At 42.6% G+C, this 132778-nt stretch overlaps 1 protein-coding gene and 1 long non-coding RNA gene across 3 annotated transcripts; one reads left to right on the top strand and one right to left on the bottom strand.

Moving 5' to 3' along the window:
- Positions 1-34746: 34746 nt before the first annotated feature.
- Positions 34747-103462, bottom strand: LOC124064743 (glycine receptor subunit beta-like). Of its 2 annotated transcripts, XM_046399448.1 has the most exons (7): positions 102973-103462; positions 91123-91255; positions 62422-62528; positions 37256-37323; positions 36699-36925; positions 35674-35756; positions 34747-34916 (listed from the first exon to the last, which is right to left on the bottom strand). In XM_046399448.1, the coding sequence occupies exons 2-7, from the start codon at positions 91248-91250 to the stop codon at positions 34774-34776; spliced, it is 756 nt and encodes a 251-aa protein (XP_046255404.1). In that variant the 5' UTR covers positions 91251-91255; positions 102973-103462; the 3' UTR covers positions 34747-34773. The 2 variants fall into 2 exon arrangements, with proteins under 2 accessions (XP_046255404.1, XP_046255413.1); XM_046399457.1 differs by lacking the exon at positions 102973-103462 and having other exon boundaries at positions 91123-91286.
- A 21707-nt stretch (positions 103463-125169) lies between these two features.
- LOC124053514 lies at positions 125170-127503 on the top strand. Its single transcript, XR_006842162.1, has 3 exons — positions 125170-125249; positions 126396-126456; positions 127434-127503. It is a non-coding gene; the product is annotated as an uncharacterized LOC124053514 (long non-coding RNA).
- The last annotated feature ends 5275 nt before the right edge of the window (positions 127504-132778 follow it).

Raw genomic sequence — 132778 nt, 5'->3', positions numbered from 1 at the left:
CCCCTACTGTTATTGTTTGCATGCTATTCTCATTAAAATATGAAAACCTATAAACGTTTGGGTGGTTTTATTTAAAGCAGACACTGTTTTTTCATTTGTGTGATTTTTGACAAAGATCAGATCACATTTGATGGTGATTTTATGCAGAAATGTGAGAAATTCCAAAAGGTTCAGATACTTTTTCATACCACTGTATATATAAGTGCTCGGTGACATGTTTGGCATGGCTTACGCCATGGACACTTCGGCACTGAAAATTCAGCCCGCTGCATCGCTCACTCACCACAACCACAACTCACCCGTGTCAGTTTTCTCCCCGGTCTAGCATCCAGGCGTGTAGTGACGTACCCACTACTCATCCACCTCTTCATTTATAAAGACTCTGGTTTGTCATACACTCACATAGTCACCTGCACTCCCGGTCCAGCTCCACTGCTCCTCTGCGGAAGCGCGCACCGCTGCAGGGGCGGATTTTATTGAGCACGGGGCAAGGGGGCACGTCCCATTGCACTCAGGCGGGTTTATATTTCTTTATGGTGTTGACTATGTGGTGTTTGTGTAAAATTATTGTATGGTGTGTAAATATTTGGTGTGTGGGTAAATTAAATAATGCATTATTTATTTTTTTTGTATTTATTTATTATGATTAGTGCATTGTATGGACCATTATGTTTGTTGGTAATCCCCTCCATAATGGTTTGGACCATTGGTTTGGATTAATGTGCTAAATAAAGGTGCCAACTATTCAGTACAACATGATGTTTAAGTGTCAATGTAAATATTTTACTCTAGAAATATAGTGTCATTTTTACAGATCACTAGATCAGAGAGATCAGAGTTTACATACTAAATATATGTTAAAATAGCAGCTGTAATAATTAATAATATGTCATTTTTATAATCGCTGTGAACTTTTACCTTAGATACTTTAGATTTTGAACAGACTTTAACTTTCAGGAGGAGTAATCATCCAAAGGTATTTATAGTTTTACTTAAGACCCAAAGATCTGTTCCTGCCCAGTACATGCAAAAATTCCATTGATGCACTTATTTAAATATAGGTTCTGGAAGTTCATTTTCTTGTTGGTGTGAATTTTTATCATACAGTATTTAACTGTGGAAAAATGGTATGCATCCCCATATACCCATTCCTTTTTGTCATATTGAGATTTTTGCAGATCCTATCAACAGCTTGAAATGTGTGTATAAAAATAGTTTTCACAGGATATTAAAATCAGATGGACCATGAAACAGTTTATTTCATTGATTAATGTAGTTGCAGTGGTTGAGTAAAGACTGACTGAAGCAAGGTCGTAACTATAAAATCTAAATCTGAATCTGAAATACTAACTAATTTGAAATTTGAAAACTCTTTCTCTGACATTCTAAAATATTTAAAACTTCACTGACACACTCAATGATCTTTTTATTTATTTTTTATATTTTATAATTATGTCAATAGCACATTATAGTGCATTAACATTTTTTGGTTTTGTTTTGTTTTACCTTTTCTTGAAAGTAATGGCAGAGATCAGAGATTATGGACCATAATCATCCCTTGTGAGGGATCAGAGTGGTCTCCCCGAATAAAGGGATCTAGGTAAGTTCAGATTCAGGTGGAAGAGGTTTGAAACAGGAGGCGGCAAGGCTTCAGGTGCCAGGAAAAGAAAGGCTTTTATTTTTCTGTAACACAAATATTCTAAATACAGTCTGAGAGCAGACAAAACACAAGGACGAAACAGTGATAGCATAAACTCATAGCAGGTCATAGTACTTCTCTCCAAGATGACCAGAAGCTAAACGAGGCTCCCTCAAATAGGGCTGCTGGTTGAGCCCAATTGGTTCAAACCATTATTGAGGGGATCACCGAAAATCATAATGGTCCATACAATATTATTAATAACAATAAATTAACACCAAAATAACGAATGCACCATTTTATTTACCCACACACCATATATTCACACACCACACAATAACTTTGTACAAATATTTCATAACCACCATAAAGAAATACAAACACCCCTGAGTGAAGTGGGACGTGTCCCTTGCCCCGCGCTCAATAAAGCCCGCCCCTGAAGTGGCGCGCACTTCCGCAAAGGAGCAGTGGAACCGGACCGGGAGTGCAGGTGAGTACGTGAGTGTATGAAGAACCAGAGTCTTTACAGACGGACAGAGGAAGAGTGAGACGAGCAGTGGGTACCTCACTACATGCTAGACCGGGGAGAAAACTGTCACGGGTGAGTTGTGGTTGTGGATTAAAGACATGGACTGTACTGTTGTCCTTTATTTCAGACTGTGTTTTTGGATTTGGATTTTTTTGTCTGGCCTGTGGATTAAAGTATCTGGATTGTGGACCTTCCGTAGCCTTGGCATACTTGTGTCCTCTCTGCAACTGAGTCAACCAGTCTGTTGGGACATTACACACATACTTTTATATTTATTTTATGTTTATTTATGTGTTCTAAATATATTTTTACTTCAATTTTTCTTATAATTATTTGGCCTGTAGATTTCTAATCTTGGAGCAACTGTAAGACCCAATTTAAAGTTAATAAAGTATTCAGATTCTGATACTGATTCTAACTCCGCCCCGGGGCCCCACCATGGGGCCAGGCCTTGAGAAGGGGACCATTAGTGAGCACCTGGTGACCAGGCCTTTCCTTCCTGGGGAGGCTGAGGAAATTTGGCATGTCAGCAAAGATCCTCAGCAACTTCTACAGCTGCATCAAGAGCATCTTGACCAGCTGCATCACTGAGTGATTCAACACCACTGCCATGGGCTACAAGCGCTTGCAGAGACCGGTAAAGACTGCTGAGAGGATTGCCAGGCCACCACTGCCCTCTCCGCAGGACATCTACTACCGCAGAGTCCACAGAAAATGTTCTATTGTTAAGAACTCCACGAACCCCTAACATGGACTGTTCACACAAAAGTGTGAAATGCAGGATGTCTAGACCGAACAATTTAACAGTCTAGTGGCTGTTGAATAAAAGCTGAAACTCTTATTGGCACTGACACCACCCTGGATACCTGTCCATCTGCCTAGATACTTTAAAGCCAAGTTAGTAACATGCATTAGTGGGACATGAATGTGTACAGAAGACGAGGGATAGGAGGAGAGAGAAGCTCAGTACATCATAGGAAGTTCCCTGGCATAGCTATAGGCTTGCCTGGACCAAGCAAGACCTAACTATAGGCTTTATCAAAAAGGAACATTTTAAACCTACTCTTAAATGAAGAGAGATTGTTTGCCTGTCAGTCTGAGACCAGAAGGTGGCTCCACAAGAGAGGGGCATTTTAAGTGAAGGATCTGGCATCCAGATACTTTTGGAGATTCCAGGAACCACATGTAACCCTGCGTCCTGGGAGCATGTAACTAAGCATGTCATCACTGGTCAGATTTGTCAGGGGCCCAGAGAAAATTATGGAGTGAAATCTTTGCAAATGTACAAATTGACTCAAGATTCATTTTAGTGACATCAGACTTGTATAGCCAAGTACCGCCTACATGTATTACAGTCTTATTTTGCTTATCCTTAGCCAGAAGTTTTAAATTTGATTCAGTGTTGCCCACTCTGCTCCCATGGATATATTTGAGTGTAATCTGTGGTGTAGCTAACTTCATGCTTCACAAAATAGAGCTGCAAAAATAATAGTTGGTTTCTCAGTGGGTTTATTGTAATGTATTGAAAAAAAAAACATGTTAGTTCAATAATATAGCAGGTAATTCATGGCTATAGTGGAGAATAAAACTAAGCAGGAAATGAGATCACACACTTACCATAGCATGTCCACCTCTTATTCCAGCATTCTCTGTAATAATCTTGGTGAAGTAGCCCTTTCTTGTTAGATGTATTGATTTGTTAATTGCTATAGACGGCCATGGCTTCATTCTGTATATATATATATTGAACTATGAGCCTCTTTTTCCTCCATTTTCTTTCAGCTGCTCAATAAATTCTCTTAATCTTACAGTTATTATTTTAACAAATTATTATTATTATTATTGAACATATGGCAAGTTGCTGCTTTTTGTCCATGTCATTTAAAGAGTGGTCTTACTATGTTATTCAAATGAACACACAGTATTCCAGCACTTCGCTCCAGAAAACTCTTTTGAAGGGTCTGGTGAGGGGAGATTTCATATACTTCTAGGGGTAAATGTACAGTTTACTTTTGCATTATATGGCGCATGGTGTCAGGACCCATCACTTTTCCTTCCTTTTTCTTCTCTTCCGTGTCCCCCTCGCAAGTGTTTAGATTTTGTCCACTGTTGAGTCTGTGTTCTCCTCTGTGTTTAGGGTTGGCCATGGTGACCTATTGGCTCCTTCCCACCTACTTATCTGGACAGCTGTTCCTGATTACCTGCATTCAACTCCAACCCAAGCCTCCAGTATCAAGAGACCGGTTCATTCATTACATCTGTGCGAGATCATTGCAATCACCTCAGTATTTGCTACCTCGTACTAATCTTGATCTCCTTGTGCTTCAGGTTCATCTCTGCCATTTCCCCAGATGCCTATGGGCTTTGATGTTAGATATAAACAAAAAAATCACAAATAGAAAAAAAAGAGTTCTCTGGACCATTTACTTAGCTTCAAAAACTGGACTACAGCTGATCATCAGTCACCCAATTTCATAGCTTTTTTCTTGACCAACCCTGAGTTCAAAAAAAGTTGGGTCACTGTGTAAATCTACACATATCATTTACAAATTAACTAATATCATTTATACAATCATGTATTTCCCAAAGTACAGAATTGTGCATCAAAAGGAGCCTTTTGATAACTCTTTTGTTGCCTTGTTTACAACTCAATTGAAACACAATTAAATGAAAGACCCAAATTGTGTGTATGGTGAACACTTTAATAAAATACAAGAACAGAAAGCTAATAGTTGAACTAGCTAAACAATTACAATGATGCTTATAAGTGTGTATGATTCACAGGAGTCGACATTTTGGATCAGGGTTGTAAAAATAAAAACTAACTATATTCTCATATAGTAAGCATTCTCATGTGGTTATGTCAGACAGAAATAGCCCTATAACATTTTTCATTTTCCTTAAAAACTTTCCTTGTCAGTCTGTAATATATGCTAACTAGCCACCTTGCAGTACAAGTATTGTTAACAGGTAAGAAAGCTGACTTTTGGTAGCTTAGTGTACCATGAATGTAGTCATCAAGTACATTCCATGTTTGTTAAACTTAAAGCCAGTCCTCTGATAACAAACAGAAAAGGCACCACTTTCAGCACTCGTTGTTCTGAATTATCTTAAGTATTACCATCGCATTATTAGTGCTCCTGATTTTATCACAACACAGTGGACAGAGAAATTCAGAATTTCTATAGTCAGAATGGTGAAGTTAGTGACACCAGCTACTAAAGTCAAATGCATTCCTGGGGCAACGCTGTATCATATCTAAAACTGTTGGCTAAAGATAAGTGTAAATACAGTAAAATAGTAGTACATGTCGGCGGTAATGACACCTGACTGTACCAGTATCTCTAAAAACAGAGGTAGAGCCTTCAGCTACCATGCTCCACTACTGCGGAACCAACTCTCTCCATAGATCAGAGAGGCAGACACTCTCTCCACATTCACGTCCAGGCTAAAAACATTCCTCTATGATAGAGCTTTTAGTCAGGACTGGCTCAGGTAACTTTGAATCATTTTATAGCTATGGTGCCATATGCTTAGACTGCTGGGGAACACATCAGGACACAGGGAGCCATCTCCTCTCCTCTCCTCTCTACTTCCACACATTTGCTGTTCAGTCTTTATCTGTTATACTGTGTAGTCTAGCCTTGGTGTCTCACACTCTCTCTCTGTCTTCACATATTTCCCCAGAGCTCCATCCACCAGCACCAACCTCCACCTGCATCACCTCCTTCCCTTGGCTTCTACCCTGCCTGGGGTCCCTGCTCATTAACCAACCTGCTGATCCTGCTTTCCCTGTTTACAACCCAGCCTGCCGACCAGGAGCTGCCTCTATCAGCTCTTCCCTGAATGAACATTCCCCATCAAGTCAATATTTCATTTTGTCACTGTTGTTTTTTCTGGAAGTTTTTCCTTGGTCAGTGTGAGGCTCTAAGGGCAGAGGATGTTGCTGATGTGTGTTATGTGTAAGTTAAAGGACAAAAATATCAAAAATAACTCTTAGATTCCTTACAGTGGAGCTTGAGGCTAAGGCTAAGCCATCTTGCATTGCTATATAATTTTATAATTTGTTTCTCAGGTGTATAGGGCCCAGAATAATAACTTGTCCCAATTTAGAAGTAGGAAACTGCAAGTCACCCAGGTTTTTATGTCTTTACATAAAATGCCTGAAGACATGCCTGAAATTTGGCTAGCTGATCTGTGTCATCTGGTTTCACTGACAAGTACAATTGTGTGTCATCTGCATAACAATGAAAATGTAAGGAGTGTTTCCATATAATATCATTGACGGAGAGCATACAAAGTGTGAATAGTATTGGCCTGAGCACAGAACCTTGGGGAACTCCATGACTAACTTTTGTGAGTATGGACGATGCATCATTAACATGAACAAATTGAGATTGATCTGATAAATAGGACTGAAAACCAGCTTAATGCAGTTCCTTTAAGTTAGGTGTTCAAATCTGTGTAATAAGATAGAATGGTCAGTGGAGTCAAATTCAGAGCTAAGGTCTAACAGTACAAGGACAGAGATACAGAGATAAGTCCCTTGTCTGATGCCAAACGATGTGGACTTGTAGATAATTGGCAGACCTTCTGGGGAAGACCTGGTCTAATTAGGAGAGACAGCATTCACCCCACATTGGATGGAGCAGCTTTCATAACTAGAAATCTGACTGAGTTTCTTATTAAACCAAAACCATGATAACCCAGAGCTGAGACCAGGAGATCAGGAGATGCCGACCTACACGCCTCTCTGTGCTTCCATTAGCACAGTTACCCACCCAAACTCCCATACAGTCTGTGTCTGTCCCTCGACCACCTAAATTAATTAAATCACATGCAAAATTAGGAGTTATACATAAAAATCTAATAAAGGTCAACACCGACACCTCCTCAGCTATGTGCGGACTATGTAGACTGTTAAATGTTAGATCTCTATCATCTAAAGCTGTACTAATAAATGAGTTAATATTGGACTATTATACAGATTTATTTTGTTTAACCGAAACCTGGCTTCGGCCTGAAGAATATGTCACCTTAAATGAATCCACTCCCCCCAGTCGTATTAAAATCCACATTCCTCCATTCCATTCTGGCCAAGGAGGTGGATTTGCAGCCGTTTTTGACCCAAACCTATCATTCACTCTGAAGCCTAAAGTCAACTAACATTCATTCGAAAGCCTTATTCTTAGTCTTTCACACCCAACTTGGAAAACAGTACAACCAATTTTTATTGTTGTAGTGTAACGCGCTTCTGGCTCATACTTAATTTCTCCTGGAATTTTCTGAGCTTCTGTCAAGTCTAGTCTCTTACTGCTTTCCTGACTGGAGCGACTTCCTGTTGCGGTAAGCGTCCTACGTCACTTCCTGTTGTTGTGTGTTAGTGGTGGTATGAGCAGCTCCGTCTGCGCTTTAATTAAAGATCTCTTAAGCTGTTCTAATATTCGCTGTAGCGAGTAATTTCACACTGTTACCTTGATCGTCTGTTCTAGTCATAGACTTCATCACTCACTTTATTAATTTGATGCTAATCTTATAACCGATTAGCATTTGCCAAATTCCGCTAAGCTAGCTTAGCCTGTTCATTAGCGATGGCTTCTTTGTCTCCCTCTTGCTCTCCTGCTCTCTCCTGCTTGGTGTGTCAAATGTTTAGTTATTCCTCTGCCTCCTTTAGTGAAAGTGGTAAATGTAATAAATGTAATTTACTTGTAGCGCTGGAGGCGAGGCTTAGTGAATTAGAAGCACGGCTCCGCACCATCGAAACAAAGTCTTTAGCTACTGTTGTTAGTCAGCCCCCATTAGCCGGTGCGGCCAGATCTAGCGTAGCTCGTAGCCTGCCCCCGGTAGTTCCCGAGCAGCCGGGAAACCCGGGAGGCTGGGTGACTGTACGGAGGAAGCATAGTCCTGAGCACAAGCCCACGGTTCACCCCCAACCAGTTCACGTTTCCAACAAGTTCTCCCCACTCAGCGACACACCCGCTGAGAAACCAACTCTGGTAATTGGCAGCTCTGTAGTCAGAAACGTGAAGTTAGCGACACCAGCGACCATAGTCAAATACATTCCTGGGGCGAGAGCGGGCGACATTGAATCTTATCTAAAACTGCTGACTAAGGATAAGCGCAAATACAGTACAATAGTAATACATGTCGGCAGTAATGACACTCGACTGTGCCAGTCGGAGGTCACTAAAATTAATGTAGAATCAGTTTGTACATTCACAAAAACTATGTCGGACTCCGTAGTTTTCTCTGGACCCCTACCCAACCTGACCAGTGATGATATGTATAGCAGCATGTCATCATTCAATCGCTGGTTGTCGAGGTGGTGTCCAGCAAACAATGTGGGCTTTGTAGATAATTGGCAGACCTTTTGGGGAAGACCTGGTCTCATTAGGAGAGACGGCATTCATCCCACTTTGGATGGAGCAGCTCTCATATCTAGAAATCTGACTGACTTTCTTATTAAACCAAAACCCTGACAACCCAGAGTTGTGACCAGGAGGCAGAGTTGCAGTCCTACACGCCTCTCTGCGCTTCAATTACAGTTACCCACCCAATATCCCATAGAGACTGTGTCTGTCCCCCGACCACTTAAATTAATTGAACCAAATTCAAAAAGAGGAGTTATACATAAAAATCTAATAAAAATCAACACCAACACCTCCACAGCTACAACAAATAGGAGAATTAAATGTGGACTGTTAAATGTTAGATCTCTCTCATCCAAAGCTGTACTAGCGAATGAGTTAATATTGGACAATAATATAGATTTATTTTGCTTTTCCGAAACCTGGCTTCGGCCAGAAGAATATGCCAGTTTAAATGAATCCACTCCCCAAAGTCATATTAATACTCACATTCTGCGAGACACCGGCCGAGGAGGTGGAGTTGCCGCCATTTTTGACCCAAACCTATCATTTAGTCCAAAGCCCAAAGTCAACTACCATTCATTCGAAAGCCTTATTCTTACCCTCTCACACCCTACCTGGAAAACAATACAACCAATTTTTATTGTTGTAGTGTACCGCGCTCCTGGCCCATACATACAGAGTTCCTATCGAGTCTGGTCCTTAAAACTAATAAAGTTATTATTATGGGTGATTTCAACATCCACATGGACGATAGTAATGATAGCCTTCGCGCAGCATTTATCTCTCTATTAGATTCAATTGGCTTCTGTCAGTGTGTACATGAACCCACTCATTGCTTCAATCACACTCTTGACCTTGTTCCGACATATGGTATAGATGTAGAACATTTAACTGTCTCTGAACAAAATCCTCTTCTGTCTGACCATTGTTTAATAACTTTTGAGTTCATACTATTTGACTTCATACCACCAAAAAAACTCTGACACTAGGTACCTGTCTGATAGTGCTGTGGCTAACAGCACTATCACTAACAGTTCCATTGTCATTAACTTCAGTATCATGTCCCCATACGAGTGAACAATACAATAATTCAAAAGAAAAACTTGCACCCTGGTATAATACAGAGGTTCGCAAATTAAAGCAAAATGTGCAAAAACTTGAGAGGAAATGGCGTTCCTCCAAACTTATTGAATCTCGCTCAATCTGGCAAGACAGTCTTAGATTATATAGGAAGGTCCTACGGACTGCCAGAGCAGCCTATTAATCAAAATTAATTGAGGATAACAAGCATAATCCCAGGTTTCTCTTCAGCACTGTAGCCAGGCTGACAGAGAGCCATAGTGCTATCGAGCCTTGTATCCCTGTGACCCTTAGCAGCAATGACTTTATAATCTTTTTTAATGACAAGATCTTAAACATTAGAGACAAAATTCAGCATCTACTGACCTCAGCTGATACTGATGTAACATCAAACACTAGTGTCTTAAACCAACAATAAAAACAGATAATCATCTTGACTGCTTTTCACCTATTGATCCCCATCAGCTATACTCACTCGTATATTCATCCAAGCCAACAACATGCCTCTTAGACCCCATTCCTACCAACCTTCTCAAAGAAGTTTTACCCTTACTTAGCACCTGTCCATTAGACATGATCAATCTGTCCCTGATAACAGGCTATGTACCCCAGTCCTTTAAAGTAGCTGTAGTCAAACCTCTCCTTAAAAAACACGCACTTGATCCAGAGGTTTTAAGCAACTATAGACCAATATCTAACCTTCCATTTCTTTCCAAGATCCTTGAAAGAACAGTCGCTAATCAGTTATTTGACTTTCTTCAAAATAATAACTTATTTGAAAATTTTCAATCTGGCTTTAGAGCTCATCATAGCACAGAAACAGCATTGGTCAAAGTCACAAATGACCTCCTCCTGGCATCAGACAAGGGATTTATCTCTGTTCTTGTACTGTTAGACCTTAGTGCTGCATTTGACACCATTGACCACTCTATATTACTGCACAGATTGGTACACCTAATTGGCATCAAAGGAACTGCATTAAGCTGGTTTCAGTCTTATTTATCAGATCGATCTCAATTTGTTCATGTTAATGATACATCGTCCACACTCACAAAAGTTAGTCATGGAGTTCCCCAAGGTTCTGTCCTCGGGCCAATATTATTCACCCTTTATATGCTCTCCATCGGTGATATTATTAGGAAACACTCCATACATTTTCATTGTTATGCAGATGACACACAATTGTACTTGTCAGTGAAACCAGATGAAACAAATCAGCTAGTCAAACTTCAGGCATGTCTTAAAGACATAAAAACCTGGATGACTTATAATTTCCTACTTCTAAATTCAGACAAAACTGAAATTATTGTTCTGGGCCCTGAACACCTGAGAAACAAATTATCCAGTGATATAGCAATGGCTTAGCCGTGGCCTCAAGCTCCACTGTACGGAATTTAGGAGTTATATTTGACCAGGACATGTCCTTTAACACACACATTTCGAATATTTCAAAGACTGCATTCTTTCACCTTTGCTAGTTATGCTGCTATAGACTTAGACTGCCGGGGGTCCTCCCATTACGCACTGAGTTCTTTCTTCCTCTCCCTCTCCTTCTGCACACATTTATGTCCCATTAATGCATATCACTAACCCAACTTCTTCCCTGGAGTCCTTGTGCTTTCTCGTCTCGCAGATTCCCCTGCTGCGGTCCTGCTCGAAACTCACTGCGATTACTACTGTTTAGTCATAATCTATTTTAATTTTGTTACTACTCTGTACAGCTACTACCATTATTACTGTTACTAATACTGCTATCATAGTCACCATAATACCTTCTGTATACTTCATTATCATTATCTACAGTTCCAGTATTTCTAGTATTATTACTGCTGCTATGCATCTCTGCTTGTGTACTCCTTCTCTCATGCCCCACCCCCCTCTCCCTCTTTCTCTCTCTCTCTCTCTCTCTCTCTCTCTCTCTCTCAACCCAACCGGTCAAGGCAGATGGCCACCCATTTTGAGCTGGGGTCTGCTCCGAGGTTTCAGCCTTCTAAAATGCATTTTACACTTGTTTGCCTGAAGCCCTCATAATCCTCGCTCATTTCAGCAACTTTCTCATTAATCTGATGGTTGTTTAGCATACATTTCTACTAACTACCTTGGCCTAGTGCCTGGCAATGATTTTTTTCTCTCCCTGTCTCTGTACCTCTCCTGCTCTCTTACTGTGTGTCAAATTCTTAGCTATTCTTTTGCTTCTTTCAGGGATACATGTTATAAATGTTCACTTTACCACTCAGTGACACACCCTCTGAAAATTCAACTTTGATCACTGGCAGATCTATTTTGCAAAATGTGCCATTAGCGACACCAGTGACCACACAGTGATCGTCAAATGCCTTCCTGGGAGCAGAACAATTTGCAGAAGTCTTCTTACTCTAACTTCTCTTTTATAGGTATTAGTTATCAGCTGCAGCTATTCAGCCACTTCACACTCGGCTGGAAATTGTCCCAGTGCGAGCTGAAGGTCCCTGTGTGATGAGTAATCAAAAGGACTACATCATCCAATAGGATTATGTTGGGATCTCTGGCCATGTGCTCTGGAGAACAATAGAGCAGCCTACATGTACCCCATTAAGCCTGAGTTAGAGCGACTGTCGGTTCGAGACCCCCCCCATGACGTACACCTAGTCATAAATATGAATTCAATCTCAGAACCGACACAGACATTGGCTGTGGGCCAGCCATCTCCACAGTGGTCCGAGGTGACATCACTCAGGTAATAAAAGTTCACTGCGACCCTCAGTCGTCGCTTTTTCCCGTGCGTGCTGTGACAGTGAGAGCTGCTCCAGGCTCTCCAGGTTTCCAAGTCGACGAAAGGGAGCAACAATCAAACATAATCCTGGCTCACAGTCTTCACCTCGCGGGCCGAGAAACAGACTGCTGTTTTTCGACGTGGATCGCTAGGCAATCAGCTGATCGCACGTTAACGAGCCGTGCGTCTACTTTGTTAAGGACGAACGTTTGTTAATTTCTTCACCGATGAATTTCCCCGAGGGATCAATACTCTGCATCGCCTGAGACAACGGATCACCAGCATCCACCAGCTGAGGACGACGTTGCGAACGTTTAAGCGGATTATTAACTTTCCAACTCCGAAGGATCAGAGCAACTCAAGAGGCTTATGTCTGGGCAGAGATAGTGTAAAGTAGGGTTGTTTACACATGATTTTCTGTAACTTGTAAGTGTTGCATTTGTTGATTTTGTTACCGGTCAGCCATTTCCGCCAGTTCAGCGAGACCGCGTGTCACCAGTTAAAGGACCAATAGCTGATTAGATAAGCTCCGGTTTACTGACTCCGCTATTGTGTGGTGATATGCGGGACTCCAAAGAATTGGAGTGGATTTTTTTTATTGGGTTGTGTTTTTCTGCTCTTTTCATTCCTATATTTCTTCCTCACACTCTTCTTTCTGAACAGTGAGGCAAAAACCAGAGCACGCGATCACGAACCGTAACAAAGGGGAACATGGCACCCAAAGGCTTTTGCCCATTGTTCTCTTTTGTGGACACGTAAGCCACATCACGTCGGTTATCACCACCTTGACTCTGAATAATACGCCCGGCATGTTCTTCTTCACTTGCTGCTTTGTGTGCTGAGTCACCATTTGTGTGGTTGTTCACCATTTTGTGTGCGGATTCTCCCTCACGTGGTAATTCGCTAGCTTGCTTGTAGTTTCCCCTCACGTGGTCATTCACCATCTTGTTTGTAGTTTTCCCACTCACATGGTCATTCTTGTTTGTAGTCTCCCCCACTCAGGTGGTGTCTTGTTTGTAGTCTCGTCACTCATGCGACGACCTGCCATCTTGGCTTCAAGGGACACGCCCCCCACATCATCCCTCCGCCATCTTGGTCTCCATTGTCATTCTCTCTCTCTGTCTCTCTCTCTCCCTCTCTCTCACTCACACACACACACACACACACACACACACACACACACACACACATACACACACTCCTGTATATATGCCCATGTATAGATATACTCTTGCTGCTGTACCTGTGTTATTCCTAGGTAATAGTTAATGTGTGTTGATAAAACTTAGATTATAATAGTGTTTCTTACAAAGTGATACTTATCTCTGGATGGTTGTTGCTGGTTAATAAATCCTGTTATAGTTTAACCTGTCGTTGTCTGTGGTTATTGTGAATGTACTTGTAATAACAGTTGGATTCATCCTTCATAATTTTAAGAGACTGTTATTCCCTATTTATTAATTTGGCTATTGGTCTCTGGTGACAGGGTGGTGCCCCGATTTTTACGTGTATAAAGCATACACTGATTTTTTATGGAATCCTAAGCCTCCTGACCAGGAATGAGTTTGACAAACCAAGCTCTCACTCTGACAATACAGAGATCAAATGGTCCATGACAAGAAACCATTCACAGCATTTTCCAAAGGGGCCACACACAAGATACTTCGAGGGGCATGCTTGTAAGCCTTTTGCCTATCCCTATCCACAAAACCCATCTAGACTGGTGGGGCAAACTTTCATGCCCTCTCCAGTACCTCCCACAAGGTTGTAGAGCTGGTCCAGTGTTACACAGCCAAGGCATAAACCACACACTTTTCAGCACCCCGGAGTAGACTTTTCTAGGGAAGCTGAGGAGTATGATCCCTCTGTAGTTGGAACAGACCTCCAGGCCCTCTTTTTTAAAAGAAAGACCACCACCCCAGTCTGCCACTCTAGAAGCACTGTCCCCAATGTCTATGCAACAATGCAGGTGTGTCATCCAGGACAGCCCTATGACATGCAGAGCTTTGAAGAACTCTGGGACAATCTCATCCACCCCTGTGGCACTGCTGCCTTGGAGTTGTTTAACTGTCTCAGTGCCAGTGCCCCATTGATGGGAGAGCCCACCTACAAGTCTTCAGACTTGCTTCCCCCCCCCCCTTTTTGTGAGTGTCCAGAACATACAGCTGCAGATCTGCTGACACAACTACAAAGCCAATCATTGACCCATATATATAATAATAAATCTGAATCTGAACCACAGATATGTGATAAGAGAGCCATTCAAAAATAACATTCCAGGTTAATTTTTTGCTAGCTAGTGTTGAACCAAAGCAGCAGCCTCTTTGAGCAACAAATTCAGTTTACTTGCAGCCTAGATGGATGTAATCAACATTCAGCATCACAATCAAAATATACATTAAAAAACCAGTTAGGTTCATCTTGTCAGTGCTGACTAACTTGAACAAATATTTCTCTTGTAGCCTGACATGATGTTCTGGGGTCTTCTTTAACTTAGAGTTCTTGACTGTCCTCAGCATCTTCAGAATCATAATTATTTTATCGATCCCTGAGGGAAATTGTGTTTACAGGCCAAAGAAATATAATAAAAATAGAAGTAAAAATATATCTAAAATATAAAAATAAACATGATTTTTTCATATGAAAAGTATGTGTGCAGCAGGATTTACTTAAATAATGCAGCAACAAAGTTCAATTACTTGAGTCAGGTTTTGTTACTATTTGCATGTACAGTTATGCTATTCTGCAATAAACCTGTTGAGAATGTTCATGTATGTTGAAATACAACTACAACTGAAAAAAGCCACAACTGAACTTTCTCACCTTTCTTGTGGTTTTGTGGTCCTCCTTCAGACGTGCTGACGGTTGGGTAACGTATTGCATTTCTTCCCATTTCTGCTCTGTCCTACTCATTTACTTGTTGGCATTTGGTGCTTAGCGTGGCGGATTTTCTTCAATTGAAATACTTTGTGTTAGCTTTCACTGTGGTTGGTCTTAACAAAGAGGTACACAAGCACTTTAGTAAAAGTTTATTAACTGCACGATCCTCTGGATTCTTTCCTTCGCCAATCTCCATTCTGTCTCTGTCGCTCAGCTTAGCTTAGCGTTAGCATGGCCTCTTCCACTCGCTCTCCCTCTCCCTCTACCTCCTAAGATTTAGGTATTCCTACTACAGCTTAGCTTTAACTCTCTGGAACCACCACTAAATAATTTGTCCAGGCAGCTGGTAATCAGTAATGTTAGCTAACAGTTTGTCTTAGCTCAAGACCCGTCAGATCAGGAGAGTTGAGGTGAAAGTGGCAGTTGCAACGATGCAGCACAATGTTCCATTTGCTGTTGCTAACCATTTCAGCCCCTCGTACAAAGAATGTTTTAGAGACTCCCCCACGGCTCAGAGCTTTAAGAGCGCAAGCACCAAAACAATGTGCATCATAAATGAAGCAGTGGCACCTCATTTGAAGAAGGAACTTGTTATGAAGATGAGAGAGAATCCCTTCACTCTTGTCACAGATGGCTCAAATGATACTGGTATGAGTTTAACAACTACTAGTAATTTGTATTTTTGTATCCAATTCTACATGTGCACCCATACATTTTTTGAACATGTAGGTTTAGTTGTATGCCTTATTGTTACAGGTCTAGAGAAGATGAATCCCCTCACAGTGAGAATATTTGACACCAACAAAGTTGTGCACAGATTCCTTTATATGTGCACCACCAGTGGACAGAGCTGTGGCACTGCTGAAGTGATTTATAAAAAAATCAGTGACACCTTGCAAGAAAATAACATCCCTTGGACAAATTGTGTAGGTCTCTCAATTGATAATGCTCCTGTAAATACAGGTGCTAAAAATTCAATTGCAGCCAGAATGCTGAAGGAAAATGCCAGCATTTACATATATGGATGCCCCTGTCATGTTATCCACAACACTGCCAAACATGCAGGGCAGAAGTTTTTGGAAGTAAGTTCAAACATGTACACTTTATATTACAAATCTGTTAAGCCCATTGCCAAGTAAAATGGTTTGCTGTATAGTGTTGTGAGACATTTTTGAATTCATGTATTGCAGATATCCGGATTTGATCCAGAGGACCTGATTGTGGATGTTGGGTACTGGTTTAAGGGAAGCACCAACCGTAAAGGTTACCTGGTAGGTTTGTGATTCAACCAGCTCTACTGTTATACATCAAAATGCATAATTTTATTATTTTTTGTTGTTGATGTTGTGTGTGTATATATATTCCAGAATTTTGGGACTTCCATGGGAGTGAGTACATGGAAATGCTGCTGCACATTTCAGTGCGATGGTTAAGCCTGGAGAGATGCATTACACAAGTTCTGCGGGAGTATGGGCCACTTACCAGCTATTTTAAGTCTTTAAGTAGGTTGCTTGTTTCATTGACAGTAGTACAGGTGCATTACACTAAATATAAACTAAATATGTACTTTTAAGCACAACCTGTTTTTATTCGCAGATGAGAAACATCCAAGGTTTAGAAGGCTGGTGGATGCATTTTCTAACCCTCTGACTGAAGTCTACCTCCTCTTCTTTCAATCAACGCTGCCAATGTTCTCCACACTGAACCTTCTTCTCCAGAGAGAAAGGTCTTCTATCTTCCTGCTTCATGGAGAGGTAAAATGCAATGGTTGGGCTATCCTTCTGCCATGTATGTCTGCTTATTTTTTAATTGACTGATATGTCCTTTTTCAAGTAATACATCTTTTATGAACTACAAATTTGCAGATGACGAAGTTCATGAAACTGTGTGCGAGGTTCCTGAAGCTGTCAGCACTGCAGGCCAGGAAGTCCATGACATCCCCTACAAGGACCCACTAAACCAACTGCCAGGTAATACTTTCAAGTGTCACATAAGGAGGAGATAAACCTGTATGCTCTCTGACCTCAAATATACTTTTTGGGAAGATTATTGTTTTGAGTTGGGTGATATCTTTGATGTGATGGAAAAGGCATAAAATGTATGTAGGCTCACAATGTATATGTAGTCTATGGATAAAATAGCATGCTTACAGAGGAATGCCTTTAATCACTTGCACTTATTGTGCATATCTTGCTGAATCTATGCACTTACTGTTTGTCTAGTTTTGAGTTGAAGTGTTGATTGCTAAGTCAAATTACTGTGTCTCTACCTGATGCATTTAGTGAATAAAAAGTGGCTGTGATTCTGAGATATTGTTTAAACTACATGTACTTAATTTGCTTTATCTCTTTCTGTTCTCTGTCTGGTAGGAGAAAAGCTAAATGTTGGCTTCACCACCAGAGCTACCCTCAACCGGCTCCTTGAGGCTGGAGAAATCACAGCTCAGGAGGTGCATCTCTTCCAGCAGGCAGCACTGGTGTTTCTGGTCAGGGCTGTGGACTATGGGCTCAACAACCTCCCCCTGAAGGAGGCTCTTCTGAAGCACACACGATTTGTTGATGTGCAGCAGAGGGCTGAGTGTGGGGTGGAAGATCAACAAAGAGCAAGGTAAGAAATATTTGGCACCACATGGCATACATATAATTAATTGAAATAATAAAAGCAAAGCATTTGAGTAATAGAGACCTTTGGTTGATTTTTTTCAAAGGTGACCGGTTTGAGCCAATTTGAGAGGCTTTCCAAGATAGCTGCCTTAGTTTTAGTGCTCCCTCATTCAAATGCAGACGCTGAGAGGGTTTTCTCCATGGTTGGTCTAAACAAGACCAAAACGTGGAACAGCTTGGCACTTGATGGAACTCTGTCATCCATCATGACAGTTAAAATGGCTGGCCTGGAACCACAGTGCTTCAAGTGGGAGCCACCAACTTCCATGCTGAAGGCCTCAAAACATGCCACCAACACCCACAATAAACAACACTAACATAGATTCTCTCTCACACACACACGCACACACATCTGCACTTAAAATGATGAATTGAATAAATATTTTTACTTGTTTGAATTTGTGTGTAATTTGATTTTTTATGCTATAATTAGAATTATATATATGTATAGAGAGAGAGAGCGAGATTCTATAATAGACCCCCGTCCTCACCCCAACTAAACCCCCACCACCACCGCCACCAAAATCTCACTCTGAACTCAGTTCAAAACTTGAGAGCCCTGTCTTCATAAAAACCTAGTTAAAATCAAAACAACTACTTCAGTTGACCAATCCCAGTTAACTATTAAATGTGGTTTATTAAATATTCGGTCCCTCATGTCCAAATCTCTGCTAATAAATAATCTGATACTCGATCACCATACTGATGTAATGTCACTCACAGAAACCTGGTTGCAGCAGGATGAATTTATCAGTTTAAATGAATCAACCCCTCCGTGCTACATTAACTACTAAGTTCCCAGAAATACTGGTAGAGGAGGAGGAGTGGCAGCAGTTTATCAGTTACATCTGCATATTAACCCTAAACCTAAACCACCTGCTAAATGCAAGTAATCTGATACTCTTACTCTTAGTTTCTCACACCCAGACTGGAGAGCAGATAAACCACTCTTATTTGCTGTGGTGTACCGTCCCCCAGTGCCTTACTCTGACTTCTTAAATGAGTTTCCCTACTTTCTATCATACTTAACAATAAACTCAGACAAAGTTATAATAGTGGGGAATTTGAACATTCATGTGGATGTTGAAAATGACTGTCTAGCTTATGCATTCAAATCAATAATAACATGGATTTACTTTAGAAAACTATACTTTGTCTGGTAAAAAATCCCACTACAGCAGATGCCTTTCTGAGACTGCTGTTTCTAAATACTTATTAACTTATTCAAGCAGAGCTTGCCATTATGCCCTGCATTAACACAATTTCAATTTCACTCCCTCACAGGTAGACCTTCTTGTAGACAGAACTGCAACATCACTTCTTGGGACCTTTAATTCCATAGCCCCTAAGGAAAAGAAGGTCATTAACCATAAGCGAGTAGCTCCCTGTACAACCAATCAACAACAATAATTAAATCTATACATATTGAAACAGAAAACTAGGCAGCTGGAAAGAAAATCACATTCCAGCCAATGTGTAGAAGACCGTCAAACCTGGAAAAATAGTTTATTAATGTAAACAAAAGAACGTCATAGCACCAGAAGGGCATATTACTCATTAATAGAAAGGAACAAGAACAATCCCAGATTCGTCTTTAATACTGTAGCCAGACTAACTAAAAACCATGGGGCTGTTTAGCCATGCATCCCCCCAACTCTCAGCAGTGATGATTTCTTAACTTTCTTCAATGATAAGATTGTGAACATAAGAGCGAGGATTGGCAGTAATACTCCACCAAATACAGTTGCTCTTATAGCAAGCTCCACACCTAAAGCATTCATCATCCCTTTCAAGTCATCCACTTGTCTACTTGACCCGGTCATTTATTTCCCTTAGTTAACATTTCTATACTGAACCAGATCAATCTCTCTTTAGTCACACAGGCCTTTAATGTGGCTGTCATCAAACCACTATTAAAGAAACCTTCCCTTGACCCAGATGTGTTAGTTAATTACAGACCTATATCCAACCTTCCAAACATCTCTAAGATCCCTGAGAAGGTTGTCCTAGAGCAGCTACATCGACATCTTCACTCTAACGACCTTTTTGAAGCTTTCCAACCTGGATTCAGAGAACACCATAGTACTGAAACAGCACCTGGCATAGATAGATAGATATATAGATAGATATACTTTATTGATCCCAGGCTGGGAATTTACAGTGCAGCAACAGCAATACACACAATAAGCTAAACAAAATGTTAAAAACAGCAATATAAAAAGTGGCAATATAAAATATATATACAAGGCAATATAAAAAAGTGTATATACAACAAATAAACAGTGTAATGTTGTGCAATGATCCGAATGTGTAAAACATATAAAGTGCGTAGTGACTGAATGTTATGACCAGAGTTTAGCTGTTATTGTACAGTGTGATGGCATGTGGCAGGAAAGATTTCCTGTATCTGTTCCTTCGACAGTGGAGCTGTAGCAGCCTGTGGGGAAAGGTACTCTGCTGTCTGTCTACTGTATGATGGAGAGGGTGCTGTTCATTGTCCATGATGGATAATAGTTTGTTCAGCGACCTCCTCTCCTCCGATAGAGGCCTTGTCTCCATACTTGTACTTCTAGATTTCAGTGCTGCATTTGATACCATTGGTCACAACATTCTTCCTCAGAGACTGGACCATGAAATTGGGATTAAAGGAGCCGTCCTTCGATGGTTCAAGTCATATTTATCTGACATGTATCAGTTTATTAACATTAATCATAATTGCTCCAAGTATAGCAAAGTTAATTATGGTGTACCTCACGGTTCAGTATTAGGGCTGATACTTTTCACTCTCTAGATGCTTCCATTAGGGAATATTATCCGGAAGCATTCCATCAATTTTCATTGTTATGCTGATGATACTCAACTATACTTAACTATAAAACCAGATGACAGAAGCCACCTTACCAATTTGGACAACTGTCTGAAAGACATTAGACTTAGACTTAGACTTAGACTTAGACTTTCTTTATTTGTCATTTGGATTTTCATCACAAACGAAATTTCGGTACAGTGGCTCAAGCATAGCAGGAATTACCGACATATTCTTTATAAAAGAAAAAGTAAAAAATATAATATATACACAAATAAATATGCAGTAAAAAGTACTTGAAAGTGAGGTAGTTTGTATAAAAAAAAGTCAGTCAGCATATATACATATGTAATTATTATTGCACAGTGAGTATTTGTAATAAATAGTACTTTTGTGGATGTACAGAATATAAATATATTGCACAGTAAATAAATGGGCTGTAGTCCTGAGTGGTGTTTGTGTGGTTGAGGAGGGGAAGTGATCAAGTAGAGTTAAGTAGTCTTATGGCATATGGAAAGAAGCTGTTTGCGAGTCTGGCTGTTCTGCACCGCATGCTGCGGAATCTTCTGCCAGACTTCAGCAGTGAGAACAGACCATGGTGAGGGTGGGAGGGGTCACTGGTGATGTTGTGGGCCCTGGTCAGGCAGCGTTTCCTTGCAATGTCCTGGAGAGGAGGGAGTGGAGTCCCAATGATTTTCTCCGCTGTCCTCACCACCCTCTGTAGTGATTTCCAGTCAGAGGCACTACAGGCCGCTGACCAGACTGAGATGCAGCTGGTCAGGATGCTCTCTATAGTTCCTCTGTAGAAGGTGGTGAGGATGGGAGCGGGTAGTTGTACTCTCCTCATCCGGCGAAGAAAGTGCATGCGCTGCTGGGCCCTCTTTACCAGAGTGCCAGTGTGATTGGACCAGGTTAAAGAGTCAGTTATCTGCACCCCCAGGAACCTGGTGCTGCTGACAATCTCCACTGCTGCATTGTTGATGGTGAGAGGGGTGTGGCTGGGCCGGTTCCTCCTGAAGTCCACAATGATCTCTTTTGTTTTAGAGACATTCAGGATCAGGTTGTTGGTGTCACACCAGACTGCCAGGTGTTTCACCTCCTCTCTGTAGGCCTGCTCATCGTTGTTCGTGATGAGGCCCACTACTGTTGTGTCGTCTGCGAACTTCACAATGTGGTTGGTAGTGGACCTGGCGTAGCAGTCATGTGTCATAAGTGTGAACAGCAGCGGACTCAGGACACAGCCCTGAGGGGAGCCGGTGCTCAGAGAGATGACACTGGAGACGCTGTTTCCCACCCGCACACGCTGAGGTCTGTTGGTGAGGAAATCAAGCAGCCAGTTGCAGAGGTGGGTGTTATATCCAAGGGGGGCCAGTTTATTTATCAGGTGTTGTGGAATGATGGTATTGAATGCGGAGCTGAAATCCAGAAACAGCATCCGCACGTGTGTGTTTTCCCCTTCCAGATGCTCCAGGCTCCGATGGACTGTGGAGGAGATGGCATCCTCTGTGGAGCGGTTGCTGCGATAAGCGAACTGGTACGGGTCGAATATTGAGGGGAGTCCAGAAACCATATGGTCCTTTACCAGCCTCTCAAAGCACTTCATCATGATTGGTGTAAGTGCAACTGGGCGGTAGTCGTTGAGGGAGGAGGTTGTGTTGTTTTTGGGTACCGGTACGATGATGGCAGTTTTGAAACAGGATGGTACCACAGCCTGGTGAAGTGATGTATTGAAAATGTCTGTGAGAACCCCAGCCAGCTGGTCAGCACATTCCTTGAGCACTCTTCCTGGTATGTTGTCAGGGCCAGCTGCTTTCCGGGCATTCACCTTCCTCAGGGTTCTCCGGACATCAGCTGAATCCAGGCGGAGTATCTGCTCACCTGGGCGAGGAATGGATTTTACTGCTGAGGTGGTGTTCAGTGCCTCGAACCTCCCAAAGTGTTTGTTCAGTTGGTTGAGGAAGCTAGTGTTGTTCTCACAGGAAGGGGTAGGAGCCTTGTAGTCAGTAATAGATTGGATGCCCTGCCACATCCGTCTGGTGTTAGTGGGGTCATTGAAAAGGTCCTGTATTTTTTGTCCATGAGCGCGCTTGGCCAGTCTTATAGCCCGGTTCAGGTTGGCTCCTTTTTAAGCTTTGGCTCCTCATTAAGTCCTGGATGTCCTCTGACTTTTTATTACTTTACATATTACTATTACATTAATAAATCTAACCCAACTACAGTACATGACTATTAGACCCCATCCCAACTAAGCTCCTCAAAGATGTCTTTCCTCTGATTGGCACTTCCTTACTAGATCAGATTAACTTGTCTTTAACAACAGGATATGTACCACAGGCATTTAAAACTGCTGTAATCAGACCTTTACTTAAAAAACCTTCACTTGACCCAGACATCTTAGCAAACTGATATCCAACCTCCCATTTGTTTCCAAAATACTTGAAAGAGTGGTTGCAAGTCAGTTAACTGATCATCTACATAGGAACAGTCTGAAATGTTTCAGTCTGGTTTCAGTACAGAAGCAGCACTGGTTAAAGGTGCATATGACCTTGTGGCATCAGACTGCGAACTTGTCTCTGTACTTGTTCTACTGGATTTTAGTGCTGCCTTTGACACTGTAGAGCACAGCATTTTATTACACAGATTAAAACATGAGACTAGGATCACAGGGACAGCACTATGCTGGTTTAAATAATATTTATCAGATAGATTTCACTTCGTTCATGTTAATGATGTTTCCTCTCCACATGTAAGGGTTAATCTCGGTGTTCCACAGGGTTCAGTGCTCGGGCCGATCCTGTTCACCTTATACATGCTCCCTCTAGGAAATACTATTCAGAGACATGGTCTAAACTTCCATTGTTATTGTGGTGATACCCAGCTGTACTTATCCATAAAGCCTGAAAAACAGAGCATTTAGTCAGACTCCAGGCATGTTTTAAGGACATAAAGGACTGCATGACCTCTAAATTTACTTTATTACTAAACTCAGACAAAACTGAGGTCATTGTTTTTGGCTCCAAATATCTCAGAACTAGAATAGCTGATAGTATTCTCTCTCTGGACGGCATTACTTTGGCCTCCAGTACGACTGTGAGGAACCTCAGCGTTATCTTTGATCAGGACGTGTCATTTATCCATCACATTAAACAGATCTCTAAGACTGCCTTCTTTTACCTCCGTAATATTGCTAAGATTAGGAGCATTCACTCTCAGAGTAATGCTGAAAAACTTGTCCATGCTTTTGTTACTTTGAGGCTGGACTACTGCAACTCACTGAACCTGCAGGATCTAACAGTCCCTTATATTCCTAATGGAACACTCAGATCACAGAGTGCAGGTCCTAGAATTCTTAAAAGTAGAATTGGAGGACGAGCCTTTACCTGTCAGGCACCCCTACTGTGGAATCAGTTACCAATCTGGGTTCGCCAGGCAGACATCACCTCCACCTTTAAGACCAGACTTAAAACCTTTCTTTTTAGTCAAGCGTATAGTTAGCCTCAAACAAAGTGTGTAGGGCTGGTAGGTATAGTTACAGTCACTTCTTGATATACAGCCACAGGTAGAATAGGGCTGACTAACTCTTAGTCTCTATCATAGCTACGCTGCTATAGGCTTATGCTGCCAGGGGACACAAACATGATCCACTGAACAGTTCCCTCCTCAACACTCTTCTATCTTCTTCTTCCTCTCCCCTCCTCTCCTTTCATCAGGTCGACATATGATCCATGATCTTACATCACTAACTTGTGTCCAGTTTTCCTTGTGGTTTTGCATCTCTCCCTCACCCCTCTCTCTGTATCTTTCTGCGCGTCTCTCCCTGTCCAGATTTACATGCTGACCTGCTCCCGGCCCTATGACAATACTAGTGTCTACTGTCAACATCTGTCTATGTTGTTCTTCTAAGTAGTGCTATTATATCTAACTTGAACAACATATCAGTTATACAAATACATACAATACACAGTTTTTCAGAATTCCAATTATAACAACCTGTCATGTTTGTCCTTTGTAACGTATGGTGTTTATTGCATGTATATTTCTCTCTCTCTCTCTCTTTCATCCTCTCTGTCCTGTCTAGCTCTTCTTCTCCTCCTTTACCCAACCAAGTATCAGTAGGATGGTTCTCCCTTCTGAGCCAGGTTCTGCTCAAGTATTTCCTTGCCACTGTCTGCTTGCTTGGGGGGTTAAGGCTCTGGGTTTCTGTACAGCACCTAGTGACAATTGAATTGCATTGAATTGAAATAAATATCTTTGTACATTAATATCTCTACATTTTTACCTATACCAGTAGTTGCTTCAGTCAGACCAAGGCAGTGCCAATAATTATGAGCTAAGCAAGGGATACTTACAGCACATATTGTTACGACTGGTACTCCACAAAAGCAGGACTCAAAAGTACAACTCTTATAAACAGTGTGGGTTTCAAGCAAACACGGTTTTCTAGCAAAAGGGGTTCGGCACACAATAGTCATTCCACTCTGCAAACAAATCCAAGGGCAAGGCAAAATAGAAGAAACAAACAGGTAAAAAATTCAAAAACCAGGAAAAAAGATCACTAGGAGTTAGAAGACTGCTGGAACATTTGACAGTGAGGTACAAAGATGAACTGGCACAGAGAGGAAGAGAAACACACACTAAATACACAAGATAGGTGAAGGATGATGTGACATACTCAATACTACATACTCAATTCAAATAAGGTGTTTGCTCCAACAGGACGGATTCTGGGAAACAAGACGGCGAAGACCGGTTTCCAACTCCTGGTTGAGCTGCTCAGTCTGTCCTTTGGACTGAGGATGATACCCAGAAGAGAGATTAACTGTGGCTCCCAGCAGAGAACAAAATGCCTTCCAAAACTGAGACATGAACTGGGGACCCTGATCAGACACCACATTCCTGCGGAAACCATGCAGGCAAAATACATGAGACAGCATAATCTCCGCTGCAATTTTCTTGGCAGAAGGCAACTTGGGCAGAGGAATAAAATTAACCATCTTAGAGAATCAGTCCACAACTGTAAGAATGGTGGTGTAACCTTCTGAGGGGGGTAATACTGTGACAAAGTCCAGGGACATGTCTGACCAAGAATGATGAGGGACGGGGAATAGGCGTAGGAGACCCGGTGGGGGATGATGGGAAACCTTGCATCGGGTACAAGTAGGGCAAGCTGCTACATATTCCCCCACCTCCTTTTCCATAAATGGCCACCAGAAGCGCTCCTTAATGACAGAGATGGTCCGACGAACACCTGGATGGCAGGAGAATCAGGAGGTGTGGGCCCAATAGATGACCTGGGAGTGGAGAGAAACAGGAACAGACAGTCAATCTGGGGGACAGCCATCTGGCTTCTGGATGTTAGCGTTAGTCTGTCTGACCCTCCTTTCAACACTCCACAAAACCGCTGCAACCACACAGGAAGGAGGCAGGATGCTAGATGAAGACTTAGAAGATGGGTCAGGGTCAAACAGGCGAGACAGTGCATCAGGTTCGGTATTCTTAGAGCCAGGTGGATAGGACAGTGTAAAGTCAAAACAACTAAAGAAGAGTGCCCACCTCCTGGCCTGTTTGGCATTAAGTCTTTTGGCAGTCCGGATGTATTCCAAGTTCTTGTGATATGTCCAGACCAGAAACGGGTGTTTTGCTCCCTCCAGCCAATGATGCCACTCTTCCAATGCCTCTTTGACAGGAAGTAGCTCTCTGTTGCCCACATCATAGTTCCTCTCTGCAGGGGAAAGCTTCCTAGAGAGGAAGGCACAAGAATGGCGCTTATTGTCTGCTGAGAGAGAATAGTCCCAATGCCAACTTCAAGGGGGGTCCACCACTACAACAAACTGCAGGCGTGGGTCTAGAGAGAGGATGGGGGCCTCAAAGCTTGCAAAAAGCCAGATCCGCTTGGGCAGTCCACTTAACATGGGGGGAGGTTAAGTTATACAGAGGAACAGCCACAGAACTAAAGTTACGGATAAACCATCTGTAGAAATTTGCAAATCCCAAAAAGCATTATATCAACTTTTGGCTGGTGGGTGTGGGCCAATCAGCCACAGCAATAACCTTGGTGGGATCCATCTGAATGGTGTTGGCAGAAACAAAAAAGCCCAGGAACGAGACAGTAGGAATATGAAACTCGCACTTCTCTGCCTTGACAAAGAGTTGGTAGTCGAGAAGGCGCTGCAGAACCTGGCAACCATGCCGGATGTGGGAGTGTTCATCAGGGGAAAAGATGAGGATATCGTTCAGGTACACAAAGACAAACAGGTTCAACATATCCCAAAGGACATCATTAACCAGGGCCTGAAAGACAGCTGAAGCATTCGTGAGACAAAAAGGCATGACAAGGCATTCATAGAGACCACTGGTGTTAAACGTTGTCTTCCACTCATCCCCCACCCTAATCCTCACCAAGTGATATGCATTCCTAAGATCCAATTTAGTAAAGACCTTTGCGTCTTTTAACAGCGGAAAGATATAAGTGGGAGAGGGTACCTGTTCTTGACGTTGATGTTGTTCAGACCTCTATAGTCAGTGCAAGGACAAAGTGTCTTATCTTTCTTTTCCACAAGAGTGGAAGTGGTGATCAGCAACAGACTGGACTGGACATCTAACACCGAGGCAGTGTACAAGAAGGGGATGAGCAGATTCTATTTCCTGAGGAAGCTGAGATCCTTTAACGTGTGCAGCAAGATGTTGGAGATCTTCTATCAGTCTGTTGTTGCCAGCTCCATTTTCTGCTGTTGCGTGTTGTAGTGATGGGTCCGGCAACACAGATGCGTCGGCACATGCGTCGAGCTCATAGAGCAAAACCCCGTGTCGGTGCGCATATCACTTTAAGAAAGTCACCTGACCGATGCAGGAATTGTCTGACTGACGCACCAAACTGGGATGTATCAGCCAAAAGAATCTCTGATCTGATCTGATCTGATCTGATCATCGTTAAATTCATCAAGAATTATGCCAAGAGAAAGGTTTCCGCCGTGTGGGACCATTTTGATCTCATGTCGGAAAATAAGGTATTTGTTTTAATATCCTTGTTGTTTCATCCTCTTCCTCTCAGAGTTTCCACTTGATCTATCTGAATTCAAATTCATTTCAAAGTGACTCTTAGTTTACTATTCATATTATTTTCTGCAGGTTAAATGTCGCATTTGTTCAACAGAACTATCCTATTTCATTATCCTATTTCAAAAGCACCTCTTCAATGCTGAGGCATTATAGGGCCAGGCATGAGAATGAAGTCCCAGATACACCCAGGATAAACTCAGGTATACAGCCACTCTACAACTTACTCACAGTTGCTTTATTGATAATTAATTCCTATTAATTTACAAGTGAAAATGGAAGTACAGCAAGCTGTGGCAGTGAGTATAATAGCTGACATGTGGACATCTGTGAACATGGAGGCTTACTTGGCTCTTACACTACATTAATGAGAATTTGCAGTTGTGTACATCTGTGTTGGGAGTGCAATACTTTCCACAAAGTCACACTGCTGACAATTTGGCCCAAGTCAAAAGGGGCATGATGGATGAATGTAAAAATACATATACTGCCAATAAAGCTGATTCTTCTTCTTCTTCAATTTATTAGTAAGAAAATCATGTGATCAGATCCCCACACTTACAGTACATCCATCAGACACAAAGCTAGGCACATTGTCACATACTTCAGATCAAGCACTACAGCCAAGGAGGAGCTTGCGCAAGTGCAGCAACAGATGGGACAACCAACCCTGAAACTTATCAATGAGGTACCAACACGCTGGAACAGCACATATGAAATGCTGTCAAGGCTACATGATGAGAGGGAACCAGTGTGGGTATCTCTGGCCTCTCTAAAAACAGATTTGACTCAACTTACAGCTGCTGAGTATACCATCATAGGAGAAACACTTCTTGTGCTTGCTCCTTTCCATCAAGCTACAGTGGAGTTGTCTGAAGAGAGGTGAGTGTCGGGGTCAAAGGTCATTCCGATGATGAAAATGCTCTATAATGCACTAGAGCGTAATGCTTCAACCTTACACACACAGGCAGCCATACACCTACATGAACACCTGAAGCGTCGAGTCATAATGCTTCCAATCTGGAGTCATTTAGTGTGTTGACCCTAGCAACACTTCTAGACCCCAGATTTGAAATCACTTGGGTTCCGCAGTTCCACCAAGTGCAATGAGGCCATCAGTAGACTGCAGTCAGAATGTGCGTCTGTAATCGGATGCACAAATGAGCCCCAGCCGGGACCGTCTTCACAACAGCTGTCTGCACCCACTTCAGGCATGTTATTCAGCATTATTTGTTTGTTGTTGTTTGGAAATCATGTACTAAAATGCCAATTTGTTGTTTTTTAGATAACCTTTGGCAACACTTTGACATCGAAATGGGCAGGCACTAAAAGTGCCACAGCTGATGCCATCCAGGAGGTGCAGAGATACCTGGCATAGGGCAATATTGCCAGGTCCCAGGATCCTGCGAGATACTGGGACAACCAAAAGACAATCTATCCAAACCTCTACCAGCTTTCTTTACATTTCTATGCACTCCAGCCTCATCTGTGCCGTGTGAGCGAGTTTTTTCTACACCTTGTATCAAAAAAGTGTAACAGACTCAATTTCAAAATGTTGGAGAAACTTATTTTTTTGAATAAAATTTTTTAAAAAAAAATCCCAGTCCACAAGCATCCTCATTCACAACAAGTTCACTTAGATTTTCACATTATGATACATGTTCACATTATTTATTGACCATATCTAAAAATATCAAAGATATTTTCAATTTAAATGAAGATATGAAATAATACAATATAAAATACAATGACCTAAATTATATTATTGTATGTACTAGATCAGACATGTCAAACTGGTCCACAGGAGGGCCGGTGTGGCTGCAGGTTTTTTGTGCCAACCAACCAAGAGCACACCGTTTGACCAATCAACTGTCTGAAGACGGAGATCAGTTGATTAAATGAGTCAAGTCTGGTGTGCTGCTACTTGGTTGGAAAGAAAACCTGCAGCCACACCGGCCCTCCTGTGTACCAGTTTGACATGCCTGTACTAGATCATCAAATCAGTGTCAGTTGAGTCTGTCAACTAGGTTGCCTGTAGGGATTTCTAAGGTCCAGCCGGTGTCAGTCTTCAGTGACACAGTATCAACACAGTATTAATACAGTTTGGCAATGTGTCGAAATGCTTCATGACACCTCATCTATCCATAACTAGTGTGTTGGGGCAGCAGCATCAGAGCCAGCAACACTAACAGACTTGAAAAGATCATCAAGAAGGCTGGCTCTGTACTCGGTCTCAGGCTGGAGTCTTTTGAGACCGTGGTGGAGAGGAGATCGCTGAACAAACTGTTATCCATCATGGACAATGAACAGCACCCTCTCCATTGCACAGTAGACAGACAGCGGAGCACCTTCACCCACAGGCTGCTACAGCTCTGCTTTCGAAGGGACAGATACAGGAAATCTTTCCCACCACATGCCATCACACTGTACAATACTTTGGTCATACCAGAGTATAAACTAAACTGAATGTTATGACCAGAGTATAAACTCTGGTCATAACATTCAGTCACTACGCACTTACACTATATGTTTTGCAGACTCGGTTCATTGCATCTTACATTCTACTGGCACCTTACATTCTACTTTATTTTGCACAACATTACACTGCTGCTGCACTGTAATTTCCCACCCTGGGACCCCTCTATCTATCTATCTATCTATCTATCTATCTATCTATTTATCTATCTATCGATCAATATCTAGCAATGCCCCTTGTGCCAAGTGTACTTGTGGACACCTGTTACATGCAGGCAGGTTTGTGTGTGTCTCTTGTTCCCTGTTGTGTTCCACAGGTGTCAGCTGTGAGAGTGGATCCACCTGTGCCGCCGGGCTGTCCTGCTGATTGGTTCATTGAAGCTTACATCTAGCCAATCATCATTCAGGGACCTTGTCATATATAAGCCAGCACACCTGTCTGCGCTCTCTCTCTGGACATTGGTCTGTGTTTGTCAATCTGCAAAAATAAAGGTAAAGGTATGTATTAGGCCTAGTTTTTTGTACTGCTTTTTGATTATTTTGGCACAACCACTCGTTTCCAATTCTCCCCCACATTTGTTTAGGTTTAATTTCTGTTGTTCCTGTTGTATTCAGTTTCCGATAGAAATAAAAGCATCTTTACTTTTCTCCATCACATGGACTCCTTTAAATTGTTTGGTTGAGGTGTTACAGCTTCCAGCATTCCCCTAGACTCCACCTCAATGGGGCTGTAACAACACCCTTATGTTTGAACATTATTTGAGTTATGGACAAACTGTGACTAGCTGAGAATTCCAATAACTGAGCACCACTCAGTTCAGATCGGACAGGCCATTCCACCCAGTCACACACCTCCAGGTCTCCTGGTCTCATTGTCTGCATGAGCACTGAAGCCCCCTAGCAGAATAATGGAGTCTCCTATAGGGACACCTTCCAGACCCTTCCAAGGACTCCAAAAAGGGTGGATACTCTGAACTGCTATTTGATGCATAGCAGCAGTCAATTCAAGTAGCAGTTGCATGCTCCTTATCATCCACAGAGTTCAGGTCAAGCTGAAAGAATCAATGTAACCTTCACAGCTGACCAAAACTGTGATGACATAAGGTCTATCTGAAATGGACATACTGCCTATTGGACTATAATCCATTCAAAATGCACCAAATGCAACTACAAACTTCCCCTCCTGAGGACTTCATGAGGTGAAGTCCTCCTCTGACAACACACAAAGTTAGTTTGCTTTAGACAGATGAATACACGACTAACTATGTTAAAGAAATTAAAAAAAAAAAAAACTACCAAAAAAAACAAAACAGAAACATGAGTTTCTGGGAAAGTGTTACTGAGAGGTGGCACACAGGCTCCCCAAACCATAACAGGAACCAATTCATCTTTTTCAGGAATATGATTATGTACTAATTAAATCTCTGGAAACGGTATCTTTATCAAGTCCTCTTGGGCTCAGCGGGGACGTAAGTGCAAGTAAAATTGACTTGACAAAAAAGTAATGAAAGATCCTGAAAGAAAAAACTCACACAAGATTGATGGACATGAATCTTCAGCTCTTTTCCGAGCTAAATGAACTCTGCACCCTGTTGTGTTTGAATGTCCTAGTGAGATTTTGCCTTTGCACCTGTCTAAAAATAGAGTAGTTAGTACAGAATTCTTCTCTGTTCCACTTAAAGCTACATTGAGTGGGATTTTTTGGGTTCTGTCAGTAGGTGCATGTGACCCGTGACCTCTGACGTAATGTTCTTTAATACTTGATTCCTCTGAAAGTTTGCCTCACAGATTGTCTTGTTGGCCGGAAGGCAGAACTCCTGTGTCATATGTTAAAAAGGCTGTGGGTGGTACAAAAGAGGTGTTTGCATCCCCTCCCTCTTTGTGTAAATTAATCTCAATCACATAATGGTTCTGAAATATAACTAATAGTTGTTACTATTGTTTGACATAAATTTATATGGTTGATGGTATGATGTGATTTCTATATTTTCTTGATTTTCTGTGTGCTAAAACTTAAAATTTGTTATACAGATTTCATTTCTACTCTAAGGGTGTGTTGTTAAGGAATTTTCCATATTTGAGGGTTGAGAGTTGGGTTACTCAGGGTCAGACACAGGCCTTGGGGTCACAGTGAAGGCCGCAGCAAATTTGTGAGGAGAGAAACAACTGAGTCTCTCCTTGAGATTTATTGCAGCTGTTTGGGGAGGCAGGAGACACTCTGGTAGGAAGTGAACCAGCATTACTGTGGCAACCAAGGTCACAGGAGAACTCTGCTTTTCTCCCTAGACACAACAGTTCAGGTGTTTGTGCACATGGGCTAATCACGATACTATGGTACAGTGGTATGAAAAAGTATCTGAACCTTTTGGAAATCCTAACATTCCTACATAAAATCACCATCAAATGTGATCTGATCTTTGTCAAAATCACACAGATGAAAAAACAGTGTCTGCTTTAACTAAAACCACCCAATCATTTATAGGTTTTCATATTTTAAGGAGAATAGCATGCAAACAATAACAGAAGGGGGAGGAATAAGTAACTGAACCCTCTGCCTAAGGAGACTTAAAGGGCAATTGAAACCAATTTTTACCAAACTATTGAAGTCAGGTGTGTGCCCAATCACTGATGAGTTGCTTAAAGCTGCCCTGCCCACTATAAAAAACACACCTGGTAAGAATTGTCTTGATGAGAAGCATTATCTGATGTGCACCATGGTTCGCTCAAAAGAGCTGTCTGAAGACCTACGATCAAGAATTGTTGATCTGTATAAAGCAGGGAAAGGATACAAAACCAGCTCTAAAAGTCTGGATGTTCATCCATCGACAGTCAGAGAAGTTGTCTACAAATGGAGAGAGTTTGGAACTGTTGCTTCTCTCCCAAGGAGTGGCCGTCCACCAAAGATGACGCCAAGAGTTCAGCGCAGACTACTCAGAGAGGTAAAAAAGAACCCGAGAGTGTCTGCTAAAGACTTCAAGGAATCACTGGCACAGTCCAATATCTCTGTGCACACATCAACTATATGTAAAACACTGGCCAAGAATGGTATTCATGGGAGGACTCCACGGAGGAAGCCACTGCTTTCTAAGAAAAACATTGATGCTCGTTTAATGTTCGCAAAAAGGCACTTGGACACTCCACTGAAGTTTTGGCAAAATACTTTGTGGACTGATGAAACCAAAGTTGGTTTGGGAGGAATACACAACGTCATGTGTGGAGGACAAATGGAACGGCTCACCAACATCAACACCTCATCCCCACCGTGAAGCATGGTGGAGGGTGCATCATGGTTTGGGGCTGTTTTGCTGCCTCAGGGCCTGGACAACTTGCAATCATCAATGGAAAAATGAATTCAAAAGTTTATCAGGATGTTTTGCAGGAAAACCTGAGGCCGTCTGTCAGACAGTTGAAGTTAAAAAGAGGATGGATGCTGCAACAAGACAATGATCCAAAACACAAAAGAAAATCAACTTCAGAATGGTTTCAGAAGAACAAAATACACATTCTAGAGTGGCCAAGTCAAAGTCCAGACTTGAACCCCATTGAGATGCTGTGGCATGACCTCAAGACAGCGATTCATGCCAGACATCCAAGGAATCTGACTGAACTACAACAGTTTTGTAAAGAAGAATGGGCCAAGATTAGCCCTGATCGATGTGCCAGACTGATCTGCAGCTACAGGAAGCGTCTGGTTGAAGTTATTGCTGCCAAAGGGGGGGCCACAAAATATTAAATGTGATGGTTCAGTTACTTATTCCTCCCCCTACTGTTATTGTTTGCATGCTATTCTCATTAAAATATGAAAACCTATAAACGTTTGGGTGGTTTTATTTAAAGCAGACACTGTTTTTTCATTTGTGTGATTTTGACAAAGATCAGATCACATTTGATGGTGATTTTATGCAGAAACGTGAGAAATTCCAAAAGGTTCAGATACTTTTTCATACCACTGTATCTGTGACATAATCTGCAGAAGGGCTTAAAACTAGGCATGGGGGACCAGATCTTCAAAAGAGATTCACATCTTTCACGGCTGGTGTATGGATGACCTTCCTGTTCTCCTTTATATCGAGCCTCAATAAATGTTGCAGTGTTGCATCAAAGATTAGAAATCACACTGATGAACTTTGTACTGTTATCACATTCATAAGCAAGCAGGGACAGTTTAATGCTCTATCAACAAAACAAGGGTTTACATTTACTGAATAACAAATTTATATATGGTAAATGTGTTACATTAAACATAGTTTTTTTTTCTTAAATTTTATTTACTTCATTAATCTCAAGCTGGGAAATTACTTCTCTATTACTGACTGCATATTTTTACTGTGGCTGGGAAGTTACTATATTGACAGATAACAAGCTATCTATCTGAGCATATAATTTATTTACGATATTATGTAGCCTTTAAAGTAGTTATGACTGTTTGTTTTGTAGTTGTTGTTATTATAACTGGTCAGTTGCTGTAGTCATAATAATGGCAGTGTTAATGCTTTCATCATCATTTTTTAATTAATAATTACTAACCTGTTCCTTGGTAGTACTTTGTGCAGTTTCCATATTTTATGTCCTCCTGTTTGATGTCGAACTGAGGGAGAGCAATTTCATCCATCTGAACTGGGTCAGACTGCCACATGAATACAAGGTCACTGGTGGTATAGCCAACTAAAAGAGAAAAATGAAAATATGATGTATTCTATATTATTTATTTTGTATACACTATACTTGTATACTACTATTTTTTTTCAGTGTGCCCATTTCTCACTTTCCCCATTTCTACATACAGATGACAGACAGTATACTTTGCATGACATACTGCACAACAGTAACACTAAAATATTTTAATAACAGTCTGTACTAAAGTTACTTCACATTTTGCTCAAGTTGTTCATTATTATTCCAAAACAAACATGTCATCAATGTTGCACTGATGACATTTTACACAGAAGTCAAATTCTAAATATATTTGAAACAAGAAAATTCTCATGCTAAGAAAAATGTTTTTTGTGGTTTGTGGTCATATATAACAAGTTGGGTTACTTACAAGTTCTCAAAATATGTTTTATTTTTAAATGAGATTTTAAAAAAAAGAGAGAGAAAATAAATTTACAGCACCTCACAAACTCACCTCACCTCACTCTGCAGTATTCATGCAGTGTCGGTAAATTGACAAAATGAGAAGAGCAAATACTGTAAGCAGAAGAATAGGACAGCATACATGTCCTATTCTTGAGTTGAATTTACCGTTCACTGAAAAAATGAAACCTGTTCTGACCGAAATACCTAAGTGCAGGTGATTTATTGGAGAATGACTGACAAGAAAGCAAACTTCACTATATACATCAGTAAAACATAAGTGTTTATGAGTGTGTGTGTATGCGTGTGTGTGTGTGTGTGTGTGTGTGTGTGTGTGTGTACTCACAGCTCTCCAACTGCATTTTACACAGCTGTGTATCCATTGGGAAGAGTGTAAGGTCCAAGGGACAAGACAGTGTCACTGAAAGCCTACACACAGAAATAATTTTAAATACAACACTTGCTTGCTCCATTTTCGAAACCTCTCTTCATGTAGCCCTATTGTCTTCAATTGTGTTTACAATCACAGGGGCTGTGTATGTCTTCAGAGAGACCCATAGACAAATTAAAATTTTGTGAAAAGTCTGAATTCTATGTATTTATATTCTTCAAACAATTTACCTGTAAATCCAAATGTTTCTTGTTGTTAACAAATCTTCCCAACACCACTGCAACATCAGTTTGTATTTCCATACAGACTAGTGTTGCAGTGGTCTTTACAAACATCTCTTTGAAGCTTGACTTAGGTGCAGTGAGCCAAATGCATGCTAACGTGTTCACAATGACAATGCTTAGATGCTATGTTAAACACTCATTGTGTTGAACATCTGAAATTAGGGAGGAATATGTGTGTGAAATTTCATGACAGGAAACAGCTTGTGACTGGAAGGTCACCGGTTCCATCCTTTGGACCAGCAGGTGAAAACTTGGGCGAGGGGTGGAGTGTACAATCAATGCTGTCCCTCCATTTAGTAATGGCTGCCCTTGAGCAAGGCACATAACCCCCCCCCCAATTGCTCCCCAGACACCTGACATGGCAGCCCACTGCTCCTGTGTGTGTTCACTGCATGTAGTGTGTTGTGTTGCATGTGTGTTCAACCAGTGATGTGTTAAATGCAGACACGTAAGTAAAAAATACACTGATAATAAAGCTTGAAGTTGAAGTTATCATGTTAAGATATTTAATTCTTAATTTAATTTAATTCTTGACCAAAGGGGTGGACTCCCCAACTGACCAAAAAATGGCAGTGGCTGCCAGTAAATATAAAGGCTCTGTCGCTGGTAGTGCTTGATATTCAGAATGGATGGGAGAAGTTCATGGGTCCTGATGATCGATAAAACATATTTTTAAACAAAAATGGGTGTAAATACCTCATACTGATCAAGACATCTCCATTCCTGAAAATAAAGAGCAGAATGTTGTCTTGTGTGACATCATGGAAGTTTGCATTTTTCTCATTGGCAAAGAAGAGGTCTGGTTTCCACAAGCACTGGAACATGTTGGGGTCAACAGTCAGTGCATCACTCTTAAAATCAGTAGGAAGTCGTAGGCGAGGGTCATTCCATCTCTGACGAAGAAATATATTCACTCTGTAGTCCTGTAGACAGAGACATTGTATTAGTAATTGTCACCACATCTGCAGCTGTTCCTCTTCTGCTCCTACTCCTACCACTACTATCTACTGCCATTTTCTAGCACTATTGCCACTACTACACTGCTAATTTTACTAATTAATATTAATATTTAATTAATATTTAATATTAATATCACCATGTTATGTTTTGACCACTGTGAAAGGGTCAGGACACCTGAATTCCAGTGATTTCTAGCAATAGCTGTGCTATGCAATTCAAATTCAGAATTCAGAATTTAAAAACTATAGTTTAAAAAAGAAAAACATTGTGTTTGTGGTATGTGTATACGTCACCATAGTTGTCTCTTGAATCGACCCAAAGCTGTTAATAAAGATGTTCACCCTGGACTCAACTGGTATACCTGAAACAAACACATACACACATAAGACAAAAAGACTGTTCTAATCGGTGTAAACAGGGAAATTCCATTGGAATACACTGAACATCCAGGCCTCTGAGCTGTCCCTATCACTCAAAAATGCATTTCCCAATGGGCATGCACCACTCAAAAATAACAGCCCAAGCAAGAGTTTTGCTTCAGAACTGCAAAAAAAAAAGGCAGCACAAATGAGACAGCTGGTATCATAACAGCAAAGCTGACAGTCAGAGTAAAAGTGATGAGTTAGAAAGAAGCAGAGAGAACTGTAAAAAAATAAATGGACAAATACCAACACATAAATTCAGTTTCAAATGGAAGTGCTGTATTTTTTTAATAGAGTTGGGTTAACTGTTTCTCTCATTGGTAAATGAGGCATGAGGTATTTTGATTTTTAATGTTAAACTTTGATAACCGTACACACTCATTTAAGTGCAAAAAAGCTTGGATGAACAGTTGTCAAGAAAGTTCTAAGCAGCAAAACTGGAGGCCATGAAGTCATAAGTCATGGTGAAGGACATCTGGTTGTTGCTTGAAGCTTCACAGAGCAAATCAACCACACATGTTCCTCATGTTCTGTCTGTTTCTTATTCTGCATCTTCTCTCTATATCTTTCTTTGTCCCATCATCTCTTCATTTTATCTTTTCCTTGGAGAACAACTACTGTTGAGTATTTGTTTACTTGTATGTCTCTTGTTCAACCAACAGGAAGGATATTTACTATATTTACTTATTACTATTATTAAATAGTAACTGCGGTAGATCTGTTACATTGACAAGTCACTTCTCCCTGTTTATTTTTTATTTTTAAAATTTTTTTTTAAAGTTACTTTATTAATCCCAAGCTGGGAAATTACTTCTCTGCATTTAACCCATCACTGATTGAAACACACACACATGCAACATGCAGTGAAACACACAGGAGCAGTGGGCTGCATCAAGCGCCCGCAAAGCATATATTGGGGGGTTAAGTGCCTTGCTCAAGGGCACATCAGCCGGCTAATGGGGGGTGGGGACATTATCACTCCACCACACTCAAATTTTTCCTGCCCGTCTGGTGGGGGAATTGAATCAGCGACCTTCCGATCACAAGCCGCTTCTCCAACCTCTAGGCCACGGCTGCCCCCTTTTTTTTTTTCTTTTTTTTTTTTTTTAATTATATGTTTTTGTTTCAATACATTTTTTTGATTGAAGATACATAATTTCACTTTTGCTGAAGCTAGGGTAATGTGATGGTAATTTTGTATGCTTTGCAGTAACAATGCGATAATGTTAACTTGATGTAATTAGTCTGTTGCCTTAGTTGTGTACTGATATAGTGATCAAACAATGACCTGCTTAACCAACTGCTATAGCCACATCATAAATAACTTTCTGGGTAAAGCAGAGGGCAGGATAACATCCTGATCCCACAGGAGATTACACCCAGTCCTAAGTTCCTGAAATGGGTCACTGCCTTTTTATTGTACCCGACGGTTTTTCATCAATCTATAAAGGAATGTTTGTGAAGCTCCAAACAAAGGACCAAAGGCACATCAGAAAGTATAAAAATGAGATGAAGTCTTCAATCAGTGGGGCACAACTCTGAAACTGCCGTGTGGTTCTGTGTGTTGCCTCCTCTGTATATAGAGATTCGGTTTCAAACCTTGTCTCATTCAGAGAAAACGAGAACTGACTGAACTTGGGGCAGGAGGATCATCACCGCTGAGATCAAAGCGAACAATGACCACGTTGTCGAGTGAGTTAAGAAAAAAAATTTTTTAAAAAAGGAGATTATCATAGTGTGCATTTCTCTTTGGTTAGTGTTCAAGGATTCAATTCAATTCAATTCAATTCAGTTTATTTATATAGCGCCAATTCACAACAAAAGTTATCTCATGACACTTTCCAATTTGAGCAGGCCTAGACCAAACTCTTTAATTAAATTGTAAAATAGAGAGAGCCCAACATTCCCCCTTGAGCAAGCACTTGGCGACAGTGGCGAGGAAAAACTGCCTTTTAGAAGGCAGAAACCTCGGAGCAGACCCCGGCTCAAGATGGGCGGCCATCTGCCTTGACCGGTTGGGTTGAGAGAGCAGGAGAGAGAGAGAGAGAGAGCAGGAGAGCAAGAGAGAGAGCAAGGGAGAGAGGCAGAGGGAAGGAGCACACAAGCAGAGATGCATAGCAGCAGTAATAATGCCAGAAGTATCGGAATGTAGATAATGATAATGACATTGAAGTATACAGAAGGTATTATGGTGATTTTGATAACAATGGTAGTAACAATAATGGTAGTAGCTGTACAGAGTCGTAATAGATTTAAATCAGATTATGACTAAACAGTAGTAATTGCAGTAGGTTTTGAGCAGGACGACAGCAGGACCGCAGCAGGAGGTCCAGTCATGATCGCTAGGAATCTGCGGGACAAGAAAGCACAGGGACTCCAGGGAAGAAGTTAAGTTAGTAATATGCATTAATGGGACATGAATGTGTGCAGAAGGAGAGGGAGAGGAAGAAAGAGCTCAGTGCGTCATGGGAGGGCCCCCGGCAGTCTAAGCCTATAGCAGCATAACTAGGGGCCGGCCTAGGCCAGCCCTAACTATAAGCTTTATCAAAGAAGAAAGTTTACGAAAGTTTAAGAAAGTCTACTCTTAAATATAGAGAGGGTGTCCGCCTCCCGGACCGAAACCGGAAGATGGTTCCATAGTAGAGGAGCTTGATAACTAAAGGCTCTGGTTCCCAATCTACTTTTGAGGACTCTAGGAACCACAAGTAGCCCTGCATTTTGGGAACGCAAAGTTCTGGTGGGATAATAGGGTACTATTAATTCTTTAAGATAGGGTGGTGCCTGACCGTTCAGGGCTTTATAAGTGAGGAGGAGAATTTTAAAATCTATCCTGAATTTTACAGGTAGCCAATGTAGAGAAGCCAGAACAGGAGAAATATGGTCTCTCATGCTGGTTCTTGTCAGTAGTCGTGCTGCAGCATTCTGGATTAGCTGAAGAGTCTTTATGGATTTACTGGGGCAGCCTGATAGAAGGGAGTTACAGTAATCCAGTCTAGAGGTAATGAATGCATGGACTAATTTTTCTGCATCTAATAATATCACCAATGGGGAGCATATACAGGCTGAATAATATTGGCCCAAGGACAGAGCCTTGGGGAACTCCATGACTAACCTTTGTGAGTGTGGATGATTTATCATTAACATGAACAAACTGAAATCGATCTGATAAATACGACTGAAACCAGCTTAATGCAGTTCCTTTGATGCCAATTAGGTGTTCCAATCTGTGCAGTAATATAGAGTGGTCAATGGTGTCAAATGCAGCACTAAGGTCTAACAGTACAAGAACAGAGATAAATCCCTTGTCTGATGCCAGGAGGAGGTCATTTGTGACTCTGACCAATGCTGTTTCTGTGCTATGATGAGCTCTAAAGCCAGATTGAAAAGTTTCAAATAAGTTATTATTTTGAAGAAAGTCGTATAACTGATTGGCGACTGTTCTTTCAAGGATCTTGGAAAGAAATGGAAGATTAGATATTTGGTCTATAGTTGCTTAAAACCTCTGGATCAAGTGTGTGTTTTTTAAGGAGAGGTTTGACTACAGCTACTTTAAAGGACTGGGGTACATAGCCTGTTATCAGGGACAGATTGATCATGTCTAATAGATAGGTGCTAAGTAACGGTAAAGCTTCTTTGAGAAGTTTGGTAGGGATGGGGTCTAAGAGGCATGTTGTTGGCTTGGATGAATATACGAGTGAGTATAGCTGATGGGGATCAATAGGTGAGAAGCAGTCAAGATGATTATCTGTTTCTATTGTTGGTTCTAAGACACTAGTGTTTGATGTTACATCAGGATCAGCTGAGGTCAGTAGGTGCTGAATTTTGTCTCTAATGATTAAGATCTTGTCGTTAAAAAAGGTTATAAAGTCATTGCTGCTAAGGGTCACAGGGATACAAGGCTCGATAGCACTATGGCTCTCTGTCAGCCTGGCTACAGTGCTGAAGAGAAACCTGGGATTATGCTTGTTATCCTCAATTAATTTTGAGTAATAGGCTGCTCTGGCAGTCTGTAGGGCCTTTCTATATAATCTAAGACTGTCTTGCCAGATTGAGCGAGATTCAATAAGTTTGGAGGAACGCCATTTCCTCTCAAGCTTTTGCACATTTTGCTTTAATTTGCGAACCTCTGTATTATACCAGGGTGCAAGTTTCTTTTGCTTTATGAGTTTCTTTTTTAGCGGAGCAACAGAGTCTAAAGTTGTCCTTAGTAAACTTGCAGCACTGTTCACGAAATGGTCGATTTCAGAGGGATTATTGTATTGTTCACTCGTATGGGGACATGATACTGAAGTTAATGACAATAGAACTGTTTCTTTAAATTTAGCCACAGCACTATCAGACAGGTATCTAGTGTAGGAGTTTTTTCTTGGTGGTATGAAATCAAATAATATAAACTCAAAAGTTATTAAACAATGGTCAGACAGAAGAGGATTTTGTTCAGAGACAGTTAATTCCAGTCATATTCAGACCGCGGCGCTGCTGGGGTAAAGAATACCAAGGGGGGAGGTCTGGAACCTTCCTAGTGTCTCTAAGAAGAAAGACCATAATAGGTATAGATCCAACTACGGGATCAGGGAGTATTCTGGGAATACTGTATAGGTAGGGGCCTATTTGTCTCAAGGAGACAGTGTAAAATACCGGCATTTTACATAAAGTGACACGTAGTAACACCGGGGACACTCGTGTGGAGATGGGGTCTAAGGCAGTAAAGAATATGAGTCTGTGTAGCCAACTGAGAAATGCATACATGATAAATATGGGAAAAAAACAATTAAGTTTATGCCACAGTGGTATGAAGAAATGGGGTTTCCAAAGCTGGGGTTCTCTTGGGTTTAAAGAAATAGCCTTGCTTGAAGAACAATTAAATAAAAAAGAGAAAAAGATTTTAAAAAAGGGAAAAAGGTATTGATTAAGGATTTAAAACACATGGAGCAGCATAAAAGAAGCATTTAATGCTTGAGAAAGGGAAGCAGAACGCAGAGACAGAAAACAAACAAGTAAACTGCTATCTAATGTGTGTATAAATCAAGCTGACATGAAAAGAACAGACAGTGCTTCTCAGTGTTCTGCCTTGTATCCATCTCTTCCACAGTTGGTAAAGGTTGACCTGGACCTTGACTCCTACTCAGCTGCTCCCCTACTGTATGCTCCACCTCCACAAGCTCAACAGCCGCAAGCCGCTGCAGCCCAGCACGCAGCAGCAGCCGCCTAGACGCCGCCAGCACAGGAGGTGTTCCCAAAGGGATCCATCGCCCGGCGTGAAACCGAAAACATTGAGAACTGTTCTATCAGCAGTGAACCCACTGGTGACACCCACACACACTTGAACGGGACAAAGATATGGCATGCCTATGGCAGAGTTAGCGATCCTGTACCCATCTGGCCTGATGATACCCATGGTGGAAGTAGCAGGGCCACAGGGGCCAATGCTTGTATTCCGCTCCATGACCACCTGTACTTTTAGATTTTAGATTTATACTTATCTTGTTTTGTACTCTTCACTTTTCTTTCTTGGTCAGGAATACTGCAAGTGCAATGTCTGTACGAAAAAGAATTTCCCTTCAGGGATAAATAAATGAATTCTGATTCTGATGTGAGGTTGTCTAATTCCAGCTGTGTTACAGTATAATCACAGTAACCTGCTATTGACAGTTTAGAGAATTTCTTTTGTTTTTTTTTCTTTTATTCTCCTTATTTTCCTCTTTTTCTCAGAATTAGAGTGAAGAAGCTGCCCCCTCCATTTTTAATTGTTAACTATTAATTACGGGTACTAAGAGTATTGGTTGTGTTGTGTTGTGTGGTGTTACATGCAGGCAGGTTTGTGTGTGTCTCTTGTTCCCTGTTGTGTTCCACAGTTATCAGCTGTGAGTGGATCCACCTGTGCTGCCGGGCTGCCCTGCTGATTGGTTCATTGGAACTTACATCTAGCCAATCATCATTCAGGGACATGGTTATATATAGGCCAGCACACCTGTCTGCGCTCTCTCTCTCGCTCTCTGGATTGGTCTGTGTTTGTCAAGCAGAAAAAACTAAAGGTAAAAGTATGTGGTGGGAGATTTTTGGTAGAGTAGGTGAGTTTGGGGTACCCTATACATTTGTGCAGCACATAGTGGTTCTTTGTTAATGCACACTAGGGTTATTGGTTGGTGCCACCCGCTGTATTTAATTTATTTAAGTCTTTTTTTTAGATCAGAGACAGGTAGGCCTTTTGTTTGTTCTTTTGTTCTTAGCAGTTAAGTGTAGTTAGGCCTAGTTTTTTTGTACTGTTTTCGATTCTTTTGGCACAACCACTCACTCCCAATTCTCCCCCACATTTGTTTAGAGTTTATTTCTGTTGTTCCAGTTGTATTTGGTGAATGAAAATAAAAGCAGTTTTACTTTTCTCCACCACAAGGACTCCTTCAAATTGTTTGGTTGAGGTGTTACAGCCACCAGCATTCCCCTAGCTTCCACCTCAATGGGGCTGTAACATGTGGTGTTGTGTTTGCACTAAGAGGTGCCATAGAGTGGATAGGCTGATTACATAGATTAAATAGCAGAACACAGACTGTGTTTTTCTTTCTTTTCTTATACTGTGAGTCCTGTTTTGAAGTGCGCTAACCCTTTAGCATAAGGTATAGTGCTACTGTGTAACCTCAGTTACAACTACTTAGCAGCCATAGTTAGCCTAACACATTGTTGATTTGTGTAGGTTTTGTAAGCCACAGGTTGAAGCCCACCTGTGCAACTTAAACTTGCTCAGCGTAGCAGTTTTGTGGTTTTTGTTTTGTCTGTTCAGTGGAAAGACAAAATGAGCAGTAGGGATTCCCACCCCCCAGGAGCTAGAGGCTGATGAGGCAGATGACCTGGACCTGCAGGCCACAGTCACTGACCTCATGAAATTGGCAGTAAATGACATGAGTGACCTGAACAGCTACAATGCTAGCACCTGTAACATACAGGAAGTATAGGATAATAGGATAATACAAGAAGCGGTCACTTGTCCCTCATTTCTCAGATGCTCAGTCAGGTAACATTGCTTTATCACCGTAAAGCCCAGTTACAAGCTGCAGAGCATATGGAGCAGCTTACAGTGTTGCAGACCAGCTATCATGCTGAGCAACACAAAAACTTGATCCTACAACAAGAGGTTAAGGTTAGGGATCAGTTGTTTGAAGTTAAGGAGGAAAATGAGACCATCCAGCAGGATTGTCCTTATTTAAATTTGCAGCTCCAAACAACAGAGGATCAGGTGAAGACAGCCTTGATCCGTCTAATACTGGTTCTGACCCAGATGCAGCCCCTGTCCCACCATAGGCATGGGAATGCCTCATGCACAAAAAGTGCAACTTCATCAGCTCTCCAGCACTAAATATCTGACTTTGCCAAAGGAAGAACCTCCCTGGAGAAAGGTGGACATCAGCAATATTCCTTGAGAGAAGACAGGGACTTTGGGCCCACATCGGCCAACGTGTCATATCTAGGGCGCCGCTCGCGCCCTCACTTTTACCGACCCCCTTCTCCGCAACGAAGGAGGAGTCACGGTCTTTCCCCCCAGGACTTGAGGAATCCAGAATCCTCAGATGACTCTGATGACGCCAGCACCTACTACCAACAGGGTCTGTGCACACGTCAGCTTGAATCCCTTGCGAGGGACATAGAGTGCTTTGACCCCAGGAACCAAGACTCATCCATCGATGACTACTTGAGGGAGGTAGATCACTGTCTCCTTGATCTTCCCCCATGCGTCTGCATGGAGAAACTTCGCTTTATCTGGAAGCGTCCGTGTCTTCATGGAGACTCTCCCACCAAGAACCAGAGACCACTGCTCAGTGCTCTGCCAGGCCCTGCGGGAGGAATACTTCCACTATACAGACCATGCTTCCGCCACTTTTGATGCTTTTGCTGTCATGCTGAAGAAACTTGAGCCGCCCTGGGAGTATTACAGACGTCTCAGGGCAGCATATTTCAAAGGGCGTAATGCACCTGGATTAGAGGAAGAGCATGCTTTCAAATCTCTCTTCCTCCATAACCTGCATGAGAGCGTACGCTACGGGGTGACCATGCACTGCCGCACTAACAACCTCAATATGCAGGAGATAAGGCCGTACGCGCAGCTGGCATGGGAAATACGAGTACGCCCAAGCAGGACAACTGACAGCAGTGCCAGGGTACTGGAGATCCAGCCGTCCGCCACTGCAGAGGTGACACTGGGAGATGCCTCGTGCCCAGATGCAAGTGGGACCAGGTCCCTGGGCATGCCAATCATTCTGCCCACAGGGTGGAGACCCTAGACAGAGGACCAACAGTTCTAACCGGTCACTGCTCAGTTCAGCGAGACCGCGTGTCACCAGTTAAAGGACCAATAGCTGATGAGCTCCGGTTTACTGACTCCGCTATTGTGTGGTGATACGCAGGACTCCAAAGAATTGGAGTGGATTTTTTTATTGGGTTGTGTTTTCTGCTCTTTTCATTCCTATCTTTCTTCCTCACACTCTTCTTTCTGAACAGTGAGGCGAAAGTCCAAGCATACGTTCACGAACCGTAACAAAGTGGTACGTGGCGCCCAAAGGCTTTCGCCCATTGTTCTCTTCTGTGTACACGTAAGCCACATCACGTCGGTTATCACTACCTTGGCTCTGAATAATACGCCCGGCGTGTTCTTCTGTAGCCATCTTGGTTTTGCTGAGTCATCACTCGTGTGTTCATTTGCTGCTTTGTGTGCTGAGTCACCATTTGTGTGGTTGTTCACCATTTTGTGTGCTGATTTTCCCTCATGTGGTAATTTGCCATCTTGCTTGTAGTTTCCCCTCACGTGGCCATTCGCCATCTTGTTTGTAGTTTTCCCACTCATGTTGTCATTCGCCATCTTGTTTGTAGTCTCGTCACTCAGGCAACGACCCGCCATCTTGGCTTCAAGGGACACATACCCCCCCCCCCCCCCCGCGCGTCATCCCTCCGTCGTCTTGGTCTCCGTCTCCGTCTCCGTCTCCATCTCTCTCTCTCTCTCTCTCTCTCTCTCTCTCTCTCTCTCTCTCTCTCTCTCTCTCTCTCTCTCTCTCTCTCACACACACACACACACACACACACACACACACACACTCCTACACTCCTGTATATATGCACACCCATGTATAGATATACTCTTGCTGCTGTACCTGTGCTATCTTTAGTTAATGTGTATAGATAAAACTTAGATTATAATGGTGTTTATTACAAAGTGATACTTATCTGTGGATGGTTGTTGCTGGTTAATAAATCCTGTTATAGTTAAACCTGTCGTTGTCTGTGGTTATTGTGAATGTACTTGTAATAACAGCTGGATTCATGACAGTCAGTGCTCGGAATCATCACAATTTTTAGACTGTTATTTCCTATTTATTAATTTGGCTATTGGTCCCTGGTGACAGGGTGGTGCCCCAGTTTTTACGTGTATAAAGCATACACTGATTTTGCTTTAATGATTATTCCCCATAATCATTGATTCTTCTGCCAATAACCAAATTACTCCTACTAGTGCACAACACTATTAAGCACCAGTCTAGGAGTGAAGTAATGCAACACAAAACAAAAGCAAGACATGGAAATCAAAGCAAAAGTGAACAATGTATTGCTAAAAAAAAAAAAAAAGACAATGTGGTATTTACAATAAGTGATGCTTGATTGCGGGTGAAAGAAAAACCTGAGCCACCTATAATAATAAATAAATCTGTTGCATTGAGCAAAAAAATGCAATGTCACAATCTAAATCATATGAAGTTCATCCATTAACATCCACTGCAGTAGGTGGTATGTGCTACAGTAAGCATATTACATTACTTCCTGTTGTTTTGTATTACTGGTAGCATACTTTGCTGTTCTATAGCTTAAGTCACTTCTCCTGTTTTTGTTCTGCGTGATAGATAAGATACGATAAGATAATCCTTTATTAGTCACATAACTGGGAAATTACAGTGTTACAGCAGCAAACAGGATATAGAGGGTGCAAAGCATGCAAGGATAAGGAAATGATGTGCATTCAAAAAGAATAAATACACAGGAAACAAGTACCTGCAGCTGTACACAGTACAGAAAAGAAAAAGACTATTTACACTAGAGTCCCTCAAGTTATGATTATTGGATGGATTAATTATTGTACAGATTTGTTTCAGGGACTAAGTATGTAAGTACTGATCCTAGTAGTAGTGTTACATGAGATTATTGCACAATTATTACTACACATGTATTATTGCAGGTCTGGCAATTAATTACCTGCTATGCTTTTGAACCCACATTTGTTTGGCTGAAGCACCCATAATCCTCATTTTATTTACTTTATCTCTAATCTCAAAGTTGTTTATTCTTTGCACTGTAATGGCATTTAAATTATTATTATTATTATTCAACCATTACTGAATATATTTTTAATTTCCATAACTTGACTATAAGTCACTTGGAAAAAAGGAAAATCCTACAATTGAAATCTGCTAAATATATATGTAAATATCTGCTAGTCCTCTAGCTAAATTTAAAGAAATTATTTCACTGGCATTTAGTTCAATACCATGTCTCAACATAACAGATTACTCCTACTCTTATGCTAATTGCAGTTGCTCACAAATTTGTCATTTTGTCTATCTGTTGTGCTGCAATCCCCCACCAGACGCGCAGGGAAAATTTGGGTGTGGTGGAGTGAATAATAAGAAAATACCCCCCCAAAAAATTAGCCAGCTGATGTGCCCATGAGCAAGGCACTTAACCCCCAATTTGCTCCCCGGGCGCCTGACAGTGGCAGCGTCAGGGTGTTCACTGCATGTAATTTGCTGGGTGTTGTGAAAAAAAACGTATCTCCAAAATTTGTTTTTTCCAGGAGCATTTTTTTACTGTGCACTCCAATGACATGGTGTTATTTACAATTTTCCATTCTCATTTTTATGTCCCACCAAACTTGATTGCAGGCTATTCTACATCTCCACTTAACACATTACACTAACAAAAGCTTTTGGTTCGCATTTATATTGAAATCAAGATAAATCATGGGCAAACAGTAATCTGATATTGATGTGCACACATCAGTTTGACTGATGGTCCTATAAATACCCAACACATTACTTGCTACGGAGGAATGCGGACATGCCGTACATTTTTTTCGTCAGAAAGCTGATTCTGATTCTTCACTGCCCGATTCAACTTAATCTTCAGTAGTTCAATTTTTACAGTGTCAACAATCAATCAAAACAACAAAACAGTCAAAATCACTGACCAGAACAAAAGAATACAATATCAATGGTGCAATAACTCAGTCCAGTGCTCTTTCATGCTCGGAATGTCAAATATTTAGTTATTACTCTTTCTCCTTAAGTGATACTGGTACATGTAATAACTGTCGTTTATTTGCTGGGATGGAGAGGAGACTTGGAGAATTGGAAATGCAGCTCTGCATCATAGAAACCAAACCATTAACTGCTCCAAAGTAGCTGGTGTGGAACAACCTAGCATAGCTTTTCCTAGCCCGCCTCTAACCAGTTCTCCCCCTCAGCGACACACCTGCTGAGCAGCCCACTCTGGTAATTGGCAGCTCTATAGTGAGAAACGCGAACTTAACGATGGTGGTGATCGTAATTAAATGCAGTCTTAGCGGCAGCGCGGTCGACGTTGAGTCATATTTAAACCTGCTGGCTAAGGATAAGCACAAGGGTTGTAATACATGTCGGCAGTAATGACACTGGCTGTGCTAGTCAGAGGTCACTAAAATTAATGTTAAATTGGTGTGTACATTTGCAAAAACTAAGTCAGACTCCATAGTTTCCATAGACCCCTGCCCAGTCTGACCAGTGACGACATGTTTAGCCGCGTGTCATCATTCAACTGTTGTCTGTTGAGGTGGTGTACAGCAAATGATATGGGCTTTTAAGATAAGTGGCAGACTTGATAGGGAAAATCCGGTCCAATTAGGAAAGACAACATTTATCCCACTTTGGATGGAGCAGCTCTCATATCTAGAAATTTGACATAGTTTCCTAACAAACCAAAACCATGACAACCCAAGGTTGAGAACACTCTCTGCACTTCTATTAGAGCAGTTACCAACCCCAAATCCTAAAGAGACTTTGTCTGTCCCCTGACCACCTAAACAAAATAAATTACATACAGGAAGAATTTTACATTAAACAAAAAAAGGAAAAATTTAAAAGTCAACGCCTACAACACCCCAGTTCAAAAAAATTAAATGTGAAATTAAATGTGGACTCTTAAACACTAGATCTCTGTCATCTAAGACTGTACTAGTAATTGACTTACTATCAATTATGATACAGATTTATTTTGTCTTGCAAAAACCTGCCTTCATGCTGAAGAATATTTTGCTTAAATGAATCCACTCCCCCCAAAGCAAAAGAGATTAGCACCATGTTATAACTCCCAGATCTGGAAGTGAAAGCAAAACTCTTTGAAAACTATTTGAAAAGAAATGGTCTTCCACCAAATTTGGTAAGATAGCCTGTAATCATAGAGGAAGGTCCTATGGAATGCAACAGCAACTTTTTACTCAACATTAACTGAAGAACATAGATTGAGTCTTTTAGAGTAGCTGTAGTCAAACCTCTCCTTAAAAAGCACACTCTTGATCCAGAGGTTTTGCGCAACTACAGACCTACATCTTTTCCTTTCTCTCTAAGATCCTTGAAGATAGCAGTTGCCAATCAGCTATGATACCTTCTAGTCAATAATAGCTTTTATGAGGATTTCCAGTCTGGTTTTAGAGCTCATCATCACAAATAACCTTCTGCTGACTGTATCGGATGAGAGACTTGTCTCTGTACTCGTACTGTTTGACCTTAGTGCTACATTTGTCACCACTGACCATTTTATTACATAGATTGAAACGATTTGAACTACATTAAGTTAGTTTCAGTCCCATTTAACAGATCAAACTCAGTTTGTTCTTGTAAATTATAAATCCTCCATACACACAAAAGTTAGTTACACAGTTCCCCATGGTCTGTGCTTGACTATTCTATCTTACTATTCACTTTATACATGCTTCCCATTAGCAATATTATTGTCATGCCTGGTGTTATTTGTTATGCTTTGTCTCTTGATTTCAGTCCAAGTTATGTCCTGTCCTGTTTTATTTTGAAAGCGTCTCTTCCCCTGTGTGCCCTGTTTTCATGTAGCTTTGCTTTTTGTTTTCCTGATTGCTTTCTCCCTTCTAATGTGTGTCACCTGTGTCTCGTTGTCTTGTCTATTTAGTCCTCGTGTTCCCAGTTGCCTTTGTTAGAGCGTTTTTGTAAGTCTGCTGTTTAAGCCAGGTAATCTGTTGTCTTGCTATGCCATGCCATGCCATGCCATGCCATGCCTGAAGTTTTTGACAGTTTTTTTCTTAGATCCCTAGTCACAGTAAGTGTAAGCCTGTTCTGTTTAATTTGTTTGATTTTTGAAAATAAAGACTATTGCTCGGACCTCTGCCTCCCCTGCCAGCCCTTTTTGACTCTGCATCGGGGCTCAGCTTTTTCTGCGTCAGCCAAGACCCCCATTTGTGATAATTATTAGGAAACATTCCATAAATTTTCATTGGTGTGCAGATGACATGTAATTATACACTGCTCAAAAAAATAAAGGGAACACTTAAACAATACAATGTAGCTCCAAGTCAATCACACTTCTGTGAAATCAAACTGTCCACTTAGGAAGCAACACTGATTGACAGTCAATTAATTACACATGCTGTTGTGCAAATGGAATAGACAACAGGTGGAAAGATAGAAGAATAGAATCAGCTTTATTGGCAGTATATATATTTTTTTACATACACATAATGAATTTGACTACTGCATTTATCCGATCCTTAGTTGAACACACACATGCAACACCCGGCAAATTACATGCAGTGAAACACACACAGGAGCAGTGGGCAGTATCAAGCACCCGGGGAGCATATTGGGGGGTCAAGTGCCTTGCTCAAGGGCACATCAGCCGGCTAATGAGGGGGGGTCATTTTTTCGCATTAATCACTCCACCACATCCAAATTTTTCCTGCCCGTCCGGTGGGGGAATCGAATCGGCGACCCTCCAATCACAAGCCGCTTCTGACACAAACCTCACAAACCTAACTGAGCTTCTGCCTTACACAACTGCCTAACTTACATGTTCTCCAGTTGCGGTGTGCAGCTGCAGAGAAAGTGCCAATCAACTGTCTGCTTGCAAGGTGTTTAGGGAACATCTGTAAATAAAGGCAACAAAAAATAACCCATATTACTTTACTTATTAATTATCTATTACTGATGTCTCATTACTGATCTGCACAGACTAATACTGAAACCCAGGAGTATATGGACCCAAACGCAACACACAGGACTAGGTCAGTAAGGAGCAAAAAAACTTTATTAGTTACTTCAGGAGGTTTTGCTGAGGCAGTAATGTCCATCAGGGAGCGGGGCTGGTCAATGGAGTCCACTGAAAGGTTAAACAACAAAAGAATCCGTTTCAGCAAAACTTTAACCACAACGAAAAAATCCTTCTTTCAAAAACCTCAACAAAAAGTCCAAGAACAAAAACCTCTTCAGCAAAAAATAAAGTCACAACAAAAAACACCTTCTTCAAAAAACGAAGGGAAAAAATCAGAGAGGGTAACGACTGGCAAGGCAAACTGGTTTACTGAGCTGGAGTGTCATGCAGAGCAGAGGGACAATCTGGCAATGAGAGATGGACAGGGGTTGCCTTTGTAACCTGTGTGGAGAACAGGCTGAGAGCAGTGAGGCTGACTGAGGTGATAATGAGCTGAAGGATGAAGCATACAGGGGAAAACAGAAAAATTAGTGACTTATGGACAGCAGATCAGGACAACCCCCCCCCTCAAGGGACGGCTCCTGACATCCCAAAACAGATAAGGGAGGAGGCAGGCAAAGGGCTAATATTCAGGTGAAGTAGATCCCTCTATGTCACGGGCAAAGGGAGGAAAGCCATCCGAGAAATCCCGAGCATCAGGCCAAACCACGCTGTCCTGAATCTCCTGAGAGCGATGCTGGTTGGCAGACTTGGCATAACGTTCGGTGGAGTGTTGGAGGGAGTCGCGGGCCTGTGCCCAGGTTCGTTGGCATCGCTGAATGAAGGCTTGCACTGAGGGGCAGGAAACCTCCTTCTCCAGAGCAGGGAACAGAGGGGGCTGGTATCCATAAGTGCACTGGAAGGGTGAGAGACCTGTGGCCGAACTGACGAGGGTGTTGTGAGCATATTCTACCCAAAGCAAATGTTGGGACCAGACAGAGGGGTTGGATGACACAAGGCAGCGAAGGCTAACTTCCATATCTTGGTTCTTCCTCTCGAAGGAAGGCCAGTGACAAAATCCAGAGATATGTGGGGCCATGGACGATTGAGTACGGGAAGTGGATGAAGGTGCCCGGCAGGAGCAAAATGTGATGGTTTGTGTTGGTTGCAGGTGGGGCAGGCTTTAACAAACTCACGTACATCCTTGTCCATGTTGGGCTACCAAAAGCGTCGTTGCAAGAACTCCTTGGTTCTGGATACCCCAGGATGACAGGTGAGTTTGGACGAATGTGACCACTGCAGAACTTCCGACCTTAGCAAATCAGGTACAAACAATTGATCAGGTGGGCAAGTACTAGGTCCAAGCTGATCCACGGAAGCAGCTTTCACCCTCTCCTCAATGTCCCAGAAGAGAGGGGCGACCAAACAAGAAGGGGGCAAAAGGGGTGCGGACTCCACAGGGGAACTGTTCTCAACGAACTGGCGTGACAGAGCATCAGGCTTAACATTCCGGGAGCCAGGGCGATAGGATAGAGAAAAATTAAACCTTGTGAAACAAAGGGACCATCGAGCTTGACGTGAGTTCAAATATTTGTTGGTACAAATGTATTCCAAGTTCTTATGATCTGTCCAGACTAGGAATGGAACTTTAGTGCCCTCTAGCCAGTGCCGCCATTCCTCCAAGGCAAGTTTGACTGCCAGTAATTCTCGGTTACCAATGTCATGGTTCTGTTCCGAGGGGGTCAGACGACGAGAGAAGAATGCAGAAGGGTGTAGCTTTAGGTCAGATGCAGAACGTTGAGACAGAACGGCTCCCATGCCTATGTCAGAGGCATCCACCTCCACGTTCAGGGTCAGGCAACTGGAGAATAGGGGCAGTGGTAAAACAGTTTCAAAAGCCTCACTGGCTGGAGGAGTCCAGAAGAAAGCGACTTTAGGAGAAGTGAGAGCCGTGAGGGGAGCTGCAAGGCTACTATAGCCCTGAATGAACCTTCGATAAAAATTTGCAAATCCCAGAAAGCGTTGCAGATGTTTCCTTTTCTCAGGGACGGGCCAAGCTGACACGGCTGACAACCTCGGCAGGATCCATCTGTAAGTTCCCCTTAGCAACAATGTAGCCCAGGAATGACACCAAGGGTTGATGGAACTCACACTTCTCCGCCTTGACAAAAAGAGAGTTTTCCAGAAGCCGCTGCAAGACAGCTTTTACATGGCAAATGTGTTCCTTCATAGTCTTGGAGAAGATCAGAATATCATCCAGGTAAACGAAAACAGAATGGTTCAACATGTCACAAAGTACATCGTTCACCAAGGACTGGAAAACAGCTGGGGCATTAGTTAAACCAAATGGCATGACTAGATACTCATAATGACCTGTGGGAGTACTGAAAGCTGTTTTCCACTCATCCCCCTTTCTGATGTGGACCAGATCATAGGCATTACATAGGTCCAATTTGAACACTGGCCCCCTGGAGCAGTTCAATGGCAGTGGTCATTAGGCACTGGTCCTGACAGGCTGAATCTCACTGACATGAAAGGTGGGATTTACCCGAAGGGACCTGGGAAGGTTGAGTCTCACAGTCACAGGGTTAACAACCTCTGACACATGGAATGAACCAACAAAACGAGGAGCCAACTTTCGGGAATCTACCCTAAGAGGCAAGTGCCTGGTCAATAACCACACCCGTTGTCCAGCTTGATACTCAGGTGCAGCTGTCCTCTTCCTGTCAGTAAACTTCTTGTGGCTCTGAGAAGCCCTGAGGAGATTCTGACGGGCCTGAACCCATATGTGATGGCAACAGTGGAATATGGAAACAGCAGATGGGACATTGATCTCACTCTCCAATGCAGGAAACAGAGGAGGCTGGTAACCAAAAACACACTGGAAAGGGGACATGCAAGGAAGTGTGTTGTGAGCATACTCCACCCACATGACGTACTTGCTCCAAGAGGCAGGATTTCAGGAACCCAGACAGTGGAGTCCCTTCTCCAACTCCTGGTTTAACCGCTCTGTCTGTCTATTAGCTTGAGGATGGTGGCCTGAGGTCAGACTAACAGTGGCACCCATGAACAGTGGCACCATGGCAGAAAGACATGCAAAACTGAGCCACAAATTGCAGGCCCCAGTCAGACAGGACATTCCTAGGAAAACCAAAACTCGATAAACATGAGACATGAGCACTTCTGCCATCTCTTTGGCAGAGGGAATGCGTGGTAAAGGAATGAACCATACCATCTTGGAGAAACGGTCTACTACAGTAAGTACTACGGTGTTACCCTCTGAGTGCGGTAACCCGGTCACAAAGTCAAGTGAAATGTCTGACCAGGACCGCTGTGGGGCTGAAGGGGCTGGAGAAGAATAGTTAATGTGTGTTGATAAAACTTAGATTGTAATAGTGTTTATTACAAAGTGATACTTATCTATGGATGGTTGTTGCTGGTTAAAAAATCCTGTTATAGTTTAACTTGTCGTTGTCTGTGGTTATTGTGTATGTACTTGTAATAACAGCTGAATTCATGACAGCCAGTGCTCGGAATCATCCTTCACAATTTTAAGAGACTGTTTTCCCATTAATTAATTTGGCTATTGGTCCCTGGTGACAGGGTGGTGCCCCGATATTTATGTGTATAAAGCATACACTGATTTTTGCTTTAATGATTATTCCCCATAATCATTGACTCTTTTGCCAATAACCAAATTGCTCCTATTAGTGCACAACAGCAGATATTCTCAAACATGAACTACATCAAATCCAAATACCGCACCCGCCTCACAGATGAGAGCTTGCAGTCCTGCGTGAAGATTAAAGTTACATCTTACATGCCCGATGTTGAGAAGCTGTCCAGTGATGTCCGAAAACAGAAGTCACATTGAACAGGTGAGAACACAATCCCATCATAGGCGCATATTTAGTAACAAAGTGGCTGTTTTTATGAATGGATTTCTGATTTTTGTCAGTATATATTTGGAATGACACAATTATTGTGTTTTATCACTCAGGTCCGAGGATGTATTGTGCGTATCTGTTGCTGAGATAAGAGGGGGAAAAGAGAAGAGGATTTTGCTGCGTTTGACCCTTTCACTGACTTAGGCTACTTGGCATTTGCAGAAAACTAAAGAGAAGAGAATAATGCACAGAAATCGAACTTTAACTGTCTTATTTTAATTTTATTAATTTCGGCTGTTCTACTTTGTTGTATTTTTTAAGCAAGCTGCCTTTTAATTGCAGGCTATTTTATTACTCGTTTGCGATTGTAGCCTATTTATTTGTGTCTGATGCTGCATAAGGGGGAGAATTAAAAAGGATTGTTTTACTCATTTGCACTGACTTAGGCTACTTAACTTGGCATTTGCGGAAAACTAAAGAAAATAGGAGAATGCACAGAAATTGAAATTAAACTGGCTTATTTTCATTTTATATAGCCTACTTACCTTTTCAAAAAGCTGCTGTTTTATTTTTATAATTGCAGGCTGCGTTTTAACTGCAGGCTGCATGCGCGGAAGCAGAAGACGGGCAAACGGGGCGGCCTGTTAGCTAGGCTAAAGGCTAACGCCGGGAGACCATCGATCCCGTCCCTGTTCCTGTCCAATGTTCGTTCTCTGGACAACAAAATGGACCTACTTCGACTGAGGCTGGGGGTTTCACGTGAGATGAGGAACTGTGCAGTGCTTTGTCTGATGGAAACATGGCTAAACGAGAACATGCCGGACCCAGCCTTCCAGATCGACGGCCGGCTTCTCTTCCGAGCGGACCGCAACCAGCTGTCGGGGAAAGCTCGTGGGGGCGGACTATGCGTCTACGTTAACAAAGGTTGGTGTACAAACAGCTGTGTTTGTTATGGCTGTTTACATCGCGCCGGGTGCTAATGCTAACGAAGCGCTACGGGAGCTACACAATAACATCAGCTCGCTTCAGCACAAGCACCCGGAGGCTTTCTACGTGGTTGCGGGAGACTTCAACCACGTAAACCTGACAGACACTCTGCCTAAGTTCTACCAGCATATCACCATACCAACACGGGGAAATAACACGCTGGACTGTGTTTACACAAACAAACGAGACGCATACAAAGCTGTCCCCCACCCCCACCTCGGCTTCTCCGACCACATCTCCATCATGCTGGTTCCTGCCTACCGTCCGCTGCTCAGACGCCACACACCAACACAGAGGACCATCACCGTGTGGCCCAGCGATGCAGTCCCTGCACTACAGGACTGTTTCCAGTGCACAGACTGGCAGGTCTTCAGGGAAGCAGCTGTCCGTGAGTGAGAGGTGGACCTAGAGGACTACACATCTGCGGTCCTCAGTTACATCTACAAGTGTGCAGAGGATGTTACCAGTACCAGGACAGTAACCACCTACGCAAACCAGAAACCCTGACTGAACACGGAGGTCCGGTCTCTGCTGAAAGCCAGGGATGCTGCGTTTTGGTCAGGTGATAGAATGGCACTCAGGGCGGCAAGAAGAGAGCTGACGGCAGGAGTGAAGAGGGCCAAGACCGCATACGCCCAGAGGATCCAGGGACACTTTGAATCCAACGATCCACGGAGCATGTGGAGGGGCATTAAGTGCATCACAGACTATAACACCAAAGATGCACAATGCCCCAGGGACCCCTCTCTGCCTGAAGCTCTCAACAACTTCTTTGCCCGCTTTAAGGACCCGGACGCCCCCCTCAGCACCAGACTCACCCCCCCACCTGGTGAAGAGCCCCTCAGCGTGACCTCAGCAGAAGTGAGGAGGACCCTCCAGAGGATAAACCCACACAAAGATGCAGGTCCCGATAATATCCCGGGGCGGGTGCTGAAGGGCTGTGCACATCAGCTCACAGAGGTACTGATGGACATCTTCAACACCTCTCTCCAACAAGCGACGGTCCCCACCTGTCTGAAGACCGCTACAATCATCCCCATTCCCAAGACCTCCACAGTGACGAGCCTGAATGACTATCGGCCAGTAGCCCTCACTCCGATAGTCATGAAATGCTTTGAGAGACTGGTCATGGCCCGCATCAAAGACTGCATCGACGTCACTGTGGATCCACACCAATATGCATATAGGAAGAACCGATCCACAGAGGATGCCATATCTTCTGTGGTCCACACAATTCTCACCCACCTAGAGAATAAAGACTCCTATGTCCGCCTTCTCTTTGTGGATTTCACATCTGCCTTTAACACAATCATTCCGCAGACACTGATCCACAAGCTCAGTGCTCTCGGTTTGAGCTCCACCCTCTGCAATTGGGTCCTGGACTTCCTGACGGACAGGCCGCAAACAGTGATGATCCATGATATCTCCTCCTCCCCCATCACAATCAGCACCGGCTCTCCCCAGGGCTGTGAGCCCCCTCCTGTTCACCCTGCTAACACACGACTGCTCAGCACAACATCCGAGCTGCCTCATCGTGAAATTTGCGGATGATACAGCTGTGGTTGGACGCATTGCCAACAGCGACGAGGCCGACTACAGGCAGGAGGTGGAACGCCTGGAGGGTTGGTGCAGAGAGAACAACCTCTGCATCAACGTGAAAAAGACCAAGGAGATGATCGTGGACTTCAGAAGGGGCAGACATCTCCCCTTCCTCCCCTGTACATCGGAGGGACAGCGGTGGAAGTGGTCTCCAGTTTCAGGTACCTGGACGTCCACATAACGGACGACCTCACCTGGAGCAACAACACTTCCTGCCTCATCAGGAAGGCACATCAGCGCCTCTACTTCCTCAGGAGGCTGAGGCGTGCCGGACTGGGGAGTTCAGTCCTGACATCCTTTTACAGATGTGTGGTGGAGAGCGTCCTGTGCTCCTGCATCACTGTGTGGCACGGCAGCTGCTCTGCAGCAGAGAAAAAGGCTCTGCAGTGGGTGGTGAAAGCTGCACAGAAGACTGTGGGACACAGTCTATCCACCACCACAGACATTTACACCTCTAGATGCAGGAAAAGGGCCTCCTGCATCATGAAGGACCCCACCCACCCCTCACACAAACTGTTTGCCCCTCTCCCCTCAGGCAGGAGGCTGCGGCGCATCAAGAGCAGGACCACCAGACTGAGAAACAGCTTCTTCCCAGAAGCTGTGAGACTGTTGAACTCTGGAGGTCCTCTGTAGCCCCTGCTGCCAAACTCATACCTCACACACACCCCCCCCCCACACACACACACACACCAACAACCACCCATGGAACATTGCACAATGCAGCCATTTGCACAGAACTCTCAAACTACTCATGTTTTCCCATTGCACTACTGTCATTTGCACTACCCTGTCAGTCATTTACACTATTGTTTATACTGTTTACACTGATGTTTATATCATCTACTGTTTTTTATATTCTACTGTTTTTATATTATACAGCGTTGTTTATATTTATATTTATTTTGTTAGGCAATTGGGCTTATACCGGGACCGGGGAAACTAATTTCGTTCCACTCATGTTCTACGTGTGTGAAATGACAATAAAGCTCCTTGAATCCTGTTAACAGAGGCAGAGGAGATGGCCCTTAGCCAAACTACTGGAAGGCCAGTGGCTGAGGGAATCCCAGGGGGCAGCTCATCTGAGCCAGTCACCCCCCAGGACACAAGTGCCTTCATAACATGTAAGATGTCCACACCTATATAATGTTTTTTATGAAGCCTCTTTTAGAGACAGGATGTCTGTTCTTGAATCCAATAGACGCTGAGGGACGTCTCCACCAATTGGAGCCTCATGCAGCCCAACTCGAGCCTGTTGTTTCTAACTCAACACACCAAAAATCATAATCAATAGTAGTATAAAGTTCACAGAATAAAATGCTTGTCTGCTGTCACAGAAAGGCCTACAGAGGTATCATATTAGATCAGCTGTACATGTACATGTGACATTCTTGTATGGATTTATATTGACATGGAAGCTGACATGTTATCCTTTTATAACAGAGCGTAACTGGACAGCATTAAGAGGGTCCATCAAATTCTGCAGCACAAATGAACACAGTGAGAGTTTCAGTTAACAACAGAATTTAATTCTGTACAATTGTACATGTAGAACAATATGACTTAATGTTATTCATGTGGATTTCCAGTTACCAGTTATACAGAATAACAGATTGAAAAAAACAGATAAGGAAATGGTGTACTTGGACCGCCAGATCCAAAAGGCAGATCTGGAAATCGAGACACTTAAATACAAGTTAGAGGTGGGTGTGTGATCACAGGAAAATCTAATTTATTATTGGAACAATATGAAAAACTAACAGAAAAATGTCCTCTTTGTCTCTCTCTGTCTGTAGGATATAGGATAAGGAAAGATAAGGCTAAGGATAAAGACTAAATAAAACTAGAAAATTTATTCACAAAAAATTTTGAATGGGCCTTGAATGGCGCTCGCCGGGACTCTGCTGCCGGCCGGGACCCCATTGCCGGGACCCTGCCTGCCTGGCTGGAAACATTCCCTGGTAGATCTCAAAACATGTTTGAAGTTTTTATTTTGAAAAGCTTTGTGACAGCCACTTCCTGTAAATTGAAAGGAGCTTTTATTTTGAAAATCTGTGTGTGTGCCATACTACACCTCCCTTTCCTTTAACCAGTATACATATGATCTTTGCTCATTGTAACTGTATAAAAGGTGCTCTTCTATCATTGTTCTTGGTCAACTCACCAACTAGGACCCTCCCTTTGTCGGTCAATTCACCGGTATATCGGTGTACTCACTCACATCACCACAAATAAATAATAAAAACAAGTGGAATTTTACATAAAAACCTAATAAAAATTAAGACCACCACTGCAATAGATAGAAGAAATATTGCCACTTTTTTATATTGCTATTTTTAACATTTTGTATAGCTTATTGTGTGTATTGCTGTTGCTGCACTGTAATTTCCTAGCCTGGGATCAATAAAGTTTATCTATGTATCTAGGATAACATATAGGATGGGATATAGGAACATACAGGCCTTATGTTCCTCCAGTCACCTTTTCTCCTACACACCTGTTACTCATCAAGGTCAATCATCCCAGTCAGTGCTGCTGCTATTTAAGGACCAGTCCTCTCATTCCAGCTGCTGGATTATACTATCACCTTCATGGTATCCATGTCTAGCTGTTCTCTGCTACCTTTGCTCTTGTAATTTTCAGGGTTTTTTGAACTAACTCCTTTTCAAGGTACTGCATTTCTTTCAAAACAGTATTCTGGCCTTCCTGCATTGGCACTGAAGCAAATCAGCTGTGTATCTGCATACACATGCATGTACATTTTAAATTTGTCTCATCCATGCAAACAAATACAAATCATGCTATAGTGTGCCAATATGTGGGTATCATTATCAGGTCAAACAAAGCTGTAGACATGATCAGCTAGCACAGTGCTGTATTTTAAGTTGCTGTCCCACCAAAAGAACAATCTATAACAGCAGCTTTAGCACTGAGTATTTCTTCCCCATATTCTACTTACTACAACAAACATAACTTGCATCACCATGTGGCATGGCAGCTGCTCTGCTGAGGGTAGTGAAAGCTGCACAGAAGACTGTGGGACGCAGCCTATCCACAACCATGGACATTTACACATGATAAAGGGCCTCCTGCATCATGAAGGACTCCACCCGCCCCTCACACAGCTGCTCTGCAGCAGAGAAAAAGGCTCTGCAGAGGGTGGTGAAAGCTGCACAGAAGACTGTGGGACACAGCCTATCCACCACCACAGACATTTACACCTCTAGATGCAGGAAAAGGGCCTCCTGCATCATGAAGGACCCCACCCACCCCTCACACATACTGTTTGCCCCTCTCCCCTCAGGCAGGAGGCTGCAGAGCATTAAGAGCAGGACCACCAGACTGAGAAACAGCTTCTTCCCAGAGAGAGACTGTTGAACTCTGGAGGGCCTCTGTAGCCCCCCCCCCCCCCCAATCATCTAGATAACCTTACTAAATAGGAATTCTAGATGCTTGTAAAAGATCCTGTGCAAACTTTCAGCCATCTCCCAAAACAGCAATGCTTTCTAATAGCCTTAGCATGGGCACAACAACAAACATAAGAGATAAGCTACCTAATGTTACAGCCTTATATGTTTAGATTGAGAAACTTTTAAACAGTAAAATAGAAAGCAGTTACCTATCCAAAATGTGACTAGCTCCAAATATTTTTTTTTCATTTCTGAAGCCTGTTCCTCTGACACTACTTGCTATTCACTACGCTGTGGTCTGTTGGGGACCGGGCAGCGCGGACCGGGACAAAAAGAAACTTAATAAGCTGGTCAGGAGGGCCAGCTCTGTCCTGGGCTGCCCACTAGACTCTGTAGAGGAGGTGTGTGAGAGGAGGATGTTAGCCAAGCTGACATCCATCATGGACGACACCTCTCACCCTCTGCATCAGACAGTGGAGACTCTGAGCAGCTCCTTCAGCGGCAGACTGCTACACCCTCAGTGTAGGAAGGAGCACTATGACAGGTCCTTCATTCCCACTGCTGTTAGACTATATAATTCAATTGTCTATTGGGGATTGTGGGAGGATGCCAAAGCACCCGGAGGGATCCCATGAAGACACAGGGAGAACATGAGAACAACAGCCAAGATTTAAACCCAGAACCTTTTTGCTGTGAGGTGACGGTGCACCACCCTGTTTCCTCTAACCACTGGTGATTTTTTTTATTAAAAAAAAACAAAAAAACTAAACAAACAAAAACAAAAAAGCTGCTGCAACTTAAAATGATAGGTTTACATTTTTCAATTCTGTTTGAAATAATAAATAAAAATGAAATAAAAACATTCGGATTCTACATAAGCATATATAAACGTATTAGCTGGTCCTGTGACTGTTAAAATAGTTTGTAATATTACCTTGAAAGTTGGGCCTTATTCTTGGGTCATAACTGACCATCAGACGGTTCAAGATGTTGGAGGTGGAGTTAGCTGGAACCTGGGCCAAATCTTCTGGGGACAGCTGGCTGGTAAACAGGATATTAAAACAAAAATGAGAATAATTATGAAAAACATCCGACAACATGTGTATTTTTTTTCTTTCCCAAAAATGCTGGATATGTGACAAAGAAAAGTAGTGAGTATTACACAAAGTTGTGCCTTTAACAAAGTGTTTTCATAAACTACTGAGCAGCATTTCAGGCACAAAACTGTGTTTGTCATTCTCTTTTGAGACTCCTGCTTTACTTCTTGTAATGTGCTATAATTACAATATAAATAATTATTCATCAACTGCCAATGTTTTTGACTGTTATTTTCATTAACTTCTGAGTGTTTACAGACCAGGGGGTAGCTGCTCTATCTGCTGCAGTTCCCGCAGCAGAATCTGATGCAGTAAGTCTGTATGCTCTCAACTGAGCAGTGATAGAATGACTCGAGTAGCTTGGCAGAGGGTTTGGTCTTCCTCAGAGTTCTGGTAGTGTGGAATTGTATTCAGTTGTATGTGTCAAATTCTAAAAGTGTTTGGTTTTAGTTTTACAGTACTGATGATTACTGAAGTGAAAGTCATACATTGTGACGTCATACTGTAGTTACCTTGTGCTTAGTGGGGGACTTTGCTACCTTGCAAGGAGTATGGAATTTGTCTGAAAAGGGTGAAAAAATGGGGAGATCTCTACAGCTTCTATGGGTGAAATGTATGTCAAGTGTTGTGAAGGTAAGCTGCTCAATATTAGGCATGTCTTCATAAGACCTGCCTAATGTCGAGTAGGTCTTCATAATGTTATGGCTGATGAGCATAAACACACACATAAATATATAGGTTTTGTAAATACAGCTTTGAAAGGGTTTTCACTTATTGAGAGCACATATCACATTTTACACAAACACATTTTAGGTCTCAGTTAAAAAGTCTATTTTGCCAGGAAAAGTCAGTATGCACAGTATACAGAATGGCTGTGATCCCAAACATGAGAGAACTCTTACAAAAACTGTGAGGATACCAGCTATCTTGCAGAAAAGTGCATAGATAACAACTTGCTTCTCAATGTCAAAAACAAGGAGCAACTTGTTGATTTTACAATAAAGGAGTCAAAGATACACACCCCTGATTACATCAGGATTAGGGATGTGTGTCTATTGTCATTATAATTCAGTTTACTTGTTATGTATAGCATAGGAAATTATAAATCAGATTTCTGAGACTGACTTATGAGCCTGTGAATATTCTCATTCATCCAGGTCATGGTTATCTCAAGGAAATTCAATCGAATGCAACTGGACTTAGTTATTTGTCTTTGAAGACATTTCACCTCTCTTTACGATGCTGCCCTTTCATCTCTTCCCAGGAGATTCAACAACTTAGCCTCTAAGAACAACTGCCATTCACAAAGGACCCCATGTGACTCTAACGACTGTCGTTATAACACAATAGAGCATTAACGAAGTCGAAACCAACTTTACCATCCCCAACGACTGTCTCTCAACGACTGTCGTTTGGCACAATGGGGCACTAAACGAGCCTATGACACCACAGAGGTTAAATACCTGGGTCTCCACACCAGCTAGTTGGAGTAGTCCCAGCCTAGTCAAGCAAGCATGAATATATCTAATATCTAATATATTCAGAGTTTCATTCCATATATTCAAATATTAATTTCCTGAACAGCATGTCATACTGAACAGCATGCCATAATATACGTGTATATATATATATATATATATATATATACGTATATATACATATATATACGTGTGTGTATATATATATATATATATATATATATATATATATATATATATACACACACGTAAAATTGACTTTTTGGGATTCAGTAAAGTTTCTGAGATATATATCGAGTATACATATTTTTGCCTGGTGAGGTACCTTCACTCTAACAATCTCAGTTAAAGTCAAAACAACTTCTTTCCAATATTTTTTTATTTTTGGGCAATGCCACATGCAGAGTACCCTTTTCTTTCAAGCATTTAATGCACATGTCTGGCACATCAGGGAACCATCTGTTTAACTTAACCGGGGTAATGTATGTTCTCATCAACCATTTGTATTGTAATAATTTCATTCTAGTACTGACAGATTGTCTTTGGGCTCTAAAACATGCCTCTTCCCAATCAGCCTTTTATATGTCTTCCTGAGTATCCAGCCTCCATGCCTCTAGCCTGTCAATGGTGGACTCTTTATCATAAGACATCAAAGCTGTATAGAATAAAGAGATCTGTTTCTTCCCTTTTAGATGCTTAAGTGTAAGGTATTCAAGATGTAATAGTGGTGGTTCAGTTACTACATTCTTTTGTTTAGATAAAATAAAATGTTTCAATTGCAGATACTTAATTCATAGAAGTATACCATTTCAACCTATAAAAACAATCCACAATCCAGCTGGGAGATTCATCATTACGCATGTTACCATTCTCTCCCTTATGCTAAATTTAGTTAGTATATACGACCCAAATGAGGAATTCTTTGAAAATCTTTTCCTTACTCTGTCTACTTTACGGGGCTTCTACATTATTGGAGGGGACTTTAATTGTACTTTAAACCCGCTGCTATTTCATTGAATATGCATATAAGGAAATTTGTTCATAACCCCCCTAGTTGGCGATTGCAAGTAAGATGGTTACAGGATCTGGATTTTGTTAAATATGTGAGAACTAAAATAGATAGTTATTTTGAGTTCAGTACAGATTAAAGCAGTGCCAGCACAAGATGGGAAGTCTTTAAAGCATACATTAGAAAAGAAATCATCAAATACACAAGTTCCAAGGCCAAACATCAAAGAGTAATTATGGAAACATTGGAAAAACAAATTAAATCCTTAGAGATAAGTCTAAATGTAAGGAATGGTCCAAGGAAACGTAGAGACTTGCAATGTTTGAGAGCTGAATATAATAAGATATCTGTTGATAAAGTTGTAAAAAGTTTAATGTGGCTAAAACAATCCTGTTACAATTAAGGGGAAAAAGCTGGGAAACTTTTGGCATGCAGAGTTAAAAAAATACAGTCTGAGAGAGCAATTAATATTATAATGATCCCTTTGGGGAACCTATCAATAGATTCATTGGAAATTAATAATAGTTTTAGAGAATTTTATGAAAACTTATATAGGTCTGAATGCCCCCAAACTGCAGAAGAACGGGATACATTTCTTGATCGGTTTCAATTCGAGACACTGACAGAAGATGCTAAAAATGAATTAGATACTGATTTGACAATTGAAGAAATTTCACAGGGTATCCAAAATATTAACAGTGGCAAGGTTCCAGAGCCTGATGGTTTACCAGTTGAATTCAGCAAAACATTAAAAGAAAAACTATTAATCCCACTCATTAATATGTTAGAAGAATCCTATCAAACAGGAACTTCCCCACCCTCTTTAAGATTAGCAATGATAACATTGATTTTGAAACCAGGAAAACCCCCCACAGAATGCTCCTCATTTAGACCAATAAGCCTTATCGGGTGTGACACAAAAATACTTTGTAAAGCAAGGATTAGCAAGGAGACTGAACCCTTATATCCCATGCATAGTTCATAATGATCAGAATGGTTTTGTCCAAAAACACCAAGGATTTCACAATATTAGAAGAGTTCTATAATTCATGAAAATTTTGATGCAAAAGATATAGCATTACTCTCACTGGATGCCCGGAAAGCTTTTGATAGAATAGAATGGCCATACTTATTTAATGTTTTGCGGAGATATGGGGGGTATGGCTCCCAAATCTGAAATTGTATTACTGGTCTGCCCAGTAATGATCTGTAATGTTTTATTTCTCACTGGAGGCCCCTCCAGCCTGGGTGAATATTGAGCAGGCATCAGTACCAAATCTCCCATTAAGATTGTATTCTGCAGGCCCAAAGAAGCTAAAAAGATTAACAAATAACCATTTCCTCAGAAATATTGTTGACATCTGTTACAAAGCACATCAGCATATTGGAGACACTCCTTTCATTTCTCGTTTCTTCCCCATATGGGGCAATACATTTTTCAAAGCAGGAAGGGCAGGCATTGGATTCAAAATTTGTGTGTGTGTGTGTGTGTGTGTGTGTGTGTGAGATAGAGAGAGAGAGAGAGAGAGAGAGAGAGAGAGGGTGATGGACTCACGTCAGTGAACCAAGATGGCAGAGGGGTGACCCTTGGGGTACATGTAGGCCTCTCTATTGTTCTCCTGAGCACATGGCTAGAGATCTCAACACTAGAAAACATTTTTTTAAAATAAGTACACCTCTAGCATAATTATTGTATGATTTCAATTTCAATTTTCAATTTATTTATATTAGCACCTTATACAATCAAAATTGTTTCTAGATGCTTTACAGAGACCCAGATCCTGAACCCCCAGCAAGCAGACAGTGGCAAGAAAAAACTCCCTTTTAACAGGAAGAAACCTTGAGCAGGACCCGGCTTGCAAGGGAGAACTCTGACCATTGTTTAATAACTTTTGAGTTTATATTATTTGATTTCATACCACCAAGAAAAAACTCCTACACTAGATACCTGTCTGATAGTGCTGTGGCTAAATTTAAAGAAACAGTTCTATTGTCATTAACTTCAGTATCATGTCCCCATACGAGTGAACAATACAATAATCCCTCTGAAATCGACCATTTCGTGAACAGTGCTGCAAGTTTACTAAGGACAACTTTAGACTCTGTTGCTCCGCTAAAAAAGAAACTCATAAAGCAAAAGAAACTTGCACCCTGGTATAATACAGAGGTTCGCAAATTAAAGCAAAATGTGCAAAAGCTTGAGAGGAAATGGCGTTCCTCCAAACTTATTGAATCTCGCTCAATCTGGCAAGACAGTCTTAGATTATATAGAAAGGCCCTACAGACTGCCAGAGCAGCCTATTACTCAAAATTAATTGAGGATAACAAGCATAATCCCAGGTTTCTCTTCAGCACTGTAGCCAGGCTGACAGAGAGCCATAGTGCTATCGAGCCTTGTATCCCTGTGACCCTTAGCAGCAATGACTTTATAACCTTTTTTAACGACAAGATCTTAATCATTAGAGACAAAATTCAGCACCTACTGACCTCAGCTGATCCTGATGTAACATCAAACACTAGTGTCTTAGAACCAACAATAGAAACAGATAATCATCTTGACTGCTTCTCACCTATTGATCCCCATCAGCTATACTCACTCGTATATTCATCCAAGCCAACAACATGCCTCTTAGACCCCATCCCTACCAAACTTCTCAAAGAAGCTTTACCGTTACTTAGCACCTATCTATTAGACATGATCAATCTGTCCCTGATAACAGGCTATGTACCCCAGTCCTTTAAAGTAGCTGTAGTCAAACCTCTCCTTAAAAAACACACACTTGATCCAGAGGTTTTAAGCAACTATAGACCAAATATCTAATCTTCCATTTCTTTCCAAGATCCTTGAAAGAACAGTCGCCAATCAGTTATACGACTTTCTTCAAAATAATAACTTATTTGAAACATTTCAATCTGGCTTTAGAGCTCATCATAGCACAGAAACAGCATTGGTCAAAGTCACAAATGACCTCCTCCTGGCATCAGACAAGGGATTTATCTCTGTCCTTGTACTGTTAGACCTTAGTGCTGCATTTGACACCATTGACCACTCTACATTACTGCACAGATTGGAACACCTAATTGGCATCAAAGGAACTGCATTAAGCTGGTTTCAGTCGTATTTATCAGATCGATTTCAGTTTGTTCATGTTAATGATAAATCATCCACACTCACAAAGGTTAGTCATGGAGTTCCCCAAGGCTCTGTCCTTGGGCCAATATTATTCAGCCTGTATATGCTCCCCATTGGTGATATTATTAATAAACCTATCTTGTATCTTGTATCTTGTACATTTTCATTGTTATGCGGATGACGCACAATTGTACTTATCAATGAAACCAGATGAAACAAATCAGCTAGTCAAGCTTCAGGCATGTCTTAAAGACATAAAAACCTGGATGACCAGCAACTTCCTACTTCTAAATTCAGACAAAACTGAAGTTATTATTCTGGGCCCCGAACACCTTAGAAATAAATTATGCAGTGATATTGCATTGATAGATGGCTTAGCCGTGGCCTCAAGCTCCAATGTAAGAAATTTAGGAGTTATCTTTGACCAGGACATGTCCTTTAACTCGCACATAGCAAATATTTCAAAGACTGCATTCTTTCACCTCCGCAATATTGCGAAGATTAGGCACATCCTGAGTCAGAAAGATGCAGAAAAATTAGTCCATGCATTCATTACCTCTAGACTGGATTACTGTAACTCCCTTCTATCAGGCTGCCCCAGTAAATCCATAAAGACTCTTCAGCTAATCCAGAACGCTGCAGCACGACTACTGACAAGAACCAGCATGAGAGACCATATTTCTCCTATTCTGGCTTCTCTACATTGGCTACCTGTAAAATTCAGGATAGATTTTAAAATTCTCCTCCTCACTTATAAAGCCCTGAACGGTCAGGCACCACCCTATCTTAAAGAGTTAATAGTACCCTATTATCCCACCAGAACAGGGCTACTTGTGGTTCCTAGAGTCCTCAAAAGTAGATTGGGAACCAGAGCCTTTAGTTATCAAGCTCCTCTACTATGGAACCATCTTCCGGTGTCGGTCCGGGAGGCGGACACCCTCTCTATATTTAAGAGTAGATTAAAAACTTTCTTCTTTGATAAAGCTTATAGTTAGGGCTGGCCTAGGCCGGCCCCTAGTTATGCTGCTATAGGCTTAGACTGCCGGGGGCCCTCCCATGACGCACTGAGCTCTTTCTTCCTCTCCCTCTCCTTCTGCACACATTCATGTCCCATTAATGCATATTACTAACTCAACTTCTTCCCTGGAGTCCCTGTGCTTTCTTGTCCCGCAGATTCCTAGCGATCATAACTGGACCTCCTGCTGTGGTCCTGCTGTCGTCCTGCTCAAAACCTACTGCAATTACTACTGTTTAGTCATAATCTGATTTAAATCTATTACGATTCTGTACAGCTACTACCATTATTGTTACTACCATTGTTATCAAAGTCACCATAATACCTTCTGTATACTTCAATGTCATTATCATTATCTACATTCCGATACTTCTGGCATTATTACTGCTGCTATGCATCTCTGCTTATGTGCTCCTTCCCTCTGCCTCTCTCCCTTGCTCTCTCTCTCGCTCTCCTGCTCTCTCTCTCTCTCTCTCCTTCTCTCTCAACCCAACCGGTCAAGGCAGATGGAGCATCTGGAACAAGACCACTAGGCTCAGAAACGTGCTAAAAGCATGCGCGGAGCAGCTCGCCGGGGTCTTTACGGACACAACCTGTCCCTTGCCCAAGCAGCTGTGCCAACATGCCTCAAAACCACCTCCATTGTACCAGTCCCAAAACACTCCAGCCCAACATGCCTGAATGACTACCGCCCAGTTGCACTCACACCCATTGTCATGAAGTGCTTCAAGCGGCTAGTTCTGTCACACCTGAAGAGCTACTTCCCACCCACACTGGACCCACATCAGTTTGCCTACCGCAGCAATAGGAGTACAGAGGATGCAATTTCCACAGCACTGCACTCTGTCCTCACACACCTGGACAATAACAACACATATGCATGGATGCTGTTTGTGGACTTCAGCTCAGCATTCAGCACTGTCAGACCCTCCAAGTTAATCACCAAACTTGGAGATCTGGGCATCAACACCTCCCTCTGCTACTGGATCAGAGACTTCTGACCAAGAGACCGCAGCATGTTAGGTCAGGCAACATCTGTTCCTCCACCATCACACTCAGCACAAGGCGTACCACAGGGCTGTGTGCTGAGCCCATTCCTCTATTCCCTCTTCACCCATGACTGTAGTCAAGGATTCAAGGATTCAAGGAGCTTTATTGTCATTTCACACACGTAGAACATGAGTGGAACGAAATTAGTTTCCCCGGTCCCAGTATAAGCCCAATTGCCTAACAAAAAAATAAATATAAATATACACAATGCTATATAATATAAGAGCAGTGGAATATAAAAAGAAAACAGTAGATGATATAAACACCAGTGTAAACAGTATAGACAGTAGTGCAAATGGCTGACAGGGTAGTGCAAATGACAAAGTTCTGTGCAAATGCTGCATTGTGCAAAATGTTCCATGTGTGGTTGTTTGTGTGTTTGTTGGTATGTGAAGTGTGAGTTTGGCAGCAGGGGCTACAGAGGACCACCAGAGTTCAACAGTCTCACAGCTTCTGGGAAGAAGCTGTTCCTCAGTCTGGTGGTCCTGCTCTTGATGCTCCGCAGCCTCCTGCCTGAGGGGAGAGGGGCAAACAGTTTGTGTGAGGGGTGGGTGGAGTCCTTCATGATGCAGGAGGCCCTTTTCCTGCACCTGGAGGTGTAAATGTCTGTGGTGGTGGATAGGCTGTGTCCCACAGTCTTTTGTGCAGCTTTCACCACCCTCTGCAGAGCTTTTTTCTCTGCTGCAGAGCAGCTGCCGTGCCACACAGTGATGCAGGAGCACAGGACGCTCTCCACCACACATCTGTAGAAGGATGTGAGGACCGAACTCCCCAGTCCGGCACGCCTCAGCCTCCTGAGGAAGTAGAGGCGCTGGTGTGCCTTCCTGATGAGGCAGGAAGTGTTGTTGCTCCAGGTGAGGTCGTCCGTTATGTGGACGCCCAGGTACCTGAAACTGGAGACCACTTCCACCGCTGTCCCTCCGATGTACAGGGGAGGAAGGGGGAGATGTCCGCCCCTTCTGAAGTCCACGATCATCTCCTTGGTCTTTTTCACGTTGATGCAGAGGTTGTTCTCTCTGCACCAACCCTCCAGGCGTTCCACCTCCTGCCTGTAGTCGGCCTCGTCGCTGTTGGCGATGCGTCCAACCACAGCTGTATCATCCGCAAACTTCACGATGAGGCAGCTCGGATGTTGCGCTGAGCAGTCGTGTGTTAGCAGGGTGAACAGGAGGGGGCTCAGCACACAGCCCTGGGGAGAGCCGGTGCTGAGGGTGATGGGGGAGGAGGAGATGTCATGTATCCTCACTGTTTGGGGCCTGTCTGTCAGGAAGTCCAGGACCCAATTGCAGAGGGTGGAGCTCAAACCGAGAGCACTGAGCTTGTGGATCAGTGTCTGCGGAATGATCGTGTTAAAGGCAGATGTGAAATCCACAAAGAGAAGGCGGACATAGGAGTCTTTATTCTCTAGGTGGGTGAGAGTTGTGTGGACCACAGAAGATATGGCATCCTCTGTGGATCGGTTCTTCCTGTATGCGTATTGGTGTGGATCCACAGTGACGTCGATGCAGTCTTTGATGCGGGCCATGACCACATGTCCTGCACATGGATCCAATTCAATTCAATTCAATTCAGTTTATTTATATAGCGCCAATTCACAACAAAAGTTATCTCATGACACTTTCCAATTAGAGCAGGTCTAGACCAAACTCTTTAATTAATTCCATCATCAAATTTGCTGATGACACCACAGTTATTGGCCTCATCAGCAATGACGATGAGACAGCCTACAGGGAGGAGGTACAGCACCTGGCCACATGGTGTGCAGACAACAACCTGCTCCTTAACACCAGCCAAGACAGAGGAGCTCATTGTAGACTTCAGGAGCGAGAGCAGAGGCACGCATGCCCCCATACACATCAATGGGATGACGGTTGAACGTGTCTCCAGCTTCAAGTTCCTGGGGACCTACATCTCAGAGGACCCGACCTGGACCATCATGGGAACTGCTCGGTTGCAGACCGCAAGGCGCTACAGCGAGTGGTGAAAACCGCCCAGCGCATCACAGGGACTCCACTTCCAGCCCTTGAAGACATCCAGAGGAAACGCTGTCTGCGTCAAGCTCGCAGCATTCTCAAGGACTCCTCCCACCCTGCTCGTGGTCTGTTTGCACTCTTTCCGTCTGGCAGGCGCTTCAGGAGCCTCAAGACCAGGACCAGCAGGCTGAGCAACAGCTTCTTCCCCAGGGCTGTCTCCTTACTGAACTCAGCCCCCCACTAACACCCTCACACTCCACCACACCATCCTACCCTAACTGAGTACTACGAGTGTTGCACTAGTTCCTCTACCTCACTGTTAATATAGTTAGCCTACTGCCTATTGCGGTATACACTATATTGTCCATTGCACTAGTGTTTTACAGCTTAATTTAACATCTGTAAATATCATTTGTAAATTGTGTTATAGTTTCCGCCTAAACTGGATGCACCTTAAAGCACATATCCATCTGTATATTATGTTCATAGTACTTAGAAACCTTGTATATTATGACAACTACCTGTATATCATGTTTATAGTATATCTGTAGCATAGACACCTGTACATACCCTGTACATACTGTAAATTACTGTATACCTGGCACTTACTGCTTATTGCACTTCTGGTTAGATGCCAAACTGCGTTTCGTTGTATTGTACTTGTACATGTTTAATGACAATAAAGTTGAATCTAATCTAATCTAAACAGCTTCTTCCCCGAAGCTGTCAGACTGCTAAACTCCAGCCATGCCCTGTAGTCCCCCCCCCCCATACCCATACACACACACACACCCCTGCCCCCCCCACACACTACAAATACTTTATCCTACAAGTGCAATACACAAGTGGACTAGGACTACTTTCTTGACTACCTCATACTTGCACACAGTTGCACATGCACACTTACGCTGCTATATGTTAAAACCCGGCTTCTTATTTAAGGTTTAGCTTATTTAAATGTCTAGTTTTATATTCTTTTATATTTTATTTTCTGTTCTCCTTGGATCCTTGAATCATTGAATCCTAGTAACAAAACACATTTACAATTCACATAGCTCTCAACTCAACTGTTGTGACACTCTTAACATATTTCTTCTCCAAACCATGAACCATGTTGCTAGCATAACCTTATAAAAACATACAATGGAAACATGACATGTCATTACATGAAAGACTAGCTTGGCGGCTGGCGGATGTGAGTTTTTGCTCACTCGCAAACCACATACTAACATTGCTAGCATTTGTCTATGGGAAATCACATGCAATACATTAGCTTAGTGGCTAGTGGATTTACCTACTCTTGACAACTAAATACATTCATGACAAGTCTCTGCCTGCTCACAGCGTAACACGGCACAAACGATTTCAGTCTTCAGCAGCATGGCACTCTTGATGCAGTATTTGTTCCAAACTACTGCGAAATACACATCACATTTGGCTATAAAAAAGACTCTCACAGCACGTGCAGATCTGACTTTCACATCAATGAACAATGAAAAGGAGGAAAAGCTCCTGTTTCCAGCATTAGGCTTACCACTGGAATCTCAGTTCAATGAGACTGTGGCTGTACATCTGCGTGAACTTGAATCAGGTGCGTGGTATCTCCACATTGTTGAGGTTCATGTGATTTGGTGCAGGCAGCATTCTGACCACAAATAATTATTCTGAAATAGTGAAGTTCATGAGTAAGTGTACATGGTAAACCTCAGAAATTATTAATTGACAATAGAGGAGAGTTTGTTGATGATGAGGAAAGAGATGCGGCACTTCAGCACAGACATATAGTGCACTGGGGGCAAAGAACAGAGTGCAAAACATTTATGGCTACAGTCTTTATTTGTTAGTTTTTGGCCAGAATCCCCAACATCTCTGCTCACTGATCAACACCAAGCCTTAGAGAGCACAACAAAAAGTAAATAGGTGGCAGAACACATCTCTGCTTTACATGCTTCAAGAAATGCATTTACAGCAGCAGAATGGTCAGAAAGAATAGAGAGCACTGTGGAAATAAAAGATGGCACAGTGATGCACATCAGACATGGAGGAACATGCATTTGGGTTGTTATTTCAGATTAAGAAAAGTTAACAGTAAAGAGTAAATGTGGAGCAACATGTTACAGAGAATGATGAAAATGACACTCTGAGCAAAGACAGGACATTGCTGAGAAAAACAGATGTTGCAAAAGACATCATAACTGAGGCACAACAAGGGTTTAGACTAATGGAGCCAACAGGAATGACATTAGGGTGCAGGGTTAAGAAGAACATCATATATGTGAAAATACAGAGACATAAAGTACAGCTGCAGAGAGTAGATGTCAGTCTAAAACCGGACAAACTGTGCCAGCACGGTGGTGCACTGGTTAGTGCTGTCGACTCACAGCAAGAGGGGTCCAGGTGGAGCAGGGCCCAGTCTGGGCCCTTCTGTGTGGAGGTTGCATGTTCTCCCTGTGCCTGTGTGGGTTTTCTCCGGGTACTCTGACTCATTGCCCCTAGGTGTTAGTGTGAGAGTGTGTGGTTTCTTTGTGTATCAGCCCTGCGATTGACTCACGACCAGTCCAGGGTGTACCCCACCTGTCGCCCGTAGTTAGCTGGGATAGGATTCAGTCCCCCCCCCCCGGCGGAAAAGTGGTATAGAAAATGGATGTTACAACTTGGCACATACTGAGCCTACGAATGTTGCAGACAATAGAGAGACATGTCAGACATTGAGAATTTGCACCGATGTCACGGTTTGAAGTCTTAGTTTACTTTATTTTCATTTTTATTTAGTAGTTTTTCTTCTCATGTGTCTTTTTTAGCTTTTCATTAACTGTCTTTATCTGTTTTCCTTCCTTTTTTTATCATTTGCTCTTGCCCTATTTAGTTTCACCTGTCATGTTATGACATGTCATATGTCATGTTTTGTTTGTGTTTTCATCACTGTTTTCACCACTCGAAGCCTTAATTCATTATGGAAGGGCTGAACTGGGGAAAAATTACGGACTGTTTGCACCTCCAAAGCTGGATTTTATCCCACCAGAACTGCAGCGGACCACAGAGACTCTTGCCCCCCCCCCCCGTGGCCTCGGAGACGGAGGAGACAACGTAAACAAAAGCGGGGTAAGCGGAGCGGGCTGCGTGCTAGGCTACATGCTAAAAAGCTAAAAGCTGTTCTCCCCAAATACCACAAATTCATCAACTTTCCAACCAGAGACTACAATATTCTGGACCAGGTCTACTGCAACATCCCAGGAGCATACAAGGCTGTAGCAGCTCCTCACTTGGGCATGTCTGATCACATCTCCGTGGAGCTGATCCCTGCCTACAGACCTCTGATTTGCAGAACCAAACCCACCACCAGAACCATCCAGGTTTGGACTGGGGAGTGTTCAAACCTGACCTGGAGGAATACACGTCAGCTGTGTTGTCCTATGTTCACTTCTGTACTGAGTCTGTCCTACCCACAAAGACAATCACGGTTTTTCCTAATCAAAAACCATGGGTGGACGGCACAGTGTGGCCCCTGCTAAAAACCTGAGATGCAGCCTATAGGTCAGGAGATAGGCTGGCTTACAGCAGGGCCTGGAAAGAACTGAAAAAGGGCATCCAGCTGGCAAAACACAGGCATAAGCAGCGCATCGAGGAGCACTTCAATGACAACGATCCACGTAACGTGGAAAGGCATCAGGACCATCACGGACTATAAGCGAAATAACCTGCAGAGGTCAGCCATGACCCGACCCTGCCTGACACCTTAAACAGCTTCTTCACACGCTTCGACTCTCCGAGCAGCAGAAGTACTGCACACCTTCCTCAGCCAGAGGTGCAGCAGCAGGTCCAGACAAGGTGTCAGGACGCACACTGAAGTCATGCGCTGACCAACTGGCAGAAGTCTTTCTGGACATCTTCAACCTGTCAATACAGCTGTCCACGGTCCCTGTTTGCCTGAAGTCCTCCATCATTGTGCCTGTGCCCAAGAAATCAACCACAACCTGTCTCAATGACTACCGACCTGTTGCTCTGACCCTGGTTATTATGAAGTGCTTCGAGAGGATCCTCCTGAGATACATCAAGGACGCCATCCCCATTGGCCTGGACAGTCTGCAGTTTGCCTACAGGGAGAACCGTTCTACGGAGGATAGCACTCGCTAGCACTTCACATGGCCCTGACACACCTATTTGTGGACTTCAGCTCAGCTTTCAACACTGTCCACCCGGATATGCTGGCCCTGAAGCTCCACAACCTGAGTCTGTCAGCTTAACTCTGCTCGTGGATCAGCGACTTCCTCACCAACAGGCTCCAGGTGGTGAGGACAGGGGAGTGTACATCTGCCCCACTGATCCTCAACACTGGCACACTGCAGGGTTGTGTACTCAGCCCTATTCACCTTCTACACACATGACTGCTCTGCTATCCACCCCACAAACATGGTCGTTTGTCGTTAAGTTTGCGGACGACACCACTGTGGTGGGTCTCATACCTAACAATGATGAGACCCACTACAGAGATGAGGTCCAGAACTTGACACAGTGGTGTTCCAGGAACAACCTCATCCTGAACATCAGCAGGACCAAGGAGGTCATAGTGGATTACAGGAGGTCCAGGAAGACTGATCACGCTCCCGTCTGTATACTTGGGGAGGCGGTTGAGCGGGTGGACAGCATTAAGTTCCTGGGCATCCACATCTCCTCTGACCTCTCCTGATCAGTGAACACCTCACACCTGGTGAAAAAGGCCTAACAACGGCTCTTCTTTCTCAGGAAGCTGAAGCGGACTGGACTGTCTTCTCAGCTGCTTGTGAACTTTTCCAGGGCCACAATTGAAAGCATCCTGTGTCTTAGTGTGACTGTGTGGTATGGCAGTTATACAGCACAGGACAGGAAGGACTTAGCCCAGGTGGTGAGGACAGCACAGGGTTCCATCAGGAAAGCAGTACAGAAACATTAAAACAAGCACAAACAGACTCAGGGACACCTTCTTCCCCAGAGCTGTAAAAGCAATAACCCCCCCCAACAGTGAAACACTCACATCCCACCCCAGGACTTCACACATACAACCTCCCCCGTCTAGCCACATACACACACACAGCATACCATAGACTGGCACTAAGTGCACTTTATTTACCTCACGTGTATTTTGTATTTTATATTTTTATATTTTTCTTAAGTGTGCAATTTTAATTTTCTGCTGCTATTTATAAGCGTGCTTTTAAACCGAAAATCTGCACAAAATTTCGTTATTTCGTTAAGACTCTTGATTCTTGATTCTTTACCCTCCTGTCTGTATTTGGTTCCTCCATTTTCATTTTGTGAGTCTAACATAAGCAGTTAAGGACTCAGCAGAAACTTTTACTCCAGCCTGTTAGCCTCTTTTCAGACCCTGAGGTGGCTCGCCAAGTATGCATCCGAGTCAGCCAACGTTTTGGCCGCACCACTGCCCAGCAATCCAGTCTCACAGCTACCCAGTACCGTAGATGTCCAACCATTGCCCAGTTCTGTGGAGGTCTTACCAAACCCAGAGCCTCAGCTGCCCAGTGTCACTGAGAAGCTATCTTCTAATCCTAGTTCCTAGATGTAGTACAGCCAACACCAGCTCCTGATCTTCAGTTGGTGGCCCAGCTGGCAGAGCTCCTGGTCTTCAGTCGGCCAACATCAACTCCTGGTCTTCAGCTGGTTGACACCAGCTCCTGGTCTTTAACTGGCAGTCCAGCAAGCCCAGCAAAGCCTGGTTCCCATGATACAATGGCCACCTCTGGTCTCTGAGCTGCAGCAGTCACCAGCTTTGGAGTAACAACAGCACAAGCTTCACTGACTCAAGCCCTGGTGCCCTGTCACAAACCTCCTGCTCTGATCTCCTTGGACAATGCTATTCACCTTATATATGCTTCCTGTAGTTGATATTACTAGAAAACACTCCATAAATTATCATTACTATGCAGATTGCACTCAACTATATTTATCAATAAAACCAGATGACACCAATCAGTTATCTTAGCTTCAATTACTGTTGTTAACGATGCCTCATTTGGAAATCTTTCTGACAGTCAGTCAAGGAGGATATCTTATACAGCAAAAATTTAACTCAACTGTGTAAGAGTGTTAATCACTTTGTGTTAATAAGGCGGTGTTTGAGACTCAACTTCCACAGAGTTATAAAACCACGCCTCTCCTAACACATCCTCATGTATTTCTAGCTCTACCGATACACAGACTGCATTTTTAACTATGGACAGCATTATTTTAACACTGGATCTGAGTTGTATTAGTAACACTTTAGGAAGTGTTAAATTAACTTTGCAAAGACTGGGACAAGATAAACGCCAGCATAGTGTTAGAACTGACTCACTCAGAGTTGATTTAATGCCATAAAATCTGTGCCATAAAATTTGCATTGTTACAATGGGGAAAAATCAACTATTCTCACCACTTCTGTGAGTGTCAAGTGGATTCTGCACTTGCAGTTGAAACTGTGTCAGTGGGGATAGATAATGTATTTGTATTCAATGTATTCACATCACCTTGGTATATGCTACGCTTGATGGTAACTTGTGCAAAAGGCTTTGAGTTGACTTCTGGGGTTGTCTTCCACAGCCCCATCAATTTCTTTATGAAGGCTCTTTGTGTACTGTTGTTGTCCATTTTCAGCCATTCCAGTATCTATGGGTGTGGCATTGAGTCGTAGCCTTTCTTGTGGTCAATCCAAGTTGGTCTGACTGGTCTTGCAGTCCCAAGTGACTGCTCTGTCAACCAGTAGCTGGTGCTTGGCTACACCCCAGAGTGCTGCCAGTTCCTTCAGGGCCCCACTCATGTATTGAGCCATGTGCCCACTGATCTTAGCTGCTTGATGACTGACAGAAGCTTCCATGTTGTGCAGAGGCAGCTTATTGGCCAGTAATTGGATGGAATTGCTCCCTTTTGAGGATCCTTCATGATGAGGATTGTCCTTTCTTGAGCCACTCTGGGTGAGTCCCATCCATCAGCAGCTGGTTGGTGATTTGTGCTGCTAGGTGTTCATGGAGTGCAGCTAGCTTCTTTAGCTCCAGTAGGCATGGATCATATCAGAGCCTGGCGCCGTTGTTGGATGTCTGGCATTGTGATGGTTACTGGGTCTTGTGCTAGAAGATTGCTGCTTAGGCAGTCTGGAAATATGGAGTAAATAACTTGTTGCTACAGGCCATTCAATATATGTATACTTGTGATGTGAGTGAGACCTTGTTGTAGAGATTCTCAGTCATCCAGGTCATGGACAAGGTTGAATAGTTCCGTTAAGCAAGTGGATGTGAAGTTTTTCTAGAAGACGTTTCACCTCTTATCCAAGAAGCTCCTTTAGTTCTAACTGATGGTGGGGAGTACAGGAATACTAATGTGATGGGACATCTTCTACGACATCACATCACTTTTTATATGCATCCCCACCACAGAAGCAGTCTCGACAGTAAGGATGAGACTACTACAAGACCATACTCTGTCAGACAGGACCAACTTGACCACTGACCACATCTGTGCCCTTCTGGACTTGTATCTCACCACCACATACTTTCCAATTCAACAATTCATTCTACAGGCAGAAGCATGGGTGCACAATGGGCTCCCCTGTGTCTCCCATAGTGGCGAACCTCTACATGCGGGAAGTGGAGAGCAGAGCTCTACACTACATGGGAACAGCATCCACTTCACGTCACTTGTTCCGATATGTGGATGACACATGGGTCAAAATCAAGACCCAGGATATCAATGCATTCACAGACCACATCAATACAGTGGACAGAAACATCAAGTTCACCCAGGAAGGTGTGAAAGATAACAACCTTGCCTTCTTGGACTGCTACACAAGCGCATGACCCAACACAGGAGGGCCAACTCCTCAGGACAGGACTCAGCTGTTCACCTACACCTCAAGGCTAAAGAACACTCTTTTGAGGACAATAATGTCCACATTTTGGCCAGGGAAGACAGATGGTTTGAGAGAGGGGTAAAGGAAGCCATCTTCGTCAACCTGGAAAAACCATCATTCAAAAGAGGAGGTGGTCTAAGACACAACCTGTCACCCACTTACAAGGCCCTCTTAGGAGTAATACCCAAAGCTTCGCTTCTCACTTGCTCCCACCAGGTTCACACATCAAAGAGGCATGTAACCAAAACCATTCTGACGGGGTTGTCTACAACCCATAAGAACTCCCTCACATTAACACCCTAACGGCCCACTCAATAGGAGGGACCTGAGGCAACTTTGTTACCAACTGCCTTTTGTCATACCCTCAGTAAATACAGTATATTCCAGTTCTCCCCACCATCAGTTAGAACTGAAGAAGCTTCTTGGATGAGAGGCAAAACGTCTTCTAGAAAAACTTCACATCCAGTTGCCTTACAGAACTATTCAATCTTGAGTGAGAGCTTGGTTTGCATTGTAGGTAGTGTGTCAAGGGTTGCCCGTTGTCATCAGTTCTGTGGCTTCAACAAACACTGACAACCAGCTCGCACTGGGACAGTTTGCATCCAAGTGTGAAGCAGCTGGGATGAAGATCAGCACATCTAAGTGTTGGGATCTCTGGCCATGCGCTCTGGAGAACAATAGAGCAGCCTACATGTAACCCATAAGGCCTGAGTTAGAGTGACTAACTGTTAGAGACCCCACTCATGATGTGCACCTAGTCATAAATTCCTGAGTTTAAACTCAGAACCGGCACGGACATTGGCTGCGTGCCAGCCATCTCCACGGGGGTCCGAGGTGACGTCACTCAGGTAATAAAAGGTCACTGCGACCATCAGCCTTTGCTTTTTCCCGTGCGTGCTGTGACAGTGAGAGCTCCAGGCTCTCCAAGTGTCCAAACCGCCAAAAGGGAGCAACAATCAGACGTTTGATTATCATCATCTTAGATCCCGGGTCACAGTTCTGCAACTCGCAGACCGAGAAACAGACTGCTGTATTTTTTCTGTAACTTTTCCTTTTTCTTCATCCGACGTGGATCGCTGGGCAATCAGCTGATCGCACGTTAACGAGCCGCGCGCAGACTTTGTTAAGGACGAAACAAAGTTTGTTAACTTCTTCACCGGTGATTTTCTCTGCTGCCGCCGAGAGATCAACACTCCGCATCATCTGAGTAACCGCCAGCATCCCGCCGAGGACGACGCTGCGAACGTTTAAGCAGATCATTATTTCAAACTCCGAAAGATCGGAGCAACGCAAAGTAAGAGGCTTATGTCTGGGCAGAGATAGTGTAACGTAGGGTTGTTTACACATGATTTCCTGTAACTTTTAAGTGCTGCATTGATTGATTTTGTTTTCCAATCAGTCATTTCCGCCGTTTCAGCGAGACCGCACGTCACCGGTTAAAGGACCAATAGCTGAGCAGATAAGCTCCGGTTTACTGAGTCCGCTATTGTGTGGTGATACGCGAGTTTCAAAAGAATTAGAGTGGATTCTTTTATTGGGTTGTGTTTCTTGTATTTTCATTTCTATCTTTCCTCACATTCTTCTTTCTGAACGGTGAGGCGAAAGTCCGAGCACGCGATCACGAGCCGTAACAAAAGGGTACGTGGCGCTCAAAGGCTTCCGCCCATTGTTCTCTTCTGTGACCATACAAGCAACATTACGTGGGTTATCACCAACTTGGCTCTGAATAATACGGCCGACGTATTCTTCTGTAGTCATTTTGGGTTTTGCTGAGTCATCACTTGCGTGTGACTAGTTGTTTTGTTTGCTGAGTCATCCTTTATGTGGTTGTTCATCCTGGTGTGCTGACCCCTCTGTCACACCGCGGTGAGGTATTGTCTTGTTTTGGGTTTTTGTCTCGTCATTTCCTGTTTTATTTTGAAGTATAACTCTCCTCTCGTTTCAGGTCACTTGCCCTTCCTCGTGTCTCCAGTCTGATTGTCTTCCCGATTACCTGAGTGTTTCCACCTGTTTTCCCATTACCCTCGTGTGTTCAAATAGTCTGCGTTTCCCTTGGCTTGTGCCAGTGTGTTTCGTCTTCGTATGATCACGCCAGCGTACCTTGCCACAGTCATAGAAATCTTGTTATTGAATCTCTTTGTTGAATCCTCTGAGTGAGTTTTGTTTAACCTTTTTCATAGCGCAGCTTAGTTTTCTAGTTAGTATTTTGATATAGCCATTCCTCTCTTTGAGTGATTTTTTGTTGTAGTTCTTTATAGTGTGATTTCGTTTTTTCCTCCTTTGGAGTGATTTTTCGTTCTTGTAAGTAATATTATTCCTCCTTAGGGAGCATTTTCTGTTCGTTAATTCTTATAGCCTGCTTTCGTTTTCTCATTGTTTTGTTAATGTTTCATAGCCGTGGGTTCTCTTCTAGAGAAGATCTCACGACAGGTAATTTTCATAGCCACTTTGTTATTACACTCTGCTTAGAGGATTTGTCACAGACATTCGCAATAAAGATTGTTTTTGCTACACGAGTCTCTGCATCTGAGTCCTGCTCCGAGCCCCAGCCTGACAGTACACACTGGTCAAAATGGACTCAGCGGAGACCCGGCAGCTGGAAGCCGCCTTGCGGGAGCAAGAAGCCCGTATAACTCGTCAGGAGGAATTTCAATCAGCCATGGCCTCTCACTTCGGAGCTTTGTCCAGCCAGGTGAGAGAACTCCAGAGTCATCAGGCTAAGACATCAGGATCACCCGTGGATCCGGAGGCTCTGGCAGCCTCCTCTCCAGCCCCATCTCCGTTCGCCGTGGGAACGGGAATCCGGCTAGCCTCTCCTGAGTGGTTTTCCGGGGAACCCAACCAATGTAAGCCGTTTCTGGTTGATTGTTCAATCCACTTTGAATATTCTCCCCATGCATTTCCCACCGACAGGTCTAAGATAGCGTTCATTATTTCCCATCTGACCGGTCGGGCGAGAGCGTGGGCTACGGCGGAGTGGGCACGGGACTCTGAACTCTGTCAATCCTTGTCTGAATTTAAAGCAGCTCTGCTTATGATTTTCGATCCAATAACCTCGGATCGTGAAAAAGCACGAGAGCTGTGCGGAGTGAGTCAAGGAACAGAGTCGGTGAGCGATTATGCCATTCGCTTCCGCACTCTGGCAGCGGAGAGCGGGTGGAACTCCACGGCTCTCTATGACATTTTCCTGAAAGGGCTGGCGCGTTCCATTCAGGACCAGCTGGTTCCTCTGGATCTTCCCCCGGATCTAGATTCTCTGATCGCCTTGGCCATTCGGACTGATAGCCGTCTCTGCGAGCTCAACAGGCAGCGGCGAAGCGGAATGTGAGGGCGGAGGATTTATTCCAGCACTCAAATATCGGACGGACACAGTCTTTCCCTGTCTTCGCATGAGCCTTCTTTCCCCCACGCAGAGGATGAAGGGGAGCCCATGCAGTTTGGACGGGCTCGGCTCTCTCCCAAGGAGCGACAGCGACGTCAGGAGGAGGGTCGATGCTTTTACTGCGGGGAAAAGGGTCATCTCGTAGTAACTTGCCCAGTTAAAAGACCTACGAAGGTGAGTCTACGCACGGTGACCGGCCCTGTTTCACGTCATCTCACTGCGGTCAAGGTAACGCACCATGCTGTCTCTACTGAGCTTAAGGCACTCATTGACTCTGGGGCAGATGAAAGTTTAATGGACTGGGGGTTAGTTAGAAAAATCGGTTTAAATACCGAACCCTTGGTTAAGCCTTTTGAAGCCAGAGCTCTCGACGGGAAAGAACTATTTGTTACACCTCTATCTCTATACACCTATGTATAGAGATAATCTTGTTGCTGTACCTGTGTACTATCTGACTTGGTCACTGCTGATTCACAGCCGTTTCTTTGGGGGACATCAGTTTCTCTGTGGGTTTCTCCTAAAAGAATTGGGACCCTGAGGTACATTATCACTACTTGCAGTTATATTTGCCCCCTCTTCTTCACTCATTTGTCCTGCGTCCATGTTCATATCTCCTGTGCTGGTGTGTTCCTTCTGTCCGTGTGTCGTTTCTTGCGGGGCTCCCTCTGCTCTGTCAGTATCCTCCATCCCTGAGTCCTCTGCTGTATCCAACTCAGTGCCTGCATCACTTAGATCCAGATCCAGCCCAGCCTCCTCTCTCACTGCTTCGTCGACCTGCTCCACTGGAAGAAACATGCATTGTGTGAGAAGATTGCGATGGATCACCCTCTCTGCTCCTCCAGCCTCAGGCCTTACGACATACACAGGGGTGCCTGGTTGCTTTTTCACCACAATGTATGGGCAAGACTCCCTCCTGTCTCCCAGTTTCTGCCGACCCTCCACATGACACACTTTGACTAGGACTCTATCTCCAGGGTTGAAGACTTGGCTCTTTGCTTTCTGGTCATAGTACTTCTTCTGCTGTCCCTTAGCCTGCCACGACATCTGATTAGCCTGTTCATAGGCCTGTGACAGACAGTCATGGAGAGTTTGGACATAATCACTGTATTCACATGGCTGGTTCTGGATGGGGAGCCCAAAAATGAGGTCGACTGGGAGCCTGGGATGTCTGCTGAACATGAGATAGTATGGCGTATACCCAGTCAAGTCATGCCGTGTGCAATTGGATGCATGTGATCTGGCATCCATATACTCATGCCAGCGGGGCTTCAGATGAGGCTCTAATGTCCCCAGCATGTTTAATAGTGTCCTGTTGAACCTTTCAGTTGTACCGTTGCTCTGAGGGTGGTAGGGGGTGGTGTGGGTCTTAGTGATGCCAGTACACTTGCACAACTCTCTCACAACAGCACTTTCAAAATTGCGCCCTTGGTCAGCATGCAATTGGGCAGGGAAACCAAACCTGCAGAAGAAGTTTCTCCATAGCACCTTGGCCACTGTGCTAGCTTTTTGGTCTTTTGTGGGATAAGCCTGTGCATAGCGGGAGAAGTGGTCTGTTACAATGAGCACATTTTCTATGCCGCCTTTGGATTTCTCTAGGGTCAAAAAGTCTACACACACAAGCTCCATGGGTGTGCTGCTATGTATGCTGACCAGGGGAGCCCTGAGGCCTGCAGTCGGGGTCTGCCTCAGACAGCACCTCTCACACTGCTCACACCAAGCCTTGATTTCCTGGGACATTCTTGGCCAGTAAAATCTTTCTCTTATCATCTGCAACGTCCTTTCAAATCCCAAGTGCCCTGAGTCATCATGGAGAGCGGTCTTGACTGCTGCGCGGAGCTTCTCTGGTAATACTAGCTGATCTGCTGCCCCTCTCTGACAGTCTTGGATGCAGCGGTACATGATACCATCTCTTATCACTAACCTCCTCCACTCCTTTAAGAGAAGGCACACCTGCCCACCACCTTCAACTGTTTCACTACGGCATGGTTTTTGGTTTCGGCTCTTACAGTGCAAGATAGGGCCGATGACTGGATCCCCTTTTTACAATGCACGAATCCTGTGTTGTCATGGCAGGCAGCAATTCTGTCCCCACATACCCATAGGGCTCACTTGACTCTGGGGGTTGACTGGGCTCAACCGCCTCTGGCTCAGCAGCTGCCTCACTCAAGGGGCTGTCTGGGCCAGGCGTGGTTTGTGTCTCCCCCCACTCCCACTAGCGCAGGACTTCGGAGACCTCCATGTTGGTAAGGCGGGAGAGGGCGTCTGCATTTGAGTTATTCTGACCCTTTCTATACTGAATGTCAAAATCGAACACTGACAACCGAGACACCCACCTCTGGCCTGTAGCATCCAGCCTTGCTGTGGTCATCACATATTTGAGGGGGTTGTTGTCTGTCTGGACAGTGAACTTGCGCCCGTAGAGACGGTCATAGAATTTATCGGTCACTGCCCACTTCAGTGCAAGGAACTCTAGTTTGTGTGCTGGATACCTTGTCTCCGCTGGGGTCAAGCCCCTGCTAGCGTAGGCTATGACTCTCTCTGCTCCATCCTGCACCTGTGCTAGGATGGCGCCAAGTCCCCCGGCAGAGGCATCCGTCTGGAGGATGAAAGGCAGGCTGAAGTCTGGGTAGCCCAGCACTGGTGCAGTCATCAGCTTGTCTTTTAAGGACTGAAATGCCTCCTCACACTCAACAGTCCATACAAAGGGTGGGTCTGAACCTGCATTATCCCCCCCCCCTCTTTTCTTCTTTCTGGGGTCACCACTTGTGAGGCGGTAGAGCGGAGCGGCTAAGGCGGAGTAGTCTTGCACATACCGCCTGTAGTAAGCAGCAAATCCCAATATTAATGAGGGACTATGGCACCAATAATTTGGAGAAAATAATGAGGTCATCTAGATAAATCAGCAGATGAGTGAAGTTGAGATCACCAAAGCAGCAGGTCATGAGTCTCTGGAAGGTGGACGGAGCATTTTGCAGGCCAAATGGCATTCTGTTGGCCTCAAAGAACCCCTTGGGAGTGCTAAATGCTGTCTTTTGTCTATCCTGCTCTGCCACTTCAACCTGCCAGTAACCAGAAGTGAGGTCGAGAGTAGAGAAGTACTTTGCCTGCCCCAGAGCCTCCAGGGCCTCTCTATTCTTGGTAGGGGAAATGCATCTCTTGTACTGCAGGCATTAAGCTTCCTGTAGTCGATACACAATCTTAGAGATCTGTCTTTGTTAGTAACGATCACTACTGGCGAGGCATATGGACTCTTACTGGGTCTAATGACTCCTGCAGCCTCCATCTCTCTCAACAGCCTCCTGACATCTTGCCACTGGGAGGGGGGGATCTTACGATATGGGAGTTGAAAAGGCTTGGGGTCAACCAGGGGGATTTCATGCTGCACAGTTTTTGTGTGACCCTAGTCTGTGGGATGCTGTGAGAACACACCTGCATTCTTCTCAATCAGCTTTTTCAACAGTGTGCGCTGATGCTCATCCTCCACTGCTGCCTCACTGAGATCTACACAACCACCCGCCACCACCTGATCAAAACTTAGACATGTCTCGCTGCTCCCTCCATGGTCGCCGTCTCCCTGGTGTTTCTCAGGGACATCCACATCATCCACCAAGAAAGCATTGGCCAGGTGTGCCTGTGGCCTGATAGTAATGGCACGCTGGGACAGGTTCATTACTCTGACTGGGGCGCAACCTCTGTTCACATTGGCAAGGACTTTTATGACCAAGAGATTTTGAGAGAGTTGCAGAATCTATTTCTTTTCCTCCTGGAATGTGAACCTTACGGCCAGTGTACACAGCAGGGCTGACAATGTCGTCCATTCTGCTCTGCTTGGTGTCACCAACCTCCTGTAGAGCTGTATACCACTCCGGGTGACTTTCTTTGACTCTGTGGAGAAACTGTTGGCCATGGACTGCCTGGAGGTGGCTTCTGGCGGCGCGAATGACATTGGTCCCCACAAGCAGAGGGACCGAGGAGCGATATTCAGAATCTAGAACAACAAAAGTTGGTAGAGTCTTAAACTCTTTGCCCAGTACTTTCAGTTCAATGTACAGGACACCATAGTAGGGGACGTTCTGGCCCCCAGCACCTTCTATGGGTACCTTAGAAGGCTGCAGCTTTAGGTTTTGGAGGGTGGGGTGGTCACGCCAGTATCTGTGTGTAATACTAGTTACTTGTGAACCTGAGAAAGCCCTGCACTTCAGCCTGTTAACTTCCACCCCTCCCTCGTTCCTAGGGCACACTAAGGGGGGGCCCTCTCCTCCATCACTCAACACTTTTTCCTGCAGTCAGGGGCCTTGTTGCTCGACCATAGTTGCCCCAGCTACCATGGGCTTCAGGCGTTTAAAGACTGGTGTGGCTGTGGCATGCCTCCCTCTGCAGGGGTTACTGACTGGGGTTGCTGAGCCCAGACTGTGTTGGGGTTTGGAAAAACAGCTCTGCATAGCCGAGCTATATGTCCTTGTTTCCCACACCGATAGCATGTGACGCCTGCACTGGGAGTAGCATTTGCTGGAGATGGACTTTTTGACCATCTCTGTCAGCTCAGATAACTCTGATACATGCTTTGTTCTCTCTGCCTTCACATTTGCGCTGCACTCAGAAGCGACCTACATCTGTGTAAATGTTTTCTTTGGTTTGTGAGGTGACTGGAACTTTTTATTTTCTCTTGCTAGGTTTCACAGCTCAACTTGTAGCTCTCTGAAGCTTAGGAGCCTGGGCTTCATGGGTGCAACTCTTGCATACACCTCCTCATCATTAAGCCCCCTTAGAAACTGCCGGGTGATTTTACTGTCACGATCAGGAAAGGGTCTGCCGCCTCTCTGACTTTCTTCTACAGCCCGAAACGTAGACTCCAGTGAAATAGCATAAGAACAGGCAGATTCTCCTGGCCGCTGGTTGCGCTCATAGAAATGGGCTAGTGGGTTCAGGGAGCCCTGCACATCCCCATACTCAGCCCTCAGTTCATCAAAAGCCTTTTCTGGTGTCTGTTCATGAGGGGGCAGGTTCAGAACCAGTTTTCTGGCCTCACCACTCAAGTGTCATACAACAGTCGAAAAGCAGAGGTGTGTGGGCAGCTCTATTGCCTCCAGGAGATACTGCATATCACGTATCCAGTCGTCAACCAGCATCTTGCTATCTGCATTACCAGTGAACACTTGAACATTCTTCACCTGATGAGTCTGCAAGAACCCACCATAGGACATCTGCGGGACACTGACATTGGCTGGGGCTATGGCAGGGGTCTTTGGGGGTGGGTCAGCTGGGTATGAGTGCATGAGTGGGTTTGAGGGTTGTGGTGGAGGCATAGTATGTGAGTAGGCGCTGGGATACATGCTGGATTGTGGGTTAGCTACCACAGTCTGTGGGTGCGCTGACATGGGGGCCTGAAGAGGAGCTGTGTGGCTAAAGGCTGTGTTTTCCACATTCAGGGGGTTGGGGGTTGTTGTGTTTGGATTCCATGTACTGGTAGTTGGCCGTTTTGTGGAGGGCAGCGGTGCAATTTGCATCCATGGCGGGTTGGGGTAGGGAGTACTTTGAAGAGGCGGTGGAGCTGGGGTTCCATGGGGGTTAGCTTGAGTTTGTTGGACAAAGCCCATGCTTATGACTGGGCTGACATCAAGAACAGGCAAGACGGCCTGCATACTAGCTCCAAAGCCTTCAACATTGGGTGCTCTGGCTTGCATAGCACCATGATCAGCATAAGGGGTCAGCACTGGGGGCGGTGGGGTGAGTTGTGAGCCTAATCCAGGCATTGGGGGCTGCCCATTGGTCTGGTGGTCGTAGGTGTAGTACTGCAAGGTGAGGGTCAGCAAGCTTAGTGATGCCTTCAGGTGGTCTGGGTTTCACTGGCTGCTGTGTGCTCACTGTGCTGGGGCCTGCCATTGCACCCTCACTCAAACAGCGATGTCGGGTCTTTTCTGGGTCACTGTAGTGGTTTATTGCAGGACCATGCAGGGGTTGAATGCTGGTGGCTGCTACAGAGGGTACATCTAGTGTTAGCTGGGAATCTGTGTAATCACTCAACATTTTTTTTTTTCAGACAGTAACTCTGGCTCAATATGTATACTGCAAAATGTCTGCAGTGTGTTAATGTTCTATGTGGGATTTTGTGTATGCACTACTCTGATATCTTATACAAAAACGCAATAAAACAGCCAAAGCTAAAAATGCTAAAAATGCACAATCAAACTTCAATCAGCATTCGCATCAAACTTTGAAAAACCAACAACCAGTGTAAAACTCTATTTAGCATAAAGAGTATTAATAAACACTAGCAACACTAGGTGGAATATAACTACAAAGCTTCTATAACAGAACACACCAGATTTACCCCAATAACATTAAATCAAGTTCCTTTTTTTCCAGAAAAGTAAAGAAAAAAATATACATATATGTCTTTAAGACAGTTCACTTAAATGTCCCACTTCTTTACACTTATAAGGATACACTGCTGATGATTCCACCACTCTGTGTAGGCACTGTTGCAGGAAGCCAAACGTCAACAAAGAACCGGCCTCTTACGACACAGCTGACAGAACGTCCACAAAGCTGAAGTAAGGCACAAAGTTCACTCGCTGATGATTCTGTAGAGTGCTGCTCAGCGTTTGGGTCGCAGGGCAATGCCAGTCTCAGTCTTCGGTAACTCAGGATATCACAATCCGGGTCACGGCACCAAAAGATGTAACCCAGACTGGCCGACCGTCCCTCCACACCTCCCCTGGACTCTGCGTTGTGTTGTGATGTTATGATGTTTTTTGGGGAAGTGTACTTGCCGGGGGGAAAGGAGTCACCAGAGAGGGGATTCGGAATTGTGATCAAGACCTTCGCCGAGCGTTTATTTCACAGTCTGTCAGCTCACTCTCTAACACAGTGGCTACTGCTCCAGAAACCTTGCGGGGGCAAGGGGAAGTACTCTGAGGGACTATGGCACCAAACTGTCTAGGCTACGGTGTTCCGAAAGGACATTTTGCTTAAATCCCTGTCATGTACACATCGCAACAGCGACACCTTGTGATGCAATTAGGCAACTGCCCTACATTGACATAAAATAAGTTTTATAGTTTGGTACCTGAGAAACCTCAAATGGTACAGGTGTGCCAAAATGTCGAATTTGGACAGTCCATCATCTGGATTTATTCTGACCTGGTTCGTGTATACTTGTTTTTACACTTCCACAATAATCTCACACTTGTTACCTTCATTTTGATATCAAAATTATTCAAATACACAGTGTAGTTGCTGAGATATACTCATTTTATTTTTATTTATATTCATTTTTGAGCAGGAGTCACAAGAACAAGCCTAGTTTGGAACAGGTTAATTTTGGTGTTAATAGCTGTTGTAGCTGTTTAGCCTTGTCTTCTATTGAGGCTAAAACAGCGATGCAGAGCGAATTACTTTCTAAAAATAAAAATTTGCATTGCTGACAGTGTGGGTCATATTGTCATTATGAACATAACATTAAGAACAATATACATACTACTGTATATTTAATGTGCTCACATAATGATATTTGGATAATGTGACATGGTGGTGTAATATAACGATGACCAGCTGTGAGGATAATGGTGATGGTAATGGCAACATCTTGAAAAAGGTACATTTGGATAATATTTACTTACGATGGACAGACAACTTGCTTTCCTTTTTTTCCCTTCTTTGTGGATTTTCCTTCTTTGGATGTGGTCAATTGCCAACAAGACAGCAGCAGGAGCAGCAGCAAGATCATAGGCTTCAATCCAGGGGTCATGGTGCCTAAAACAGAGTTATAAAGTGGCTTTCAAACATGTTACCAAAATGTAAGAATAACCTCAGCAGCACAGCCAACTTAGTGACTTTTAAGACTGCATAAGAGACTTAGTACCAAGCTACACATCAGTTTTTCTTAGACATATCTTGTTTTCCCAATGTGACGAGGGGCACATCATCACCTGGTTTACACATATAGCACCACACACTTTGACTGAGTATAATTGCACAGACACTTTAAGAGCAGCAGCGCTTTATTGAAGATTTGCACAATACATTTTAACACATTGCTTGTTTACACATTTATATGGATATATTTACCTTATTTATTGAATATTTATCATTATATTCATTGTCCTTTTTCAGGTCTGATTTTGACTTTGTTGATAGGTGCTGTGTGGGCCACGCAGTTTTACCTAGAGGAGAGGGACATAGTATTAAATGTGTATATTTAATATGTGTTAACTGGTTAAAAATATGATAAATTGAGCTGTATTGGGTTGCTCAGTGTGCGTACTAAGAAGATCAAAAAGTGTTGTGTACTCACCAGTTGTTGTGTTTTCAGGGTGTGTGAGCAAAAGGCTTCCCTACGCAACGGACATAGATTTTATAGTTCCAGGGGAAAACCAAGTGTGAATTGCTGTGGGGTGATGGATATGTGTGCAGTGTAGTACAACAAATGCAAGGTGATTTAGATGTGTTTGTTTTTAGTAATAGTTGGTATAAATGGGTGTGTATAGGTTACGGAATATGTTTGTATGTATATAAAGAAAGAAAAATGGTGGGTTACTTATGTTGGCTGGCAGTGGATCCCCGTGGGTGGAATCTTCCAGGGTCATTAGGTGAGACACACTTTATATAGGCACCATTTTAACAACATGTGTGTGTTGCTGCTCTGATGACTCTGTGCTGTTTGCCAAGATGAATGAATAAAAGAACCACATCTGTGACACTCCTTAAACCTGCCTTGGATTATTCTTTTTGCTGTACCAACCAGCTGTAATTGTGGTCATTCTTATACCCTTCCTTGAGAGTATCTCTCAATGAAGGTGATCTCATGGGGCTGTGGCTTTCGGGATTGACTGTGTTCACTGAGACATCAGACATCAAGACATGAGCACATTCAGTTGACAAATCATCACCTAGATAAAGATTTGAATTTGTAAATGTGCTAAGAAACAACACCAATCCCCACTGTTTGTAAGGGGAAGTCCCCTTCTTTGTTTTTTGCTTTAACTGGATTATTTTAACTTACAGTGTGGGACTACTCAGTATATTTATTTATTTTTATTATTTTATATATATTTTTAATCTGGAGTCTGTGGTGACTTTCCTAAACTGGGATGCATTTTAAATCAACCTGCAAAGATTGGTTTACCAGAGGGGCAGTCTACAGGGTCAAACGCAGGATGACAGTACTTGAGTAATTAATGTCATTGTTAGAAGGGAGTGACAAAAGTTACACACTGCAGGCTTTTTTTTTAAATACATAGTTCACAAGAGATAACATTACTGATGTTATTCCATGGCATAGATGAACTGATTTTCAGTATTATCCATTTACCATCACCACATTTTTTCCGTAACCTTAACTTACAATTTAAGCAATTAAAAGGAAAAAAAACAACAATCTACAGTTTCATACCAAACAAGGTTCTTTCAATCACAGTGGTGGGTGGAGTCTATATCTGCAGAAACCCTGTCGTCTGTCTTTCGTTAGTTTCTTAGTACTTTGCTGTGTTTTTATGTTTTTGTTTTGTGCAGCCCGCTGCCAACAACCCAACATTGGGACAAATGTAGAAACCAGGTTTTTTTTTTCTCCATGGACTCCTCTGCTCTCTCCATCTGTCATAAAGAACTGTAGGTCTGTGTGTGAGCTGCACAGAGACAGGCAGCACTCAAACAAAATCCAGAGCATTGTGTCGAGGCTTGGTTGTGTTTATTATTGTTTGAGAACACAACCACTGTGAAACAGTTAGAAAGAAAAAAACATTTAATTTCTTTGATTACCCTCTCTGTTTGTGCTAACCACTGCGCTCTCTCTTCAGCTCACTCAACCACCTTGGCTCTCTCCCCTTCTCTCAGCTGTTAAACTGTGGAGGAATGGTACACTTTGAATTGTGTTTATAAAGAGCAACCAAAATATTCTGCGTATTATGTCTTAACCAGGTCAGTTTCATTACTGTGTTTAATACCAAATATAACAAAAGAAATAAAGTCATTATTAGACTCACTTCTTGGTGAGAAATTTGCACTACCGTATTTTCCGAACTATAGAGTGCACCTAAATATAAGCCAGACCCACTAAAATTTAAAAGAAATATATATTTTGTCACATATAAGCCGCACCGGACTATAAGTCGCCGATATCCAGGCTGAGAAATAAGATATTTACATTACATTTTGTACCATAAGTGTTTATTCATATACCTGAACCTGAACAGTGCCTGTAACACAGCAGTAAAAGTGCTGATCAAACAAAACAGAAAAGTCATTGATGGTTTTATTCATCTTCCTCCTGTGCACTAAAACCAAGTTGCTTTATTTTTCTTCCTCCTGCGTACTGAAACCACTGAACACCAAACCAATGTCACTTTTTTCCTGCGCACTGTTAAAGTGCGACTGTTGTGCGTCTTGGGTTGCATGTGCTAAGAATAAAAACTGGCGCTTTCCAGTTTGCACTGACTTCCTGCTAGAGCGCCCTCCTGAGGGCTGAAAAAAAATTCATAGAAAAGCCGCATCTCTGTATAAGCCGCATGGTTCAAAGCTTGAGAAAAAAGTAGCAGTTTATAATCCAGAAAATACGGTACATTCATGTTTAATTAGGATTTGAAATGGAGCTCTTGTCCAATGACGCTGTGAGGCTGGGTTTGGCTTGGCTGGTTACCACGGACAACACTGTCAACAGCTGTCCATCAATCCCAGCTGATAACGAGTAAAAGGTGGGGCACACCTTGGACTGGTTGGTCAGTTGCAGGCCCGACAAGTAAAGACAGAAGATTCCACACACTTATACACTCACACATAGCACAATGTAGAGTAGCTGGCAGCCAGAGTTTGCTTATAGTTTTTGACAGTAATATTTGCATATTATATGTATGTAATATGTGTTTAAAGTTAGAGAAGTATTAATTATTAATCAAATATTACCATATAAAAAGTTAAAATTCATCAGTCTTCAGTCAGTCAACAATTTATATGTAGGCCGACATAAAGAAAGTAGTAAGACTAAAGCAATAAAGGTGCGTGTCTGTTTATGTAAAACAAAAAATAAGTTAATTGTACCACTGTTGAGGAATGGTGTAATGTCTGACCATAGTCACAAACTATATTGTGTCTTGGGATCTGTCAGCAAGAAAGTTTCTCCCTCCTGTCACCTCAACCAGTGACAGACCTCCATAGCTTTAGTGACTAACTGTGATTAACTGGTGATATCCACACATCCATATTCATGTTCAAACAGAAAGGGAGGAAATATGCAATCAAATAATCAGCAAGGAGAGGGAAGAGGAGAAAGATGCCTTGTGTTTGATTCAAATTAATTTCTTTTTCATTTAAAAGAGAAATTAATGGGATTAATTTTTAGCGTTGTCTACACATCAGTCTGTACTTTTGGTGCAGCACCAACCACATTTCCCCTGTGATGATCAATAAAGGCTTAAGGACATCAGGGAGGCCCAAGCAGCCTACAAGCAGAGAATTGAGGGCTTTGACAGCTCGGACCTCTGCCATGCGTAGCAAGTAGGGATGGACGATATGTTATCATTTACGACATATCGTCAAAAACATTCCCCACGGTAAGAATATGTCATCCCACGCTAAAAACGATAAATTTCCATTGATGACGTATGTAAGCGCGCAACACACTCGCAGCCCAACACGTGTGGAATTGTGAATTATGTGGATATGGATTATGCTGAATATGTGACTGGGTACATTAGCTGTTGTGTGGATAATATCGTATACAAGTCAGGAAGTTTGCCAACCAGAAGCCCTGGATAAACAGTCAGGTACGTCATATGCTGCATGCTCGCTCCACTGCATTTACATCTGGTAATGAGGCTGAATACAAAGCTGCGATGGCCAGACTGAGAAAGGCCATCAGGCCGCACATCACAGACTACAGGAGCAGTTCCAGTATCATCAGCGCTGCAGACAGTCTGCATGACGACATCAACACTTTACACCTGCTTCAAGTCCTCCACCCCCCACACAGAGAAGAGGCTCACGGACACCTGGACCACTGCACCCCCCTCTCACCCCCACCAGTCGTCTCATCATCCCAGGTAAACAAAGCCCTGAGGAGGATCAACCCCCGCAAAGCCGCAGGACCAGACAACATTCCTTGACGAGCCCTCAGAGCATGTGCCAATGAGCTGACAGATGTTCTCACCTCATTATTCAACCTCTCCCTCAGCCAGAGAACTGTCCCCTCCTGCGTCAAGACCACTACCATTGTCCCCCTCCCCAAGAAGAGCGCCCCCACCTGTCTGAATGACTATAGGCCAGTAGCACTCATCATTATGAAGTGCTTTGAGAGAGTGGTGCTGGCCCACATTCAGAGCAGCATCCCGGACACACTGTACCCCGTGTAGTACGCCTACCAGCCCAACAGGTCCACCTCAGATGCTATCACCGCAGCCCTGCACATCTCCCTCTCACACCTGGAGAATAAAGACTCCTACATCAGGATGCTCTTTATTGACTACAGCTCCGCGTTCAACACGGTCATCCCCCACAAGCTCAACCACAAACTGTTCTCCCTCGGACTACACTCCATCTTTTGTGACTGGTTCCTGGACTTTATGACTGGCAGGCCTCAGCCTGTCAGAATAGGGAACAGGACTTCAGCCAGCATCATCACAAACATGTGTTCTCAGTCCCATCCTCTACACCCTGTTCACCCACAACTGTGTGGCCTCTACTGAAGTTTGTAGACGACACCGCTGTGATAGGACGCATCACTGGCAGAGACGAGGCAGCCTACAGGAGGGAGGTGGCCACTCTGGTGACATGGTGTGAGGACACCAACTCACCCTCAACACAGACAAGACCAAGGAGATGATAGTGGACATGAGGAAGGAGAGGAGCCCCCATCAGCCAGTGCTTATCCAGGGACTGGAAGTGAAGTGAGCAGCTTTAAATATCTGGGGGGTCCACATCAGCGAGGACCTCACCTGGACACTCAAGGCAAGCAGGTTCTAGGTGGCAGGTGTGACTAATAGTGGTTCAAATGCCTCTAATGAAAGACATGACAACAAGGATGTGTATGTCTCCTGGATTGGTGTTACCACGGCCTCACCCTGGAGCCAGGCCTGGGGTTGAGTCTCACAGGCGAGCATCTGGTGGCCGGGTCGCTGTCCACGGAACCCGGTTGGTTCCAGCCCTAATAAACAACATGGGCCCCCTCTCCTGTAGGCCCACCACCCGCGAGAGGGTTCACAAGGGGCCGGTGCAATGTAGTTTGGGCGACAGCTGTGGATGGGGATCCCGGCAACCCAAACCCTGGACAAAACTCTGGCTATGGGGATGTGGAATGTCACCTCACTTGGGGAGGGGGGGGGGGCTGAGCTAGCGGGAAATTGAGCAGTACCAGCTGGAGATAGTCATGCTCACTTACCCGCACAGCCTGGGCCCAACTCCTGAAGAGAGGCTGGACTCTCTGCTACTCTGGAGTCGCCCGTGGTGTGAGGCGTAGAGCTGGTGTGTGCTTGCTTACAGCCCCCCAGCTCAGCAGCCATGTGTCGGAGTTCTCCAACATAACAAGAGCCTCTCACTGTTGTCTCGGCCTATGGGCCAAACAGCAGTGCACAGTACCCGGCTTTCTTGGAGTCCCTGGGAAGGGTACTGGAGGCCAAGCTTGAGGCCAAGGCTAAGCCATCTAGCATTGCTATATCACTGTGGATAGTCTGTTTCTAAGGTTCAGGGCTCAGAACAATATTTTCAGTTTTGTCTGAATTTAGAAGTAAAAAATTGCAAGTCATCCAGGTTTTTATGTCTTTAAGACATGCCTGAAGTTTGACTAGCTGATTTGTTTATTCTGGTTTTATTGACAAGTACAATTGTGTGTCATCTGCATACATGGATGTATGGATGTATGGAGTGTTTCCTAATAATATCACCGATAGGGAGCATATAAAGGGTGAATAGTATTGGCCTGAGGACAGAACCTTGGGGAACTCTGTGACAAATTTTTGTGAGTATGTCTGATGTATCATTAATAGGAACAAATTGAGATCGATCTGATAAATCTCTGGAGTCTTCTGTATAATTGTCCGTTTTTGAATGCTTTTGAATTTACCTTTATATTTCAACTTAAAAATGGTTTACCTTGCCTTGTTTGGTATCATTTTTTTCAGAACAACCTCTCAAGTGTGACTTTACTGTTAATTTTTCATTTTGTACTGTATTAACACACTGGACCTAAAATCACACAAAAATGTAAAATCCGAGTGGGAAAAAGTTTGATTTTTCACTGTGAAAATCACAAAAATTTTTAACGAGCAATTTTTATAACTTAGAATGCAAATATAAATTGTAAATTTGAAATAATTATGTGCAAATTTAGCAAACAAGAAGTTATTTACAACTATTCACCTTAAAATTCAGGAAATGCGTCAGGCATTTTATTGTACAGTACAGCTATAGTACAACACAATCAGTGTCACAATAAAATACACCACGTTATTTGTAACTCCAAAGACCAGAAAAATGACTAAACTACAAACTAAACACACAGCACTACACACTAAACACACTTCACTACACACTAACTATGCTAAACTACAATCCAAACATGCCAAATGTCATAAATCACTCAAATCTCAAAACGCGCTATTGCCGTTCACAATCTCTCGTTCGCTGCCGTTTCTCGGACAACTTTTCCCTAGCAACAGAATGCCATGTGTGGCCAATCACACATTCTGATTGGTTCCTGTGGTGTATTTTTTCACCAATAGAAAAGAGGGTGTCATGTTTCCTTACAACGAGCCGGTGTTTACTGCGTCTTCTTGCATAAAACTCGCACCAAACGTGCACCAAACATGGCGACAATGTTCAGGAAAAAACATTGCGTATATTGTTTATCGTAACTCTGCTTTTACTTGACATATTAAGAAAATTTAAAAACTTGTATATAGTTTGAAGTGCCCACTTTTGACTCAAATTAAAACGGAGACTCAGCGAGACTGCGTCTTGCAGCTATGTCATCTTAAACCGGTCACGTGACAAGGACGCGCCCGCGCGTCTGTTGACTCCAGCGGGTTAATGCAGTCAGTTAGGTGCCAATTAGGTGTTCCAATCTGTGCAAGAAAATGGAATGGTCAATGGTGTCAAATGCAGCACTAAGGTCTAACAGTACATGGACAGAGATAAAGTCCCTTGTCTGATGCCAATAGGAGGTCATTTGTGAAATCACAAAATCACATAGCTGATTTGGCAACTGTTCTCTCAAAGAGAGAAATGGAAGGTTAGATATTGGTCTATAGTTGCTTAAAACCTCTGGGTCAATAACAATAACAATAATTACTTTATTAGTTTTAGAAGCCTTATTCTTAGTCTTTCACACCCAATCTGGAAACTAGTACAACCAATTTTTATTGTTGTAGTGTACCGTGCTCCTGGACCAGACTCTGAATTTCTACTGGAATTTTCAGCGTTTCTATCGATGCCAGGCTAGAGTCCATCTAACTTGTGGCTGGCCAACGTTGTTTTTTATGTCACATGTACACATACAGAGGTCGCATATTTCAAAATAAAAGTTCTCATTTAGAAACTCAAGTAAGCATACAAAATACCCAAATAAAATCAATATTAACTCCCCAATAACATCTTTCACATAAAATATTAATGTAAATGCTTGCAACCGTTACAGCTGGAGACACATTCAACAACCATCCCGTTGATGTGGATGGATTCATGTGTGTCTCCCCTCTCCTTCCTGAACTCCACTATGAGTTCTTTGGTTTTGCTGGTGTTGAGGAGCAGATTATTGTCGGTGCACTAAGTGCTTGACCTCTGCCCTGTAGTCTGTCTCATCGTTGTTCCTGATGAGTCCGATCACCTTGCAAAATCTGCAAACTTGACGGTGGAGTTCCATCCATACATTGGTGGCACACCAGTGTTCAGTGTGATGGTGGTGGAGAGGTTGTAAACAGACTTAACATGCGGTCTGTTGGTCAAAAAGTCCATGATCCAGTTGCAGAGGAGGGAACTGATTCCTAGAACCAAGTTTGGTGATTAGCTTGGAGGGTTAAATACTGAACTGAAATCAACAAACCTGAAGAAGAACCTGAAGACCTCAGGAAGCTGCTCAGCATATGCTCTGAGCACACATCCAGGGATGCCGGGATGCCGTCAGGGCCAGCAGCCTTACTTGGGTTGATACGCCTCAGTGCACTATGAACATCTGTGGCTGTGAGTGTGATGGTCTGGTGGTCAGCACAGTGTTTGTTTCAATTAGCCTTTTCCAAGTTGTCCTTGTCGAAACGGGCGTAAAAGTCATTTAGCTCGTCAAGGAAGGACATATTCATGACTGTCGCTTGCTGGGCTTGTAATCTGTGATGGCCTGAATGCCCCACCACATGGGTCAGGGGTCAGAGTTCGCAAAATATTCTAATGTAAAGGCACTGTTGCATGCTTTTAGCAGCAGCTGCGCTTCCCTGTTCATCCATGGCTTCTGATTTGGGTACGTGGTGATCTCTTTCTCCACGGTAACACTGTCAATTGTGATGTTAATGTATTCCAATACTGAATGGGTGGAAGATTCAATGCCTGTATGAGAGCCACAGGTAGCCTGAGAGGCAGACCTACTTCAGTCCGTGTCTTTAACACCCTGGAGTTGACAGACGCGCCAGCGCGTCCTTATCACAAGACCAATTTAAGATGACGTAGCTGCAAGACGCAGCCTTGCTGAATCTCAGTTTTAATTTGTGTCGAAAGTGGGCACTTCAAACTGTATACAAGTTTTTAAATTTTGTTAACATGTCAAGTAAAACCAGCAACAATGTCTTCTTAAAAAACACACACTTGACCCAATATCTACCCTTCCATTTCTCTCCTTGAGAGAACAGTTGCCAATCAGCTATGTGATTTTCTTCATAGTAATACTTTATTTGAGGATTTTCAATCTGGCTTTAGTACAGAGACAGCTATTGGCATCAGACAAGGGACTTATCTCTGGCCTTGTACTGTTAGACCTTAGTGCTGCATTTGACACCATTGACCATTCTATCTTATTACAAAGATCTGAACATCTGATGGACATTAAAGGAACTGCATTAAGCTGGTTTCAGCTTTTTATCAGATCAGTCTCAATATGTTCATGTTAATGATGCATCGTTCATACTCACAAAAGTTAGTCACGGAATTCCCCAAGATTCTGTCCTCGGGCCAACACTATTCACCCTTTATATGCTCCCTATCAGTGATATTATTAGGAAACATTTTCATTGTTATGCAGATGACACAAAACTGTACAATGAAACCAGATGAAACAAATCAGCTAGTTAAGGCATGTCTTAAAGACGTAAAAACCTGGATGACTTGCAATTTTTTTACTTCTAAATTCAGACAAAACTGAAGTTATTGTTCTGAGCCCTGAACACCTTAGAAAAAAAAGGTATTATTGCTGGTGCTACGCATCTCTGCTTGTGTGCTCCTTCGCTCATTGTCTGTCCTTCGCTCTTGAAATTCAGTTTAACTGACCCGAATGGAGTTCTAGGATGTTATATTCCAGAGACTGTGCTGTGGAGTTGACTGAAGTAGTTACAAATGTAGCCCACCTTTTTTTTTCCTGCAACGAATTGCAGGGAGGGGCTCAATCAGCTAGGAGTTTGTTCAATCAGCTCTGCTCTCCAGTTTTCCCTGTGACAAACTTATTTTCTATGTAAACAGAATAATCTCAGTGCAAGTCTGAATCAATGACCTTACATGTCATTTCACTTCAAAATAAATGGAGGCCCCACTCACACAAGCAAACCATCAAATTAATAAAAATAATAACCCCCTGTTGCAGGCCTGAATTGTTGTTTGGGAGCAGGGAGTCACAAACTATTTGGTCACTTTACTCAAAAATAATAAAAATAAAGCACCTTACTCTGGAGATTATGTCCAGTCTAGAACAGTGTAGCATGTTTAAGTAAGATAAGATAAGATAAGGTAAGATGAACTTTATTGATCCCGCAGTGGGGAAATTCACTTGTTGTGGCAGCTCACAAGGACAGAAGAGGAGTGCAAAAAGCAAAGAGTGTGCAAACCTGCCTCTTGGTCTTCACTGACAGTAACAGCAAGCACAGTCCACAGTACCATGGAGAAACGAGGCAATGACAGCAGCAGGTCTGATCTGTAACTTCGTTTTAACAGTACTTTGGCAGCTCGTAGCCCTCTCTCTGGTTGTCTTCTCAAAACTTCCAGGTAAGAAAAGATTAACTAGAGTAATAATCGTCAGGTGATGTTGTTACCAAAAATCAAAAGTTCAGGACTTTCGCTTACCATCTGTTGTTGCAGTGGATATGTGTGATGCAGGGATCTGAGCTGTTTTCTTTTAGTCTAGTGTGGGTGCTTATGAAAGACCTTATAACCTTGAAGTCAAGCACATTTCAGGCACATTTCAGGCATAACAGCCAATGCTCTATCCAGAGAAAATTTCATATTAAAGCTGATGTATGCAGGAGTTAAATCGGGATTATTTTTATGAAATGGGGAAAATCAAAGTGGGCCAAAGATTAATCACTCTTGCTTACTCCTTTAGTTCTCTTCTACGGGCAATCAGTAGCGATGACATTTGGTCCAGTTGGACTGGCTGGGTTGTCAGAAAATGCTGCAGGCAGTGATGATCTCAAGGTTCGCTGCACTTAATTCAATTTCTCAGCTTCCCTTTGTGATGATGATGAGTGTATTTTTGTCATAGGCTGTGTGGAGCTCAGTGCAATTTAACCACAGACTGTAAAATGTGGTAGACCTTGCTCAAAGCACAAAGGCACTGGGTTGTGTGTTTGTAGTCTCCCTCATGCTACACAAATAGAACATAACCGCATGTTATTAAATTTAGAATAGAACTGGCTAAAAATGAAAAAGTTAGAGCAATATAAACAGTTATTCATATATACATACACCTAAGAGTCCATAAATAATTCTGTTCATTTTTTAAATTTGCATCTGGGTAAATGTAATCAGCAATAACAAGATTTACTGTATTGCCTCTTTTGCAAAGGTTCAAACTGACTTGTCCTAGTAATAAAAAAAATGTGCAATCAATTAATCCAGCTTGCAGAATCATAGTGAGAGAAAGTAGTAAGATGGGAAGAGAGGAAAGTGGCAATGAGAATGAGAATGAGGTGTGTAGGTTAGGTGGAGGTGTGTGGAGGGGACTGCGGCATTTGACTACACTGTCAAGATACGATAACACAGCCCTCTGAAGCTGTTATGATCAAATGCACATGCATAGACATTGTTCCCTCTCTGATAGCAAGCAAGAAATGAGTAACAACTCTTGCATTCAACACACACATAGGCATAAAACAGTCTTTCCCCAACACACATATGTGCCATAAGGCTTATAATATTGTCCTCCAGTCTGAGGTAACAAGGTTTATTACTCCATGTGATCTGCTTTCCCCTGCTCCTCCCCACTCACACACACACACACACACACAGCCCGAAGATTGCAACTGCAAAAAACAGTACATAAGAAAGGAGAGATTGTGTATTCCTTTGATTCTTACCTCTGGTGCATCAGTTCTGCTGCGTTACACGAATTTAGTGGTTTGTCACTGAGTTGCTGTTCTAGCTAGAGCCTGACTGTATGTCCTCTCTCTCTCTGTCTCTGTCTCTCTCTTTCTCTCTGTCTGTCTATCTATGTGCTCTGTCTCTCTCTCTCTCTCTCTCTCTCTCTCTGCTGTACTGTGTTCCTTTATCTGCATCGCTCTTACATCCTATTCCAGATTGCTTTCTGCCTGCCTAGGGGAAAGAAGGACAGCATTGTTAACCCCTCACAACCTTTTTACACACACACTGAAATTTAATCATTGATAGGCTGCTTTGGTTCGCCTAGCTATGCTAGCACAAATAATAGTATTAAGTAACTTAATAAAAATAAATGAATGACAAATTAAAAAAATACAATGTAAGCACAGAGATACAACTTTCTAATTTCCAGCAAATGGCAATAACCCCCTACCCTTAATGTCACTGTCTAAAACTGACAGCAAACCAGTTGGTTGTTTCAACATGAACTAATGTTAAAAATACAGTTTGATGACAATGATTCACTGACAAAGCCATTAGCTAACTAATGGCTAGCTAGCTAGCTATAGGTGTGAAGTTTCCTCAAACTCTGGCCTCTCAACTTGAGATATGTTGCTGAGCTAGTTTAACTAGCGGTACTCTCTCCCATGTCTACTGCCCCTGTCCCTGTCTTTTTCTTACCGAGATATGAGGGCTAAAAGTTTTAATGTTAGCTTAAGCCAAAAGTTAGTGTTGGCTTGCAAGTTAATTGCTAGCGCATTTTCAAATAGTGTAAGCACACCCGCATGTCGAGTTTCATCTTTACCTTTGGCTTAGCGTTATATACAGTAGGCCTACATGCAATTTAATCCTAAAACTCACTTCACATGCTTTAGTATCAATGTGCATTTTTATATTTACCTTGTCACTACACACCTACACACACCTACCTGTCACCTACACACTACAGGGTGGTGGGACTTCTGGTGTCTTTTTAAATTTGTCATGTTTTTTCCGCTGAATTTAAATCCACAAGGCTCTCCATACTCGTTAATGAGTCTTTTGTTCAGCTGGAAGGTAACAGAAATCCATAAATCCTCTCCTCTTTTTCTTCCCACTTGACAAATCACAGCCACAGGTGATGATAATCTGCTTATTATGATTGCTGTTGTTCATGGCGGTTCATGTGGCATAACTGGATTGCTACCTGGCAGGGGACATTCAATCAGAAAGATAGACTGAGAGTTTAAATTTGAGTTAAGATAATTATTGGTTAAAAAGTAAAGCAATCAAGGCGTTTTTGTAAACAATCACCGCAGGGATGGGTGGTTGTAACCCAGATTGGTGATGCACGGCAGTTCTTTTAGATGTACTGAATCACTAGAATCAGTCACTAAAAAGATTTATTCATAACATTTGTTCACCAAATCTCAGAATCATTCAGTGGTTGGCGGGAGGAGCCTGCGACTCCGACTTCCTGAACTGATACACGGCTGAACGGTTCAGGTCCCAGTTCAGTTCACGGCTTCCGGGACCGGGAGACAAGAGTGTTGTGGCTGTGTTGCTTTGACAAACACGTTTGTAAAAATTAATTTGTTTATAAATCATGATGTTTTAAGTGTCCTTTCCTATGGTATGCTATTTAGCTGGTCTAATCTGCAAATTGGGCTCAGTGAGTGATCCATTCACTGAACGTATACCCCACAGTACATTCAGTGAAGGATTCACACTGAACATGCACCGTTCCCTCGCAAATTGTCGCAATGAGAGTCTGAAACTGTGGATTTTATACGCTACTTGTTACTTGCTTGAGTTGTTGCTTTGGCAATTTAGCAGAGTTAAAAAATAAAAAAAAGTTAGTTTTCTCCAAGATACACTTGAACACAGCACACCCCTATCTCCCTCCGTCGCTCCTGCCTAGTGCCTCCTACAGTTAGTCTCACTTTCTTCTCATTACTGCCAGGATAATGTTTTAAGTTTGTTTATCTGGAAACTAAATCTGTTAAAACAACAGCGAACCACGGTCCCCATGAAAGTGTATCGGAAAATAGCGGAAAATGATTCAGGAGAGTGTAGTTCACTGAGTGATTCGTTCACCTAGTGATTCAGGCGTAGGTGAGGCGGCGCAGTTGGCGCGTTGTTCCTCCCTCCCTGCACCCATGCTGCCCATCTGGTGCTGTTGCATGCTGCAGCAGCTTTGCTGCTGACAGCTCAACTGAACTGAGAAACAAACGAATCACATGAGGAAGTGATTTGGTTCGGTACTTTCACTTAAAAGACTCATTATTTTGAACGAATCGTTTGAGAACGACACAACACTAACCCAGATTGTCCGACCGGTGAGCGTCATCTTTATCGTCACAATGAGCAGAAATTTTGTTTTAATTTGTGTTGTCAGTGCTTCTTAAATTTACATTCTCGTCACAAATTAGTGACGAAATTAGCCATTTGACGCTCCAGGATTTGTGGTTCCTATAGTCAACAAAAGTAGAATGGGAACCAGAGCCTTCAGTTACCAAGCTCCTTTCCTATGGAAGCATCTTCCGCTTTCAGTCCGGGAGGCAGACACCCTCTCTACGTTCAAGGGTAGACTTAAAACCTTCCTGTTTGATAAAGCTTATAGTTGGGGCCGGCTAGTTAGACTCCTGGGGGATCTCCCATGATGCACTGAGCTTCTCTCTCCACCTCTAATTCTCCTTCTGCATGTATTCATGTTCAGGGCCGGCTAGTTAGATCCCTGGGGGATCTCCCATGATGCACTGAGCTTCTTTCTTCACCTCTAATTCTCCTTCTGCACATATTCATGTCTCATCAATGCATGTCACTAACTTGACTTCTTCCCAGGAGTCTTTGTGCTTTCTTGTCTCTCGGGTTCCCATGGATTGTATCTGGAACTCCTACTGTGGTCCTGCTTGATGCTGACTACTGTTATATTTCTACATCATTATTATTATTACTACCATTACTACTACTACTGCTGCTACTATTACTATCAAAATTATTATTGTCAATACTGTCATTGTCATTTCAAGTTTTAGGATTACAGTTGTTATAGCTGTTGTTATGCATCTCTGTCTACACATACACACACTCTCTCTTGCTCTTGGTCTCTCTCTCACTCTCTCTCTCTCTCTCTTTCTGTCTCACAACCCAACCGGTCAAGGCTGATGGCCACTCACAATGAACTGGGGTCTGCGCCGAGGTTTCTGATGGTAGCTGGGCTAAGCTTGTAACCTTCACCGTTGAGGAGACCCTGGACTTCTTGGGTCCCCCGGTTGTGGACGGGAGATGCAATTCATCCCATCCACATTTCCCACCTTTCTGTAGTCCCCCCTCTTTTCACCCACCACTGCGTGCTGGTGACAATTTTTCCCCATGGCATCAACCTGAATGTGAGCATTTTATTTTTCACACTGATACACAGCCTCTTCCACAGCCCACATGGCTCAGAACTCCTATGGGCTGTGAGGGACACGCCGTTGTCTCTCACAGCAGCAAAGAGGGCACTCTTGGCTGTAGAAACATCCACAGAGGCCCCAAAGATGTTTGCTTGCCTGCTCTCAGAATGCTGTTCAGTGCAGCAAAGCCTGTTGTAAATGAACAAATGGATGGTGAAAATAATAATAAAAGGTTACACTCTCCAGTTTGTTCCTGGGAAAAGAAGTGATTACTGTGGTCCCACAGAGCAAGATGAATAAGGGTTATTACTTCCATTACTTCCTCGTGCCAAAGAGGACAGGTGGGTTGAGAATGATTCTGGACCTGTCACTCTTCAACAAATGCACAATAAAGAGACTGTTTCACATGATCACCATAAAGCAGAAGCGGTCTGTTTCTCGGCCCGCGAGTTGAAGAGTGGCTGTATTATGGCGGTCGTAGGCTAATAGGGCTTTGTGGTGACTGTATTCACAAACCATCGGTTTCCAATTCACTCTGTGACAGTCTCAATTTCCTCTGTTTGTCAGGGTTAGACAAACTGGCTTGGACCTACAGAGCAGACCAGAGACAAGTAGGCGTGGAGGGAGGTTTATTCAGTCCGAAGTCGATACACAAAATAGCAGTCAGCACAGGCAAAGGCACACAAACACTAGGCAGAAGGGTAATCCAAAAAACAGGCAGGAGTCAAAAACACGAGGAAGAGAAACTGGACTGAAGATTTAACACGAAGAAAGATTTCTGGAAAGCTACTCATTGGGATGTAGACGATTTGACAATAAAACAATGGGAAGAGCAGGTCTGTAAATACACATGAGGGAAGGGCTAACGAGACACAGGTGAAAACAACAGACAATCAAATGAAAGTAAAAACACCAACAATGAACACAAACAGGAAATGAAGTAATCCTAAAAAATAAAACAGGAAGTCAGACCGCCCCCAACGGCCGGCCCCCGAAGGCCCAGGATCGTGGGGGTGGTCGCGATGGAAGTCGCGTATGAGGTAGGGGTCTACAATGTTCCGGGCGGAGACCCAAGACCTCTCCTCTGGTCCATAGTCTTCCCAGTCCATGAGATACCAGAAACCTCTACCCCTGCGGCGAGCAGCCAAGAGCTGCCGAACGGAATAGACAGGACCCCCGTCGACAATCCAGGCAGGAGGAGGGGGCTAGATAGGCGGGACCAAGTGACTGGTCCTGACAGGCTGAATCTCACTGACGTGGAAGGTGGGATTTACAGGAAGGGACCTGGGAAGGTCGAGTCTCACAGATACAGAGTTAACTACCTTAGACACACAGAATGGACCAACAAAACGAGGAGCCAACTTACGTGACTCCACCCTAAGAAGTAAGTGCCTGGTAGATAACCATACCCGTTGTCCAGCTTGATACTCTGGAACTGCCGTCCTCTTCCTGTCAGTAAACTTTCTTGTGGCTCTGTGACACCCTGAGGAGATTCTGACGGGCCTGAACCCAAATCTGATGGCAACGGCGGACCATGGCAACAACAGACGGGACATTGATCTCACTCTCCAACACAGGGAACAGAGGAGGCTGGTAACCAAACACACTGGAAAGGAGACATGCCAGTGGATGTGCAAGGAAGCGTGTTGTGAGCATACTCACATGACATACTTGCTCCAAGAGGTAGGGTTCCAGGAAGCCAGGCAGCATAGTCCCTTCTCCAGGTCCTGGTTTAACCGCTCTGTCTGCCCATTAATTTGAGGATGGTGGCCTGAGGTCAGACTAACAGTGGCACCCATGAGTCAGCAGAAAGCCCTCCAAAACCGAGCCACAAACTGCGGGCCCCGGTCAGACAGGACGTTCCTAGGAAAACCAAAAACTCGACAAACATGAGACATGAGAACCTCTGCCGTCTCCTTGGCAGAGGGGAATGCGAGGTAGGGGAATGAACCGTACCATCTTGGAGAAACGGTCAACAACAGTAAGTACTACGGTGTTACCCTCCGAGGACGGTAATCTGGTCACAAAGTTGAGTGATATGTCCGACCAGGGCCACTGTGGTACAGGAAGGGGATGGAGAAGGGCAGCACTGGGAACAGTCTTGCTTTTGTTCTGCTCACAGGTAGTGCAGGCTGCCACATACTCCCTGACATCATTCCTCATTCTGGGCCACCAAAACCTCTCACGGACCCGTGTCAGAGTTCTGCGGAAACCAGGATGACAAGAAATCAGCGATGAAAGATGAAAGTGACATATTTTGTCATTGGAGGGAACTCACTCCAACGAAATTCGTGCTCTGCATTTAACCCACCCAAGTGACGTGCACACACACAGCAAACCCGGGGCAGTGGGCGACCGCGTGCAGCGCCCGGGGAGCAGTGGGGGTTAGGTACCTTGCTCAAGGGTACCTCAGCCATGGACACCGGTACGGGGAATCGAACCAGCGATCCACCGGTTACGGGTCCGACACCCTAACCACTGATCCACGACTGCCCTTGCGAGGCATGAGCCCAGGTAATCACAGAGCCCCGAAGGTCCGGGATGACAAATAACTTATTGGGTCGTACCTCAGGGGAACTCTGCTTTCCTTGGTTAGCCTGCTTGACCTGCTCCTCTATTTCCCAGGTAACACAACCCACAACACAAGCGATTGGGAGAGAACCGCTCCTGCCCCCAAATCGGAGGCATCCACCTCCACCACGAACTGACGTCTAGGGTCAGGCAGAATCAGCACAGGGGTGGAGGCAAATCCTCTCTTGAGCTTCTGAAAGGTGGCCTCAACCTGGGGAGATCAGAGAAACTGCAGCTTGGAGGAGGTGAGAGCATGTAAGGGGGAAGCAATGCGACTAAAGTTATGGATAAACTTCCTATAAAAGTTTGCAAAACCCAGAAAATGTTGGACCTCTCTCCTGGAAGTGGGCGTGGGCCACTCTAGCACTGCCCAAACCTTCTCCGGATCCACGCTGACCCTCCCCTCAGACACAACAAACCCCAAAAAAGACACAGTAGAGACATGAAATTTACACTTCTCTGCCTTGACGAACAGTTGGTTTTGTAGTAATTGATCTAGGATAATCAATGCAGGGTCGAAGAGTCTTATCCTTTTTCCCCACAAAGAAGAATCCGGCTCCAGCAGGTGAGGAAGAAGTGTCTCTTTCCTATTGGTGGAAAAATACACCACATCAGTCTGAATGTGTGTATGGCAACACATGGTATTTTGTTGCTAAGGAAAAGTTGTGGGAGAAACGGCAGAGAATAAGAGATTGCAATGACGATAGCACATTTTGAGATTTGAGAGATCTGTGACATTTAGCGTGTTTGGAGTACATAGTTAGTGTGTAGTGCAGTGTGTTTAGTGTGTAGTTTAGTCGTTTTTCTGTTTTTTTGGAGCGACACAAATAACTCGTGGTGTATTTTATTGTGACACCTGATTGTGTTGTAAATAAATAGCTGTACAAAAAACTTTTTCTCACTAGGATTTTATACTTTTCTGTGACTAGGTCGAGTGTGAATAAATGAAAAAATGATACCAAACAAGGCAAGGTAAACCATTTACATTTATTACATTTAAACCATTAAGCTAAAATATAAAGGTAAAATCAAAAGTAGTCAAAAACAGACAATTATACACATGACTCCAGAGGGTTAATCAAGTTCTGCATAAACACAAGCAGGTGTATGTACTCCGGTTTTTACTGCTGCCGTCTTTTAATCCTCAGCATAGGGATTATATAATGTTAGGTAACAGTTATTGTGGCTGTAAATTCTTTTCTTAACACAAGACTGTGTCTCCTGCCCAGGGACTACAGATGTAAGATCATAGTTAAGGATTCAAGGAGCTTTATTGTCATTTCACACATGTAGAAACATGAGATGGAACAAAATTAGTTTCCCTGCTCCCGGTATAAGCCCAATAACATACAAAATGTAATCCAAAAATATAAAACAACACTATATAAATATAAAAACAACCAGAATAACAGATATAAACAGTGACAGAGATGACAACAGTATTTACAGCGATATTACGACATTGTGCAAATGAAAAGAGTAGTGCAAAATTCTGGCTCGATTGTGCAATGTTCAGTGGGTGGTTGTCAGGGAAGGGAGGGAGGGAGGGAGGGTGGTGTGTGTGTGTGTGTGTGTGTGGGGGGGGGGGGATAGGGTAGCAGCAAGTATGTTTAATTTTGCATATTTTTTTATTTATTTCAAACAAATACTAAAAGAGTGCCTCCAGTGCCTTCAACACCATCCAGCCCACCCTACTGGGAGACAAGCTGAAGTATGCAGGAGTAGACCACCACCTCAGTGCCCGGACTGTGGACTACCTGACAAACAGGCCACAGTATGTGAGGACGCGAGCGGTGAGTCTGGCATGCTTCTCTGTAGTACAGGTACACCACAGGGAACAGTTCTGGCTCCCTTTCTGTTCACTCTCTACACCTCTGATTTCAGGTACAACACCCCAACCTGCCACCTACAGAAGTTCTCAGACGACTCTGCGATCATAGGCCTCATCATAGACGGAGACAACCGAGAGTACCAAGAATTCATCCAGGGATTTGCGGATTGGTGCCAGAAGAACTGCCTCCAAATCAACGCGGGTAAAACCAAGGAGCTAGTGGTGGACTTCAGCAGGCGCCAACACACCCCACCCGCACTGGTGAACATCCAGGGAACAGACATTGAGAGAGTCATCTCCTACAAGTACCTGGGTATTCGCCTCAACAAGAAACTGGACTAGACTGACAACATGGACGCTCTGTACAAAAAGGACCAGAGCAGACTCTACCTACTCAGGAGACTGAGGGCCTTTGGAGTACAGGGTCCACTCCTCAGTGGTGGCATCGGCCAACTTTTATGGTGTGGTCTGCTGGGCAGGCAGCATCTCTGCCCGGGACAAAAAGAGGCTGGAAAGACTGGTGAGGAGGACCGCCTCAGTCCTGGGCTGCTCCCTGGACTCAGTGGATGAGGTGGGTGACAGGAGGACAATAGCCAAGCTGTCGTCCATGCTGGAGACTCCCTCCCACCCCATGCAGGGCACTCTGACAGCACTGGGCAGCTCCTTCAGTGACAGACTGCTACACCCACGCTGTGTGAAGGAGAGGTACTGCCGCTCCTTCTTGCCCACTGCTGTCAGACTCCACAACAGGCACAGCTGATAGACTGGACATTTAAAAGCTGATCAATGTGTTAATTAGACAATAAATCCTGTGCAATAATGGGACAAATGGTCACACCAGACCTGCAATAATAAATGTGTAGTAATAATTGTGCAATAATCCTTACTCATGTAACACTACTACTAGGATCAGTACATACATACTTAGTCTTTACTGAAACAAATCGGTACAATAATCAATCCATCCACTAATCATAAGGGACTCTAGCGTGAGTAGTCTTTTTCCTTTCTGTACTATATACAGCTGCAGGCAAAAAATGTGTTGGACATAAACACCTTACCATCAACACAGTCACAGAGAACATCTGTTTTGGAAACATCATCAGGATCCCCTAACATGAGGCCCTACCAAAATCTGGAATCCAGCATACCCTTTAAAGTATTTAGCACAGGAACATAGTAGTCAAATCTTTCTGTTCTGTTCTCATCTCTCATCTTTTTGGGTTCAACGTAGTTGAACATGTCTTTAAAACACTGGGCTCTCGAGTAAGCAGTTCTCATGGGTCTTGTGTGGCAGATTGCTTTAGTCAGATTGCTTTATTGTGTCACAGATTTTTTACAATATCTTCATTACACTTTATTTGTTGTATATACACTTTTTTTATATTGCCTTGTACATATATTTTATATTGTCATTTTTTTATATTGCTATTTTTAACATTTTGTATAGCTTATTGTGTGTATTTTGTGTATAGCTTATTGTGTGCTGCTGCTGCACTGTAATTTCCCAGTCTGGGATCAATAAAGTATACCTATCTATATAACTCATACCTACCTCCAACTCATGTATATATTCTGTATCTCTTCAACAATGTTTTGAATGGTAGATGCTGGAAGAAGATGCTGTCCCTGTAGTTTTATGTAAAACATGCATACATTTCTGAGATACAAGTCACTGAGATTTGGCCTGTCTGTAACAGTGTCTTCAGCATCTGACACACTGGCAGCTTGTTGCATGGTAGTACTTGCACATCCACAAAACATATTTTCCAAACTATGTCTGTGTTTTCTAGAGAGGTAAAGGAAGATTTTACATTGAACACACATTGGCAACCTCTCACAGGGCAAACTACTTGGCACCCCTCTACTACCTGCTCATTTAAGTGAGCAACCAAAGATTTTACTCCCACACACTGCCGTTCACAAAGTGAAACAGTGCATTTCAATGTTGTCGAAAATGTATTCTGGGTAAGTGCTGACATGCTATTATGATGGCAATAGAAGTGCGCCTTTAATGCTGCATAACCAATAAACACCTGCTTGGAACTTGCTGCAACACACTTGAACATACACCTTGGTTCATTGCAATGCAGTTTGCAATGGACAACAATTGCTTTAACAGACTGAACTGTTTCTGCATGTTACAGGAATATATCTTAAATAGACTACACCAACAGTTAGCATGCAACAATAGCAACATTGAGGCTTACAGCTAGCTAGCCTTTGTTGTATAATTGGCAGCAATGATGTGAAGATGTTTAAGGAGATCTACGCTTACACCGTCTTACTTGTATAAAAAGTTTATTACAAGAAGCATAGCCTCAAATACATGCATGTTCATGGATCCATCCCAAATGAAGATCACACTCCTGAGAAGTCTCTGGTCATATGCTTATATAGGGTACTTGTTTACAACAACTATGTACCATATGCCTTTAGAGCTGGGGTCATAATCAGTTAGAGGCCCCAGGAAACCATCATTCCTACTAATCACCAGATCTCAGGATGACATAAATCATACTAATCTCCAGACGCTACAACTTCACCACAGTTAGCTGTGGAAATACACACCTTGCGCACAACGTTTTTTGTTTTGTTTTGTAAACTGAATTAAGCAAATGCAATTAAACCATTCATTTAACTTTATGTAACCTTCCGTAAAATTTCCATACCTGGGAAACTGAGGAGAAGCTGTAGTTGAGAAGTCTGGATGAGATAAAGTGAACAGTCAAAATATATTGTGGCACTTTAAAAATAGTGAAATGTTACACACTCTGGCTGTTAGTTTGATTTACAGCAACCAAAGAGAACTGCTCAATACATGAACAGTGGCAACAACTGACACTAAATGCACAAGACGACACAGCTAGGGGCCACTGTAATACTGTGACAACACCACACATGCTAAGCCAAATGGCCACTGACATAAAGGGCATAACACTGAGAAACTGAACTGGAAGAATAAATACCATATACTTTTTGCTGCCAGTTTTGAATCCTCCTCCTCTGTGGAACTTGGTGCAGGATCCACCAGAAATACTGTTTGGTTGACTGCACTTATGTACTGAAATTACTGTATAAAGACATAATTTAATTAGAGAAATATTGTTCACATCTTTAAGACAAAAATACACATTCTCAGAGTATATACAGGAGTTATCTACTAACCAGAAACTTCCAGTGGACATTGTGAATATTTACAAAGGACACAACAGCCTGGTAATTCTCAAAGTTCACCTGTGAAAGAATGTAAACATTAATGAACTCTGTGTCATGAACCATTCTTAAATATGTTAATATGTGGTACATAGCAATGTTTCCATTAATAGTAAATGCTGCTAATGTATCTCTTTATTTTGCATGCAGTGTGAGAAATAACAATTTCAACTGATTCTTAATTTATCTTCTATGAACATGTACACTGTCATCCACTGTACACATACACACACAAATTACATCCCTGCATTATAGTTCAGATACTCAAGCTGTGCCGGCACAGCTGCGCTCTGTCACCAAAGAGAATCACACCTGCTGTGTAGTGGTTAAGTATGTATTATGTATGTATTTCCCATCTCTAGCTGGTTTACAGCAATGTGGAAAAGGCCTTCAATTATTTTCATCAGAGAATTGTAGGGGGAAAAAACAGAACATAGTCAGTTTAGTTGAAAAATATAATGTGGTGACTATCAAAACAAAAAATGAGTCATCTGCAGCATGGGTTTAAGGGAGTTTTAACGCGTCCAAAACTGCAATCATCAAAAGAAGGTCCAAACAACTTGCCTTTGAAGAGATCCGTTTCCATTTATTGAAGGTGCTGAATATTGCAGATGACAAAAAACAGGTTGATCTTATTGATAAGCATGATATCTAGTGAATTGGTGGTGGAATCAATTACGAAAATAAAGAAAATCCAAAAATGTTGTGAATCACTGTAATGGTAAAAACTGTGTATCCTTTTCCCATGTGCTCTCCTTTCCACTAAATAATTCACACCTGTGGCACCTTACTTGACCCCACTGTACCTGTGACCTATGACTTCCCACTTCCTGTGCAGACAAGCATATCATTGCCATCTAGGGGCCAAAACCAGTAACTTAATCAAACACACAACAAAAACATCCACATTACTCTTAAACATAAAACAAACATCAAACACAAAACTTAATGGCTCCTACACACCGACCCCATAATTGTATATTATATTTACATAATTTATCAAAAAACAAAAAGGATAATAATAATTATACAATATACAAATCTTCTTTCTTCATTGGCCAGAGGTTACTAGCACATAGCCAACACTGGGATCTGGTCTTTACCACCGGTCCTTACGCCTCCACCAGTAAGCAAAGTTTTGTTACAGGCCTTTCCAAGTAACCTGTTTCAGTCTTAAGTTGCACTGACCGGACCAGACCCTTTTTGTCAGGATAGGTCGCAGTTACCCTTCCCAGCAGCCATGAACCATGTGGCGCACTGGGATCCATGATGTTGACAATATCACCTTCAGTGAAACTCCCTTGAGGTCTTGTCCACCCTTTCCCGAAGCAGAGGAAGATACTCTCTGACCCATCGCTTCCAGAATAAGTCTGATAAGTATTGGACCTGTCTCGATCTTCTTTTGACATATAGATCACTCTGCTGGAAAAGTCCAGGTGGAAGAAGTGGCTTAGATTTTAACAAAAGAATGTGATTGGGAGTGAGCACTTTCAAATCGTTTGGATCATCAGACTGTTCTGTGATTGGACGGCCATTCAGAATGGACTCAACTTCACAAAGAATGATGTTAAGGCGTTTGTCGTCCAACGTTTGCTTTTTTTTTTTTTTTTTTTACTTAATATAGCACCTTCTTAACAAGACGAATGAACTGCTCTCATGTTTCACCAAAGTGAGATGCTGCCGGAGGACTGAAGCTCCATTCTATCCCCTTGTGTAACAGAGTTTTTATATTTTCCTGTGGTTTAAGTTCTCAAAGGCTTGGCTTGTCTTAGTTCTCTTTCAGATCCAATGAAATTTGTTCCATTATCTAATCTTAGATGCATGACTTGACCTCGGCGACACATAAACCTACGAATAGCGTTTATATGCAAGAATCAATATCCAAGGAGTAGGCTACCTCCAAATGTACTGCCCTGCAGGTCATGCACGTAAAAATCACTCCATATCTTTTTACCAGACTGCGACCTCATTTTATCTCGATTGATCTAAAGTAATCCACGCCTACCATGGTGAACGGTGGGAGATCTGGCAGGATCCTTTCTACGGGTAAATCAGTCATTTTTTTGCTTCCCAAGCCTTCTTTGGAGGAGCTGATACACGACACACTTGGAGATGATTTTTCTGCTGGCTGAGTTGGCATTAGTGATCCAATATTTCTCACAAAGAGCAGATATCATGTAATTCCGACCTCCATGTCCTATTTGCTTATGAATGTGCTGCAGGATGAGTTTAGCTATGGGCTGATCTTTAGAGAGAATGATTGGATGTTTAACCTCCTCGGGCGTAGATAATTTTCTTAGTTGTCTTAGTCGTAGTCCTTTTGAAATCTCTCCCGTTGGCAAAAGTGAATGATGGCCGTCTTTGCCTTGGAAAGATTGTCTGGAGTCAGTGCATGCACCTTCATGTCATGTGATCATGAGAATGCACGCTGGTGAACACAATTAAGCAACCTAGTAATTGCCACCACTAAGCCATGAAAACATATATGAGCACAACAATAAAAAGAATTAATGTTAACAGCCCAGGATGGGTGTTTAACAAGGATTATAGGACAAAAGTCACTAAATCAGTACATCCCAGCAACTTAACAATTAACATGCAAAGAAAATAAAGGAAAGATCTCCGGCCAGAGTTATTAAATCAACAATTTAACAAATCTGTTTAATTAACGCAAGACACAACATAGTACATAACTAATTCATAAAAAGCATCCAATACATCCAAAACATAATTACCGGATCCCCATGCTACACACACACACACAATCCGAACTGAGCCACCACCGCTGATACCGGCCGCTAAGGGACGAGGCCGGGGGCTGGAAAACCGTAGCCCGAACAATAACATAAAGAAAACAGTCTCACTAGCGGCGAAGCAGAGACGACAAACAGAACGGAAAGCAGCAAGCTAGAAGACTGCAGGCACAGCGGCTAGAATCCATGCAGCACGGCGGCAGATCAGTCCCTTACAAAGCAGCCACCGCACACCAAGGATAAGCGAAGCAGCAGTGTTCCTACACTTATCTTAGCGTCCAGGGTTCCATCACAGGTCCCGATCGGCAGGCGTCCTCCTGGTGAGGGACAAACCTAGACGACTCTGCACGATCTGGCGTCACCCGGAGCCGTCGTGGTGCGTCGACGATACGTTCAGGGTCCACTTTTCTTTTTAGAGTGTACGGCGGACAAAGATGATCGCCACCATTCCCTGAACCACAATGGCCGGCTGTTTGGTGAACGACGGAGGAAGCGGAAGGCCGGGAAGGAGGGAAGGCCCTCGAGCCAAGAAGCAAGAGGGTAAGTGGGAGACGCAGCCTCCTTTTATCCCTCCCCTTTGCGCTGATAGACTAATGAGCCAGGTCGGGTGCAAAGCAGCAAACTTGCCTACGTACAGCGAAAGCAGCATATTGTATTGCTACATCTGCATAAAGAAGTCTGAAGATAGAAGCAGTTGCTGAGCTACTCTTGACCAGTAATGTCAGACTGGAATTCTCACCATTGGAAGCCTTATTTGTGTATTTAAAATACCTCGTCACTCAGGCCCAGGTATTTGATATGGACACAGGCCCCAGCGGTTTAAGTGTGTGCATAAGTTATTGGACAACCACTACTGTACTCGTGTCCTTCCGTAGTAGTTTCCCCATTCAAATTTGCCCATGAAGTGTAACTTGGCCTGCACACCAAATGACAACAGTCACTTTTAGAAGCATAATAAGAATCACTTACAAGGACTGAAAAAGAACATTTTGTAATGAGTACACTGAACATCAGTGTTCAGATGACAATGATACCAATGATAGCAGGACATGTTACACGCACGTCTTTTTTTGGAGGTAATTTCTCAGTTCTTTACAATTTTATACCCAAATGCCCAAATTATGAAACATGTCAACTTCTCTATGTCATGAATGATCCTGTTTTCATAGTCGATTTTCACAGATTACTCATATTCAATTTAGTTCAGCCAAATGTTATTTTCTCCAATGTATCGTCTAAAAGAGAAGTATGTTAAGTAGAATGAGAATTACTAGAAACAGTTTTTATAGTATAAAATATTTTGCTGATTTCACTACACTATGACTGAATGGAGGTGCACAGTGTTTGAAAGATGCACTACTCGGAGTACTGAATTCTAAAAAGGTTGTTCGAACAAATTACATTAATGAAATCCTCTCAGCACCTATGCCAATTCATTGGTTCATGTCTTCATGTGATATTTTTCATCATTCAGCCATGTGGCACCGCTCTAAGAATGCATTGTACAAAGTCCACCTGAAGCTAGTTATGTTTCCCAAGATCTAAACGTTTACATCCATTTTAAACGAAGTGTCAGAATGATATTGTTGTCTTCCACTTGTCATTAAAATCCACAGACACTGCCATGATCAATGTGTATTAGACTTCGGGAGTTGGTGGATTTGGTTAAAATGTAAGATAGAAGTCAAATCTTTAAGGGCCATACAAAAAGTGTATAAAGGATTAACCATGTTTCATATTTGACCTTGGTTGCTTTGTATATGAAATTTTCAATTTCATGAAAAATACAAAGTGCAAACCTTTCTTTGAAAAACTCTTCTGGTGTCTTCAAACTCCCTCAGCAGAGCAGTGTGGGTGACTTGATATTGGACAACAAAATCATCAAGTCTGGTGAGTCTGTATGTGTTTCAGGTCCCACTGGCTCTTTCCCATTATTCCTTGTGTTTTGTTGTCCTCTGTGATGTTCTGAGAAAGAAATCACACAATGTAATTTATTAATAACCTAATTCACCCGTGAAACTCAATAGAACATTCATTTAAAAATCATCCAAATATATTCCAGACATGTCAGTTACCTGACTTTTCTTGTTTATCAGAACATTACATTTTTTCGTGCACTCTGTATAATACGGTCCACTTCCATGCCTTCCAAGGTCAGCTTAGGATTGAATGGAATAATAAATATTTATAATAAGTATATATAGTGCTTGTCAAAACCATGTTACAAAGTGGTTGTACAAAGTATAAGACAAGATAGAAAAAACAATAGTATAGAAATAATTGCATGTGTTTTATTAGCCAAAAATATTAACCAAATAAAAAAAAAATCTAATTATTTCTATTCTAAAATGAGGTATATCGCTTTATTAAATGTTACTAACCAAGCATTATCCCCGTCCATAATTCAGCATGTGGGAGAAGATATTTTCTGATGTTCTCCAAAAGGCCCTTGCTGTAATAAGGGTTGGCCTCACCATCCGTCCTGAGTGGAGCTTCGGATACCACCTCCTTGTAGTGTCTTGCAAAGGAATTATTTCCTTTGATTTCCTACAATTAATTGTACAAAAATGATTGATTGTACTGGTGTGTTTGAAAAGTCTTATATTGAAAACTTGAACTTGAAAACACAAAATAAAGGAGAATCAAAATTCAAATTTTTTGTCTTTTCATTTTAGGACCTTCAACATGTGTCATTCTACACAAATACACTCCTTTAGTACCACTGACTTCTGTGACCTGTAATTTACATCCTGGGATCTATTCCATTCTCTCTCGATTAAGATCTTTTTGTGTGCTGTTTATGCCTCATCGAAGACACTTTCAACGCAAATCATTAGCAACATTTATAAAACTCAATATTAAACAAAAAATTATTTACTTGTAAGCCCCTAGCATCCGTTTGGGACTTTTCAACAATGGTCCCAATGGAGAAGCCACCTGGAAATCAGCAACTGTCAATCTTCCACTGGCAATATTATAACAATGGTTCATGGTATCTTGAAGATTTTTCTTGCCAAATACTAAGCATACTACCTGCATTACAACCATTGAACCATCACAGATGATCATGATGGCATGCCCTTTCTTCCATAACTCCTAGCTACATCAGTTTGGAACGCTTCAAGGAAATCACTGATGCTGTGGTGTGGTCACAGGTCAAATACGTTGCAACTGGTAATTGAGAGTTTTCTTTGGACTCCTGACTACCAGTTCATGCACATAGAAAGGACAGTCTTTCTCTTTTCTTTTCTCTCTTTTTTTTTCAATGCTGCCAGTAGCACCAAGATATACAGTGTCCTCACGGCATCGTTCCTGGAATACGTCAATACTATGCAAATGTATGTAACCGGGGAAAAAAGGAGTAAAGAGTCCTATGTATTTGAATGAAGACTTTGGAAAAAAACTGCAAATTAATGTCATGTTATGTAGAAATGTTCCTGTCATGAAGCCTCATTTTCTATTAATTTATAGAATGCTTCTTATATTATTTGTATTTAATTTAATAATTCATGTCATCTCAGAGGTCAGAGTTCACTCCTAATAGATATTCTGTGAGGGAAAATGAATGTAATTCATTCACGCTGATGTAGCTAAATTTCTATTGGTGCGTGGTAGTCCATGTCCCGCCTTTAGCGCAAGTTAGGTAGACATGCAGAAAGAAGCGGAGCTATAGCGCGAACAGAGACACAGAAGACACGGAGGCAGATAAATGTGGGAACATTAGCATTGTGCATTGTGTGAAAACAGCGAGTCGGCAAGTGTCGGGTGGACGACGACAAGTGACCCTCAAAGCTTTATGCCTTATTTTTTCTTTTCTCGGCTAGGTTTTTCACACACCTTGGATTTGGATTGAATTGGATTCTCTCCTTGATGAGGGAGATGGCGAGCCTACTGCGTGAACCTTCGGACTGAAGAGGATACTCTCCACCTAACATCAGTCATGTCATTGATGTGGTATGGTGCCAAGGAAAGACTAACAATGCCAAGTGGATTGAACTACTTTCATTATTTTTGATGAGACGTTCATGTAAAGTGTGCACCTAGGGAACAAACTTTACTCAAAGTCTGCAATATATGTACATCGTTGTTTAACTGTTAATACAGTGTTCTTGCCTTTATTTGCTTGTGTCGTATTACTCATTGGTGTCCAGTTATTACGTCTTACTCCTCCCTGTGAATCTAGAAGAATATGGTCCAGTGTGCAAGTGCACAGTTCTGTGAGGAAAGTGCATTCAAAATGCAAAGAATCAAGTATACTCACTGAAAACAGGTTTCAGCGAGTGCATCCTGTGAGATCTGCTAGAATATGAGAGAAACAGGGACCAAACCATGATTTCTGTCTAAATCAGTCACATCTGACTACATGGAAGCCAAAACTTCAATAATGCACAGTTCTGTGAGGAAAGCGCACTCAAAATACAAAGAATCAAGTTTACTCACTGAAAACAGGTTTCAGCGAGTGCATCCTGTGAGATCTGCTGGAATATGAGAGAAACAGGGATCAAACCATGTTTTCTGTCTAAATCAGTCACAGTTGACTACATCTAAGCCAAAACCTCAATAATGCACAGTTCTGTAAGGAAAGTGCACTCAAAATGCAAAGAATCAAGTTTACTCACTGAAAACAGGTTTCAGGTTTCATTATTCTCATTCATCCAGGTCATGGTTATCTCAAGGAAATTCAATCGAATGCAACTGGAGAAGTGCAAGCCTTTACTGAACATATCAACTCAGTGGACAGGAACATCAAGTTCACCAGAGAAGATGTCAAAGATAATAGTTTGCCCTTCTTAGATTGTGACGTCCACATAGAAAAGGACAGGAGCCTCCACATTGGGGTATACAGGAAACCCACACACACAGACCAATATCTCCTTTTCGACTCACACCACCCTTTGGAACACAAACTTGGTGTTATCAGAACCCTGCAACACAGAGCTGATAAGGTACCCACCAGCTCGGAGGCCCAAGGGGAAGAACATAAACACCTGAGGGATGCTCTCAAAACGTGTGGTTATCCCAGTTGGACCCTTGTGAAAACTGCAGCTGGCTCCAGGAAGAACACCACCAAGGTGGTTGAGGAGGAAAAACAGGACAAAAGAAATAACATAGTCATCCCATATGTATCTGGGGTATCAGAAAAACTCAGGAGGATCTTCAGCAAGCACCGTATCCCTGTGTATTTCAAACCCAGCAACACACTCAGACAGAGACTGGTACATCCGAAAGACAGAACACCACACACTCAAAAAAGCAATCTGGTGTATGCTGTCCAATGCAATGAGGAATGCAAAGACTTCTACATTGGGGAGACAAAACAACCACTACACAAGCGCATGTATCAGCACAGGAGGCCCAACTCCTCAGGCCTAGATTCTGCCGTCTACCTACACCTGAAGGAGAAAACTCACTCCTTTGAGGATAACAATGTTCACATCTTGGACAGAGAGGAAAGATGGTTTGAAAGAGGAGTCAAAGAAGCCATCTATGTGAAATTAGAAAAACCATCTCTCAACAGAGGAGGAGGTCTGCGACCTATCTCCAATTTACAATGCTGCCCTTTCATCCCTTCCCAGGAGATTCAACAACTTAGCTTCTAAGAACAACTGCCATTCACAAAGGACCCCATGTGACTCTAACGACTGTCGTTATAACACAATAGAGCATTAACGAAGTCGAAACCAACTTCACCATCCCCAACGACTGTCGTTTGGCAAAATGGGGCACTAAACGAGCCTATGACACCACTGGCCATGTGAATGCCTCCACAGAGGTTAAATACCTGGATCTCCACACCAGCTAGTTGGACAAGTCCCAGCCTAGTCAAGCGAGCAGGAACTGATGAAGCCTCTTGGATGAGAGGTGAAACGTCTTCAAAGACAAATAACTAAGTCCAGTTGCATTCGATTGAATTTCCTTGTTCAGTTCTGTGAGGAAAGTGCACTCAAAATGCAAAGAATCAAGTTTACTCACTGAAAACAGGTTTCAGCGAGTGCATCCTGTGAGATCTGCTGGAATATGAGAGAAACAGGGATCAAACCAGGTTTTCAAATTCACTCACATTTGACTAATACTAAGCCAAAAACTTCATTGTTTACAGCCCTCTGAGAAAGGTCCACTCCAAATGGTGAAAGCCAGTCAAATTTAATGATATCTGAGCAAATAACTTGATTGTGCACAGATCTGTGAGGAAAATGTATTTAAAATGCTGAAAATCATGTTTACATACTCAAAACAGGCCATAAAACACTTGCTCTGTGATGAGATGGAATATCAGAGAAACAGGGATCAAACCATGTTTTCTGTCTAATTCAGTTACATTTTACTACATGGAAGCCAAAACCTCAATAATGCACAGTTCTGTGAGGAAAGTGCACTCAAAATGCAAAGAATCAAGTTTACTCACTGAAAACAGGTATCAGCGAGTGCATCCTGTGAGATCTGCTGAAATATGAGAGAAACAGGGGAAAAACCATGTTTTCTGTCTAAATCAGTCATATTTGACAACATGTAAGCCAAAACCTTGATTGTGCACAGTTCTGTGAGGAACGCGCACTCAAAATGCTGAAAATCAAGTTTACTCACTGAAAACAGGTTTCAGCGAGTGCATCCTGTGAGATCAGCTGGAATATGAGAGAAACAGGGATCAAACCATGTTTTCTGTCTAAATCAGTCACATTTGACTACATGGAAGCCAAAAGCTTGATTGTGTACAGTTCTGTGAGGAAAGTGCAGTCAAAATGCAAAGAATCAAGTATACTCACTTAAAACAGGTTTCAGCGAGTGCATCCTGTGAGATCTGCTGGAATATGAGACAAACAGGGATCAAACCATGTTTTCTGTCTAAATCAGTCACATTTGACAACATGGAAGCCAAAACCTCAATAATGCATAGTTCTGTGAGGAAAGCGCACTCAAAATGCTAAGAATCAAGTTTACTCACTGAAAACAGGTTTCAGCGAGTGCATCCTGTGAGATCTGCTGGAATATAAGAGACACAGGGATCAAACCAGGTTTTCAAATTCACTCACATTTGACTAATACTAAGCCAAAAACTTAATTGTTTACAGCCCTCTGAGAAAGGTCCACTCGAAATGGCGAAACCCAGTCAAATTTAATGATTTCTGAGCAAATAACTTGATTGTGCACAGATCTGTGAGGAAAATGTACTTAAAATGCTGAAAATTATGTGTACATACTCAAAACAGGCCATAAAACACTTGCTCTGTGATGATCTGCTGGAATATGAGAGAAACAGGGATCAAACCATGTTTTCTGTCTAAATCAGTCACATTTGACTACATCAAAGCCAAAACCTTGACTGTACAAAGTTCTGTAAGGAAAGCGCACTCAAAATGAGAATCAAGTTTACTCACTGAAAACAGGTTTCAGCGAGTGCATCCTGTGAGATCTGCTGGAACATGAGAGAAACAGGGATCAAACCATGTTTTCTGTCTAATTCAGTCACATTTGAATAATAGTCAAAAACCTGATGGTGCACAGGTCTGTGAGAAAACTGCACAAAAAATGCTGTTACTGAAATTAACTCACTGAAAACAGGCCATGAAGTGCTTGCTGTATGATGAGGTTTGATGAGTTGGAGGGAAACAGAAGTCAAAACCATGGTTTCTGTCTAATTCAGTCACATTTGACGAATATTAAGCCAAAAACTTGATTGTGCACAATTAGGTGAGACCACTGCACTCAAAATACTGAAACTGAAATTTGCTCACTGAAAAGAGGTTTTAAAATGCTTCTTGTGAGATCAGCTGGAATTTGAGAGAAACAGAGGTCAAACCATGTTTTCGAGACAGATGATGAGTTTCAGCATTTTAAGTACACTTTTTCACACAGAACTGTATCAAGTTTTAGGCTTAGATTGAGTCAAATGTGACTTAAATAGACACAAAACATGGTTTGACTTCTTCTTCTCTTAAGCAAGTTTAAACAATATGTGATTGCTATATTGTTGAATTACAATTATTAGTAAGCAGGTTATTATAACGTTGAAGCTAGTAAAGGTGTAAAAAAGTAAAGGTTACTTACAATATAGCCCACTTGCGGTTAGCACGTGAATTTCAGACCATGAATCATTTTATCCTTCACTTCTCAAAATGTTGCCTCATTCATGCATATATCCATCCATCCACCCATCCATCCTCACTTCTGGTGGTAGCTGAAATCTAAGCAGGGAATTCAAAGATCATCACTAGACATTAAAAAAAAAGTTGGCAGAGGTTTGTTTATAAATATTGCAGGCTGGCAGCTACATCAAAGAGTGTCGCAAGTTTTTATTCAATAGCGTGTTGCTTTGAAATAGCAACTGCAACAAGTTCGACTGAGTGCATTGGGCATGATCAGAGGACTGTCCCACCGCATGGGAACACAAGTGCAGAATAGCCTAAAACGTCAAGTTTTGAAGATATATTTTATTCTTTTTAACAAGGAGCTGCGAAACTGCAGAGAATATGGGAGAAGGAACGAGATGAAGAGAAAGCAAACCAAAGGTATGTATAGACTAATTATGCCATAAATATTGTCAAGACAAACTTTCTATTCATGCATAGCTATCTAGCTAACGGTGCCGTCTTTTTCCCTGGCCATTCCATATCGCCTTTATCCAAGTCATCCCGTTCACCCACTGATGTGATGATTGTTATGCCTCATGTTATGGGCAAAAAACTTTTCATTGCGAGCGTTGCTTCAGTCCCGTTCACAGTATTAGTAGTAGTAGTGGCGAGGCTCTCCTACATATTTCACCGTGAGATGGAGAAAGTCGCTGCTGATGAATCTGCGATCTTGAGAAATTGTTATCAGTTTACCGCTCTCTTTCGTGATGAATTTAAATGAGTAATGAATGTAATATAACTTTTGGTATCGGACAAACCAGGTTTAGTTAAAAAACAAAAATAACTATGTGGTATTGTTTCATGTGATTCGAATAAATGTCCATTCAGACACTTCAAAAGACTGTGTACGGCCGCTGGTATACGCGATCACATTCTTTCGGTGACTACACAAGTTAGAAAGAGGAAACGCAGATACAAGTACAGTATTTCTGTAAAAACTGACACAAAACATGGTTTGAATTCTTTTTCTCTCAAGCTGAGTGTGAACAATATTGTTATATTGCTGAATTACAGTTATTGTCAAGCCGGTTATCATAACGTTGAAGCTAGTAAAGGTGTAGTTACTTACAGTATAGCGCACTTGCGATTAGCACGTGAATTTCATACCAGGAATCATCTTATCCTCAGTTCTCAAAATATTACGTCCTCATTTTTGCCTTTATCCGTCCATCCATTCTCACTTTTTGTCGGGCGTTGTGGCAGAAAGCAAAGCAGGGAATTCAAAGATCCTTTTACCTTATAACGTTTTCCTCCCCCTCCGAGTTGAACGTGCTAGACATAATAAAAGAAGTTGGCAGAGGTTTGTTTATAAATATTGCGAGCCTGGTAGCGAAATCAAAGAGTGTCACAAGTTTTTATTCAATAGCGTGTTGCTTTGAAATAGCAGCTGCAACGGCCAGAAAGGATAAAGTTCGACTGAGTGCAATGGGCATGATCAGAGGGCTGTCCCACAGTATGAGAATACAGGTGCAGAATAGCCTAAAACGTCAAGTTTTGCAGCTATCTTTTATTCTTTTTAACAAGGAGCTGCGAAACTGCAGAGACAGCGGAAGAAGGAACGAGATGAAGAGAAAGCTAACCAGAGGTATGTGTAGCCTAATTATGCCATAAATATTGTCAAGACAAACTTTCTATTCATGCATATCGCATCTAGCTAACGTTGCCGTCTTTTTCCCTGGCCATTCCATTTCGGCTTCATCCAAGTCATTCCCCACTGTCATGATTGTTATTCAATAAGTTTAATAGTCGAAAATATGGGGTCGATTAAACTTTCCATAGCGAGCGTTGCTTCAGTCCCGTTCACAGTATGAGTAGTAGTAGTAGTAGCGAGGTTCTCCTACATATTTTACCATGAGATGGAGGAAGTCGCTGCTGATGAATCTGCATCCTCTTGTGAACTTGTTATTATCAGTTTACCTCTCTCTTTTGTGATGAATTAAAATGAGTAATGAATGTAATATAACTTTTGGCGTAGGACAAACCAGGTTTAGTTAAAAAAATAACTATGTGACATTATTTAATGTGATTCACATAAATGTCCAGTCAGACACTTCAACTGTGTATGGCCGCTTGTATACGCGATCGCATTCTTTCGGTCACTACAGAAGATAGGAAGAGGAAATGCAAAGTGCAGCATTTCTGTAAATGTACAGTTGCTCTGCATTACAGCTGCAATAAAATTAAACACACAAACTGATTAATGCTGCCCCTACAATAAAAATACTACTGCTGATAACGAATGAATATCAGTGAAATCAGCATAGTAATCATTGTATATTGTGCATGAATATTTCTAAAAAAATGGTCTAAATATAGTTATCACTGTCTGACCAAAGGTGGATTTGTTTTTAACTGAAGAGGGTGACATCAAAGAGTGTCTCAAGTCAGCGGGCTGCTTTGAACTGCAGCTGCAGCAGCATCCAAAGGGGAAATAGGTGTAGGAGAGTAATGGGCATGAGCAGAGCATGTTCCCAAAGTAGGGTAAAACAGGTGCAGAAAGCCTAAAACGTTAAGTTTGGAAAGATAAACAGATATCTTTTCTTCTTTTCTATTAATTATAAGGAGCTGTGGAGAAGTTGCTGTGAAAGCCAAAGAAGGAACTGGATGAACACAAAGCAGACGTGAGGTATGCCTAATTATGTCATTATTAATGTCGATACAAGCTAGCTATTTAAGCATTGCTTGCATCTAGCTAACCGGCCTATCTTTCTCCTTGGCCATTTCACGTTGCCTTCATCAAAGTCATCCCATTTCCCCACTGATGTCTGCCTCAGACCAAGTCATGATTGTTATGCATCAAGTTTAATCATCTAATATATGGGGTCGATTAAACTTTCCATCATGAGTGTTGCTTCAGTTGCATTCACAGTATGAACAGGTAGGCTCAATTAAGTAAGTTAGCAAGAAAGCAGCTTTTGATGAATCTGCAATGTGGTAATAACATGTTATTATTAGTATTATTAGAACATAAACTATTGAATATTATAAAAAGCATTTTAAATGCCCAGCCAGGTGCTTCAAAAGTGTGAAACTGATGGGCATTCATGTTTTTGATAATGTCGGTGAGACTAACCATGAATTGAGTAAGTGAATGCAGAACAAAAGGAATCCAGTAAACAAAAGATAAGACCAGCCTTTGTAAGTCCCGCTTTGGGGAAATTGAAATTGCCACAGCAGAACAAGCATAGCAAAATAAAGATGCAGGGAGGTCGAGTAAAAAGATATACAAAGTAACAAAATACCAGGATACCCTTTTGAATGAAACTATTAAAAGCAAACAATATACCCTTATATATATATACACAAAATATCCGAATTTGAAAATAGTTAGCAGGAAAAAGAAATTACTGTACAGCACTAGAAGATGGGGGATTATTACGCAGTGGTTTTGCAGCCTGGCACTGCACAGCCAAGTGACTCAACTGAAAAAATAATCAAAATTACTTTTGGAAATGCACTGATTTATGTAAACATTAAATACTTTATGGTTTCATGGGTTTTTAAAGGCTGCGGACTATTTGGTCACTTTGGTATTATCTCAGTGAGATATTATTACCTGTGTCAGTGTAATTCACTTCAAAACATATTTAGCAAGAACGCTGTTTTTGTAAATCTGACTGCAGTTCACTTCTAAACAAGTTTACAGACTGCTTTCTTCATCAGACACATACAGGATTGAGAAAATAGCAAGTTCTTAATGGTTTGATGTGTTTATTGTGAAGTTTAGCAGCTACACACACTACTTGTTCATTTTGGCCTTATCTCAGCGAGAGAACGCTGTTTTTGTAAATCTGACTGTAGTTCAAAGGGAAACATGTTTGCAAAGTACTTTGTTCATCAGACATATGCAGGATTGAGAAAATAGCAAGTTCTTAATGGTTTGATGTGTTTATTGTGAAGTTTAGCAGCTACACACACTACTTGTTCATTTTGGCCTTAGCTCAGCGAGAGAACGCTGTTTTTGTAAATCTGACTGCAGTTCACTTCTAAACAAGTTTACAGACTGCTTTCTTCATCAGACATATGCAAGATTGAGAAAATAGCAAGTTCTTAATGGTTTGATGTGTTTATTGTGAAGTTTAGCAGCTACACACACTACTTGTTCATTTTGGCCTTATCTCAGCGAGAGAACGCTGTTTTTGTAAATCTGACTGTAGTTCAAAGGGAAACAAACTTGACAACTTTCTTCATCAGACATATGCAGGACTGAGAAAATAGCAAGTTCTTAATGGTTTGATGTGTTTATTGTGAAGTTTAGCAGCTACACACACTACTTGTTCATTTTGGCCTTATCTCAGCGAGAGAACGCTGTTTTTGTAAATCTGACTGCAGTTCACTTCTAAACATGTTTACAGACTGCTTTCTTCATCAGACATATGCAGGATTGAGAAAATAGCAAGTTCTTAATGGTTTGATGTGTTTATTGTGAAGTTTAGCAGCTACACACACAACTTTGGTCTTATCTCAGCAAGAGAACGCTGTTTTTGTAAATCTGACTGCAGTTCACTTCTAAACAAGTTTACAGACTGCTTTCTTCATCAGACATATGCAGGATTGAGAAAATAGCAAGTTCTTAATGGTTTGATGTGTTTATTGTGAAGTTTAGCAGCTACACACACTACTTGTTCATTTTGGCCTTATCTCAGCCAGAGAACGCTGTTTTTGTAAATCTGACTGCAGTTCACTTCTAAACAAGTTTACAGACTGCTTTCTTCATCAGACATATGCAGGATTGAGAAAATAGCAAGTTCTTAATGGTTTGATGTGTTTATTGTGAAGTTTAGCAGCTACACACACTACTTGTTCATTTTGGCCTTATCTCAGCGAGAGAACGCTGTTTTTGTAAATCTGACTGCAGTTCAAAGGGAACAAGTTTACAGACTGCTTTCTTCATCAGACATATGCAGGATTGAGAAAATAGCAAGTTCTTAATGGTTTGATGTGTTTATTGTGAAGTTTAGCAGCTACACACACTACTTTGGCCTTATCTCAGCGAGAGAACGCTGTTTTTATAAATCTGACTGTAGTTCAAATCAAGTTTACAGACTACTTTCTTCATCAGACATATGCAGAATTGAGAAAATAGCAAGTTCTTAATGGTTTGATGTGTTTATTGTGAAGTTTAGCAGCTACACACACTACTTGTTCATTTTGGCCTTATCTCAGCGAGAGAACACTGTTTTTGTAAATCTGACTGCAGTTCAAATCAAGTTTACAGACTGCTTTCTTCATCAGACATATGCAGGATTGAGAAAATAGCAAGTTCTTAATGGTTTGATGTGTTTATTGTGAAGTTTAGCAGCTACACACACTACTTGTTCATTTTGGCCTTAGCTCAGCGAGAGAACGCTGTTTTTGTAAATCTGACTGCAGTTCAAATCAAGTTTACAGACTGCTTTCTTCATCAGACATATGCAGGATTGAGAAAATAGCAAGTTCTTAATGGTTTGATGTGTTTATTGTGAAGTTTAGCAGCTACACACACTACTTGTTCATTTTAGCCTTATCTCAGCGAGAGAACGCTGTTTTTGTAAATGTGACTGCAGTTCAAATGAAGTTTACAGACTGCTTTCTTCATCAGACATATGCAGGATTGAGAAAATAGCAAGTTCTTAATGGTTTGATGTGTTTATTGTGAAGTTTAGCAGCTACACACACAACTTTGGTCTTATCTCAGCAAGAGAACGCTGTTTTTGTAAATCTGACTGCAGTTCACTTCTAAACAAGTTTACAGACTGCTTTCTTCATCAGACATATGCAGGATTGAGAAAATAGCAAGTTCTTAATGGTTTGATGTGTTTATTGTGAAGTTTAGCAGCTACACACACTACTTGTTCATTTTGGCCTTATCTCAGCCAGAGAACGCTGTTTTTGTAAATCTGACTGCAGTTCACTTCTAAACAAGTTTACAGACTGCTTTCTTCATCAGACATATGCAGGATTGAGAAAATAGCAAGTTCTTAATGGTTTGATGTGTTTATTGTGAAGTTTAGCAGCTACACACACTACTTGTTCATTTTGGCCTTATCTCAGCCAGAGAACGCTGTTTTTGTAAATCTGACTGCAGTTCACTTCTAAACAAGTTTACAGACTGCTTTCTTCATCAGACATATGCAGGATTGAGAAAATAGCAAGTTCTTAATGGTTTGATGTGTTTATTGTGAAGTTTAGCAGCTACACACACTACTTGTTCATTTTGGCCTTATCTCAGCGAGAGAACGCTGTTTTTGTAAATCTGACTGTAGTTCAAAGGGAAACAAGTTTACAGACTGCTTTCTTCATCAGACATATGCAGGATTGAGAAAATAGCAAGTTCTTAATGGTTTGATGTGTTTATTGTGAAGTTTAGCAGCTACACACACTACTTTGGCCTTATCTCAGCGAGAGAACGCTGTTTTTGTAAATCTGACTGCAGTTCAAATCAAGTTTACAGACTGCTTTCTTCATCAGACATATGCAGGATTGAGAAAATAGCAAGTTCTTAATGGTTTGATGTGTTTATTGTGAAGTTTAGCAGCTACACACACTACTTGTTCATTTTGGCCTTATCTCAGCGAGAGAACACTGTGTTTGTAAATCTGACTGCAGTTCAAATGGAAGCAAGTTTACAGACTGCTTTCTTCATCAGACATATGCAGGATTGAGAAAATAGCAAGTTCTTAATGGTTTGATGTGTTTATTGTGAAGTTTAGCAGCTACACACACTACTTGTTCATTTTGGCCTTATCTCAGCGAGAGAACGCTGTTTTTGTAAATCTGACTGCAGTTCACTTCTAAACAAGGTTGCAGCCTCCTTTCTTCATCAGACATATGCAGAATTGAGAAAATAGCAAGTTCTTAATGCTTTGATGTGTTTATTGTGAAGTTTAGCAGCTACACACACTACTTGTTCATTTTGGCCTTATCTCAGCGAGAGAACGCTGTTTTTGTAAATCTGACTGCAGTTCAAATCAAGTTTACAGACTGCTTTCTTCATCAGACATATGCAGGATTGAGAAAATAGCAAGTTCTTAATGGTTTGATGTGTTTATTGTGAAGTTTAGCAGCTACACACACTACTTGTTCATTTTGGCCTTAGCTCAGCGAGAGAACGCTGTTTTTGTAAATCTGACTGCAGTTCAAATCAAGTTTACAGACTGCTTTCTTCATCAGACATATGCAGGATTGAGAAAATAGCAAGTTCTTAATGGTTTGATGTGTTTATTGTGAAGTTTAGCAGCTACACACACTACTTGTTCATTTTAGCCTTATCTCAGCGAGAGAACGCTGTTTTTGTAAATGTGACTGCAGTTCAAATGAAGTTTACAGACTGCTTTCTTCATCAGACATATGCAGGATTGAGAAAATAGCAAGTTCTTAATGGTTTGATGTGTTTATTGTGAAGTTTAGCAGCTACACACACTACTTGTTCATTTTAGCCTTATCTCAGCGAGAGAACGCTGTTTTTGTAAATGTGACTGCAGTTCAAATCAAGTTTACAGACAGCTTTCTTCATCAGACATATGCAGGATTGAGAAAATAGCAAGTTCTTAATGGTTTGATGTGTTTATTGTGAAGTTTAGCAGCTACACACACTACTTTGGCCTTATCTCAGCGAGAGAACGCTGTTTTTGTAAATCTGACTGTAGTTCAAATCAAGTTTACAGACTGCTTTCTTCATCAGACATATGCAGAATTGAGAAAATAGCAAGTTCTTAATGGTTTGATGTGTTTATTGTGAAGTTTAGCAGCTACACACGCTACTTTGGCCTTATCTCAGCAAGAGAACGCTGTTTTTGTAAATCTGACTGTAGTTCAAATCAAGTTTACGTAGACTGCTTTCTTCATCAGACATATGCAGAATTGAAAAAATAGCAAGTTCTTAATGGTTTGATGTGTTTATTGTGAAGTTTAGCAGCTACACACAC

This window comes from Scatophagus argus, chromosome 2, assembly GCF_020382885.2.
Source record: "Scatophagus argus isolate fScaArg1 chromosome 2, fScaArg1.pri, whole genome shotgun sequence".
Lineage (NCBI taxonomy): Eukaryota > Metazoa > Chordata > Actinopteri > Scatophagidae > Scatophagus > Scatophagus argus.
The sequence above is the reverse complement of the archived record's forward strand: the minus strand, read 5'-3'. Positions and strand labels throughout refer to the sequence as shown.

Coding starts and splice junctions, on each gene's coding strand:
- LOC124064743 (XM_046399448.1), bottom strand. CDS start 91,250: ATGACCCCTGGATTGAAGCCTATGATCTTGCTGCTGCTCCTGCTGCTG. Junction 36,926..37,255: donor CGATTCAAGAGACAACTATG/GTGACGTATACA, acceptor CTCTGTCTACAG/GACTACAGAGTGAATATATT. Junction 34,917..35,673: donor TAAAATGCAGTTGGAGAGCT/GTGAGTACACAC, acceptor TTTCTCTTTTAG/TTGGCTATACCACCAGTGAC.